The 121896-nt window shown below is 39.3% G+C and overlaps 3 protein-coding genes and 1 long non-coding RNA gene across 6 annotated transcripts; 2 read left to right on the plus strand and 2 right to left on the minus strand.

Annotated features, from left to right (window-relative positions):
- Positions 1 to 8310: 8310 nt before the first annotated feature.
- Positions 8311 to 78873, minus strand: HNF4A (hepatocyte nuclear factor 4 alpha). 3 transcript variants are annotated; one of them, XM_081946534.1, is made up of 10 exons: positions 78746 to 78873; positions 25585 to 25759; positions 24677 to 24771; positions 21643 to 21749; positions 20213 to 20368; positions 15939 to 16026; positions 13812 to 13967; positions 11313 to 11549; positions 9966 to 10091; positions 8311 to 8584 (listed from the first exon to the last, which is right to left on the minus strand). In XM_081946534.1, exons 1-10 carry the CDS (start codon positions 78795 to 78797, stop codon positions 8442 to 8444), a joined length of 1335 nt encoding a protein of 444 aa, XP_081802660.1. In that variant the 5' UTR covers positions 78798 to 78873; the 3' UTR covers positions 8311 to 8441. The 3 variants fall into 3 exon arrangements, with proteins under 3 accessions (XP_081802660.1, XP_081802661.1, XP_081802659.1); XM_081946535.1 differs by lacking the exon at positions 78746 to 78873 and adding an exon at positions 43995 to 44143; XM_081946533.1 differs by lacking the exon at positions 78746 to 78873 and adding an exon at positions 33585 to 33805.
- Positions 44318 to 75495, plus strand: LOC309388843. The gene is made up of 3 exons (XR_014174850.1): positions 44318 to 44516; positions 72398 to 72572; positions 73827 to 75495. It is a non-coding gene; the product is annotated as an uncharacterized lncRNA (long non-coding RNA).
- Positions 78874 to 81509: 2636 nt separating the features above from the next.
- R3HDML (R3H domain containing like) lies at positions 81510 to 94297 on the minus strand (the record flags this gene model as incomplete). The annotated part of the gene is made up of 5 exons (XM_081949474.1): positions 94173 to 94297; positions 91251 to 91369; positions 89851 to 89983; positions 86175 to 86290; positions 81510 to 81642 (listed from the first exon to the last, which is right to left on the minus strand). Exons 1-5 carry the CDS (start codon positions 94245 to 94247, stop codon positions 81510 to 81512), a joined length of 576 nt encoding a protein of 191 aa, XP_081805600.1. The 5' UTR covers positions 94248 to 94297.
- Positions 94298 to 114166: 19869 nt separating this feature from the next.
- On the plus strand, positions 114167 to 120417 carry FITM2 (fat storage inducing transmembrane protein 2). Its single transcript, XM_081947606.1, has 2 exons — positions 114167 to 114514; positions 116699 to 120417. The coding sequence occupies exons 1-2, from the start codon at positions 114342 to 114344 to the stop codon at positions 117309 to 117311; spliced, it is 786 nt and encodes a 261-aa protein (XP_081803732.1). The 5' UTR covers positions 114167 to 114341; the 3' UTR covers positions 117312 to 120417.
- Positions 120418 to 121896: the final 1479 nt, after the last annotated feature.

Genomic DNA, 121896 nt, shown 5'->3' on the forward strand with positions numbered 1-121896 from the left:
ATTTTTAAACCGCCCCCTCTCCCAAAAAGGGACTCGGGGCGGTGTACAGTCAGTGCATAAAATACAGACATAACAATAAAATACATTTAAAATACATTAGAGGGGGAGATAGACTGTACGAGAAATAAATACCTAAAAACATCCCAATTAAAACCCCAAACCCAATTAAAATAAATCCCCGGGAGGTAAAACTAAGAAAGTGCCAAGCCAGCTGATTGAAATAGGTGAGTCTTTAACTTTTGACGGAAGGAACGGAGGTCAGTGGTAGTTCGAATATCAGGGGGGAGGTCGTTCCAGAGGGTTGGGCCCATCACAGAGAAGGACCTACTCCTGGGTGTCGCCCGCTGGCATTGCCTAGCGGATGGCACCAGGAGGAGCCCCTCCCTGTGTGAGCGGATAGGTCGCAGGGACGAGTGTGGTAGGATGCGATCCTGCAGATAACTAGGTCCTGTGCCATGGAGCGCTTTAAAGATGGTGATCAATACCTTGAAACGCACCCGGAAGGCCACAGGTAGCCAGTGCAGCTCGCGCAGGAGAGGTGTTACGTGGGAGTAACGTGTACTCCCCATAATAGCCCGCGCGGCTGCGTTCTGAACTAGCTGCAGTCTCCGGATGCGTCCCAAGGGAAGCCCCATGTAGAGAGTTAAAGATTCTTTTTTGTGCTTTCATACTTTTGCTGCAAATTTTAGCATAGACCAGCTAGGTATCTAACTCTCTGCAGGAAAGATAAAGAGAGAAAGAAAAGTAGGCTTCCCTCTCTTTCATGTCTTACATCATAGCAGTCCTGCCATCTTTAAAAGAAACCTCTCTATTTTCCTCTCTTAGGACTCCCTCAGATTCTCCACAGCCCAGTTTTATAACCGGCCAAGCCCCATTTTATGGCAGCCCCTTCACCGGAATGCCAAGGTGCTCTCATTCTTATAGTATACGTTCCTGATTGGAAAAAGTCATGACAGCACTCCTTACCCCTCCCTCAACAGATTATGTATTACCACTTGCTATATCAGAAGGTCCCAGGTTGGGCTGGATGATACAGTTAGGCTCTATCCCTAAAGCCACACAGATTGTTTTCAAGTTGTGGCGATTGGGACTTAACTAAAAGAATCACAATCTGATTCTCCATCCTACTTCATGTTTGAAACCAAAGCTAACCATCCCCTTCCCTTTTTACTTCTCATCCCTCTTTCGTTGCTCATGTGTTGAATTGAACTTATTTCTACTATGGATGTGATTTTTTTTCTGACAAAGGCCAGGTTTTCTTGACGATAATTCAAATGGGCAGGCTAGTAATGGCTGGAGACAAACCAGCAAGGGGATTCTTTTTATTTGTTGCCAACCACTTGTATTCTCTCTTCCTCACATCTGCCTTTCTGCCCCTTACTTTTCCTACCCAATAGGCTACAGCCACAAATCAGCCTTGTTTGGTTAAATGGACAATTAATTTGCTCACATCTGTGGTACATTTTGTCCCCGTGCTGAAAACAAAGTAATTTGATCCTTTGATACCTCTTGATGTTGGGGGAAATTTTCACATCTAGAAATTTTTCTTTTTCCATTCCTTCCTATAAAACTACAATAACTTTACTGCTCAGTCTTTCAGGGCCCATTATTACTAGGCAACCAAATAATAGTAGAACCATGACTGAAAATTTGCCATAGTACATCCAGGCACCTTAGATTTTGTCTTCCAATGACCCACAGTTGTCCCTAGTGCTGTTCTTTGAAGCATTCATCGGAGCTCACCAACCAGTGGTGGGTTCCGGATCCTGTTGCAACCTGTACGGTTGCAACGGGGCCCGGCATCCACCACATGAACGTGCGCAGCGTGCACATGTGTCTTTACCTCTTGCGATGCCTCCGCAAGCCTCTGCATTGCTCCAGCTGCTTGGCGGAGCGTTGCACAGGTGCCATGCACTCCGTGTGCGTGCGCAGAAGCACCGAAGAACTCAAATACAGGTAAGGAGCTCAGGCGGGGCTCCGGGCAGGCACCGGTATGGCCGTACCGGGGCGTACTGCCTGCAACCCACCACTGTCACCAACGCTTCCTCCAGGCAGCCAATCAGGGAAAGCTGAAATTAGCTTCCTGCAAAGATTCTACTTCCGTTTTGGCATTGCAACACTGTTTTCACAGAGCAAATCAAAGCATAGAAGCATTGGCTGCCCACAATTCTGAGACTTCATGTGAGACAGCTACAATCTTAAGCCACTTAGCCAGAAGGGCATCAATTCAGCTGCTCAGCAAAGACAGTAGCATGAGAATCTACAGGTGCAGAATCACTGTAGTATTAATACCAAAGTATTATGTGGAAAGGCCCTTCATTCTCTTCCTTCCAGACCTGTATCCTCCTTTGTCCCTCTCCCCTGGCTGTGATAGATGCTGGTCAACACACAAAGGTCTCGTGACCAGAGGCAGTAATCGTGAGGTAGGAGGAGTTGTTTACAGTCTTTCCTAATCTTCAAGTTATTTCTTCACTTTTACAACCAGTAACAAATTAACTTTCACTTTATCTTTCTTTTGTGCTTTAGTGGCTCTGTCCTGCCTTTGGCGTCACTTATTTAACCTACAGAGAATTAGAGTGGCAGAAAACCTATTTAGTTTTGGTCAGCATTTTTGAAGGTTAGGTTGTGATCGATGCTACAGTACTTGAGGATGAATGCTTTTAAATATGAAAATTATTACATCCAATTTTTATTCCTGGGAATCCAAGGTGATCCACAGGAGATTTTTGGGTGAAATCAGTCAAATCCAAATCTATGGAGCCCTATCAATGAATATAAATCATTCCCTGAGGCAAGAAAATGATTTCCGGTATTTTCCAGCATCACTACTTTTAAGTAGAATGGAAATAGTTAGTAAAAATAATTCAAAATATGAAGTGCAATTGTCACTCAAGCAGTCGAGTGACTTAGCAATTGAATTCAAGAATCTATAATTCAGACTTTTACTTCAGACGGTAATCTTAGATAAAAGTATAACTACTCTCAGTCTTGTAATACAATATTGTTTTTAAAATTATGTTATTCTCAGGGACAGGGACATGAAGATCCCAATGGTTCCAGCTAGTATATCCAATGGCAAGGAACTGTGGGAGCTATACATCAAAACTTCTGGAGGCCTCTGTATTAGATGGCTATATGGATCCAGAGCAATTTGGGTTTTAGGACTAGGGTGAACCAGTGGTGTGATTCAATTAATTTATCAACCTGTTCACCCAGGGTCAGGTTGGCTGTTGGAGGCGTGGCCTACCCCTGTTCTCCAGCTCCACTGCACATGTGGGACGAACCTCCAGTGATGACCAACCTGACCCTGTGCGAACAGGTTGTTAAATTATCCCTCCGCCCTGTTATGAAAGTGGATCCTGGGTTTGCATGTATGTGGGGGTCATGCCCGCATTGCATTATGGATGCAATAAGCATGATTGTTTTCGGCACTTGATGCCGAAAAGGTTAGCCATCACTGTCTGAGAACTTGCCAGCTGAAATTCCTTTGCTGATGGGGTCTGCAGTAGCCCCTTCTGCCAGAACAAGTAAGACAGGCCACTCCAATTAGGGCAAGGCAGTTTCTTAGATATCCTGTACTCATCCCATAAAGGGCTTTAAAGGTGATAACCAACAGCTTGAATGAGTTTTGAAAGCAGATTCGCAACCAGTGCAGCTCATGTAACAGTGTGGTTACATGTGGTACCCTAGGTATTGTATGCAATGTGTTTTGAGCCAATTGTAGCTTCTGGATACTTTTCAAGGGTAGCCCCACGTAGCATGCATTGCAGTAATCCAGATCAGAGATTACTAGGGCATGAGTGACTGAGTGCACATTCCACTTGTAGGCTGTTAGAAATCTTAGAAGAGATCTCAGTTTCCACATACAACTTTTAATTGACTGAGACTATATAAATCTGCCCATAAGAAAACAGTTTGAAGGGTGATTGAAGAGGTAAATCTTTTTACATGAGACAGGTCTATGTTACAAAAAGCACTTCAATCTAGTTCTCCATTACAGCAAATAGGTGATGGGGAGAGGGGGCGGTCTAGAAATCAAATAAAATAAATAAAATAAATAAATAATCTTCAGCATTAGGTTTAAAAACATCTTCAAGAGTAGGCAAAAACCTGATTATTTTGGAGCATTGGTGACATTTTTCTTATAAACTAGAATTCTCCTCAAGACTTTTAACCTATAGCCTTTGAATATATAGATGACATATTTCAAATGTTACCACCTTGAATAACATGAATATGTTTACATGCAAATTACACAAATGCTCTTATTAAGTTTATGCTTCATTTTATACTAAGCTATATGTTTAGTATAGGCCAAGCCACCCACTTTGTTATCCCATAAAATGTTTTTGATTTGACCATGGATAACTCTAGCCAACTGTGGTTTGTTTGGAACACCATGGCTAAATTAAGTACTCCTGATATATGTGACTCCAGCCATTTCTGCATAATTCCATTATGCTACACTGTCCAATAGTAAAGAAATATAAAGAAGCTAAAATCCTTGTATTTGACATTAATTGATCACCTTAGAAATGGTTTTTGTGAATGGTTAGAAAAGATTTTTGTATTTATTTTTTTTAAAACACGAATAAAGAAATACAGCTGTTTCCATTGGAAGGCAGTAGTCAACAAAAATTAATATACTGTACTAGAAGATGGCATGTAGTAAATCTACATCAAAAATAACTTCCTCCAACCTTGATACATAAAACATTGCTGCAGTTGGAGAAGCAGTCTTATAATTTACATTGTTCATATAAAATGTTACGATTTCATGGAATCAATATTATTTACACAATAATTTAAAGAGAAATTATTCAGCCCATCATTATAATAAATTACATAGCACAACAGGTTCGTGTTTGGCAAACATTACAATACTTAGACAGTGACTAGGGGCTGGCAGGATGGTTTTTTTTTTTCATCTGTCATAAAAAGACTAGATCTTAAGCAGCAGCCTATAAATGATGGTAGATTAGCAGTAAATTGGCTTATTTCCAGTAAGAATCTGACTTGAGCCCTTTTTAGCAGGGATTACTTTGGCTGTCGTTTTCATGCTGACAAAGAGATGACTCTACAAAATGTATTTGTGTTCATCATAAATAAGTGTTTCTCCAAACGATCCTTCTCCTTTTTTTTTTAAAGCAAGAACTATAGTTACTACTACCGCATGCCCTCTACCAATGTCTTCCCAACAATTCTGAGGAGTTATATAATTCTTTTAAAAACATATTAGAATTGTAATCAAATTTCCATAATACAGTTGAGCTAAAAAAGGGGGTCTGCCCTTAGTTGACCTCAGCTGGTCTTGATCGATGTTTGAATGGAGCACATCTAGCAATATTGAGGCTGTAGGCCACATTGGGGGAGCAGCACAAAAATTACTGTAGATGAATATGTTCATGAAGTCACCAGTTCCAAGATGTTGTTTACCTTTGGCAACACCATAGACCTAGGCATGTAATGTACTTTACACACAGAAAGATCTGGGCCTAGATGATTTCAGGACAGCTGGGCTGGGAAATACTACTCAAACTCAAGGTAGCATGGAATGACTTTTCAACTCACATGGGATGACAGGACACCAATCTGCTTAATCTCAGCGTAGTGTTCAGAATAAGGGAATAGGCGGTATTTTGGAAATTCATACGTAGAACAATAATCATTTCCAAAGCCAGCTTAGTGTAGTGGTTAAGACATCAGGCTAGAAATCAGGATATCATATTTCGAGTCCCACCTTAGTGACCTTGGGCCAGCTACTCTCTCTCAGCCCTACAGAAGAGGCAATGGCAAACCACTTCCAAAAAATCTTGTCAAAAAAACTGCAGGAATTTGTCCAGGCAGTTGCCAGGAGTCAAAACTGTCTTGAAGGCACAAAACAAAACCTCCCAAGCAAGCCCCTCCTGTGACATTACTAAAATGATGAAGACTTTGGAGTGCCTTCCCCAACTTGGAGCCCTTCAGACATGTTGGATGGCAACTACCAGAAGACTGATTAGGAATTCTGGGAGTTGCAATTTCAATAAATTTGGGGGGAATCAAGTTAGTAAAATGGATTGGAGTAGTTTTGTATTAAAAAAAATACAGTTTGACACTGGTACTCAAAACAACTTGAGAGTTTAGGATTGTTTAATCTAAGTGTGTATGTTTTGGAATCAAGCTTCAATTGGCGGATCTCAGGGTAGCACAATAGTTAAACTATACAATGATATTCTGGAAGTGTGAATTCATCCCCAGTCCAGTTTTACCAGGTAAACATTGAGAAGGGTGGTGGAATTATCTTATGGCTTCTTTAGAATTGTCATGTGAATTAAACCTACAATTTTCCAAGAAACTGAAAGGGCTAAAGAATAATTTGATTACTGGTCTCCTAAGATAAATTGAAGCAAATCTTGGGGCTCTTAAGTTCTGAGTTGGCTTTAGTTCTTTTTCAGCTTCTTTATGTCATATCCTGGTTTGTTAAATGATGATAATTGAAGAAGGATTCATTCCAGGGTCTATTTCTCTCCCCCCCCCCCTGTGGAAGCTGTCAGCTGTAAGAAAACTTTGGGTGAATGTCATAACAATCCAAGTATGTCTTTAGGACTTGATACCGAACCATTTCTGTAAACTGCAAATTCTGGTGAAGAAGTACAGTTGGTCCACCTGGAGTCCAACTTGTTTGGCAGTGCTGGATTCATTATTGGCCCTTCATTGTCAATAGGAAGGAACAAAATGCCCTTTGCTCATTTGATAGGACATTCCCTGAAGCTTTCTGACCAATCCTTGCCAATTCCCTCTAGTGATTTCCATCATCACTAAATTCCATCTGGATCCATTTTTTTCTTGACTAGAACTGAATGGGATTCTCTCTGGGCAGAGAGAGGAGCCCCAGGTCCAACACAGCACTTTCACAGAGACATGACAGTGATGGGATTCAACTGTTTTTACTACCAGTTCTGTGAGCGTGGCTTGGTGGCGTTGCATGGCTTGGTGGGCATCTCCATTCCCTCCCCACTCAAGGAGAAGGTTACTGCAAAATCCCCATTCCCTCCCAATCAGCGGGGACTCTGGAGGCAGAGAATTGATGGGGGCAGGGCCAGCCAGAAGTGGTATTTACAAGTTCTACTAACTCAAAATTTCTGCTATCGGTTCTCCAGAACTGGTCAGAACCTGCTGAATAGCACCTCTGAGACATTCTCTCCCTCTTTTCCTTGCTAGCAAATGGCACAAACCTTGTGCTCTTAAAAAGCAGGTATCCCCAACCCCTGGGCTAAGGCTCTTTTGGAACCAGGATGCGCCAGTGGTGAGCTCCACTTACTCGCATCTCCATTTGCACAAGCAGCGGGCTCTGGGGTTCACAGGCCCATTTGCCTGAGCGGTGGGCTCTGGCACTTGCAGCCCCACTCACATGAGTGCACCCACCACTCACACAAATGAAGCTGTGTGCATGCACGTGCACACCTGCCCCACATGTAAAACCATCCCTTCTCTCCCCCACAACCTTCCATGCCAGGCCGTCAACTTGGAAAAGTTGGGGAACACTGCGTTAGGCAAAGGCATAAAGGAATGATCTGTCAATGTCTATTAGTCACAAAATCTTCATAAGTAGAGGCAGTGGTCTTGAGTGATAGACCCTGAAGACAACAAAGAAGCTAAGAGGTACAGTGCATTGTAAGATGAAAAGAATCTTAACTAGATGCAGCAAGGCCATACTTTGTTCAGCATGAGGGTGCTTCCCCATAGAAGCTATTCATTTACCAGATGGACAAAATATCAGTAGCATATGCAACAATGGTGCTTGAAGAGAGCAAATGTTCATCATTCAACATCATAGACTGCTAGAGCTAGTGGAAGCATATGAGCCTATGGTTTACTTGTAGTATTTCCCCAAGGCATTTGAGCAGGTAGTACAAATGGTAGTATGCCTCAGCTTCAACAAGCTCAGAGTCTCCGCATCTTTGTCTTCTTCCTGTAAGGATCAAGACCCTGGAAATGTGTAACCCATAATGTCACAGAAAGGACTGTTTGGAGATGCTCCAGTAATAGGGCTTGGTTTCTTTCTATCTTTCCGGTCAGCTGCCTTTAAAAAAAAAGAAAAAGGCAGATTTGTAAAGAAAGAGGGAGGCGGGGAAAATAGGCAGTGGCAAAACAGGCAAGTCAGTGCAATTTTTGGAACAGCCACCAACAGATCTAAAGTTTGACATCTGGTTGTCTTTGCAAAGGTGTCCATTGAGGCTAATCTGTAAGTTATGCAGCATTCAGTCACAGCTGCATGTGAATATCACTTCTTCTTTTTTCCACATGTAATTTCTGAATTTTTTTAAAAAAGCACATTTTTGCCCTGGGAGAAGCTCCATGAATTGTTCGACCACCAGAGGGATTGAGTTGAGAACGAGGGAGGTTTCGTTTCTCCACACGGCGGTCTAGGAGTCATCGATTCCTCACTCAGTTGGATGCTAGATGACCTCCTGCTTTGTGATGGTGGGCTGAGGGATCGAACTGGGCTGCTTGGCTACAGTTGCGATGGCCCCCGGAAGTAGTTTGTATTGTTCAGCTCCGGAGCCAGCTGGCGGGGAAGGTTGGGGAGTTTCCGGAGTGGCTGTGGGAAGAAAAGCTTTGTTACAACAAAGATGTGTGGTTAACTCAACAGATGCGATTAAGGCACAAGTATTTTTCATGTGCAGGTAGTCCTCGACTTACAATCAAAATTGAGCCTCAACATTCCTGTTGCTAATGAAGTTTGCCTCATTTTGCCACAGTTCTTGCCACAGCTGTTAAGTCAATCACAGCAGTTGTTAAGTCAAGTAACATGGTTGTTAAGTGAATTGGACTTCCACATTAATTTTGTTTGTAAGGTAAAGGGAGAGGTAGCATTGTTGAAATTTCTGAACACCTAATATTTTTGACAAAGGATATAAACCAGATCAAGTTTGGGTGTTTTAATTTTGCCCCTGGCGCGGGGGAATTACGCCAGCCTCTGATTTAGCTGAGGGCAGAATTAAAGTATCTTCAGGGTCTTTTGATTAGCAAAGTATTAAAGCAGGGGTGTCCAAACTTGGCAACTTTAAGACTTGTGGACTTCAATTCCCAGAATTCCCCAGCCAGCAGAGCTGGCTGGGGAATTCTGGGAGTTGAAGTCCACAAGTCTTAAAGTTGCCAAGTTTGGACACCCCTGCATTAAAGAATGCTTCAGTCCCTTTTAACAATTCTTGCATCTCCCTTTATCTCTGCAGAGGCATAAATAGGCTACAGAGAGCAAATTGGTCTAAGAATCAGTTTGATTTGGTGGTTAAGGCACCAGGCTAGAAACCAGGAGTCTGTGAGTTCTAGTCTTGCTTTAGGCATGAAGGCTGGCTTGATTTGGGGCCAGCCACTCTTTTCCAGCCCAACTACTTCCACCGGGTTCTTGTGGGAAAATTAGAACTGGTAGAGGTATGTTTGTCACCTTGAGTTATTTATAAAAAAAAAATAAAGGTGGGATTTAAAAAATCTGAAAAAAAGAGGGCGTGACTACCTCTACATCATAAAGAAATGGGAGAAGGTCTTTGGGTACTTTTCTTATGGAAACAGCAATAGCATACAGCCCTCAAATAGATAATAATGCAATACATCTGATGCTCTTTAGTATTTATGAGGAGCTGTTACTACTGTAGATAGTGTAGTTTTCTTCCAGATGATGTCTTTCAGAAATGTTCGACTTCATTTCTCACAATTAGTGTTAAGTAAGTAAGCTCCCCGTTATGGCTGCTTTAGGTAACAGCAACCAATCACATTTTACAGCAGTACTTAAAGAAACAGTACTACCATCCTGGTTTATATATTGCTAACCCAACTGTTAGTTTACATTCCTAACAATTATCATTCACATTGGTCTATAAAATTAAACGTGATTGGGAGATATCACCAAAAGCGGTTTTACTGTGGCTGAGAACAAATGTAGCATTCTCGGACAGATAGATCTTTTAAGTGTGAATACTTACACAACTGTCCATTATGGATCTGAGGAGGCATTGTGTTGGCCACAATGACATTTGTTCCCAAATTCTCCTGGATAAGGTGGGGATGCAGAGGATGATGGTGAGCATGAGGTGTGTCACTTGATGAACCTAAAATGATGAATAGGAATCTAAGTATTGGACAATATTCAGTGAAGAAAATTATATCCCATTCTAATCTTTGAAATGATCTTGGGGTCAATAACCATTTGGACAGGGAATAGATCAAGTTTTACCTCCTAACTTTCCAGTCTAGACTTAAATTAGTCTGTTGATTAATAGCAGAAGCACGAACAGGTGAAGCCCAAACCACAGAGATGCATTTTGGAAGAATCAAAATGAATTAATCCAAACTAATCAAATACTATTATTTCCCATTTTACTCAATTATATCTTTGTGGAAAAAAAATATTCAATGGTTTATGTTTACAGCATGTAATCTAACAATGTGTCCTGAGCAATTTAGAATTTGATGGAAAGCTGGGCTACAGATTTTGTGTATCTGGAAGGAATAAGAGATGTGCTTGTGACCCACACTTTTTCTACTTCAAGTCATATCCTTCCTTAGCTGTTCTTCAGTTGCTTTGTAGAGGCTGAAGACAGTCATTTTACCAAGTTCTTTTCTATAAAGAATCTGACACACTCACACAGTCTATGATACCAATATATCTTGAAAATGCTAGTTGAGCAAAGTTTGGTCTTGGCTCTACCATGTCCTTGGCTTAGCTACAGACACAGATTTCTTGTTATTAATGAAATTAAGCAAGCCAAAACGTTCATTGTCTGAGAAAAAATCTGAAGCCTGTTGAGTAAGTATTTCTCAATGTGTCATTTTTTCAAGTAGGCCACTGAAATTTTGGAAACATGAAAAAAGTATTCATAAAAAAACCCTTTACTGTAATTGAATTGCAAAATATGGGCACTACATTAAAAAAAAAAAGGATTAGCAGAAATCTGCTTCAGGAGGAAGATCAAACACTCAAACAAGATCCCAAAGATGCCTTTTTAAGAGACAACTGAATTTTTCTGGTTTTTCTTTGAAGATGTTTTGCTTCTCATCCAAGAAGCTTCTTCTTGGATGAGAAGTGAAATGTCTTCAATGGAAAACCAGAAAGTCCAGTTGCCTCTTGAAAAAGCACCTTTGGGGCAACCATGACCTGGATGACTGAGAATCTCCATAGACATCTCTCAAACAAGGTGTATCATTGATTTTATCTTTCTTTCTTCTCTTAACTGAAGTGAGGTTCATGGTACTGTACATTCTGCACTTGTCTTTCATTCTAGGGGCGAAAATCCTGAGGCCTAATTTCAGTTTTCTGCGACAACGTTCACCTCCAAGCAGCATCTCTTGCAACAGGTTGTCAATTTTGGCCATGCCAAACAGTTTCACAAATTGGATTTGCTCAATCATCTGCCACGTGATGCTTTGGAGGGTGGGCAGGAGAAGTAACAGCTCCCCAAAGCGTCCCCGTGAGTCATATTGCCGGTCATTGATGTAGTCCTCCAGGCTGACCTGGACTTGATATCGCATTCGTTTGATCTTGATAGGGTCACTTAGGCCTTTAGCATCTGGAATAAAAGGCGAGATGTCATATATTATGCCAATTCTCAAGGACAGAGATATTGAAAAGAATGAGGAGTCCTGTTTCAAATAATCTGGGGTAGTTTCTTGTGGAATGTTGTACTTTAAAAGGAAAGTTATTAGCTAGTAACTTACATGGTTTGGGTTACTCATCCATCTAGCTCAATATTGCTGACCCTGATTGGAAGCAGCAATCCAAAGTTTCTGGCAGGAATTTCCCTAGAACGTTTGAAGTTGAACGAATTTGGGTCTGGGACTTCTGTATGCATTCTGCCACTGAACTAGAGACTGAAAAGGCTAGAGGTGCATTATTCCCATATTCTGCCTTGCAAATGATTTGCATGAGCCCCAATTACATAGACAAATGCTGGGCAACTCTTGACCCTGTTACGGCCTTTGTCTCCAATGGCCATCAGCTCCAGTTGGGCATGGACAATTGTGAGGAGTGAGGGAGTTAGACCCCAAAATGTTTGACTTTGCAGGTACAGTATAAAGTCTGGTAGAATTTAATACAGGGGCACGATAGTTTATGAGACAACTTTCATAAACAACTCCAGCTTATGAAACAGCACCACCAAACACAACACTGAAGAAACCATTTGGGGCCCTTCTGTAACAACCTGGTCATATAACTGTGCTGGGGAAGGGATAAAACCTGCAGCAGCCATGAAACATTTTTCCTTTGCAAATGGACATTTCTATTTCATTTATTGGGGGCTGACAGAATAAAATCAATGCAACATAGACTAGAATTTGATTAAGATGTGAAACAGGATTACTGCCTCAGTGGATTTTGCTTTTTTAAAATTATGATCTTTTTCTCCTCACACACGAAGCATTCTGTCATGAAAGCGCTAATTCAGTGTTCTTAATATTCCCTCCCACATATTTCCAGACCTAATAGGTGGCAATTAAAATGAAACAGTATGCAAGTGTTTAGTGTGATTAATATAAAGTGTTGCTGAGGCTGATTATTTGATCATAAGGAGGGGAATCAGCAATGAAATGCTGATTCATTGTCCTTTCAGATAGTCTTCTTGATTGTCTCTGAGTTTCTATTTTGGTAGAAGTTGAGAAATTTTAATTCCATGTGGTCCTCTTTTACTGACCACTTGTTCAGTAACCATTCAAAACTAAGGTGATGCTTAAAAAGGAGACTCGTCACTAATCTTCAAAACTCTGGCCATCACAGCATCCACATCATTGCAATTTACGATGGTTACAACATCCTGTGGTCACATCTGCAACTTTCACAAATGGCTTCCGACGAGTAAAGCGGGGAAGCCGACTGGAAGTCACAGGTCATGGCCATGTGATATCATGGTTAATGACTTCCGATGGTTTGCTTAAGAACTGACGAACCGATATAAGTTGGACGCTGTCATATGACATTTCATTTACAACTGTGATGCTTAGTGACCAAGTTGCTGGTCCTAAATGCTGGTTCTAAGTGTGGTTGGTAAATGAGAACTATCTGTACTGTAATATTTGCTTTTCACTCTTACTATTACTGTTACTCACCATAGTGCAGCAGTGCTATGGCCCTATTGAAAGGGAATAACTTAAAGAAAAGCCATCTCCTGTGAAGGCAGGCGTGAAATCCACTTATTTTTGCTACCAGTTCTGAACCTTCTGCGCATGTGCAGAGCGTCCATGATGACGTTTGGGCGGGTGGGCGGAGTCTCCCGCCACCACCGCAACTACCGGTTCACCCAAATCAGGGCGAACCGGCAGAATACCACCTCTAGTGATAGGAACTCAAATTCAACAAGACTGGAGGGTATCAGGGCAGACTGATCTAGAACAGCAGTTCTCAAACATTTTGGTCACAGCACCCTTATATTCTTAAAAATGATTAAGGATCTCCTCGCCCCAGAGCTTTGGTTTAGGTGGGTTATTCTCACCAATATTTATTGCATTAAAGATTAAAACTGTGAATTTTTAAAATATGAGTTAAAACATTTATTCCATATGTTATTTAGAACATTTAACAACTTTGGGCAGCTCACCACAACAGTAAAGTCATTAACTTTTATTTGATTTTCTGGACCCTCTGAAAGGGTTTTGGGACTACACTTTGAGAACCCTTGGGAAGCTTTGACTGGAGAAGGGTATTGTTGAAATGAAATAGCACAACAGTATAAAGGACTTGGTCTGGAGCAATAAATTCCTCGGTAATGCTACGGGACTACAAGTTTAAAGGAAGCATCCTTATATTTCTCTTCTAATTGCTCCAAAACAGCATCTACCTGGATCAAAGAAGATAATGGCTTTCAGGCAAGCATATTCATTATCATCAATCTGCAGCTCTTGAAACGTTAACACCAGCTCATCTAGAATTCGCACAGCTACGCGGCTGATTTCCAGCAATTCTGGGCAGTTTCGGGGGATTATGTGGTCATTTCCTGCAGGAAAATGGGATTATTTAAATTCTCATTCAATCAAATTGCTTCATTCTTTGCATACAGAGCATTCTATAATTTGCTACCCATATAACAACAGTTGATCTTTTTTTTTCCTTTCCACCTAAAAATCAGTTTCAATTCAATATTTAAGCCAATGGAAATATTTTATTTTCCTTATCTAGCTATTTAAAATTAGAATTACCAATCACATGGGATTAGTTCCTCTCCACCAAAACCATAATAATTAATTAGTTGTAGAACATCACTTTTTTATATTACTAATAAGGTCCTTGAAGAAGTGTTCTGCTGACATGCAAGTATCATTGCAAACTACAGGTAGTCCTTGACTTACAACCATTCATTTAGTGGTCGTTCAAAGTTACAACAGCAATGAAAAAAAGCAACATGGATGTTTTTCACACTAACGACTGTCGCAGCATCTCCATAATCACATGATCAAAATTTGGGCACTTGGAAACTGGCATGTATTTATGACATTTGTCCTGGGGTCATGTGATCACCATTTGTAACCTTCCCAGCTGGTTTCCATCTAGCGAAGTTAATGGGGAAGCCAAATTTGCTTAATAACTGCATGATTCACTTAACAACTGTAGTGATTGTCTTAACAATGTGGCAAAAAAGATTGTAAAATGGAGCAAAACTCAACAACTGCCTTGCTGAGTAATGGAAATTTTGGGGTCAATTATGGTCATAGGTCGAGGACTACCTGTAGAGCTTAAGGATGCTTGTGTTATATTATTTGTTACACATCAACTTTTCTTGTCAATAAATGGCTTTCCCATGCAAAATTGTTTCTCAAGTTCGTAATTCTACCACAAAACAATTTTTAAATGTTGGGCCTCTGAGGTAAGACAGCCCCTAGTAGCACATTAGCAAGCTAAATAAATTGTTCAATCAATCTACCATATTTTTCGGACTCTAAGATGCACTGGTGTATAAGACGCACCAAGATTTCAAAAAGGTAAGTAAGAAAAAATAGTTTTTGTCCTCCCCGGCACCCAGGACCATTCTGCAGGCTTCAGCAGGGCTTGGGGAAGGCAAAAACTCCTCCATTTTGCAAAAAGCAGGTGGAAAACAGGCCATTTTTTGCAAAAAAGGGGGAATTTTTGCCTTTCCCCAGCCCTACTGAAGCCTGCAGAATGCTTCTGAAGGCTGGGGGAAGGCAAAAACGACTCTGTTTTTGCAAAAAAACAGCCTGTTTCCCACAAAAATAGGATGCGGGGGTGGGGCTTTGGTATGCCAAAAATAGTTCTATTCGGTGTATAAGACGCACCAACATTTCAATACTCTTTTAGGGGGGGAAAGGTGCGCCTTATACTCCAAAAAATACAGTACTTCTTCATTAGAAGAAATACCACGAAAACTCAAATGCATCAAAAGTTGAAGGCAACAACATCTGGATCTCCTCTTCCACTGAAGAGGAGACAACTAGATGTCAAGCTGGAAAGAGAGGCTAGGCATTTGTTTTTCAACAGCAGGAGAACAAAAATTAATGCCACACAGAGATAGCCTTCTATAAACAAGCTGATATCTTGCTTCAGAAACTGTAAAGTCAGGGATGACAGCAGGACAAAAGAACAGAAAGTAAAACCTCTCTCAATGTACATGTTACTCTCTTAAAATTATTGCCAGTCTCTAAACTCATTAAAACAGATAAGTGAAAACAAATAGATGATGAAAAGTCAGCAACGCCAAGTGATTGGACTTCAACTCCCAGCTGGTTGAGGAATTCTGGGAGTTGAAGTCCACAAATCTTGGAAATTGTTGAGGTTGGAAACAGTATTACACATGTTTACTAGATATAATTCCCCTTTAGCAAATGGGACATTGCTAAGTAAACATACAGGATTTCACTACAAGAAGGCCAACAAGTGCCAGAGCCTATGTTATTTTTTAAAAAACCTCCACATTGGAAAATCTACTGAAATTTTACGGGGAGAAGCTCTTTACCTAGGAGAAGGATGTCTTTGAACACCATCGAGCGTTTGGCTGCTCCCAGTAAGAGATGTTCCCCAGCGTGGGCCCGTAGCAAAGCCACCTGCAGGAACAAAGGAAGAAATATCTACTGTTACTGGCTAACGGAGAAAGACATACAGAGCATGGCACAAAGCTAAGGGGAGCCCACTAAGGAGGAGCACAGAAAAGCATCTTCCCATTGAGAACCATATTATTGGAGAGAACACAGTAGGAGCTGAGCCCTTGTAATCACATCCCCCAAAGCAGTTGTGTTTATTTCGGCTGGCACATTTTGGGGAAGAATAGGATTTTCTTTTTATTTACTCAGAGCATGTGTGCTTCCCAGATTTAGCTGGCTGGAGTGATTACACTTTAAACCAAATTAAAAAGATTTTCTTCAGCGGTAAACAATCAGTTAATAACACATTCTGAAAAACAAAACTGAAAAATATACGAGGCAGCAAAAAGTTCAAACTGATATGATAAAAATCAGGAACATAAACAACGATAAAATAGCCACAAAGCATTAATGTTCCAAAACTTCAAAATGGCCCTTTAAAGGTCTGGAGTCAAAGCCAACATCAAAGCACAATTGGGGGAGGATGGGTTTTCATAGCTGGGGCACCACAGTCAGAAAGGCCCTTTCCCTAATAGCTCCTGGATTTGCTTCATAGGATAGAAGTATCTGGTGGGAAATTAAGGTCCTGGCCAATGCATATGTGTAGATATGCTTCTTTCTAACCAATTTCGTTGTGTTTATTTTGTACAATGACAATAAAGAATATACTATTTTGAATACTATAGCCTTAAGGTGTTTAGAGCTTTATGGATGAATACCAGAACTCTGAGTAGAAGTAGACTGACAATCAGTGCAGATGGCAAAGTAACCATGCAGTATAGTCAGAGATTCTAAAATGTAGAATCTTGGAAATAATTTAAGTCAACTTCCAATCCATGGTAAGTATCTACTGCATCCCAGCCTTTGTTTAAACACCTCCAATGAAGAAGAGCCCACTAACTCTTGGTGCAGTTCAGTGGTGGGATTCAAACATTTTTACTACCAGTTCTGTGGGCCTGCCTTGGTGGGCGTGGCCTGGCTTGGTGGACATGGCTTGGTGGGCGTGGCAGGGGAAGGATACTGTAAAATTATGCATTCCCTCCCAATCAGCTGGGAGTCGGGAGGCAGAGAATAGATGGGGGTGGAGCCAGTCAGAGGTGGTATTTACCGGTTCTCCGAACTACTAAAAATTTCCACTACTGATTCTCCGGAACTGGTCAGAACCTGCTGAATACCACCTCTGGTGCAGTTTGTTCCACAGCTCTAACAGGAATGTATCCATGATATGTCAGGCAGCTCCAGTAAGATCTCTTACTGTCTTTTTGGGGACTACCTGAAGTTTCTTTATAGTTTTATAATATATTGCAGTAGACCACATTGGAAATTACCCAAAAAGTAAATTACCAAAGAGTACATTGCAAAGCTACCCTGTTGTAAGATGGGTGATCAATACATTTGGTAAGTAAGTAAGTAAGTAAGTAAGTAAGTAAGTAAGTAAGTAAGTAAGTAAAAACTATTTATTCATCTATGACCAGGGGTGGGATTCTACTGATTCGGATCGGTTTGGGTGAACCAGTAACTCTGACGATCTGCTGGGAGTGAACTAGTTCACCCCGATGATCAGATGGACCCACCCGCCAGCCCATGCTATTTTCCTACCTTTATCTTCTCAGCTGATTCGCGCGGCACAGCAGATTGCTGCACGAATCAGCTGTGTTACTCCTCCGAAAATACCCAGAAGTGAACATTTCTTCAAACTGCGCACACGTGCGCAGGGAATCGGGCAATCACCGAACCGGTTGTTAAACCGGGAGGATCCCACCACTGGCTATGACAGTCAGTTTGGTATAGTGATTAAGGCGTCACTCTAGAAACTCTGAGAGTTGGGTTCTAGTCCTGTCTCAAGCAAAAGCCAGTTGGATAACTTTGGATTAGTCAGTCTCTGTCAACCCTAGAAAGGAGACAGTGGTAATTGTCTTCTGAAAATCTTTTGCCCAGAAAACTACAGAAATTTGCCCAGGCAGTTGCCAGAAGTCGACATTGACTCCAAGGATTATCATCATCATCATCCATCTTGGATTATAGCTGGTATATAAGACTAAATGCTGTTCTGAATTACAGGAGTCACTTGGCCAGATCTAAGGCTGCTGAGTACAATATTTTCCAGAACAGTTAATTCCCCTATGACTATTGACCCGGATATTAGGTAGATGTACTGTTCCAAGTTAAGGATGCACTCTGCTTAGTTAATAAACAAATAAAAGCACACTGGTCCCCATAATAACTTTTGAAATTTTCCTTGAAAAGCTCCAGTGATGGGGCTCCATAATTTCAAGAGGCTGGTGGGTCAACTGCTTAGTAGATTTCACTGTCAGGAAATCCCTCTTTATTTAGATTTTTGGTCTCTTCGTAAAGCTTCCACCGGCTGGTTCTTGCCCTACCTTCAGGCACTATGAATAATAAATTCACAGCCTCTTCCTCCTGAAAACTCTTCAAGTTTTGGGTGATTGGTATCATGCTTAGCCTTGTTTAGGCTAAACTCAACTCTTTTAACCTTCCTAGGATTTAGCCTTCAAACTCCTCACCATCTTGATTGCTCTTTCAACTCTTTCTAGCTTTTCAGCATTCTTCCACTGTGGTGACCAAAACTGGAGTCGGAGCATTTCAGGTGCGGTCTGACTAATGCAATATTGAACACTTGCATTCTTGCCCTGATACAATTAATTTTTCTAATGTTTCTGAATTTTTTTCTACAGCAAGGGACAGGCAGGTTTTTCTTTTTAAAAAAATCCTGCTTGCTATGTTGTTAATGATTTCACGGTGTCACTTTATACCCTTCAATGATCTTCAAGAATGTTCTGAATCTCCTGTTTCACATCTTTTTTTTTTAAAGTCTTTAGAAACAAAGGTTAACACCAAGACGCTGTATGACATGGATGCTTTTTAATGTCCGACTGGGACTTCAGCTTTTCAGCAAACAGTCTCTAAACATTAACTGGAGGATTTGGGAAAGATTGTCTTGATGGGGATGGGCCAACATTAAGCGCTGAACAAACATGGAGAAATATCATGTAACGAAAGAGCTGGAGAGAGTGCTATTTTCCAGAAGCATTGGTTTTAGGTTTGAGGCAAAGTGGAATAGGGTGGATTTGTCTGATAATAATAAGGTAAAGGTTCCTGTCGCACATATATGCAAGTCGTTCCCGACTCTAGGGGGCGGTGCTCATCTCAGTTTCAAAGCCAAAGAGCCAGCACTGTCTGAAGATGTTCTCCGTGGTCATGTGGCCGGCATGACTAAACGCCAAAGACGCACAGAACACTGTTACCTTCTCACCAAAGGTGGCTCCTATTTTTCTACTCGCGTTTTTACATACTTTCGAACTGCTAGGTTGGCAGAAGCTGGGACAAGTAACAGGAATTCACTCTGTTAGAGATTAGGTATTAGGGATTCGAACCACTGAACTGTCGACCTTTTTGATCGACAAACTCAGCATCCTAGCCACTCAGCCACCGTGCCCCTATGTGTCCAATAATAGATGCATTCTAAAAGTCAATAAACTCCTAGCTTAATCTGATAGATCTCGGACTCTAAGGTATCACTAGAATCAAGGAAGCCTATACAATTAAGAATGCAGAGGATGATAGCCATAAGAATGTAACTGTTCGCTTAAATATCATTAAATCCAAAACTTTTACATGTTGGGGAGGAATATATTATGATAGGTCACACAATCAGCCAGATGTTTAGACTGAATTGGGCCTTTTTATCCACCTTTCAAGTCCTTCCCAAGGACTCCCTTTGGCAGATGTTATTTGATGGTATTAAAGATACCACTGCAGGATGTAAGTTATTCCTAGTAAAGTTTGCCTTTTTGCAATTGACTGATGAGGATTTTATCAACGCCAATGGTGTTCAAGTGGTGCTCCAGATGTTTTCAGATATTATTATTGTGGTTGCTTGCACAGTCAGACAGATGTTCAGCCAGGATTTGCCATTTTTATTCACCTATCGAGCTCTTCCTAAGGATTACTAGTGTTACTGTCAACCAATTCAGCATTACAGTACTGCATTTCAACAAACAACAGTGGGTAGAAACTGTAAAGCATGATCATTAGATGGGTATCTCAAAAGGATTAGAGTATAACAATTTTGAAAATGGAATATGGAAGCAAAGTTTAATTAGAATAAGAGTGCAAAAAAGGGGCTCACCTGATCATCCAGGGGCAGCTCACAGAAGGCTGGGATATATTTGGCCCATTCCACAAGTACTAACAATTGCTGTTTCATAGACTCACACACATCTGCAATATTTGCAATCTTTTTCCCTCTGATATCTCCGCTAATCCCTGACATTGGTGATGATATCTGCAAAACAAGGAGAGGAGTTCCATCTAATATTATTACTACAAAGATAAAAGGAAGCCATGCTTAATGCGAACCCTCAAAATCATTCTGAAGATGGTACAAATCTATTCCCTTCTAAACAATTAAAGAAACATAAATATCATTTACATGAGTAAATGATTTGGATTGGTGGGAATGCAGTTTTTAACAGCAGGCACTCTTATTACCAAGACCTCTTTTAACATTTAATGTACTAATTCATAGCTGTAGCTTTTTTGGGTTACATCTTCTTTTAAGGTTATAGTCCTAATGCATTATTTTCACTATGCAAATGAACAATATTTTGCACCCAGAGAATTACCGATAACATTTATCATTGTTACGGAAAATGTGCTTGCAATGGCGTTATGAGTTTATTAACAAAGGGCTAGGGTTTTGCTCATGGCGGCATTAACAAGCATTCCTCCAAAACTTGATCCTATGGCATAAACTACTCAGCCCTGGCTGCTGAGTTCTGAGTAATAAAGCCATTGAGAACAAGTTAAGGATAGCTATTATTGGAGGCTGACGGTTGAATTTGCTCTCCCACCCAACGTAATATGCTGGCAGGAAAGAAAACTGCCAATTGTTCTCCCTAATCAGATATTATGCAGTCAGCTAACTCCATATAACAAGGTTGTCTGTCCTGCAGTTTAAGACAAAATGGCCATACAGGGTAATATCCAGTTATGCAGTGACTGGAGAAAAGGAGACATACAGTATATAAAACAGCTAATAGGTGCTTGGCAGTTCCTTGCCCTGACCTTATCATCGCAGTATCGTCAATAAAGCATCATGGATTGTGCTTTTAATAAATTTGTGTGGGAGGAAAAGCATTACTTTAAACCTAGGACAGTTAAAGGAGTAATTAAGGTGCTTTTACAGTGGGCTGAGAATTTTAAAACCATACTGCCACCAACACTCGCAGGGAAAGCTACTGTATATAAACAAGGAGAAAATTCCACACTTGTTAGCATTGATGAGGTTACATAGTGGGGTAATGAAACGTCTGCAAGCAAATAACCAAGCTCAGAGAGCACCACTGACTGCATAGTTCAACTCTGAGCTGCATATATCCTCTTCTATTGAAACTTCTATATGTTTGTTCCAAAATAAATCCCTCTATTTATTGGAGAAGCATCTTTCAATATTTATAGACATGCTCTCCAGATTAAGATGTGCACTGAAACAACAGTGGGATATGGGAGCCTTCTAATCACATTGATACTAATTATTTCTAAAACAGAAACAAGTACCTGTTGTGAAAGGACTTCTGCTTGCAATAAAACATTAATGGAGGGTAAGCTACTGTCTTCATAGCTAGATCGCCGAGTACTGATTCGATCACGCTCATTTTGTACAGCTGAAATAAAAACTCCAACATTAAAGATATCTAAGCCATTTACATCATCAATAGGAACACGAGTGACATTTCAAGCTTGCTTTTTTTTATACTATATTCTACATTTGAAAGATAAAACTTTGAATCCAATCAGGTTCACTTCCATGGGAAAAAACAGAAAATGTATAAGAATGGGGAAGCTATTTTTTTTGTCCTTTGTGCCCCTCATATTTTGACTGGAAGGTTGGAAGTTCTATCAGAGTTGGCATAGGAAAATGAGGATGGAAGGCAAACAACAAGCTTAACGGAAGTTTTATTCATAATTGGATTTCAACCAGTGGTGGGATTCAAATTTTTTTACTACTGGTTCTGTGGGTGTAGCTTGGTAGGCGTGGCAGGGGAAGGGTACTGTAAAATCTCCATTTCCTCCTGATCAGCTGGGACTCCAGAGGCAGAGAATAGATGGGGGCAAAGCCAATCAGAGGTGGTATTTACCGGTTCTCTGAACTACTCAAAATTTCCGTTACTGTTACTGGTTCTCCAGAACTGGTCAGAACCTGCTGAATACTACCTCTGATTTCACCCAATAAAAAAGCAATGACTATATGTTGCTGCTGTTGCTGATGATAATGATGCTGATTGGAACTACCACAAAAGCTTCAGCTGGGCAATTAAATGAAACAAGGTAATATTTAATTAAGTATATGTATAGAATATTCTCTATGCTATTGTGCACTTTGAAGAAGGAAATTCAATTGTAATAAATGGATGGTTGTTTTTTTTTACATTTTAACCTCTTGACCTGTCACCCAAAGGAGAGAAAAATTCCCTCTCAACTTCATTAATATACCAATGTCATGACTTTGAGCATTAATCTTTTTGTTTGTTTTCAGTTTTGTTAACATTAACAGATATTTAAAGATGTTAGGCTTCAATTATAGTGGGGAAGTGTATCAGTGAAGACTCAATCATCCAGGACAAAGGTGTCTAAAGGTTGAATCATGGCAACTAGACCAAACTTTGTTAATTTGAGATGTTTTCTTTCTTATCCAAGCAATTTCATCAGACAGAGCAAAATTATAAATTAAATAGCAAAATTTGCAATGGGCATTTGAGGTGTTCCTTTTCATACTCAGGGAAAACGTGTTCTAATATTGCCTGATCAGACCTGTGATCAACTGTGATTACTTGGCTAAGGCCCAGGAAGAAATTACCCTTAACAAGTCCAAGAAGTACCTAAGTTATCAGCTCTAGTAATCAGATACTTTCACTCTCTCTCGGACTAATCACAAGAATATCTCTCTTAAGCGATATCTGATTGTTACTGTTACAAGCAGTGCCTCTCAGATTTATTTTCCAATCAGCTCAATAATAGAGTTATAATGAGGCTATACTGAAATGAAAACTCTGCAGTCAGCAGCTATTAATAGGAGGACTCAAGGTTATGCTGTGTGTTATCAGGAACTCAGGAGCTCAGTCACAGTATGATGTATCCTCAATGTTTACTCAGTATTTAGCTGGTCATGGACCCAATGTAACTTCTATTGAATATTAACAGGAAAATACAAGTTGAGCAGGCACTTGACAGTTATGAGGATTTCATTATCCAAGCAAAATGGAGATACATTTTTAGGAACACTTGTTTTTAGCTACTAATGTTAAGCATTGGCAGCATCTAGGCATTTGCTCTAGCGACAGGATGTACCAAAGCCAACCCAAAGTGTTATTGTCACTTAAAAGTGGAAAGTTTTATTGTAGCATAAGGTGGACAGCTCCCTCATTATGGCTGGGCTTCCACCAGCCCTAAAGAGCAGCGAGGCACATTTGAAAAAGCACAGCTGCCCACTAAACTCAATTCTCATGCCGGAAAACATGTATCATCATAATCTATTTTGTGACATCTTAAAAGATCACACATGCACTAGCATACAAGCTTTGTGGACGAGAATCCACTTCATCAGATGTGGTTGGGCACATCCATAGGTAGGAATATGAAGAACCAGTATCCTGTTTCACAGCATTTAACTAGAGGCCTAAGGGATGCAATAAGTCAGAAAATGGGAGCCCCACTTCCACCCTTTTTCCTCCTTATAATTCTCACTTCAGAGGGAGACTGTTTTTAATCTTGGAGGGAACACAAAGTGGGCATTCATCCTGAGTCTGCCTTTAAAGCAAACTAAAATGGCAGTCATAAATCCATAGTCTGGGAGCAAATTTCATGTTAACGATATATGCACTTTATAGATTTGTGATGCAATAATAATGATCCATTTCATTTTGGAAATCTGAATGATTTCTGTCCTATTCTTATTTTTCCCTGATAATAATTCAGATGGCAAACAACAGCTATTGTGTTCTGTCCAGGCAGTTCCTCCCAGTGTTATAATGGTCTCTGACAGCAAAACTGGAAAAAAAATCTCTCTTATCTGATCTATATCCTCAGTTAGAGAAAAGGGGAAATTTGAATTTCCAGATGAAATGCAGAACAACTGCTGTCATAATTGCTTTGATATCTTGGATTATATTTCTGCTAGCCATAGTTATAAATCCATCTACGTCAATTAAACAGATGTTCCTGTTTATGTTACCTGTGATACATCATTTAAGACTCACTAAGGTATTCCCCCATAGTGTCTAGTTTGCCTTTCCTTTTGACGACATGGCAGTATTTATAGGAGACTTTCCTCTTTTTACCTTCTCAACTATCTACTGGCTTGAGAAAGTTATCCAGTGAACCTATGATCAAATAGTGACTTAAGCTTAGATCTTCCCAATTCAAGTCCAAAATTTTAATTATTATTTCATCAAAATTCCTGTCAGATGTATATGGGGGAAAGGGCTGCCTTCTATAGAAACAGATAATCTGCACAGCAGTTTTCGAAACTGTTTATAGCATAGTTACACAATGAAAAAGCAAACTCAGTTGATGATTCCTGAAAGGATCTTACCTTCTTTCTTCATTCCTGCTCGAAAACATTTCTTTAGCCTACAATATCGACACTGGTTCCTTTTGTCCTTGTCTACAACACACTGTCTATTAAACCTGCAAAGAGAAGGAGAGATATATAATTTGAAAATAAATCAATCTACAATTTTAACACATAGTAAATTACATTTGCTGCAATAATATATTATGAAATGTGATGCAAATTGCAGCCTTTTGATATTGTACATTGTATACCAAATATCAGAAAAGATCTTTCTTTTTTTCTTACAACTCTTCTATATCTTGCCTTTTCCAGACAAATCTTGCTAAGTTAAAATATATATCTGAGATGCTCTTGTAGACCTTCTGGACTAAGTGAAAATGCAGAGCACAGATACACGAGTGCTAAAAAAGAGAATGAAACTCAGGAGTGTTGATTTCATTTCATCAAATTCAGAAGTTGGGGCCTTGTATTTCAAACTCAAGCTTGATGCAGGAAATCTATCCATGATTGGTGGATCTTTGTCCTTTTCTATAAAAAGTCTAGGAAGGGGCTTCTTACTTGCAAATTGGTTTTGTTCTCAAAACTGCTCTTTATGACATTTACAAAATGTCTCTTTATATCGAACCAATATCTACTCTCCTGAAGCCCAGTAGATCTACACTTATCCATCTAAAACAGCAGAAAACAATATTTTGATCTGCTTTTATAGGATCACACTTAATGCTCTCGAAGAATGACATCATGCTTTCAATTCCTTTTTCTTCTATTCTCAAGCTAAATGTATTTACTTCTTTCCCTTCTTTCCTTTTGATATAGTTCTTGATTCAACAAAAAGTACCTTATAAAACTGAGCCTTGTTACCCATTAAATGTTAACAATTGATCTGATCATTTTAGTAAAGTCTGCCTTCACTCTGCCTTCCTTACCTGCAAGAATACATATGGTTCTTTCTGACACTTCTTCTGAAGAACCCTTTGCAGCCATCACAACTGGATGCTCCGTAATGCTTCCCCGTAGCACGATCTCCACAAATGGCACATAACACACTGGCTCCAATGTTGTTAGAAGCATTGAGATTTGTAACTTCAGATGGGGAAGTGTCTGTTTAAGAAGATGTGCAAGAAACAATCATGAACAACACACACTAAATCAAGAAATCTCTAGAGCTATACAAATTCATAGAAAACCAGCAGTAGTAAAGCTTTAAGGAGCTCTATGGTCCATTCAATTTTTCAACATGTTATCCTAATACATATTAAACCAAACTGGCATTTCCCTCATTTTGTATTCACCATCTTCAAATCAAATATTGTAGTCATTCAAACCAGCATTGTCTATATGCTTGCAAACATGTGCTTTAGACTTAGGGCAACAATCCTCCTTCGGAATCATTCTAAAAATGCAAACCTTCACATCACTGGGTTGCCTTATTAGTCAATGTGGCCTAGGAACAGCATATGCTCTTGAATCCGCACACCTTGTAAGTCTATAGGACAAACAGCATCTTCAGCCATCATTGTTTAACCCCAGGTAGTCAACAGCTGAACACAGAAAACACAAACCAATCAGCTTTCACTTATTTCACTTCAAATGTAAGAATGACTCCAGTTTCTAGACTCTATAAAGTAATAGCCATTCCTTCTTTCTCAAGAAAGGATGAGGGGTAGGCATAAGGGGAAGAAAAGTCCCTAACAATTCTTCCCCCAAAATATGGTGTAATATGGAATTTGTCCACCTGTATTCATGTGCATTTGGTGGTTTGCAGAAACATTCTTCCCAACAAGCTATGAGATCATTTAATGTGATTACAAGGAGCCTTCCTTTCACCATGGCACCAGTCAGAAAGCCTGTGAAGTTTGTTAACTATTATCAAAATAAAGAAGCTTCAAAGCCCTTCCTTTCAACATGACATCAGATAAGCAAATCCTGTGCTATACAGCCAATCTTGAAAGTAATCAAAACTCCATTTTGGGGCTCTGCTATGTGCATGAAATTTAAGCTAGGAAACAGAGGCATGAGAGGCTCTTTCCAAAGAGCAGAAAAATGTGTCCCCAGTAAAACATACTGGAACAAAAGAGTGGCAAAGTTGGGATTCAAACTACATCGACAATTCAATCGTAAATAATGTTAATTAATCTCTTATATGTATGCATAATCCTTTTGCTCAATGCTCAGAAAGCAGTGCACAATTAAAATGAATGCCCAACAAGATAAAAATAAATATATCCATTAAAAACAGAAAAAGGAAAGAAAGCTTTAATACAATAATGTAGAGTGACATTAACCAATACAAATGCTATTTTCATTAAATGTTGGTGGAATTAACGTAACCTCTCTACAACGGTTACTGCTATGGGTGGTTATTCCTTGAGTATTCATCAAACTCATTTATATTTCAATACATAGCGAGTCCCAGATGTTTATGAGAGGAGATGTAGTCACTTTGTTCAGGGATTTTGATTTGATCCACAGGCATATTTATACTTTTATAGCGAATGCCACATTTAAGAATATTTATTTGTATTGTAAAATAGGTCAGAAAATTTTATTTGGTCTTCATGGTTAATTTATAATTCTGCTGTTCTAATAAAGATATTTGAGTTTGCATTTTTGCTCTTTAGTGCCTTGGCACTTTACCTTGTAAGGTAAAGGTAAAGATTCCCCTTGCACATATGTGATAGAGGTTCCTGACTCTAGGAGGCAGTGCTCTTCTCCGTTTCAAAGCCAAAAAGCCAGCACTGTCTGAAGACGTTCTCCGTGGTCTTGTGGCCGGCATGTCTAAACGCCAAAGGCGCACCTAACATTGTTGCCTTCCTACCAAAGGTGGTTCCTACTTTTTCTACTTGCATTCTTACAAGCTTTCGAACTGCTAGGTTGTCAGAAGCTGGGACAACTAACAGGAGCTCACTCTGTTACGTGGCAGCTGTAATTTTACCTTGTAGTTTTGTTCAGACTCACTCCTTTTTAACAATGGAGTAAGCAACTGAATTGTAAATTATGGGCAGTTTCATATGGAAGAAAGAGGTCACTCACTTGTGCTTTTCTCCCAAGACATTTGGGGCTTTTAGGAAATAATCAACACTTCTAAGCATTAGGTTTAGAAATAAACTGGAAGCCAATTCAATTATTTCAGTGTTAAACAGTATGTGAAATACATGACTAACAATACTACTGAACATTTTATGATAGCTGTAATTTTCAGACAGAAATGTAAACAAGTAATAAGGTCTGTATCACTGAAGTTAAATGCTGTTCTCTTTCTCCAAAAAGAGATGCAATTGCTTCAGCAAAGAAGTACTCTTGGTTGTTGCTACCACCACAGTATATTAGAAAAACAAGTTAGTGACAAGTTTTAAAACTTTTAGTCTGTTCGCACCAATGCTGTTACCCAGAAGAGGCATGGTCCCAAATCCTGGGATGCCAGTTGCGGTTTATCTAGTCTGGACTGAAACTCAGGTTGTTCACCCTCAAGCAGATCTTTATTGTGATAAGATAATGATTGGCATTTCCTAATCTCCTTGACATCATTTGAAAAAGAGAGACAGAATTGAATAATATCAACATAGAATCAACTCTGAAACTTCAAACCATCCACTCAGTAGTTTCAAAACTGATCAAAACTGAAAAGCACAAGACTGAGGAACAGCATACATCAAGGGCTTGAGCAATAGTCTTCTACCTTAACTTTATGAGTTAAACCATCAGAAATTCCCATTCCACGTTGACCAAGTAATGAGCATGGTCAACAGTGCTGAAAGCAGGTAGGTGGTTAGCAAAATTAAGAGACATTCACCTTCTGCCAAGTTTCCAGCATGAATCATCTAACAAGGTGACTGAGACCGTTATAGTTCCAGGACCCAACCTATGTTTAAAATAATGTAAGATACACACACACACACACACACACACACACACACAATTTTAAAGTTATTAAAGTTGACATTTAGACTTTACCATAATGTTTATAGTTATATTGGAAGCTTCCTCTTATTTTAGGCTTAAAGTCATATTGTGTATATAACACATTCATTCAATGTTCTTTGAGCATTGAAAACATTTCATTTACGTTGTTCCAACTGCCTTGCAAAGTGAGTCAGTATTTTATTTTGATAGTATGGGTGGAGGAGAGGGGGTGGGAGAGAAATTAGTAGCATAGATAAACAGGGACTTCCTCTTCCAGGGTTTAGCCTATTCCCATGAAAAGTAACAATAGAAACTAGGTTGATCCCTAAACCAGCAGGGCCAGGCTAAGTATATGGAGATACACCCAGCACTGTCTGGGCTACCACAATCATTATCAACAACACTCTTCCAAATGCTCTAAAACCAACCAACCATTCAGGAAGGAGAAGCAACGCTACAGAACATTGTCCTCAAGTCTTTCCAAGATGATCCTGAAAGACATTAAGGTCAATGATATTGAAAGCCTCCAAGAGATCAAGGAGAACCAGGAGGACTGCTCTCCTCCAATCCCAGTATCTCAAAAGATCATCCACAAGAGTGACTAATACAGTTTCTTTATGAATCCTATGCCCGATTGCCAGACATCCAAATACTCTCCTTCCTCATGTACGCTAACAATGTTATAAATAATCAGCGATATCAATCATAATAACTTATCCATGATTTTCTGAACTGTGTTTGGGTTTTTGCTGGCCAAGAATCCAGCTAACCGGAGACCTTCAGAAGTTGTTTCGAAAAATTTTAAAAAGCATTGACATTAGTGAATAAATATAATGCAGATTATCTTCTTAGTAACTTATCTGTATTTTATTTAAAATGCAAAAGGGAACTTGATTACTCTATACGTGTTGGGTTTGTAATACAGAACTTCCCTTTCCACTGCAAACATATTTTCTTCTTGCTGCCACATTGGATCCTATCAATTAAAGTTACCTTCTACTCTTCCGGAATAGCAAGCAAGGTAGGTTAATGGGTGATGCTGCTAGCAATGATGAGTGTGCACATTTGATTGCTGCATACTTTTTCACAATATTTCGCAATAAAAAAAATTAAAGAGTTAAGTAATTATTCCTTCTCTATACCCACCAATCCTAATTTTCCAGCAAACATCTCCAAGAGAAAAAGGAAAATGTGAAACTGCAAAATGAAGAAAGCAGTGAAAAAAAAAGAGATGATAAGGATCAGATAATAGTCAGCTTGGCATTTCTTTGGTCAGTTATATAACCAAGCAGCTATGCTGTACAACAAATTGCACCAAGTAATCAAATGATACTTGTAAAGGGAAAGAAAACAAGATAAAGAGTTCATTGTGTCATAAATCAAATAGATTGTTATTTTGCAGACTCTCCCTGGTGAGATCAGTGCTTTCTGATCAGTTCTTGTGAAAGTTGTTGTTGTATTTATGCATTTATCTGCATGCATTGGCCAACTGGCAAATTCTTACAGAGTGGCCTTGGTGATTGGTTACACAGTTGAACTCTTATGCTGTGATGTGAAGCTTCTCTTCGCATTCAACTGGGGTGTACCCAGGGGTGGGTTCCAGCAGGCACTATTGCCAGTTCGCTTGTGTACATGCCACATGCGTGCACTTGATGCGTGCTGCACACGCATGCGCAGTGCAATAAGAATTGTTCTGCGCATGTGCAGAAGCGAAAAACAAGATGGTGGTGCCTACAGCGCTGCTTGGAGAACTGGTAAGGGGACGTGGCATGTCAGTTCCAGTGACCCAGGTTACCAAACCACTACCAGTTTGGTTGAACTGGTCTGAACCGGTAGGAACCCACCACTGGGTGTACCTTTCTGTAATTTAAGATTGTTATTCTGTGTCTCAGACTCTTCAATGACAAAAGGCAGGAATATTGGTATGGTATTTCTTTTTCTTTTTTTAAAATATATTTTTATTATTTTTACATTTAAAACAATGCAATACCGCGGAGTCGGAGTGACCATACATTCACATTATATACAGCTAATTTCAACCATTAACAGTTAATCTACTTAATACATTGTCTATCCTTCTGTCCAATCACAATATATACATTGGTTCCAGTCTTGTCATCTTGTCTTATACCAATCATAAAATCTATTCCATACTTCAAAATATTCTGATTCCCCTTTATTTTTAAGTTCAAGAGTGAGCCTATCTGCTTCCGCACAGGCCAACACTTTTCTGATTATATCTAGCTCTGATGGTGTATTTTCTTTTTTCCAATACTGTGCATAGGTTATGCGCGCTGCGGTTAGTATATGTATAATTAAATAAAGTGTATCTTTCTTAAACCCCTCTGGTATTATGCCTAGGAAAAAAGTTTCTGGTTTAAACATAATTTGTTCTCCCACCATTTGTTCTAACCATGATTGAATCATTTTCCAATATTTTTTTGCCTCATTGCACGTCCACCACATATGATAGAAAGTGCCTGGTGTTTTTTTACACTTCCAACAATTTGGTATGGTATTTCTTCAAGAACTTGGAAAAGATTACAAGTAGTCCTTGACTTACAACAGTTTAGTGACTGTTTGAAGTTACAACATCACTGAAAAAAGTGACTTATGGCTGTTTTTCACACTTATGACTATTGCAGCATCCTCATTGTCACATGATCAAAATTCAGATGCTTGGCAATTGACTTATATTTATGAAGATTACAGTGTCCCCAGATCACGTGACCACCTTTTGCAACCTTCTGACGAGCGAAGTCAATGGGGAAGCCAGATTCACTCAACAGTAGCAGTGATTCACTTAACCACTGTGGCAAGAAAGGTCGTAAAATGAGGCAAAACTCGTTTAACAAATGTCCCGCTTAGCGTTAGAAATGTCGGGCTCAATTATGGTTGTATTGTAAGGTTTACTTGTATTATATCCCCCTGGTATTTTCAAGATTCAAGATACCCATTTTCCTAAGCCCATCCTGATAAGAATCTGCTTTATTTGATTATCTGCCTTTCACGTTGCCTGTTGCAGTTTCTATGAATCTTCCTTAGAACACAGTATGAATGAACAGAAGGGAGTCTGACCAATGTAGACCATAGAAGAATTATTGCTTCCTTTGACTTGAAAATTACATTTCAATGAATGGATGCATGTATACTTTATAACTGTATGCATCTATAATTATCTTTTTAGCAGCTATTCAGACTGTAATAGGATTGTGTAATTAATAGCCTTTAATAGTTTGGTAAAGTTTTACAAAATGAAGACCAGGGTGCATGTGCTTCCCAAGATATACCCAAGATATATTTATGTAGAGACAACTCTTTCTCACTTCAGTCAATTTCCAGCAGGTGTCAGCAACAGCCACACCCAAATGTCAATGCACACTTTGTGGTGACCCTAGATACTGTAATCAAGCTACTATACAAAAAGTTGTAAAAATCTGACCCTGGGTAAAGGGAGAAAAAAAATTGAACATGCTGAATACTCATTCATTACTAATTTTAGTAGTTTGGAGAGTTACGTTCTATGTACAAGCTTTCGGAAAAGTGGCTTTCATTTTAGTCTCCTCTCTTTATTATTAGCTTTTAAACATTAACTTATAATGTTAATACTTAGAGTTAGATACTTCAAAAATGTAAGAATGAAAAATTGGCAGTAATATTCCAAATAAAAGATTGAGACAATTATCACTAAACCTTCAATGGATATTCTCCAAAGAAGACTGGGAATTGTAGTTTACAGAGGGAGCTGGGAATGCCTTTGTGCTTCTCCATAGAACATCTTCCATAGTTCCATGTTTATGCACAGGCATACAACTGTATTTCCATTTAAGATGTCCTAAAACATTGTTGTGTGACAGTAAGGAAATCAGGTACGATTTCCAGAAAATGTAGAATACATTTCTCTAACAACAAGAACAAAAATTATCATAAATTAGCCCATTTTTTATTTCATAGCATGCTGTTTTCCAAATAGTAGAAAGTTCTGAATTTCAATGAATGCCACTGAAGTTATCAGGCTCATTGAGGCAATAAGGTACGTGGTGTTTTGCCAATTAAAATAAAGAGAAGGATCAAGGGAACAGCCACAGCTTTTAAGCAAAAAGTGCATAATATAAGAAAACAGATTGAGCTTATAATTAATCATAATAGGAGTAATGATCACTTCTTGCAAAATCCTACATGAAGTGTGAAAGTGTCTATACGAAGACAATAGCAAATATTTTCTAAATTATACAGCTACATTACTGTGTGAAATGATAGTAGTAATAAAAGCAATAATCCTAATCATATTTCACCACAATTTTAGTCCTAGGTGGGATTGTGCACACATTTAGAATTATATCAATTATAAGTCTAAACATAATTTAGAATCAATTACATTCATGCAGTCTCACTCTCAAATATGAATGTATAATATAAGGACATAGTGGCGGACCCCTGATTATGTTTCACTCTAACTGCAGATTATTATGACACAGACAGTATGAAGAGTTTTCATAGGTATAACTCTACCAAAAGAATAACTGCATTTCCTAATAGGCCCTTGAACTCCAACCTCTTTTTGAACAATAAAAAGTTAGGTGTTGCATTCCTCCTTTTAAAACCTGCTTCTACGGGAACAATCATCCCATCCCATTTATTTTCCTTCTATACTTCCCAACCATGCTTCTTTCCGGGGCAATTTTTTTCTCCACAGTCAAGATTTCTGTGTAGTACAAGAGAAAAAGATAATGGGGCTTTGATTCCTATACTGCAACCATCCTGTGAAATGTCAGCTGGTTAAAACCAAGCGGAGTCCCAAGCAAAATATTACAGGGGGGAAAATATTTGCACTCGGGGCACCAAAGCCTCCTCCATCGCGAGACTTTTACATAGGTGGAGGTTGGAACTAAGCATACTGTAATCATGTTTGCACCACACTATCTGGCTGCTGTCAAACAAACAAACAAAAAATGACTTCTGAATCTTTCCTCTCCCGACCCCAACTTCGATAGAGAAAAACAACATTCTGAAATGGACTTACCACTGCCCATTGCCAAGACTTGCATGTTCTCAAACTCCAGGGTCGTATATGCAGGATCTAAAGCTGCACTGTAATCTGCCATCTCCATGTCTATCAGGGCTTTGGAAAGGCGCATTATCATCTGCAAACATGAGCCAGATTGCAGTGATTCCACAGCCAGAGGTTATTGGCCCCCTCAACCTCTCCAACTGATTTTGCCGGCGTCCCCTATCTGTTGGCCTTTATTTCAGATATTTCTCTGAAAGAAGCTGCTGCACTTCAAGGCCTATACTACCCAAATGGGTGGAGGCAGGACGCAAGGGGGGTTAATCGTTAATCATCTCACCCACTAGTGAACACTGCTGTGCTCAGCCTCTTATTCCGTTCTGCTTTGCTTTTCTCCCTCTCTATCCCATGTTGACGATTGTTTATGACAGGCTTCGTCACCAGCTTGTTGCTGATTTCTGCTTCAGGACAGGTGAAAAAGCATAGCAAAGGGGCCTGCTATCTACGCTCCGCTTTCCCCAGCCCAGTGTGGTACCTAAGGTGTCATTATTAAGATTACTTTATTGGTAGCAGAAGCTGCAAGGATCACTTCTGAAAGGCAGAATACCATTTCCATCTTCCATTTGGAGCTGCCATCCTGTCCCTTCATCTACCCTTTCTCTTCCTCTCTTCTCTTCTCCCACGCCCTGCCATTTCTCTGTTGGATGAAGGTCATTGGAATGGTAATTTACACACGGTCATACACAGGAACAATGTGGGACTTTCATTTTACTTCCCTATAAAACCAAGTTTTACGGGCTCTGACTTCATTATCAACAATTCCCTCCACAGCATTTACCTACAATAGATCTTTCAGTGCCAGGCACGCAAATGCAAAATGCAACACTGACTGTGTCCATGGATGCCAAAACCCCACCTTCCTGGTGATCCTCTCAGTTCAAAAGGTACACAGGATTTGGGCCAGGTGACATCTAATGTTTAGGAGGTAAGAACAGCCGAAAGAGATCTGGACTAGCTTGGAGAGGTGGAATCCATTGTTTCTCCTTGATCATTTTCCTGAACAAGCTGACCAACTCCTCGGAATCTAGACAGTATAACACAGGAAACTGTATGGGCTTTCTCTGCCCCCCCTCCCGATTAGGACTTATACAAAGGTTGGCATCTTACAACTCCAAGTTTTCATGGAGACATTCTAATCATTTTGCAACATCATGCCAATCTTTTCACCATTTTCAGATGCCAAACATAAATTAGGTAGTGTGAATCCTAAAACAGACTTTCCACAGTTAAAAGACCCACATTTGTCAATAAAACGGTAAAAAAAAAAATCCATCTACCACTTGTGAAATGGATTGCCCCGCTTGAATTATTGATTTAGTCCCTGAACAAATTAAAGTCTACTGTTGAGAAAAAGCTTCATATCCCCTAAGCTGGTAGCAGCTTTTTCAGAAACAGTTTGAATCACTGGTATGGTGTGGGTGACAGAATAAAATGCCCCACTTCTAGCGCAACTTTCCTGAACCCACCACTATTTTTAAACTGTAAAAATGACAGCAAGAGATCCTATCACGAATTTTCTTAGTTCGACAAGCACAACATGACAATCTAGACTGATCAAAGTTGAATGATATTATCAGGAACCAGTGCTTTTTGAGGTTATAATCAATTCTTGCCACTTGCTTTTGTTGATTAAATCATCCACACCCAAGCCTACAAAAGAATATTATGTTAATACAATACAATAGCAGAGTTGGAAGGGACCTTGGAGGTCTTCTAGTCCAACCCCCTCCCTAGGCAGGAAACCCTATACCGTTTCAGACAAATGGCTATCCAACATCTTCTTAAAGACTTCCAGTGTTGGGGCATTCACAACTTCTGGAGGCAAGCTGTTCCACTGATTCATTGTTCTAACTGTCAGGAAATTTCTCCTCAGTTCTAAGTTGTTTCTCTCCTTGATTAGTTTCCACCCATTGCTTCTTGTTCTACCCTCAGGTGCCTTGGAAAATAGTTTGAATCCCTCTTCTTTGTGGCAACCCCTGAGATATTGGAACACTGCTATCATGTCTCCCCTAGTCCTTCTTTCTATTAAACTAGACATACCCAGTTCCTGCAACCGTTCTTCATATGTTTCTATGGCTCAATGCAGAGTATTTCCCTACTTTCATTTGATACAATAAGCCATTTTTTTTCAGCTATGCTCCTATAATACCACTTTCACTTTTATCTTTAAGTTGTTCGTTAGTTGTACTGCTGTTGAGTTGTGCTTTCCTGCTTAAGCCTACAGCAGCCATCAAAAACCACAGGGTATGTAAAATTTGCTAGAGTTCCCAACGTATTATATTGCAGATAAAACTAGATTACTAATAAATGCATGGGATCAAAATAGGACTTTCTATTATTTTCTCCCTAAGGAGTTGAACATAGTAATGACATGCTTATGCTCTATCAGTTCTACAGAATATTGCCAGATTCTCCAGCTGGCAGTATTGTAAATGTCATAACTCCATGTCCCTTAAATAATGGAATTACAGGGCCACAGTTCTAAATAAAAAACTGACAGCAGGTAATGGGAGAATAATATTCAATCACTCAAGTTAACCTTATTCATACACAGTATATCTGCATCCTTTTAGAACTGGCTTTGACTAGTGTATGGTCCAGGAAATTGATTGCCCAAGGAAATATATTTGCAGAATCCAGTTAAGCTTCTTCCAATTAATTTAACTGGACTTTCTGGATTTTAAAAGCTTTGTTTTCTTCTTAACAACCTATTTTTTCTTACACATGCTTGCCAATTTTCACCTATTGGCTACTGATTGCCTTTTTCTCTCTGCTGTGTAGTGTCCATTTTAGTTATGAAATCATACTTGATTTTTTTAATTCCAAGAATTCATCTGAATGACATAAACATCAAGAGCATACTTCTTCACGAAGTACTAACTATTGTAATTATTGTCAGCCTTTTAACACAATGCAGCTAATACAGTTAAATAAGGATCTATACTTGATTCATTTCTAAAACTGTAATTATTTGTTTGGCAAAGTACATTTTATTCACATACAACTTTCCTGGAACGTAGGAAATCTCCAATATTTTAGTGTCTGTATACTAAACATAATGGGTACTATATAGAGAGAGCTGCCGTCTTTCTATAAATCTTGGGGTGTGTGTGTGGAGTCCTGGCTTTGTTTCAATAAGTGGAATGATTGGTTATGTGGTTGTATCATGATTGGTCGATTGGTGCTGATTGGTGCTGGCTGTGTGTCCATTGTTGTTTCATGTTGTAATGGCCTGGGTAGTGGGTGGGGCTCATTTGTTGAGTAGGGTTGGTTTCCAGATGTTTGGTAGGCGGGAGGTATTGTCACGTTTATTCATGTTGTGGGGGTATTTCTCTATTTCGATAGCTTCCATAATTGTTCTCTTGTTTAAATGTTCTGTTTTGGAGATTAACCTGGTTCCTTCAAAATTAATTTCATGTCCTGTAGCTTTAAGGTGCTGGAAAAGGGAGGAAGTTTTTTCTTTTTTTCTTACTGCGTTCTTGTGTTCTGCGATGCGTGCATTTATTCTCCTGTTTGTTTGTCCTACGTATGTTGCAGGGCAGATTTTGTATGGTATTTCGTAGACTCCTTGGTTTTCTAGCTGGATTTTGTATTTGGGGTTTCTTAAGATGTTGGCTATTTTTTGGTCAGTGTTGAAGGCTGTCTTGATATTGTGTTTGTGGAGAATTTTGCTGATTTTATCTGTGGTGCCTTTGATGTAAGGGAGAAGGGCGATGCCATTGTCCTGTTCTGTATCTAGGTTCTTGGGGAGAGTCTTCCTTTGGATTAGGTTGGTAATTGTTTTTCTTTGGAATCCGTTGGAGATTAATATGTTTGTGAGAGTGTGTAATTCAGTTTTCAGTCTTTCTCAGTTAGGCATTTGGTTTTGGAGATGAGGGTCTTGGCTACAGAGTTGATCTGTGCAGGGTGGTGATGGGATTGTGCATTTAAGTAGCGGCTGGTGTGTGTTTTTTTCTGGTAGATGGTGTGTCCTAGGAAGCCATTGGTTTTTTGTAGATTAGGACGTCCAGGAAGGGAAGTTGGTTGTTTGCTTCTATTTCCATAGTGAATTGCATTTTGGGGTGTAGGCTATTGAGATGTGTGAGGAAGTTGTCCAGTTTTTCTTTCCCATGTGGCCAAATCACGAAAATGTCATCAACATATCTAAGCCAGAGTTTGGGTTTGTGTTCAGATTTATCTAAGGCGTTAGTTTCAAAATGTTCCATGTATAAGTTTGCGATGATGGGTGAGAGGGGTGATCCCATGGGTGCTCCTTCTATCTGTTTGTATCTTTGTCCATTATGGATGAAGTATGTGTTGGTTAGGCAGTGGTTGGTCAGGTCCAGGATGTGTTTAGGGGGGTTGTGTTTGTTCTGGATAGCTGTCAAGGCTTCCTTTCTAGGCACTTGGGTGAAGAGGGATATGACATCGAAGTTCACGAGTAGGTCGCTGGGTTGTAGGTTTTGTTTCTTTATGGTTTCTTTGAAGTGGTGTGAGTTTTGTATTTGTGAGGTGATGGATTCTGCCTAGGGTTGGAGTTGTTTGGGAGTTATTTGGCAAGATTCTGTAGAGGTAAGCCAATGGAGCTGACTATGGGTCTGAGTCATGTTCCTTCTTTGTGTATCTTGGGGAGGCCATAGAGTTTGGGGCATCTGGAAGATTTCTCTCTGGGGATGATTCTTTGCTGGATCTCTTCATTGATGGGAGAGGTTTTTATTTTGGATTTGGTGGTTTTTTCCAGGTAGGTGGTGGGGTCTGTGTTTAGAGGTTTGTAAGCAGGCTCTTGGAGTAGGTTGGATAGTTTGGCTTGGTAGTCAGATGTGTTCATCACCACTGTGGCGTTACCTTTGTCTGCTGGGAGAATGATTGTTGTCTTTCCTCAGGTTGGTGAGTGCTTTTTCTTCTTGTTGTTGTAAGTTGCTTAATGTTTACGTGACGATACCTCCCGCCTACCAGACATCTGGAAACCAGCCCTAGTCAACAAACAAGGCCCACTCACCACCCAGGCCGTTACAACACGAAACAACGGACACACAGCCAGCACCAATCAGCACCAATCTACCAATCATGATACAACCACATGACCAATCATTCCACTTACTGAAACAAAGCCAGCACTCCACCCCCACCCCCCAAGATTTATAGAAAGATGGCAGCTCAAACCACGCTTTAAGCCCAAAACCCAGCCTGAAGATGGAAAGTGAGACCTCGCCAAAACGTTGCCAAGACAATCTCAATCTTACACGGGAAAAGACCTGAATACAACAAGACCAGCATGTATGTACCAGCATGTATGTATATGTGTGTGTGTGTGTTATGTATGTGTGTGTGTATGTGTGTGTGTATATATACACACACACACACACACAACATATGTATATATATTTGTGTTACAACCCCTGGTATGCCCAAGTATGCCCAGGTTCAAATCCCAGTAGGGGTATGGCTAGCTGATGAGAGCTAAATAGCTTGAAATAGATCTATACTAGTCTCCCTTTATTTATTTATCAGCACAAATACAACACACACACTCACACACATATATATAATTAGATGTAAAGAAATGCATAGTTAATAATACTGAGGGACGGCATGGTAGAATGTTAAAAATGAACTTAAATGGCCATGTGTAGTGGTAATTAAAATGCCAACCAGAGAGAACTTAGTATACATTTCTGCTGAATGCCAACATTAGGCAAGTTTGTCTCTCATCTCTTATCTTATGTCTGCTGCAAAACAAAATACGATAAGCCCATGCATACAAGCTCCCTGAATGAGGAGTGGGATAAAAATATGATGAGTTCTCTGCTAATCAGTTTTTGTTGTTGTTGCATTTGAGTCAGTCTTGGCTCCTGGCAATTGCCTGGATGAGTCCCTGAAAGTTTTGGGTTTTTTTTTTTACAAACATTTTCAGTAGTTTGTCATTGCCTCTTTCCTAGGGTTGAGAGCAAGGGACTGGCCCAACGTTTCCCAGCTGACGTCATGCCTAAAGTGAGACTAGAACTCACAGTCACCTGTCTTCTAGTCCTGAAAAGAATTGTGTGGTTCTGTTGTATGAAGTCAAACCCTGCATTTGGTACAATTCTGAGTATTCCTACAGCTACAGATTTTAGAGCCTGTGGCTTACTGTGCCTGAGGAAGGGTTTTATGGTACTATAAATTCTATTAAGTATAACCAGATTAAGAGCAGTAAATCAATGTTATCATATTGAATATCAGCCGAATTGCACCAAAGCACCAATAATAATTAATGATTATGGCCTGTTCTTTTCGTAATGAAAACGCCTTATCTTTTGCAACCTTTACGATTGAAACTGCAGATAGTACATTAAAATTTCTGCAGGCAGTTTGAACTGTTTTTCATGATTTAATGTCTAATATAAATCTCAGTGGGTACTCTCTGACCATTCAGGTGCAAAAAATACTACATGACAGACAGAGGCAGCCTACTCTAGATAACATTATATAATATAATATATAATAAATATAATATAACAAAAGGAAGAAGAAATGTTGAAGGAAGAGACAGTGTACTACCAGAAGTGTGACAAGTGGCCAGGAAATCAAGAATCATCTGCTCTTGCAAATGCAGAAGAAAGCAAAGAAATACACACTCATCTTTCAAACTGGCATTGGAGACAGGAAGCATCTCACAATGCACTACTTAATTCACATCTGTGGTGCCAATGGTTTTCTAATGGAATTGTTGTGAGGAAAAATGGGAGAAGTGTGACACCTATATATGTCACTTTGAACTCCTGATCAACATCTGTGATATAATACTAAGTCTCAGTATTGTATAAGTACAATACTGAGAAAACCACCTCTACTTCTAACACCCAGCACTTACAGATGGGGCTGATTTTGGCCATCAAAATAGGTAGAAGATCCAGAGATGGTATTCAGCAGCTACTGGCCAATTCTAGAGAACCGATAGTGGAAATTTTGAGTAGTTTAAAGAACTGGTAAAAAACCCCTCTGACTGATCCCACCCCCATCTATTCTCTGCCTCCTGAGTTCCAGCTGATCGGGAAGAAATGGGGATTTTGCAGTAATCTTCCCCTGGAGTGGGAGGAAATGGAGATTTTATAGTACCCTACCCTTAGGGAATGGAGATTTTACAGTATCCTTCCTCTGCCATGCCCACCAAGCCACGCCCATAGAACCAGTAGTAAATTTTTTTGAATCCTACCACATCTATTTTGTACCACTCCTGCTCTGGAGCTGACTGTCTTCATATTAGCTTATATTAAGACCTGGTCAAATGTTGAAGCACCCACGAAATCCTATGGTTTCCCTGCTTCTATCAAAAGTAAGAAAACACTGTTGTGGCACCAACTCCACCTTTTTGAGCATGTCTGTGATATCACTTAGAAAAAGGTTGTGTTGTGGCACCACTTTCCTTAGACCAGCATTTCTCAATCTCAACAACTTTAAGACGTATGGACTGCACGGGGTTGAAATCCAGACATCTTAAAATTGCTAAGATTGAGAAACACTGCCTTGGACTCACCCATCGCCCCTCCACGGATGCTGCTGGGCCAGTATTTTTATGTTTCTCTATCTAATGTTCGACATAAAGCAAAGATGTGGCTTTTCATTTTCTTTGCAACACTGGGACATGCGGATGGTTTTCTCTTGGCTCAGCTCTTACTTCATAATGCTTCCCAGAATGCTTTGCAAGCATGCCCTGGTAAGAATCCTCTGTAGCAGACTTTCCAATGGAAAGAACATAAATAAACCGGATCTCAATACTTTTAGTCAGTGGTTAGTCTACTTCATAATCCCTGTATAACAATCCACCAGATAAGATTTCCTCTGTTTTTATAAGCAACATGCATCTATCTTCTGCATCCCAGTTTGTAGCCTAACGAACACTTTCCACACTCACAACATACAATCATAGAGATGTTATGGCACAGTAGATAAGATGTTAAATGACCACCCAAGGAAGCCAGGTTCAAGTCTATTCTCAGCCATGAAAACTCACTTGGTGACTTTGGATCAATTACACTCTTTTAATTTAAAGTTAATCAACTCTCCAGGACCATACACTATGAGGTTCAAGTCTACCTTAATCATGGCACTCACTATATAACTTTGGGCCAGTCATTCTCTCTTAGCCCAACTCTAATTCACGGGACTCTTCTTGTGGGAATAAAGTGCAGAGAGATCCCCATGGAAGCCACCTTGATCACCTGCTGGAGTAGCATGATAAAAATGTTAATAATAATAATAATAATAATAATAATAATAATAATAATAATAATAATAATAATGCATTGCACACTAAACAATTGCAAAAGGCAGCTTTACTAAGAACTGCTTACATCCTGCAACAATAACTGTGATACCATCAAACATCCATATCTACCTTTCCCAGGTCTTTGAAAAAGACTTGATAAGTAGACAAAATGCCAAATCCAATGTGAACATCTGGGTGAGTGTGCAACAAACCATGCATTGCACATTATAACCCAGATTAAATCTATGATGAAAAATCTCTAATTGCTGAATTTTAATTCTCATCAAGCCATAAAACCAGCAATGGTGAGATACTAGAAGTTACAATTCAGCAATAACTGGATAGACAAAAGTTCTCTATTCCTGCTATAGATCTTTTGCCTGAACTCATAAGATTGCCAATGAACAATATTCCTTTTTCTCCCAGGAGCTACATTACTCTCAAAACCCATAAACAAGATAGGTGCATGAAGTCAATAGCTTTTGCGTACTATTGCTTTTCAGATATGTCATATTAGGTGACATATTAATGACTGTCAATTTGGTTGTTCCAGATCAGGGGTGTCAAACCTGCGTCCCGTGGGCCAGATGCTGGGTGCTGGCCCCGCCCCCACCTGGTTTAGCAAAGGGGGGGATTCCCATGACATCACATGACATCACTGTGACGATACGAGCTTGACACCCATGTTCCAGATAGTCCACTGTTGAATTGAGAGGAAGACCACTAGCTTCCACATCTCAGACTTGCGCTTCTCTGAGGAAATGGAATAGGCTTCTGGAATGTGACCATTAAATATGTCATGGTTACTGCTTGACAGAACATATCTTAATCTTTCCTCTTTAACTAGAAATTACTGAGCCAATAATTCATACAAGAGGGTTAGAAAGGTAGAGAAAGAGCCTCAACAACAGCCCCACTGAGAAATCTTTCATGCCAAACCAAACTTGGATAGGATGATCCTTACGATTAGATAAATGTGTACAGACATCAAGTTAAACATGCACAGGATTTACTATAGTGTCTAGTATAATATCATAAACCCAGCTTGTTTTGCTCAGTTTAGCAAAACATGCCTTAAGTCAAACAAGCTCCTAACTAGGTAAGACCCCCCCCCCCAAGTTTCCTCTCTTACAAGGTCTGACAGGATTAAAGTTACTAGAAATAGCAATCAAAAGGTGTATGTACAAGGCTAGTAAGGTGGGGGAGTTTCTTAAGGGGAACCGAAGGATTAAATGCTTGGAAACAGACAATGAATCATAAAGCCTTTCACCTCTACTGAAGATGACTCAGATGTACTGCTGGTGGCTGAAATTAAAATCTTAAAGATTAGTTGTCTTCAGGTAATCTTTTGGCAAGAGCCAGTTCCCTTCTTCCGCATTATGGGAGAGAACATTGTTCAGTTATTGCAATGGATTATTCTGTTTTAAATGAGGGAAATATGTGCCTGAAAATTTGGAAAACTGCACAGTCTTCAAAGCACAATGTAAAAATATCTAAAAGACAAATGCTGACTCAATGGCAGAGTTGTTTCTAATAGGGAAGAGTATTAGCCTGCCATGATAGCCCCTACCCTTTGGAACATTTCCCACCAAGAAATAGGGCAGGCCTCACTCTCCTCGTCTTTTGGAAAGGTTTAAAAACATGTCTCTGCTCTCTTGCTTGGGTCTCACCGAAGAACACGCAGCCACCTCCTGGCCCTTCGGATTTTCCTACTTCCTATGCTAGCCCTGGCACCAAAGTGACCTGCCATGATCGCTCCAATTCCCCACAAACTCTCTGCTGGGGAGCCTCAAAGCAACATAGAGAGAAGCAGATGTAGAAGCAGCCTAGGACAGTAGATGGTCTTACAATCCCACCATGCTCTGAGGAACCTTTTGGGTATCAAATACAGGGCCGGGACAAGTAAAAGCCAGTCTTCAAAAGCTGCATGCTTAGGCGTAATAAAGTTGTAGCCATCCATGCAGGTTTGCTAACTGAAGCAGCTGCTTATCCTGTCTTAATTGTAAGGCATGTCCAGAGAATCCCCACCCCCTTGCATCTGAAGGTAACAAACTAATTTGGAGGTTCAGGTATTAACTCTTATCTTCCAACATCTCCCCTGCTGCTGGCAGCCACTTTCTATGCCTAATAGTATGGCTTACCGTGAGGCCTCCCTTGCTTTAAAATCATTTGGATTTCTTCTTTTCATAGAGATGAGTGCACGTCCTGTCGTCATTCTCAATAGACAGAACACCGTAGCAGCCTATTCCTGTTCCATTTCCCAGGCCACGCGATAGGTGAGCCCATTGGGTCACAGTCCTGTGTTACAAGACTGAGAGCTAAAGTCCCAGGGGAATCCACGCCAGCGCAATCATCTCTCAAACCATCCCTTCTGCTTTTTTCCCCCCCGTTGAAATTTCAAATTCCAGTTTGTGGACAAAGTCCTACCTATCTGAGAATATAGATCTCCGACCACTGACCAAACTCCATTCCAAGTGACAACTTAGTTATGCTTTTCCCCAGGCTCTGACATTCAGTGTTTGGAACTGCTGGGTAGATTGCAAATCAGCTTGTCTCGGCCTGAACTGCTGTGCACTTTGAAAGAATGGATTCTGGCTACTTATGTGACTTCAAAGTCAAGCGTTGGGGAAGAGGATTCCTTCTGATTGCCGGTAACAAAGCAGGTAGGAAGATCCCCGACGCCTGCTTTCCCAGCACTATTTCAAAGGAAAAAAGATGAAAACAACTATTGTGCTTGAAGTAGTCATTTTGGGCCATACTTTAAGATTAAAAAAGACAAGACAATGTGAAGGGGGCAGGCTACTGAAAGCCAAAGAGATAGGAAGAAGGAACTCTTCCAATCGGAGGCACTTGATGTAGTTAACAGATAACTTCAGTATAGCTTTCTCACTTTTCATCCCTTCCTATTCTCTTCAGATTAGGGCAAACTTACTTGTGTGCTAATCATTTCTTGGCCAGGTTATCTCAGATGAAAAAATTAACAGAAAATAGTTTACTGCATGACTTGCTCACCACAGCAAGAAATGACACCAAAAGCTGTCAAGCAAAATTTTCAACCAGCTTGCTCTTTTCAGATCTTAGGCAGAATCTAGCCATCTACGTTTAAACGGTCTGTATGTGTTTTAAAGGATGATTTTTTCCCTCCCCCTGCAAAGTCAATATTTTGTTCCTGCCCCTTTTCCATGACCTGAGGATATATTTGCTTTTTGGCTATTTCCAAAAGGAGATGATACCCCCCTCCCTCCCCAGCCTGTATTTTGTCAGACTTTAGTAAACAGGGATTGTCTTTCCACACCATCAAATCCCATTTGCCTTTTGCCTAAATTCATGTCTTAACAATTACAGAGCCCTTTCCCCCTTCCCCCCTGTGTTAATAAGCACCCCTGTGGAATTCTGCTGAATCAGAAGAGTCCAGGACATTTATGGGTTACTAGCCAACTTGATGGGGAGAGAGAAGCAGGGGCAAATCACACTGCCACTCATAAAGGGGTCAGGCATGCATGTATGAATCTAGAGCTCCAGACACACACAGCTTGCAAACAGCTATTTTCTGGCTCTTTGAATGACAACTAGGAGTTGCTGCGAGGCTAGCAAGGCTGTTTAATATTTGCCGTTGACTTCCAAGGGACAGTGTTGCTACACGAGAGCAATTGTGTGGAAATCCTGCAAAGGATCACTAGAACCACATTTCCACAGGAAGTTTCATGTACTTGGGATTAACTTTTTTTTAAAAAAAATACTAAATCTCAAAGCTAGGAATTTTTTACAAAGCAACATCTATGGTCAGTTTTTTTTTTTTAAACTTAGGTTGCCCTAGTAGGCCTCTCAAAAGATTCAAGGAAAATGACCTTTAGTGAAAAAGGGATCAGGAAAGACACCTAAAAGGGGGGGGGGGGAGCTCATGGGATTCCCACGGCTTTAATAAAACTGCAAAGTAAACAGGAATAAGAAAAACCTTTCCTTTCTCTTTAAATTACCAACAAATCAAAACTGCTTCACTCAGCTCCATAAATGCCATTTGTACTATGTAACTGTTTAAGACAAAGCTGCAAAGCTCCCAAGACTGCACATTCCTTTTTGATAATAATACAACTTGCCAACCTGCATCTCCCTATGGCAGCTTTTCCTAATCTGGTTGTCTTCTAACTGTCTGGATCATCTCTTATTATTGAGTACCAGGAGGAGTAAGATAATTCTGATCCCCCAAATGCATGCATCTGGAGAGTACCCAGATTGGAGGGAAATTAGGCTCCCTTAATCTAAACTACAACAGGATTTTTGTGCTAAAGGAACATTAAAAGGTGGCTAGAGCTTGTGAGACATTCTCAGTCAGCCAATACTTGACTTGCATATAAATGAGCAGAACATCAAAAGTTGTAATAATTCACACAGCCATTTGCAATGGATAAAAAGGTGCATGTAAAATAAAAGTGGTTAATTGATTTTTTTATCAACCATCCCCTCCCATTCCATGTTTGATCACCATATACTGTGAATTACTAATAGCACAATTGATGATTACTCTGGAGAATGATACCCATGTTCCATACAATGATGGCCTTTAATTCTATTATCCTCTTATTTTGGCTTTTTTATTATTCTTTTTATTTTATTATTGCATTATTGTCTTCTTTTGTTGTGTTTTGCATCTCATGCTTTTTTTTCTTTTTAATGCTTCCACTGAATTGTAAGCCACTTAGAATTGCTTTTGAGAGTTGGGTTAGTATAAAAATCAAATCAAAATCAATTTGAACCAAGGACTTCTTAATTCTTAAATCAGCCTCTTGGGATCTCTTCATTAGTCTCAGATGAAAAGTTGCTTATACTATCCAAAAGTGCTGTGCAATGATTTAGTCTTCCCCTTTGTAGTGAATTTTCCTTGGAAATGAAAGATGAAATGAAAGAAATGAAAGGGTGAACAATACCTGGATTGCTATAAATCACATCTGCACATTCTCTAAAAAATGTTTAAAAGAAATGTTTTTGATTTCACATTTACAGTACCTTCCTGGCACTAATTAAAGCATCCATGTCTTGCTTTTAGTTTCCACGCAATTATTAAAGCAGTAGCATCTTTTTGAAGTTTCACCTGGAAGCTGGAAAAAGAGATGTGGCTGCTGTAATGAAGAACAGGAAGACTGTGTACTTGGGTTAGGTCAGAAGATTTTCTTCCAAAATATTTTTGAGCTGCACAAAGTACTACTATAGAAGTCCTTGATTGAGGGAAGGGGGTTGCCAATCAAAGCATTGTCTTGAAACTTCTTTTAATCACCAAATTACAAAAACCAGATAATATATTGTCTAATAGAGAGCTTCCCAAAATGAGAAATATACTCAGAGAGAATCCGGGAGAGGAGTGAAGACATTTTTAGTTGTACATTCTTATAATGAATCCACTTTCCCAAAATTGCATTGAATTGTTTTCATTGCTTATTGTGTTCGTTTTAATATTTGGATTTTATTGCAAAAATGTTAGAATCGAACTAGGCACTTTTTGAAAATGCTTTGTAAGAAGTGCTTCCAACTTCAACATAAAGATAACATACTTTGCTATTAACTTTAATGAGTGGATTAATTAAAACTGAAACATTTTTTTTCAGGCTACATTAATGGGTAGTATGCAGGTGCTTTCCTTTCATTTCTGGGAAGTCCTATTTTTTTTTCAGTTTTAAAAATGATTTTTTTTAAAAAATTAAGGCCTGTACTTTAAAACCAAATGAGAAAAATTCTTCAGCCAAATTACTTTAAAAAAAATGTTTATTCTCTTTCAGGTGCAAACATAAAAGGCCCAGTAAAATAGCTTTTAGTGAAGACAGAAATTTAGAAAACAGAGCACAGATTTCATAGGTTTAACAAATTCTCTCCCCAGCCCCCTTTGTGTCATATGACTGGTCACTGGGGTTTCACCTAGTTGTTTGTTCCAGCACTGATTTCCTGAGTACTATCTAGTAATCTAGCCTTGGGTGTCTAGACCAGTTATTTCAAGAAGGTTCCTGTTTATTTCAAGATTTGTGATATTGGGAGAAAATGAAATGGACCCAGGACTCTTCTTTTTCCTTGCAGAAATTATAGTGACTAACTGCTCTGTAAGGAAGAACAAGAAAGCCATTAATGCTATGGATGGAACCAGGGATGGTATACACTTACCTTCCCTACCGGTTCGCAAATGTGAGTGCTAAATAGGATGCCAGAGCCACCCATGATTTCCGCTACCGGTTCGGGTGATCCGGACCAAACGGTAGATGGAACTCCTTTTTCTCACATGATTATACTGTGAATCATGTACCTGCTGCCAGAGGCTTCTTTCCTTTTGTGTTGTATCTTCTGCAATCTATCTCAGAAGGGGCGAAATGTTTGGTTTTCATTATTAATTAAGCTACTTGGGTAGCTTTTGTGGTGAAAGCACTAGTTATTGGTACATAAATACAAAAATTAAAAGCTAAATAGAAACCAATAATAATACCCACAAACATCTCAAGGGAATTGTTGGATCCCCCCCCCCCCCACTGGGAAATATAAAAAAGAATGAAAATACATCCCTGACACACTTTTGCAAATTCCACAGCCCAAATTAAAGTTTTCCTAAAAGACAGCATGGATTGGGTCAGGAATATTCAGAGATGGGGTGGAAAATGAATGCTGTTCCAAAGGATGAGATAGCAACAGAACAGACATGCTTCCAAAGTCCCACATGATGGCATTATTTTGTCATTGGGACTTATGGCTGGCCAACGCTGCCAAATATTCTAGGATAAAGAAAATCAGTTGGAGAAAGAGAATCCTGTAACTATCCAGGGTCTGAATATGAAGGGTTTTATAGATGGTAACCAACAATTTCTTGAATTGTTCCTGAAAATCAGTTCAGCTTCTGAGGTAGAGGTGTCACATGGGCAAACTGAGATGTGCTCATAACTACTTGTACCACTCAATTCTGGACCATCTGAACTTTCCAAGTGGTCTTCATGACCAACTCCATGTAGACTATGTTATAGTAATCCAAACAAAAGGTATCCAGGAAAGGACATAAATGGTTTATGAGTTGTATTTATGGGAAAACTTTCTTGGCTACAACTGTCAGTAAAATGTACAGCTCTAGGAGGGCCTTCACATTATGTAGAAGTTCCACTTTGGCAAGTACAACTACATGAAGAACTAAGGTCACAAAGGACCAAGAGAACCACTGATACTGCATTTTATGTTAGGACTTTTTCTTAAAGTAGCTACAAAAACATTTCAAACTGAACCCAATTTTGGGCCTCTTTAACTATCATGGCTTTCAACAGAGCTTGCAATTTTACAATTAAAAAACCTGTTCAGAAAGAAAATCTTTATTTTTTTAACTATTGATCTTTTAACAATAATTAATAATTAATTTAACAAATGTTAAATTTGTGAACAAATGTTCAAGCTTAAAACCCTCCAACCCTCCAACTCCACCCCCCCAGCCCAGAATTTTGAAACATATCACAGGCTGTTTGGTCAATAAGATTAGATAAGAAGGACGGAGTGCTTAAATTCAGATTTTACTTTTTATCCATGCCAGATCCCAAAACAAAATACTGGTAAATGAGTGAAAGAATGTGTGGGGTGGAGGAAAAAGGAATTTGGGGTTTTCTAAAATGAATAGATACGATTGGGTTATGCTAGAAAATTGAAAGGGCACTGAAAGAGTACCAAGGAGACTCCGGAGAAAAAATATTACACAGATAGTTCTGTAATATTCAATGTCAGATACAGAGAACCCCTTGATGTTTGTAACTGCAGTTTCCAAACTTCTAAACTGCTGAGCATAGTAGTTGGGACTATAGCAAGTTTATATCAACAGTTATTTAGAAGGCCACAAGATTGACTAATGTTGAAAAATAGCTTATTTCCCCATTCAAATCTGACAGGAATGAAGACGGACACATTACTTACTGCTATAGGAAAGTAAGTTTAGGATTTACTGAAATTGCTGTTCCTATTCCAAAGTAAGCTGGGGTTTGTGTACTTAAACTTTAATATAAATAGGTAAGAGATATAATGTATTTATATACTGTCCCTCTAATAAGGCAACCATATTTTATTACTTTTTTTAAGTATATAGTTTAGGGTTTAGAATCAACTGTTTAGATTAAGATCTTTCCACTTTCACTCAGATAAGGAACAGCTATCGAAACAACTTGCAATAAACCCAGGTCATTCAAAATAGCTAGGCCTAACTTTAATGAAACACCACCTAAACAAAATAATATTCCTGCTGTTTGATTTTCCTAGCAAGCTAATACCCTGTTCTGCCATAAAATAATTAAATTATGCTATAGCCATAAAATGCACCATTTAAGTTAACTGAGTATTTCAACAAACTGTACCATGGGTGGCGGCATGTTGAAGCCACGAACCTTTATAAATCAATCATCAACTGATAAACAATACAATGATTAACTTTCAGAACTGGTGTCCCCAAAGCTGGTTTCATGGAAATATGCTGAGGGTGGATAATATTGGGTAATTTAATTAAGGTGGAGAAATAGCTGGTAAGGCATGAACCTGTCTTTAAAGAGAAGTACAGTATTAGTGAAGACAAGACGTATTTTGGAAGAAAGGGAAGTGGAAAAAAGATCCAAAAATTCATTTAAATCTTCCCTGATAATTCTTTTTTCTGTCTCTATTTTGGTGAACCTGCTAAGAGAAAGCTATGGAAAACAATACAATGGTACCTTGGGTACTCAATTAGAATAGAATAGAATAGAATAGAATAGAATAACAGAGTTGGAAGGGACCTTGGAGGTCTTGTAGTCTAACCCCCTGCTTAGACAGGAAACCCTATACCATTTCAGACAAATGGTTATCCAACATCTTCTTAAAAACTTCCAGTGTTGGAGCATTCACAACTTCTGGAAGCAAGTTGTTCCATTGATTAATTGTTCTAACTTTCAGGGAATTTCTCCTTAATTCTAGGTTGCTTCTCTCCTTGATTAGTTTCATCTCATTGCTTCTTGTCCTAGGCTCAGGTGCTTTGAAATCTCCACAAAACGAAGTGACTACAGATACTACACATTTTCATATGTGAAAATTTCAGTAAACTGCATTTGCTAAAGTAAAATAATGCCTTTGGTATCTCCAGTAAGGGAACTTTATGTTAGGGTCAGCAAATATTAGATCAGAGCAAAGGCTTCTTCACATAATGATTGAAATTGTAATAATTGTGTAAATCACATCTGAAAGTGTTTCATGTACTAACTATGATATTGTGCCACACAGGATTTTGGTTTTGCCAGGTTCATAGATTATAAAAAAACAATGTTTTTCGTGGACTGCTCTCAATTGTTCATTGTACATGGACTGTACATGAGGGTGGAGGCATACAGAAGATGTCTTTTTCAAGCAAATACAGTCCTCAACTTACAACCATTTATTTAGCAATCATTCGAAGTTACAACAACACTGAAAAAAGTGACTTACAATCGGTCTTCACACTTTTTACCATTGCAGGAACCCCACAGTCACATGATCAAAATTTGAGTGCTTGGCAACCATTGTGCATATACAATGTTGTGGCATCCCACAAGTCATATGGTCTCCATTTGTGATCTTCTCACCTGGCTTCCAACAAGCAAGGTTATTGGGGAAAGCTGGATTCACCTAACAAACATGTAATTCATTTGTATGACAAAAATGTCACAAAATCAGACGTGAGTTACTTAACTAACCCTTTGCTTAGCGATGGAAATTCTGGTTCCAATTGTGGTCATAACTTAAGCACTTACCTGTATTTGTGCAAACATTATATGCACTAAATGGAATTTGTGTATAATTGATCAGATGGGGGATACCATATATGGTCCTTCATGCCCACCTTTCCCTGCCATCTTGTTCATTTTTTGTTTTACATTAAGCAGTCACAAGGATGAGGACTAAACTACAATGAATGAACTACTGAATGAAAGTAACTCCAAAGGAGAACAAAACGCTTGGATGGGATTGTGACCTGAAATCCTAAAATGTTATGAGAAAATGAAAAATATCGGGCTATAGTTTCCATAATCCCTCATTACCAGAGGTGGGCTGTTGCCGGTTTGGACTGATTCTGGTGAACCGGTAGTTCCAACCAGCAGTTTGGCCCCTCCCCCCTCCCCCCAATATCCTGGTGCTATCCCGTCCTATATATTTGTGGTTTTGATGCTGCACGCATGCATGGAAGGCACACATTCACATTTTCGGTTCTGGGCAAGCCGGTTGTTACATTATGTGATGTCCACCTCTGCTCATAACCCACCAGATGTGAGCAATGGAAGCTCTAATCCAGTCGCCAGATACTCCCACGTAACACCTCTCCTGCGCGGGCTACACTGACTACCTGTAGCTTTTCAGGTGCGTTTCAAGGTGCTGATTATCATCTTCAAAGCGCTCCATGGCACAGGACTGAGTAACTTGCGGGATCGTATCCTGCCCCATACATCCCTTCAGACAATCCGCTCACACAGAGAGGGACTCCTCCGGGTGCCATCCACTAGGCTGTGCCAGCGGGCGACGCCCAGGGGAAGGGCCTTCTCTGTGATGGGCCCGACCCTCTGGAATGACCTTCCCCCTGATATTAGAACAACCACCGACCTCCGCTCCTTCCGCAAGAAGCTCAAAACCCACCTGTTTAATCTAGCCGGCTTGGCCTAACTCCAGCTCTCCCACCTCAGTCTTTATTTTTTAAATTTTATGGGTTGTTCTTAAAGCTAAGTTTTTTAATTTTTATAAATTTGTACAGGGGTTTAAAGTTTAATCCGGTTTTAATTATATTTATTGTTATCTGTATGGTTTTTAATTTGGTACCTGTACACCGCCCCAAGTCCCTTCGGGGAGAGGGGGTGGTCTAGAAATCAAATAAATAAATAAATAAATAAATAAAATCCAACACATTAGAAGGACATTAATCAGGGGAGTGTTGAAACAGGGATTTTCAGCCTCAAAAATATTTTTTATATATAATAATGATGCAGTATAGCTAATGTGGGTTTGTAATCACTTGAACTAGCAGATAGAGTTTTATATCTTTTCCACTCCCGGGTGGGAAATAAGTCATTGTCTACATCAGATATTAACATAGAGCACCAGGTAGAAGTTTCTTCTTTAATGTTTTCCTCGGATGTATTTAGATACCCTTTTGTATGACAATTCATTAAAATAAGGTTCCTCCACATATTTTAACACCCCAGGGAAACACATCCCAGAATTAGGCAGTCTCTCATATGTTATTTGAAATTGCATAGTCCAAATGGGACTATATTCTATGGAGTCCTTGGTGCTCTTTGAGCTTAGTTGTTTTCCTACAGATGTTTCATTAACCAAACTAAGTAACGTCATCAGCACTGATAATGTTACATAGTTGGGATAATGAAATATGATATTGGCACCAAGGACCCTTCATTTCAACCTTGAGTTACAAATATTCTCCTTTATTGGTACTGTATCCTGTTATTATTCAGAATGTCCAAATGGACTTATTTGGTGCAATGGTTAAGGTGGTAGCCTAGAAACCAGAGGACTGTGAGTGCTAGTTCTGCCTTAAACATGAAAGCCAATGGGGTCAGTCCCTCTTTCTCAGTCCAATCCACCTCACGGGGCTATTGTGGAGAAAATGGAAGAAAAGGAAGGAGTTTATTATGCACGTTTGCTGTCTTGATTTACTTACAGAGTAATAAAGGGGGGATTTTAAAAAAATCAAATAATTTTTTTAAAATAAAAATATCTAACAATAAATCCAGTCTTAAGACTTTCTTATCAACGGAAATTGATTCCTGGATGTATTATTGTGCGGTATCATTTTCTTCATAAAGAGTCTCAGAACAGAGCTTTATCCTATTGATTATGGTGCATTTTCTTCCATTGGAAATTGTGCAATATAGCAAAACATCTCAATAGCAAGTTTCACTAAGTGATTTGGATTTGGATATCAGTGGGGGAGGGGAAAGAGTAATAAGCTTTAATATCACACTCCAAAATTATAGAAATCTATTGTATAATGACATGTGCAAGTAGTACTTGACTTATGACCACAACTGAACCCAACATTTATGTTGTTAAGTGAGAATTTGTTAAGTGAGCTTTGCCACATTTTACGACATTTCTTGCCACAGTTGCTAAGTGAATCACTGCAGTTGATAAATTAGTAATCCAGTTGTTAATTGAATCTGGCTTCCCCATTGAGTTTGCTTGTCAGAAGGTTGCAAAAAGTGATCAAATGACCCTGGGATGCGGCAATGGTTGTAAGTATGATTTAGTTGCTAAGCATCGAAATTGAGATCATGTGATCATGGGGATGCTGCAAAAGTCAGAACTGTGAAAAACGGCCATAAGTCACTTTTTTCAGTGTCTTTGTAACTTTAAACAGTCTCTAAATGAACTGTTGTAAGTTGAGGACTACCTGTATTTGCCCTACAATGCTAATAGACAGTCCAAAACAGCTGCCATATAAATGCACTCTTGAGAGAACATATATAATTGTAATCACATAAGAGTTTGGTACTTGTCAACCACTTTTTTTAAATTAAAAAAAAGCCTTGTTGAATGTTCCCTTTTGAGCATTTGGACTTTTTATTAAAATTATATCTTAGATCAGTGTTTCTCAAATTTGCATTAGAGGTGGGTTGCTGCTGGTTTGGCCCATGCACACATGCGCAGAAGCCAATGGTGGGTTGCACGCGGTACGCCCCGGTACGGGCATACCGGTGCCTGCCCGGAGCACTGGGTACCATTCTGGTAGGGTGCTCCGGAGGGCCCACCTGCCCGCCCGAGCTCATTACCTGTATTTGAGCTCTTCGGCACGCGGTGCCTGTGTGACGTTCCACCGAGCAGCTGGAGCGCCGTGGAGGCTCGCAGAGGCTCGTGGAGGCATTGCAAAAGGCAATAATCCATGTGCGCACTGCATGCATGTGCACACGTACTGCACGTGTTTATGAGGTGGATGCCGGGCCCAATTGCACCGTACGGTTGTACCGGGATCCGGAACCTGCCATTGGCAGAAGCATTGCACGTGCAGAGTGCGCCCGAACCAGTAGTAAAAAAAATTAGCAACCCACCTCTGCCTTGCACATTTTAAGATGGGTGGATGTCAATTCCCAGAATTCCTGAAAATGGCTGACTGGGGAGAAATACCGCCTTAGCTTATTACCTTTAAGACTCTGAACTATTTTGGGAATGAATGGGGTAGAGAGATTCTGCAGGATAGAGTTAAAAATGAAGAGTTGCTTCTCCACATTTCCAGGAACCTCCAATGTTTGGAAGAATCTGAAGGTCAAGCAAGAGATTATTTGTTATATATTGGCTTCTCAGAGAATGTTTGCTCAGAAATTAGTAGACAATAAACTAGCACTGCAAAACTTCCTGCTAATCAAGTTGAAAAAACCCATAATGCTTATCCTCCCAAAAATTGTGCTATGCTTTTACTCCTCTTCAAAGAAATTAAAGCAATGAATGTATTTCAAATCAACTGCCCCTTCTTTAGAGTAGGAGAATTTGGGGACAACCCTCAATCCTTTGGATGAAATTGTCCACACATCCCCTCTTAGAAAGCGCTTCTTGCTTTTCTCTCAAACACCCAGGTGCATTTTCGAAACTATGTGTAAGTGTTGCTTTAATAGTAAAATGTAGATGTTAACAAATAAAGGATTTTATTTTCACAGTTCAGAGCTAGGAAGATTTTATTAGTACCTCACTCAACTTCAGTGAAGTCACATTTCCTTGATTTATTTGGAAACTTCAAGAAAGTTTGAAAACAGCATTTTCCTTCCCAAAACAAACTAAACCAATAAAATTAATCCTATTGCCCAGTACCTGGTGTTTCCTGAAGCAAATCATAGCCATTCATGTTCCAGATGGACCTGCAGATTCCCCAGAAGAAGAAAAGAGAACTAGAGGGACATCATGGACAGAAAGAGGCTTCGGCACAGCCAGCACCTCAAGGAGTCTGAGCAAGGCACCATATTTGGTCTGACTAAAGCAACACAAAGTCAGCTGAAGTGTGGCTGGAGGGGGGGGGGGTTGATGGAGGGATAAACTAATCCCTTAATGCCAGTCACAATGCGATTTGATTGGAAGTAGGAGTTCATTAAGTAAAGTTGCAGGCTGTGTAAGGAGCTAGATTTCACCAAAACCTGATCGGGTTTCATAAGACAGGACTCAGGCAGCATTTGAAAGCCCAGATTGTATGACCCGTCCGATCCTTGCCCAAACCAATTATTCTTTGCCTATCCATTTTTTTTTTTTGCAGATGCTTCAAATATGGGAGTGAATTGGAGGAGAGGCAAAGCTAATGGTAGCATCAACCAAAATAGACTCTTTTGTATTTTATTTCCCTCTACCTGCTTTTTCCCCGATAGCTCTGCAAGATGGAGGCAAGGGCATTAAGACAGGAAGAAGAGAATTATGGATTTTGTAAGATCAAAAGCAAACTACTAGATGGCTGCTACATGCACTCTGAGCACTTAATTGATGAGATGCTGTTTTGACCTTAGCTTGTGAGTTAACTTTTGAGTTCCACTTGGGAGGAAGCAAGTAAAAATTAGCTTTGCCACTAGGTGGCTATCCAGGATAGTGAATAACAAAGCACAACCAGAAACTCCAGAGGACATTATAAATCCTGTCTTCGGCAATTGGAGATCCATGTCACTTCTGCTCTTTCTGTTCATTTCTGGAGCTAAAATATCTTTGAGTTCCAATTTGGAGCTAAAACATCTTTGAGTTCCAATTTGGAGCTTTTTGCTAGCCAGAATATACGACTTTGTGCTAGCAGAAAATACGACCAGCAACAGAGTGGTCAACACCTGGAATGTTCTGACTCTGTTGTTACATCCTCAAACCTCCACAGCTTCTGTCTACTGTGGATCTACCCCATTCCTAAGAGGTTCATAAAGGGGACGTGCATAAGCACGCCAGCATGCCTACTGTACTGTCCCTGTTCTACTGTCCCCATTTATTTGTACTCCTTTCCTTTATCATGTCCATATTTATATTTATACCTGCTATTTTGTTCATGTTTGACAAACTAATAAATACAAAATACAATACACTTTTTCAAGCTAACTCAAAAAGGGGAACAAAATAGCCAGTCTCATTTTTACACCTCTTTGCTTGTGTAGGTGAAGAAGGTAACTTGTCACTTCCATTTTATCCAAAGCGACAAGCTAGAATGGGCAAGAAATGTTGGAATTTAACTCCCTGTGCACTTGGCTTCTGTATCTGTAAAAGTATTGATCGGGAGGCAAAAAAATGTACAGTTACAGTGGCTAGCAGAAAAAGTGCAGTTTTATCTCTTTTCTTTGCTTAAAGCAGTAAATTTCAACTTCAGTCACTTTCAGACATTGGAACCTCCAATCCCAGAATTCTCAAGGATTGTCCTTTGCACGTTTCTATGTAATAAGTCTCTGGTTACATAAGCAGGCTTCCCCAGGACTTTTGTCACTTACAGGTAATCTTCAATTTACAATTGGGAACAGAATTTCCATTGCGAAGAAAAGTGTTTATTAAGTGAGTTGGGGCTCATTTTATGACCATTTTGCCATGTTTGTTAAGTGAACCCCTTCAGTTCAGAGGTGGGATTCACTTACCTCCCCTACCAGTTTGCAAATGTGAGCGCGTTACGTCGGGGTGGGTGGGTGGGTGGGTGGAGCCTCCCGCAGCTGCCGCTACCGGTTCGCCAGAACCGGAGAGAACTGGCTGAATACCACCTCTGCGTCAGTTGATAAATAAATGGCACAAACATTAAGTGAATCCAGCTTCCCACATTGACTTTGTTTGTTGGAAGTCGACTGGGAAGGTTGCAAAGGGTGATTGTGTGACTCCGAGATATTGCAAGCATCATAAATACATCCTGGTCGTCCAGTATCCAAATTTTGGTGACATGGTTGTGAGGATGCTGTGACAGTTGTAAGTGCAAGAACTGGTCATAGGTCACTTTTTCAGTGCTGTTGTAACTTTGAACAGTCACTAAATAAAAAGTTTTAGGTCTAGAATAGGGGCGTCAAACTTGCGGCATCATGGCGGCGTCACATAACGTATCGTGACTTCTTTCCTGTTTGCTAAACCGGACGTGGGCGTGGCCAGCACGTGGACGCATCTGGCCTGCGGGCAGTGAGTTTGACACCCCTGATCTAGAACTACCTGTATTGCCTCTCTCAGTTCAGTTTCCTTTTCTTTTCTGATTCCAGCTTCTACCATTCACTTCTCTGATTTTTCTCCATAATGAAGAGGGACATCACAGCCTCTTTGTTATATAACATTTCCCCCTTGAGGCCTCCTTTCTATCTACAAAGATGTCTGCTAGCCAACAGAAAACAGATAGGCAGCCTAGAATAAGTATTTTTTTCCCACCAAAGGTTCAGTGCAATGAAGATTATATCGGCTTGTAATGCAATAATTTGTGATAAAGTTAATCCCGATCTTCTTAAATTCAGAGAACGTTTATCTGCAGAGTCATTGTGTGATTGCTAGCATCTGAAAAACACAAAAGCTATAGGCATGTTGTGATGTTTCTAATCTAGTGTTAGCTGATCTAGACATGAAATGAATTCTGATGGTCAGTAGCATTAAAATCGAGTTTTCTTGACGAAGAATTTTTAGGTTTTAAACATAACAGATCTCTTTCTAAAAACATACAAGATAAAGTTTTTTCTGAAGTCTCTATTTGACTCAATGACAATTTCCTGATCCAGAAAGTTCCATGCAAGAAAGAGCATTTTTAAATCAGGGAACAAATATTAAAACACATTTTCCTATAAGCAGAAGCAACTCAATATTTCTTTCAATTTAAAAAGAGGGCCGGTCAATATAGAAGGACATTTCATATAAAAAGAAACTCCCTTTTATTGCTGGGATCGATGGAGAAGGTAGTTCTCACAAAATTTTAAGGATATCACTGACTTCAAACTGGGTTGAAATACTCTGGCAAAACCGCATATATTAAAATATGCATTCCCATTACAAATGCTTCTTTTTACTCTCTGTGAATATGTTTTGATGTTAAAAGAGAAATGCGTTAGAGGGCTTAAAGACTTCAGAAATATGCTAGAGTAATACAATTTCTATCCCTTTCCTACTTAAGTGGAAGAAGAATGAATATTTTAAACTATTTTATATTTGAAAGTAAGCATATTTGAAAGTAAGCATATTTAAGCTTTTTAAGAAAAGAAAAAATATTGAAAAAATGCAAAAAGAGTCAAAAAAGAGAAGATAAAGCACAAGGTTTATAAACAGAATTTACAAGCATCATATATTTAGGTTAAAAATTCCAATTAAAATTTCCAATGCATCAATGTTTATTTTAAATGATATGGTATATGTAAATATGTAAATCATTTAACTACTAATTATTCTTAAAATCTTAGTAAAATATGAATATTAATGGCAAATAAGAAATCTTACAAGGTACAATAAATCTATATATGAATTTGTGCCAGTTTTAAAATGTTAATTGTATTATTGTATCAATAAAATCTTTGATTGTATTATTTATTATTTCTATCAATAAAAATAGTTTTTAAGGTGCCATAAGACATGGTTTTATGCAAGAATCCTCTCCTAATAGGCCCACCTCATATAAAAATGGGCACTTAAAATTAAATATACACGCAGCATCAATTCAATGTGATTTAAGAAAAGATAATATCATACCATATGTTATTACAATAGAACTAATTCTATTGTCAATGTGTCAGCATTCCAATAATGCACCCATTGAAAGCAGAACTCCAAGGCAGGTAGATTCCTCTAAGAACATGTTTATTGAATACATCATATTGGCACAGCCGGTGAAAACCAACTCCGAAAATTCTCACTGTTTTCAGCTAATTACAAGAATTAAACTCTCCCCCTCACCAGTATCACCAGTCACATAGTCCTTGAGGCAACACAAGATGGTTTCAGCCAGGTTTGCTTCAAGGTTTACACAATGGTTCTGTAATTAATCCCCTATGACCTCTAAAAGAGCCACAGGTTGGCCATTTTTCCAGAAGACCCTAAGAATGGTGACTCTCATGGAATGGGACAGAATGGAATAGAGAATAGAATAGAATAGAATAGAATAGAATAGAATAGAATAGAAGAGAAGAGAAGAGAAGAGAATAATAGAGTTGGAAGGGACCTTGGTGGTCTTCTAGTTCAACCCCATGCTCAAGATCCTATACCATTTCATTTCTTTGCCTTGAGGGTGTGACAGAGACTGTCTTCCATCTAGCCCTCTCCCTTACACCATCTGATAGGTGGTATTCTTTACAGGAGATCTCTGTCCAGCCACATAATAGACAAAATAGAAGCATCTTGTACCTTGAGAGCAACTATGTCAATATATTGTATGTAGTGTTTGAATGTAACCTTACATAAAATCACTTTTTAAAAAGTTCATCCCCAGGATGAGTTATCTGTCAGTTGCATATCCTGGTTTTGTTTTCCCTTCATATTTTCAGAGTTTCCCTCGACTCATTGCAATCACATTGTATGTTGCATTGTTGTTCTGTTTCAGAACAACTGAAATATGGTTTGGCAAAAGGAAGTTTAACACAGTAAATGTACTTCCTTTTTTTGGATGATATATTGTAATGTTGACAGGAGATAAGACAGTTCCTTCACTGGTAGAAATACTTTATTGAGTTATCTGAAGGAGTGTCACCTAAAATTAAACACTTCGCTGCAGATATTTTATGTACAGTATATAATAGAAGCACTGCTGCACATATCCATAGTTTTTTGTAGTTGTGAAATCTTGTTGTATTCGGGTCTTTTCCCGTGTAAGATTGACATTGTCTTGGCAACGTTTCAGCGAGGTCTCACTCGCCATCTTTAGGCTGAGTTTTGGGCTTAAAGTGTGATCAGAGCTGCCGTCTTTCTATAAATCTTGGTGGGGGTGTGTGGAGTGCCGACTTTGTTTCAGTAAGTGGAATGATAGGTTGTGTGGTTGTATCATGATTGGTAGATTGGTGCTGGCTGTGTGTCTATTGTTGTTTCGTGTTGTAACGGCCTGGGGGGGAGGGGCTTGTTTGTTGACTAGGGCTGGTTTCCAGATGTCTGGTAGGCAGGAAGTATTGTCACGTTCATTCATGTTGTGGGGGTGTTTCTCTATTTCGATAGCTTCCATAATTATTCATATGTGTTCTGTTTTGGAGATTAACCTGGTTCCTTCAAAATTAATTTCATGTCCTGTAGCTTTAAGGTGCTGGAAAAGGAAGGAAGGAAGTTTTTTCTTTTTTTCTTACTGTGTTTTTTTCTCTCTTACTGTGTTCATTTTCATATATATATATATATATATATATATATATATATATATATATATATATATATATATATATATATATATATATATATATATATATATATATATATATACACACACACACACACATACATACATACATACATATATATATATATATATATATATATATTTGTTTGTTTTCGTAGATTTTCATGGGTGTAGGTATGCTGGTTTTGTTGTATTCGGGTCTTTTCCCATGTAAGGTTGAGATTGTCTTTGCAACGTTTCGGCAGGATCTCACCTGCCATCTTCAAGCTGTGGGCTTAAAATGCCCACAGCTTGAAGATGACATTTTAAGCCCACAGCTTGAAGATGGCAGGTGAGATCCTGCCGAAACGTTGCAAAGACAATCTCAACCTTACATGGGAAAAGACCCGAATACAACAAAACCAGCATATATATATACATACACACACACATATACATATACATATACATACACACACACACACACACACACACAGAGGTACTTGATTAGTTACTCTCTGGAAACAAATACTGGGGGGGGGGGGAAGGCACTCCTAACACTTCTCGGTGTGTGTTCATGTGTGTGTGTCCCAGAATAACTCCAGAATGCTTGGGCTGTTGAAATGAAAAGGACTGAATTATATCTATAGTGTCAAGTTACAGTACTTTTGACAGTAGTAGTGTGTATTTTGGATTCAAGTTCTGTTAAGATACAGCCTGTTGTGCCTTAAAATGGCTCCTACCATGGTAACGGCTTTGCAGTACTCCATAAGAGGGCTCCCTCTAATATAGGATTGGGATAAATACATACCTGCGCTATGCTAGTAAATAAATAAAAAGCAAGCTGCCCTGTGGAATTATTCTTTTCAAGAAGGTCTCCTGGCTTTAGTTAGGCTCCACTGATGCTGGATTTATAAATATATTCAAAACCTCTGGAAAAAGCTGGATACTAATAAGTGAATATCAATATCCTGAGGGACTAGAGAGGGAGCAGGAAGCATCTCACCACTTTACCTTCTAGTAAAAACAGAACATAGAACAAAAGAGTGACTTCATATTAGTGATTTGATAACTGAGGAAACTTAAAAAGAACTTTAAAACATCAAAGTGTGGGCTGGTCTAATGTCCTCTTCTCAAAGTTCCCAAATATACCATGGAAAAGTTTTCAACAAATGCTTTTGAAATAGCATTGTTCTTGTTCATGTACCCAAACAATAGGTGCCAAGAGCTATTCGGGCATGAATTTGAAACTAGAATACATAGATTCTTCATCATAAAGCTGCTTATTTTCCATCAATTTCACTAAAACAAGCTGACTTGAAGACCTCTATAGTAACTTGTGGAAGAGAATCTCATACATGCACTATGTACAATACAGGTACTCCGCAACATACGACCACAATTGACCCCAAAATTTATGTTGCTAAGTGAGACATTTGTTAAGTGAGGCTTGCCCCATTTTATAACCTTCCTTGCCACAGTTGTTAAGTGAATCATTACAGTTGTTAATTTAGTAGCAATAGCAATAGTACTTATGTACCACTTCACAGTGCTTTATAGCCCTCTCTAAGTGGTTTTCAGAGTAAGCATCTTGCCCCCAACAATCTGGGTCCTCATTTTATCTGACTTCAGAAGGATGGAAGGCTGAGTCAACCTTGAGCTGAGGAAAATCGGACTGCTAGCAGCTGGCAATCAGCAGAGGTAGCCTGCAGTACTGCATTCTTGTCACTGCGCCACCACAGCTCATAGTAATGAGCCGTGGTGCCAAGCATCTGAATTTTGATCATGTGGTTATGGGGATATACCAACTGTTGTAAGTGTGAAAATTTGTCATGTCACTTTTTTTCAGTGCCATTGTAACTTTGAATCACTAAATGACCAGTTGTAAGTCACGGACTACCTATGGTTGCTCTCAAGGAACACAAAATTCTGTTTCTTGAACTCCCCGCCCCCCATTATGTTTCATGGGATAATTTAGTTAGAATGCTATTAAAAAGAGGAAAAATGCCAGGGAACAGTTTGTCAGCAACCAGCAGTTCAAATCATAGGTGTACAGCTATTCCTCCCCTTACAACCGTTCATTTAGTGGACTGTTCCAAGTTACAACAGCACTGAAAAAAGTGACTTGAACCTTCCTCGCACTTACAACTGTCACCGCATCTCCATGGACACATGTTCAAAATTTGGGTGCTTTGCAACCATCGCAAAAATGGAAAGATATACTAATTACCACAATTGGAAAAATGGTTAGAGAAACTGGTGTTACTGTTTTGATCAAAGAGAAGAATGCATCTAACCTCATTTCTATTTGGAAATCACTTCTGGATTTTGTGCTTGAGATGCAAAAATATATATATAAAACTTTGACTTTGGGATAACTCAGAGGTGGGGTTTCTACCGGTTCGAATTGGTTCTGCCGAGTATTTCTTTTACTTTTGGTTTTTTTTTTTTACTATTTACCATTTTTTAAAAACTTCTGTGCATGCGCGCAGAGCACACATGAAGCATGCGCGCACAGCACAGCCCTGAGCAAACCAGGAGTAAAAGAAGCCAGAACCCACCTCTGGATATACCTATTAGGCTTTTTTGGGGTTGTAGAACTGGGTAGGATATACTGAGTATGCAAAGTAAAAAGTTGAGATTGTAACGTTATTATGTTCATTCTACTGTGCTTAAAAGAGTCAGAAGTTAATACTTTTTTTTAATTTTTTGCCCTTTATAAGACCCTTCTCTCTTTCCCCTTTTCCAACTATTCTTGATTTCATTGGTGTTTTACACTGTAATGAGTTTAATAAAATTATATTATAAAAAAGAACTTTTGAAGTGGATGGGACCAACTTTCATACGTTGAACACATTACCTATCAGGATAGAAAAGGTGACTAGATCCAGCTGCTGCTGCTGTTGAAATGCATAGAAGAAAAAGAAAGCCTTATTTTAGCAAATTTTCCCGATTCTTTTCCAACTGTCAGAACTCATTTCATGTATCATTTATTCATCGTGCCTTCCAAAAGCATACGTGATCAGCCATGCCATTGGGAAAAGCTCAGGTTTGATTTGAACTGATTCTGGTAAAACATTTCCATTTCAAGTTCTACCATGATGCGTGTTTAAAAGGCAAGAGGGAATGAAGGAAACCACACCAATGTCAACAGAGAGTTTTCCCAAATGAGGCCAAGTATAATAATAGAACTGTAGAGCTCTAACTTCCCTAAATGTTGACACTGTCATTGTCAATAGCAAGAAATACTGGTGCTTACAGAGGTTAGCGTTAAAATCACAGCACAAACCCTACTTTCTATTCACACAATCAAAATTTAAATGCGCTCATTGTTATTAAACTGGTATTTAAAACAGTTTTATTTTGGTGTTTTTATTACAAACGCCAACTGTATTTGTGATTTGTTTTTTTAATTCTTCTTCTAAATTAGTAAAAGCTACAGAAAATCTTAAAGGTAAGGTTCCCCTTGCACATATGTGCTAGTTGTTCCCAATTCTAGAGGGCGGTGCTCATCTCCATTTCAAAACCAAAGAGCCAGCGCTGTCCGAAGACATCTCCGTCGTCATGTGGCCGGCATGACTAAACATTGAAGGCACACGGAACGCTGTCATCTTCCCACCAAAGGTAGTTCCTATTTTTCTACTTGCATTTTTACATGCTTTCAAACTGCTAAGTTGGCAGAACCTGGGACAAGTAATGGGAGCTTACTAGGGATTCAAGCCACCGAACTGCCGATCTTTCTGATTGGCAAGCTCTGCATCTTAGCTACTGAGCTGCCTTATGTCCTCATAATTAGAGGTAATTCACTTTATTCACTTAAACTAGATGAAGATCAGCTTATGAGCTGAAAACAATTTGGGGTTAAAAAAAAGACTCCATTTAATGTTTCTACTTTGAATGTTCTGATTTTTTGCCCTCAAATTTTATATTTCTTTAATCATCAGGTAAGTAAATAAATCGTGGCATGTATTTACTTAAAGGGAATTACACAATTCCTTTCTCTCTGGTAATCAAGCTCTTTTACCCAGACTGACAGCCTAGGACAGAAATATGGTATTTACAATGGGTAGAAATTAAAGGTACATCCAGTTTATATGAAAGTGGCTCATGCATTGCACATCTTTACAAATCTCTAGTCAAGCAGATCTGGCTTCAATTGGTGAGCTCATATTGAGCATAACTTGGGAAGAAGGAAGCCAAGCCTACTACTGTCTAGTAGTCTCCATTAGAAACTCAGTCTACAATAGGAACCACTTACATGTGAGCAAACACTTTTACGAAGACCTGATTATTGATTTGAACAAGGAAATAGGGTGTCACACCACTTATTCTGGTTTGCGTAGCTTTATCAGCCTTGCTCTGAGAAGCATCAAAGTGTTTGGTTTTGCCTATATCCTCAGATCGTTGTTGACATTGGCTAAATGAAGAGGTATGGAGGTATGGAGCAACACTACTTCAGGAAACAGAATGGCTGCTAGCCTTACATCTTGTATGAGCTGGCCCATTCTTGTAATAGTATGGAAGTGATCTACCCATTCTTAGATTTTCCCCATGGGAAAAAGTTATCCTTTTCTTCCAATGATAACATAATTGTTCATTTTTTCATATCTATTTTGCAATGAAAGCTAATTAAGATCAGGGCTTCCCATACAAGGTTCTTGAAAGAGAATTGAAATGAAAATAGAAAAATATGTTCAGAAAATCTGTAAATAACGTCTCCAGGAGGGGAGACTTTTTTTCCAATGAAATATCTCTGTCAAAAAAGTCCATGCAACATAGAGAAAGGGCATGCACTTCTGCCCTTACTCTAAATGTGATTTACGGTGATTGTTTTGATTGGCATATGAAACTCATGTATGATTAAACCATGTATTAATCGGGAAGAAGACTGCATTGTTTGATAAACAAAAAGATTAAACAATGACAACAGTTATAATCACTGACAAAAATTATATTACCTTGGGAAGCAATTTTTGCATATAAACGTTCAGCAACAATCCAAATAGAAATGCCACATGAATTATAGGAATATCCACAGTAACTTCCTCTTTCCCATGATGTAAATTTCTGATAGGTATATCCAGATGACAAACAGAGGCAGAAAAATCCAAGTGACCAAGAAGATGGTCTGAACAGCCTTGATGTTTTGCTTCCATCTGTTGTTATCCAGTTTTTGGCATTCCAGATATGATCATCCTATTTAGGTCATAACATATGTTGCAATATACTTGTTAAAACTATGTACTTCAAAATGATTCAGAAATAGGGATTTCAACCTTGCATGACCTCCAGCATCTTTTTGCTTTTTATTAAACAGTTTATTTATTATCCTGCTCAATCCTGAACAAAATAAGCCTGCTTTGAGAAGGTTATGTATCATCAAGATGTGTCTGCAAATCAACATCACCTCTTGGTAACCACTTAGATAAATGTTCTCTGTGATGATCTGGTCTTTTAGGTTTTCCAAAGATGCACTCATTGCCACTGTCACTGAGTCCATCCACCATGCTGCTGGTCAACCTCTTGTCTTTTCCTTCTACCTTTCTCACTCCAAAGTAGAATAATTTAAGACTGATTTTTTGTGCCTTGGGTGAGAACTCTGGTTGCTTTGTTTAATGATCCAACTTTTGCTTCCTTGGCTATCCACATTGTTCTCAGGAGTCTTCTCCAATCCAAAGTTCAAAGACATCAACATTCTTTCAATCCTGCTTTTTCAAAACCTAACTTTTATTTCCACAGTGTCAGAAGGGATAATACTGCTTGCACAATTCTGAACTTCGTAGGTATAGACATAACATGGGATCTGAATATCTTTTCTAAGTGTTTGTGGAGATTCTCAATCATCTAGGTCATGGTTGTCCCAAAGGTGCTTATTCCAAAAGACAACTGGAATTTCTTGGTGCCTTTTGGAAAAAATACCTATGGGGCATCTTTTCTAAGGATTTCATGGGTGCTTTACCAAGTGCTAGTCTGCAGTGAATTGCTTGATTGCATCTATAGTTCATGGCTGATCCTAAAAGGAAGAAGTCATTTACTGTTTATCACTTTGATATCTTCACTGTGAATTCTAAGGCTGATTGTTATACCTGCTCTCATTAGTTTGGTCGTCTTTATATTTGATTTTTCACTATGCTTGACTTTCATTACTAGACCTTGATATCCTTTTTTGGCTTTGGGGGTAATATAATCAGCATAGCATAGGTCAGGGGTGTCCAAACTTGGGAACTTTAAGACTTGTGGACTTCAACTCCCAGAATTCCCCAGCCAGCTATGCTGGCTGGGGAATTCTGGGAGTTGAAGTCCACAAGTCTTAAAGTTCCCAAGTTTGGACACCCCTGGCATAGGTTATTGATGTTTCTTCCTCCAGTTTTAAAACCATGCTCATCTTCTTCCAGTTCAGCTTTCTTTAATAAATATAGGTTGAATAAATAAGGGGACATTATAGTCTGTTTCACATAATGTGGCTTTCGGGACTCTATGTATTTCTCATGAGGACAATGAGATGTTCTGAGATTCCTATTTATCTGAGCACATTACACAGTTTGTCATGATTGATATAATTTGAGGCCTTTCTAAGATTTGAAATACCACTTTAATTCAACTCTTAAAGCAGCTACAGCTTTTTTCCATGCACATGGAAGATTTAAAAAAAACAGGTTGCAATAATAAATAAAAGAGAATTGCTGAACTGATCTGAAGCATTTTTCCTAATTATTTTTGAAATGTGCATATACTGGCATTCATATTGGGTACAGAAACCACACTTCTTATTCTCAACCAGTATAAGCAAAGATCATATTCAGGGATAAATAATCTGGTATTCTCCAGTTTGAGAATTACAATTCTAATTAATCCAGCTATTATGTCAAACCATAAGAATCTGTGGTAGTTGCATTTCAAAAAATGTGGAAGACATTATCTCTGGTCATACTGGTTGGGGATTATGGTAGTTATAGTTTAACAGCACTAGATTAAGGAAAACTCAAACACAGTGTGGGAATGGGAGTACATAGTGTGGATGCAATCATCCAGCTTCCTTCAGCTTCCAGATAAAGATCTAGTAAATTTCCATAACCATTTTGTGAATGGATAATAGTTCTAATTGCATGTATTTTGTGTCCGTGCTTACAAACTCTCCCAAATTGCAGATGTATCCATTGGGCCAAAGTATTAGTTCTAGATTAAATGTATTCTCATCCTGCACATATATTAATGATAGTCAGTTAGATCCAGATTTAATGCCAAGAAGAGGTGGTTAGTGCAATCCTATACCACTTCCTGAAAACATGCTCTGAAAGTCTGGAGATATTCCACAAGATCAAAGAAAATATTTCCAATGCTGTGTAAATGGAGAGGCAAGGAATAATCTAATAGGATAGGATAGGATAGGATAGGATAGGATAGGATAGGATAGGATAGGATAGGATAGGATAGGATAGGATAGGATAGGACAGGACAGGACAGGACAGGATAGGATAACAGAGTTGGAAGGAACCTTGGAAGTCTTCTAGTCCAACCCCCTGCTTAGGCCACCTCAGACAAATGGTTATCCAATCTCTTCTCAAAAACCTCCAGTATTGGAGCATTTACAACTTCTGGAGGCAAGTTGTTCCACTGATTAATTGTTCCAACTATCAGGAAATTTCTCCTCAGTTCTAAGTTGCTTCTCTCCTTGATTAGTTTCTACCCATAGCTTCTTCTCCTACCCTCAGGTACTTTGGAGAATAGCTTGACTCCCTCTTCTTTGTGTCAGCCCCTGAGATATTAAATAGTCCCTTCTGCTGGAGAACTTTCATTTGCCTGATTCTTTCCAATGTTTCTTTGTACTACTGTATTCAAGAAGATGAGTAAGTTAAGAAATAATGGAGTTGTATTATCAGTTTCCAGAGCACCTGACTCTATGGGGTCATCATTTGTTTTGAAGTTCTCTAAATGACTGAGTGCTATAAATCACTATCCTTCCTGTGCCATTTGTATATGTATTTGTGGATTACCTAGGAACAGATACTCTTTAAATACCTTATTGACAATGGCTGAAGGATTAGTAACATTTACCCAGTGCTCAGTATGGGCAAATGAGAAGGACATGTCTAATCCCCATATTTTTGTGTTGTTGGGAGAAGGACCTTTTTTTATTGAATTTGATTTTCTAAAGTAGGCAGACTTAGGCCAAAAGACTAATTTGGGCTGGAAACACTGGGGACAGCTTGTCCTCATTCCCCTCAAAGCTCCCAATCATTAAAACACTGGAAATAACTTTCAAACCCAATGACAATCCTGAGAATCCACAAAGAAAGAACAATGCTTCAAAATGATTAAACTGAGCTTATTTCAGAATCTATCCAGCAAAATATAGAAAGAAAAATCACTAGCAAATCAAGAATTCAATTCCACTGGAGTTAGGGTTTTTTGGAAGGGTCCCAGTGGAAAATTTACAACTTGTTAGAGAAAACTCGCCAGTTTTATTTTCTTTATTTCTTAGATGGCTCTAGAGCCATAAGTACATGGCAAGTTACGGCCACTGAAAAAGAGAGGAGGTGCAAAAATATCAACTGTCTTCATGCAACTTCTTTCACTGGAATTCAATTATACATTTTTTTCTATTACACTCTAAAAAAGACTATCTTCCTATTATGGTCTTTCCGTTCATAGTCAATTCCTTGTGGTAGGAAAAAAAGCAGAACTTAAATACTAGTGAAATACACGTATGGATGAGCAGATAGATAACATCATGTGGAATCTTTGTAAAACTTCATGAATGACGTGTGAAGTTTCCATGTTTAAAAAGTGTACGTTCTGGAATTATATTTATATTCAAATATCAGAATACTGTCTTCACTTAGTGGACGTGAGACTAGGTGGCACTGCAAGCCAGTGGTGGGTTTCAAAAATTTTTAGAACCTCTTCTGTAGGTGTGGCCTGCTTTGTGGGAGTGGCTTACCGGCCATGTAACCAGGTGGGAGTGGCTTGCCAGCCATGCGACTGGGTGGGAGTGGCTTGCCAGCCATGTGACTAGGTGGGCGTGGCCAACTTGTAAAATGTGGTAAAACTCACTTAACAACGCTCTTGCTAGCAACCAAAATGTTGGCTCAGAAACTCTGGCATTTGAAGCAGGCACGTCTTAAAGCTGTCAAGTTACAAGACCCTTGCACCCCTAACCTTTTAGAAAAAACCCCCAGGGGTATCAAACTTGACAGCTTTAAGACTTGTGGACTTCAACTCCCAGTCGGAATTCCTCCTCCAGTCATGTTGGCTCAGGAACTCTGGCATTGAAGTGTGCAAGTCTTAAAGCTGTCAAGTTACAAGACCCTTTCACTCCTAACCCTTTAGGAAAAAAAACCCCAGGGGTGTCAAACTTGACAGCTTTAAGACTTTAAGGTTTAGATAGGAATCTTAGAGGCGGGCGGGGCGATTGGTGAGCCAGCCAATCAGTGAGTAGCAGGCGGGGCAAGTGTGGTGCGGATGGGCGGGGAGAGGGAGCTGGAACCGGTTCTAAACGGCATGGTAGATTTGTGGAACCTCTTCTATAGAAGAGGTTAGAACTGGCAGGAACCCACCCCTGCTGCAAGCTATCATTTATTTAGAAATGATGAGAATTGAAGTTGGGATTCATGCTTTGCCAATGAAAGATTAACCCATTTCTTTTGGGACTGGCTTTTTAATATAATGGGTGATGCTGCACTTTCATGTGTTTGTTTATATTCTATACATACTCTGAAACTTTTCAAATATACTTAGCCCTAAATATATCAGCTTTTTAAAGTTCCCTTCTTCACTTCTTGCTGCCTCCTTTATCAGTTTCTTTCTCTCCTCTAACTTTCTCCAATTAAGTCAATGATTCCATAATCCAATGGAATTTTGTTTGGAAATTTGAAATAACTTTTCATTATATTTTAACTTACTAGTTTTGCAAAAAATGTACATGTGATCATTTAAAATACTAGTTTATACTTCAGATGAACCTTCCTCCATGTCTGGAGCCAGGGCAAGGTTGCCCTTTAAAAATAACTTATTAAATAGTCTACTGAAGATTATTTGCTCATGTTGAACAGAATAATTCCTTCGTCTTTCCCCAGATATATTTTAGTAAACACAAATGTGCAAACGAGCAGGACAAATGATACACCCCATTGAAAAACCAACTTCTCGTCATCCAAATTATATCCAACCATGATTTAAAATCTCTTCTTAACTTGAAGCATTGGCTGATGAGGTTTCTCTTTTTTTCTTTTTCCTGTGTCATGCCTTTTAAATTGCTGGTGGTATGCCTGCCCCCACTGATTTATATGTAAGCCATTTTGGCTGAAGAATGAAAAAAAATGCTAGAAACAAATGCAGAAATGATCTGATAGGACAATGGGAGGGGATAAGTTAATCCTCCACTTCTCTGTGCTATCTTGGAAAAACCCTTTTCTTTTCTTTTTCTTTTTTTCTTGCTTTTGTGTTGTTCTTAAGGAAAGAAATAAATGAACTGCTTTGCCTAAGTCTCTTGCTTTTATTGTTGTCTCTTCATACAACATACTTAACTTGATTTTCTGGGTTGATAAAATCCTTCAAATAATCTAAACAGGCTGGATTCTGACAACATGCTAAAACAAAGAGCAAGATTAATATTAATGAAGCTTGGCATTTTATGTAAGCACATCTGCTTGGTTATGAATGTATTACGCACACAGTGTTGAGATACCAAATATTTCAGCTCGCAAGTCTATCTGATTCTGAGTTCTACATTGAGCCTTCTGTATTATATACAAATACATGCAAACAATATATGTGTCATTAGAGTAATAGTAATGAGGGAAAAATCCCCCCCCCATTTTTCTAAAGAAGTCGCTGAAAAGTTTGTTTCTACAGCAGCTGTAACTGTATATCCTTTGAAGGCACCAACTTAAACACACTGATGTAAGAAGCAATTACTCAAAGGAAAATAATAAAACACAAGACACATCACTGCATTTTCAAAAGTTGTGTATATTACATCTATTGCACATTCTGCGTGCTTGACAGAAAGTTGGAGAATGTTGTTTGCTATGGAATTGCACTAGAATTTTAATTTCCTTTCAGCTTATAAAATTTAGTCAAACGCATTGAGTTCTGCATTAAACAAAGCTGACCCTTTGACTTACAAGAGAAGTGTTTTTTTCATCAGCATACAAACTGCCATCTAATTATATCCCAGAATTAATGTCTTGTAGGTATGATGGATGCTATCCATTTAATGCAGGCTAAATTTGGAAACTGAGTTGAAACTATTCACTGGGGCTATAGTCTGATGCTGTCAAAATTATTCTTTCAGCACAGGTCAGCAGGTTGCCCACAGTGGGAATCAAAAAGTTTAAAATGGTGACTATGATCACACAATTGAAGCCCAGTGTTTGGGAGAACCCGTAGCTAACATCATGGCTGATTCGGAGAACCTCCAAATTTCAGGCTGGTCCCTCCCAGGAGTCTCAATTCAGCCTATTTTGGATGTGAGGTAAGTGCAGGGCCCACGACATGGAGGTTCGGGGAGGAGTTCCCATAAGTTTCATTTCCAGCCTCCGGAGGGCTGGAGCCTGGGGGAGGCAGTTTTCACTCAGAGGCTTGAGGAAAACCTACGGAGCCTGGGGAAGGCGAAAAGAACTCCCCCCCCCCGCCCGCCGTGCTGCAGGAGGCCGACTAGGCCATGCCCACCCAGCAACAGGGCAGAGAACCCGTTGCTGAAATTTTTGAAGCCCACTCCTGGTTCTAAAGCTTTTAGAGCAGATACACTCAGGCATTTAAAAAGCTGGCTACGAGGTGGGAGACCCAGATTAAAATACCCATTTAGTCATAACACTCACAGGGGTTTCATATCACAGGATAAATGTGAGAAAAGAGTACACAGAAAAATTAAACCTGGGCAAAATGATAACATAAATTTGCGAATTGCTCATTAATTAGGTGTAACTTCAAAAAATATTTTCCCCATTTCCCTCTCCCACAAATTTCCCTTTAGAGTTATGCTTTTTAAACTCCTAGGTTGGAACTTTTTTTTTTTAATTGAAGCCAGACAAAATATTTTACTAATTATCTAAAAGTATGTTTCATCTTGTAAAGGGAGAAAAGGATTCTAGAAGTTGCCCTTTTCTAGTTATTTTGGATGTGTCCAGTTTGCCTGCCCCAATCGCCTAAAATTGTAATTCCTCCAGGCAGAAGACAAAGAGACTTCCAAAGTTTTAGAAACCAAACAAAATCACCCTTTTGCACTATATTGGCTTCACAACAGCATCACATTTCAAACCTGACAGAAACAGAAGGTGAATCCTGCTTGATAGCATAGCTCTTATGTGTATCCCAAAACCGTTTGTTGCAATTTGCCACAGAAACCTAATAGTGGTGTACAGAATATCATGTTAAAGACTATAGTAGAAGAAAATTATTCAACAGGTGACTTGAGAGAAACCATATTGAACATATATTTAATTTCAACTACATTTAAGTCAATGTTCATGTTTATCTTGGCTTTACCCACCAGTTTTATAGTAGATTTTCAGGCATGTTGTTCCAGGCACAAAATAATTCATTCACAATCAGAAAGTAAAATTAAAGGAAAACACACTACAGTCAATGATATGAGACAACCACAGGAAATGAACACAAGGGTGTCCCTCATCTTTGTGCAGAAAGGCAACATTATAGTTGGACAGGTTCCAGATTTTCTCTTAACAAGAACAGTACAAAGGTGTTTTGTTTTCTTTACAACTTCCAGGGAAGCAGAAGAAAACTGAAGATGGCTCCACTAAACACAGAGAAAATGAACACCGCGGAATGAAGAGCCAGCAAATATACTGACTTGAAACTATCCACCAGTGCCCTGTTCGGTTCTATCTTGCGAGGAGACTGCAACACAATGGTCTCTAGCAGGTTTAGAACTCTGGAACATGAAGGAATACACATCATTTTGCTCCCGTTGTGGTTGTCACTTTCAAAGAGGCCACTGGGTCCATGTACATTCTTTTCTAATCACGTTTGGAAATTGTTTGTTTTAGCTATTAGGAACAACAATATTTTTAGTACTGGATGAGTATCTTTCAATCCTTAATAAAAGAGGTTTTAAGTACAAATGTAAGAATTTAAAACAAATATAAATATATTTGAAATAAACAATCAAAGGAGGATTAGAACTTTGATTTTGGAAAGTTACAAATAGACAAAGGGTCCAGATGGATTTGAAATAAAAATTTGGAATTATGAGAATCTTTCCCTTGAGAAAAGGCTTTTGTTTTGTAGAAAGTTAGCACCCACCCGTCTCCTAGAAGACTGAAATATTATAGGAAATATTAAAAATTCAGAATATTATATTTCCCTAAAGGAGAAACATGCTCTTGGAAAGCAGCCCCCCACCTTCCTTAATAGCCCCAGCAAGACTGGCCCAGCCTATCTACAAGACAATTAGACATTTAGCTCCAGGGTGATGGGATTAAGACATGACCCTCCAGGACATAATAGGATTATCTATCAGCAGAGCTCACCACATGGCACAACCAAGCCCTTTCATTGCATCACTCAGCAAGGTTCATCTAATTGTATCTCAGACAACCTCAGCTGTAGCCCTCTGGGAGTCTGACAACCAATAGAATACATTTCTTGCACAGGAATAGGAAGCTGAAGGTCAATAACCAAGAGTGGGTATAAATACCTCTTTCTCTCTCTCCTCCATGTGTTCAGCTGCCCAGTACCTAAAACCCATGTGGTCCTGTCCATCAATAAACCATCTTTCCAAACAGCCTCTATGTCTCCAGTGTCTTTCTCCCCATTTGGAACTGAACCAGATGGATATTTCTTCCAACAGTTTTAAATTCTCTCTTTTTTAAAAAAAGATGGCTTAGGCTTTGAAGGTTGGACACCAGAGGCAACCAGAAGAAACGAATGATTTCAGTTAAAGGAGAAGAACACTTAAATTTGACTTACCAATACAGAATATTAAATTGAAGGATTTTTATGAACAATGGGTGTGGAAATTAAATTTAAAAGTGACTGTTACTAAATGGTGTTAAAAAGGTATTATGGGAGAGGAACACGTTTTACCACACCAGACCGAGTCTGATCAAAAAGTGGATTTTAAATTGACAGTCTAAAAGAAAGATATGGAAAACATGCTATCCTTGATATACAAATGAAATTGGCTAATATCTCAATAATTAAAAGAGACATTACAAATAACAAACCAAAGTGTGACCTGGATAACTTTCCTATATTAAATTTACAAAAGAGACTTGTTCAAACTTTGAAGAAATTTGTCAAAGAGATAAATGAAAAGAAATACAGTTCTAGGACATTATTTGAAGGGATTAAAGTTCAAGGTTATTAAAAGTAGGAATATTAAGTTGGTTTATTTGATCAGAGTTAAAACAAAATATGTTATTTAATCTCTAGTAATCCTTAATGGACTTTTGTTGATCAGGACTAAATAATAATACTTTGTTTATAGATAAGAGATGGAATACAAGAAGAAAAGATCAGTTATTGTATTTTAAGAGAAAGTGATAAGTTACAAAATTGTTTATATTTGCCATGATAAAAGGAGAAGTCATTTCTTTATATTTTTGTCTGCTATGTTCTTATTTTTTCTTTGCTATTTTTCTATTTTTTCTTTCTTTTCTCCGTTTTTTATTTTTATTATTTTTGTTTATATAAGTTTTTATCTTTTTAGTTGAAATTTTAAATGATTATATTTAAATAATATTAAAAAAGAACAATCCAAAGGAATAATATATCAGTTGATGATCTGATTTTTAGACAAAAAATTATAACACCTTTCTACAGCAGGGCAACTCTTCCTTTGGCCATGGAATTATGAAGTTCTCTTTCACCATCAGATCCAGCTTCATCCCACCTTTATATTATATTGTGTATGTATGTATGTATGTATGTATGTATGTATGTATGTATGTATGTATATTTGTGTTGTATTTGAAAATATGGGTTTCTGCCTGGATGAAGGACAGAAAGAGGGAGGAGTGAGCTCCCTCCCATACTTGGGCATACCAGGGGTTGTAACACAAATACATACATACATACATACATACATACATACATACGTACGTATGTACGTACATACGTACATACGTATATACGTATATACGTATATATGTATGTATTTGTGTTACAACCCCTGGTATGACTATATGTATATATGTATATATAGTTGTATTTGTGCCACAGGCTCTCCTCCTTTATCAGCTAAGCCAGGGAAATAGGTATGTATTTGTGTTATAAATTTATTTATCAGCACAAATACAACACAAATATAAAAAGGCAACATTAAAAATAAAAATATGGGTTTCTGTCTGGATGGTTTTCTGTGATGAGCCGAATGACAGAAAGAGGGAGTAGTGAGCTCCATCCCATATTTGGGCATACCAGGGGTTGTAACACAAATGCATACCTATTTCCTACCTATACATACCTGTGGCTTAGTGGCAATTACATTGGCCTAATATGCAATACAGCCCTGGTTCGAATCCCAGTAAGGGTATGGCTAGCTGATGAGAGCTAAATAGCTTGAAATGGATCCATACTAGTCTCCCTTTATTTTTTTATCAGCACAAATACAACACAAATAGTGAGCTCCCTCCCATATTTAGGCATACAAGGGGTTGTAACACACACACACACACACACACACACACACATACATACACACACACATACACATACCACATACACACACACACACAATATATATATATATATATATATATATATATATATATATATATATATATATATATATATATATATACATATATATATACACACACACACACACACACACACATATACATATACATATACATATACATATACATATACATATACATATATATATATACACACATACACATCATAGAATGTACAAGCTTTTGGCCTGCCTGAGCTTCATTGAGTGAAGAGGAATTGTCTTAGGTCGCATATAAAATATATAATATAATTAATGCAAATAAATATATGAAAAACCAAATAAGAATGTTAAAGGTTTACAATCTTGTGGGGCCACATTACTAGCTGTCTAGAATCACAGGTAGCCCATGGGACACAGGTTGGACATGCTTGCTCTTATAAAATGAAATTACAAGTGAGGTAGAGCCCTCCTATCTGAACTATATTGCTCTGAAGAAGGATGTCAGATGACTTGATGCTCACACCAATCTAAGGTTGCAGCCCTTGAAGCTTTGAGATCAATCTGCCAGGGTTATGGTTAGGTGGGATTAACATATTGTGTTAAATCATTGCTTAATTATGATTTGAACTAATTAGAGTCGAAAGAACAGACAAGGTATAAATTATGGCGGGTTTCTTACAGCATGCTAAATCAAAACCAAACCTACCATCTTAAGGGGTGTGCTTGGGAATGACTAGAATACAATGCTTTACATAAATAGAAATTGGTATGTACTATGTAGGACTACAAAAATCCTGATGACCACTATCTGTAGTGAAGTGTTAAGTGAACCAGATCAAGGATAGAGTCCTAGTGGCCAGCAGAAATCTCACTAGCTTCTGAGATTCACTTCTAAACATTTCTTTTCTTGACCAACATAATATAGGTTCATACAACAAGCAAAGCATAATATTATTTGTTTAATTCAGGTTTAGCACATTGCGATTCGTAGTGATTGGTTGCCTATATCCAGCTGCTAATATAATTTATTAATATAAAATATGCAATATGCAAGTATTATGAATAACATAACAAAACTCCTTATTCCAGTAGGTTATAACTTGGGTTTTTTTAAAGTTTTGTTGATTAAGGAGGTGGTCTTAAGTTGCCACTGTTGTCAACAAAGGACAATGGGCAACACAACATGTATTGGGAGAATCTTTTCTGCACATGTTTAATTCACAAGAAATCTATGAGCAAAACAGGACTGGAAAGGGCTCTATTAGTGTATGGGTACATAGCTCAGACAGAAAAGTCATTATCTTTACCGACAACAAATGCATTATACGTATAAATATGGGGTTAAGCATTCAGTCCACCTCAGAACTCACAACTGGAAATATAAGCATGACTTTATGCCACTTTATGCAATTTGAACAGCACAATAGTCCTTCCATATATATCTATTCAGAAATCAGTCTCATTGAGAAAACTCTGCCTTCCTTTGTTACATCTCTTTGCAAAGTTTTGTGCAAAGGTTGGCATGGTCTCTCTTTCTGTCTTTCTCTTTCTCTGACACACAGACACACACACAACAGCAAGGTACAAATTTCAATACTGCATTTGAAAAGTCTGCTTTTGTCCCCGTCTCAGATCTAAGGTTAGCTGAGCTTAGTTCCTAACCTCCTTTCCTGCTGGTTTTACATTAAACTTTTTTTTTTAAAATTTGGCAAATTCATTCTCACTTCAAAATCAAAATAAACCCAGTTCAAGGAATGCTTGTTCGTTTTTTCATGTCAAGGGCAGCAGTGCTGCTTCTCCAACAGACTAAGAGAAAGCCAACTGCAGGGAATCTGAGACCACGGATAGCAGGAAATGCTTGTTGGCCTAGCGCATAAGGTCTCCATAGGTCAACAACAAACAGCAGGATTTGTCGGCCCTGAGTATACACAGCTTTGCTCAACCTTTGAGCGTCTCTCCTCAAAAACAAGAAAAAATAGGCAGACAGGAGCCTGTGTACTCACCATACGGAGGGGCCTCCATCTTAGCACTTAGCTGTGTGCTTACATTGACCATTTCTCATCAGTATAATTCTGAAGAAAATGGGAAAGTGTAAAATAACAAGAAAAGAAGCTGGGCGAGGGAGGGAGGGAGGAAGGGTGAGGAAACCTGCCTCGCCTGTTATCTTATTGATTCGCTTAATCAGGCCTAATGTGGGTGGAGATGTTAAATAGTAACCAAGCTAGTATGGAAACCAACTTGCAAGGTGCCGTCTGCCACGGTAGCTATAGTGACTGCTCCCAAGCTTGAAACTCAAACATGACTTTATAGCACACTTTTGGGATTTCCACTGACACCTGGTTTCAGGCCCGAGGTGATTCCCTACGAGGAAAAATTGCTGTCCTCTGGATTCTCCCTGACAAAGAGGCACAGACAAGCAGTCCAGAAGAGAGAAGCAGAGGGAACTCCCACGAGGAGGTGTGAATTAGGTCACTTTTACAGCTGCTGAGACATGGGACATTTTATTGCCCTCCCCAAACAAACACCAAGAACAATGGCTTTGTGTGGAGACAAATGCAGATAGATCCCCATGCTGTCGCTGGGGATAAGCAGCCCACTTCTGTGGCCAGACCTGCATTTGTTTACAGTAAAGAACAGACAGTGGCGAACGAATTTGTGCCAGGCTCTGTGTAGTGTGTAAATAAATCAGGGCGTGTATGTGTGTCTGATTGTGCTTACGCATGATGGAGGCTACCTTTGTATTAATTGCTCTGGGCCATTTTCAGTGAGTTTTTCTAAAATGTATGTGTGGCATTTCAACCATGCTGCCAGTGTGGTTTCATACCACAGGCAGTGCATATATGACCAACATAACCAATTTAAATTTCAAATGCTGAAAAAAAGAAAAAAAAACAATCACATAAAACTCTGAAATTAATTTTAACGGTCAAAGCAGCTGCAAGTAGAATTGCTCTGCCTATATTCGCTTTGATCTTAGCAGGGATGTTGGGATCTTTTATTTTTTTTATGGGATAGTGGAACTTCTGCTGAATGTATGTATACAGGTAGTCCTTGACTTACAACCACAATTGAGCCCAAAATTTATGTTGCTAAGCAAAACTGTTGTTAACTGCCTAAATACAGGACTTTATTTTTTTCACCACTGAACAGCATCTTGTTAGATAGACCCAATGTTCCAACTGTCAAGATCCTTCTGAATTTTGAATCTATCTTCCAAAATGTTAGAAATTCACCCTAGTTTTGTGTCATCTGCAAATTTGATGTTTTTCTTCTCTCTCCTCATCTAGATCATTTATGAAGAAGTTGAAGAGCACTGGTCCTAAGGCAAAACCACAGCATGCTTCCCTCCATGTAGATATAGTTCCGTTGAGACTACACACTGAGTGCGGTTGGTCAGCGAACTGTGAATCCATCTAGTAGTGATACTCTCTATCCCACATTGCCCACCCCTGGTCATTCTGTTTCTCTGTTTAGATAAGGAAGTATCTTTGAAATTATAACTTATTGGTGCACAAGTTGTCTAGTGCTTAATCAAATAGGAAAAAATAAATGTTATATGAATGAGACAAACACATGGTGAATGCACTGTTTTAATGTAACCCATTAAACAACTCACCCAAAAGATTAATGATTTTACTGAGAACAATGTTCTTTATATATGTCCAGCATATATATATAAAATAATCAGGATGATGTTCTTATTTCATCTAGGAGACACATTTTGGCAAAACATTTGCTATGTGCAAATCAAAAGTGGACATTTGTCTTCAGATCCAAGTGAAACATTATTGCAAGAGAATGAAATGGCAATTGAAATACATTTTCTTTTTAAAAATTAAAAAAATCAAATTACTCTTAAAATATTAGAGTAATTGTGAGTAACGGAGGAACAAAAATAATTAGCGTGTTCAATTGTTATTAAAAGAAGAAGAAGAAGAGTCTTATCATGACTATGATAAGAATGAACATTAATCAAATACTATAACTTGATTCCATGATTCAGACAAAAGCAAAAATACCTTGATGGGGAAGAAATAGTACATGATTAATTTTAAAATATTCAAACCTTGCGTCAATATTACATTTACTGGCTAAAATGTGGTGTTATTTATTGTTACCTTTATATCGTACCTTTCCTCTGGGAGCTCAAAGTGATAAAGGAGAGTTCCACTCATTTTAATATAAAAGGCATATCCCTGTAAAAAAGGTTACAATGCAAAATAATGTGTTCCGTGGTTGAGTGTTATCTCCTCAGTCCAACAGCATATGTACTACACTGGTCTCAGTTGTAAATCAGAAATTCTTTTCCTGTTGATTCTTTAAATGCCTCCAGGGAATGCCTAGAGATACACTTACTTGTTAATTTAAATGCTACTTGATGCCTGTCAAATTGGCTTCCCTCTGTAATTTACAATGGCATAATCCTACAACAAATAAAGAAATCAGGTTAAGAATGTAGAATAAAACAAATCTAAGAATTTATTCCCTACTTAAAATTATGAGAAATGCTGGCTCCTGAGCATGTGTATGGATGTCAAAATATATTTGGAGCTGTATTATGGTATGGAAGATTGGAGAAGGGGGGATGGCTAGAGAAAGAAATGTAGAATTTATAAGAAGGAAGGTGCATTTATAAGTAAAGAATTTTTACATTAAAATTAGACATCTGTTTTACATTTGGTCCAATCTTCTATCATCTCCTTCAGTGAGTATTCCTCCCAGAATTTCAACATAGTGAAATATGTTGTCAAAGTACTCATGCTATGTTCAGAACCAACCAATTCTGTTGGATTTGAATCCCAAATAACACATGTTGTTGCTGCAGGTGCCTCCATAACTAGGTGGGCAGGCTGAACAAGGTTTCCCCACTTTGTAAGGTGCTTCTCCTATCCAATTGCCCCTGCAAACAAAGAAAAGCAAAGCGCATGAGCAATATTCTCATCCTGGATACTACCCTGGTGCAGTGACGTGCAGTCAGGTGAGGCAAGTGAGGCACAGCCTCACCACTCTCATCATGAAAAAAAAAGTAAAAGGAAAAAGCTGAGCTAGTTGCTGCCTCACTGTGGATGACTCTGCTTAACCTCACTGGTGCTCTCCCTCCCCAAGTGTAGTGACTTCCTCCCCAGGCCCCCATTCATTTCTCTCTCTCACACACACAGCTGGATAAAACTATATAAAAATCTAGCCCAGCTTCACTGATTACAAGTTTGAAAAGGCAACGTGGCTCCACCTGCAATCAAACTACACTTGGGGAGGGAGAGCACAAGCGAGCACTGAGGAGACCACAGGAGGAGGCAGGAAGCCAGGCAAAGACTCTTCAAGCCACTGGAAAAGATATCCAATCCAACTTTTGTGTGTGTGTGTGGGGGGGGGGGGTTGTTTGAGAGTGAGTGAGAGAGGGAAGGGGTAGGAGAGATAGTCCAATCCAACTTGTGTGTGTGTGTGTGTTTGAGAGAGGGGGAGGAAGGGAGAGAGGGAGGAAGGAGGGGAAGGAGAAGAAAAAGAAAAAGAAAGAAGGAGCAAAGGAGAAAAACAAATGCTGTCGCTTTAAATCGGAACTGAGCATGCCTGGCTGTGGAATTCTGGGAGTTGAAGTCCACAAGTCTAAAAATATTTGAAACTCAGCACTGTGTCAGTGCCTCACCAGTCATAAACCTCACCGCACGTCACTGCCCTGGTGCATATTATTATCTTCTCTCTCTCTCTCTCTCTCTCTCTCTCTCTCTCTCTCTCTCTCTCTCTCTCTCTCTCTCTCCTCCCTCCCTCCCTCCCTCCCTCCCTCCCTCCCTCCCTCCCTTCAAGTTAACTCAAGTTTTTTATTGGTGTATGCTTTCAGGCAGTGTTGTATCTGTTGGGCAGTGTTGAGCAGGTTTTAGTGATCAGACAACAAATTTTCTGACATTTCATTGGAAACCATGGCTGGCATTTTGACAGCAAATAGATCGCATTGCCTCTGAAGATACAAGATACAGTTGCTGGCAAAATGTCAGGAAATCTGTTGTCTAGACTATAGTCGCTAAACGCTGACGCTCAACACTGTCCTACACTTTTCTTGGCAAGAAGACAGCAGTTTGTCATTGCCTTCTTCACAGGGCTAAGATAGCATAACTGGCTCAAGATCACCTAGTTGGCTTTATGCCTAAAGTAAGACTAGAACTCAGTCTCTTGTTTTCTACTCTGGTGTCTTAACCACAACACCAAACTGACTCATATGAGACTCTTACAAACTAGTACACTATTCAGAATGATCTAGGTAAGATGGGAGGTATAGATAGCAATAGCAATGGAAATGGAAATGGAAGGAAGCAAGTTTTATTTCACCCCCTGCCAGTGGTGTATTAACCATTAAGCAGACTACGCACATGCTTAGGGCACCAGGCCCAAAGGAGGCACCACAAAGTTGAGAAAGAAGAAAAAATTTCAACAAATTTCATTTGTACAGTATGTACAAAGGAGGACGGCACCACGATTTGTCAGTGCATAGGGCACCAGTGAGCCTTAGTCCGCCACTGCCCCCTGCCACGTGTATGGGAATTATTGATGATCGAGAAACTCTTCTCCATAATACCTGCATCTCACTGTTCAACAGGATCAATTGTTGATCATGTTTACTATTGATACAGATTGGCAGGATAGCAACCCAAGTGAAAAGCAAACCAGAAAGATTAGGGAATAATTAAAGAACCTTTCCGCACTCTTATAGAAGGGATATTTTAACTTCCCCTTCACTGCAGCATATGCTATATTCTGCCATGCCTTCATACTGCCTTGTCTCATCACGTAGTTTAGGCAGTTTAAGTCATCCGGAAGTGTTCCAGTTTTAAGTGTTTTCTTTTTCTCTCAACACCATTTCTGCCATGGATGCAATCTGGCATGCCTCACCAATGATGCAATTGCCAATATGGTCGGTGGTTGGGATATGCCCAGCTCTGATGGGTCACTTTATCTTGCAATGACTACTCTTCTTCCCTTCCAGTCATTAATCCTGGAACCCTCCTGGGACTTTCATGGCCATTTTGGCTTGTGCTGCAAGAGAGACTGGACATAACTGGGAACAGGGCCTGAATAACCTTACTCAGGGCCAACCTGGCAAACTTCACTGACATTCAGGCAAGATTAACAGAGGCAGTTCCAGAATAGTACATCAATCAGAGGTGCAATGAGCCAGAAACAATAGGCAAATTATGGGCTACTTTGAGTATTATTTGTTGAGTTTATTTTCTGTAGTACAGTAATGTGCAGAGTTTTTAAAGCAGCACTAGGAGGCCGTACTCTAATAAAGAAAGAAATTACATTACATGAATTGCTTCTTAAATTATAAGAATTCCCATACACTGTATCTTTAAATATGAAGGATATTTGAAAGTATATGATATTACAAGGAGGGACAAGAGCTTAACCCTTTTCCCTCTGGCCATTTTCAATCCTAAATAATTCATTGCAAATTGGTTTCTTTCCTCATACACTCACATTTTACATGCAAATCCAGATCCAGAGAAGTCTGCATACATATTTTAGCCTTTCTGTTTAGGCCTCTTCCCTTACCATTCCCCCACCCCTCAAGAATATCTATCAGTTGTCAGAAGGCACTATGGCAGTGATGGCGAACCTTTTTGTAAAGGCATGCCAAAATTGTGCACGCCTGCACGATAGCATGTGTACCCACACCCACAATTCAATGCGCCTCGGCCACCTGCGCATGTGCATACAACCCTCACCCTGTGCCCTGGGGAGGGCGAAAAACGGGCCCAACGGGTCAACCAGAAGTTCGGGAACAAACTTCCAGTTGGCCCACTGGGCCTGTTTTTCTCCCTCCCCAGGTTCCGGAGGCTTTCCTGAAGCCTGAGGAGGGTGAAAACAGCCATCCCCAGCCCTCTGGAAGGCAGAAAATCATGTGTGCACCAGAGCTGATGGCTCACGTGCCGGCAAATAAGGCTATGCGTGCCACCTGTGACACACGTGTCATAAGTTTGCCATCACGGCACTATGGAATTCGTCAAGAACAGTTCCTTGATACTCTGTGTTCCACATTTTCTCTCCCCTATTTCCTTATATTAACCTATCCTAATCCTAATCTTGCTCTCTATCTATGATGAGTCCTTTTTAAAGTCAGCTTTTCTCAACTTAAAACTGAATTGTTGAACAACAATACCTGTAATTCCCCATAATTATGGAAGGTTGCCATCTAATGTATTTGTATGACACTCAAATTGGTTACTTACTTTTTAAAAATTGTTTTACATTTTTTTTATTCTCTTATATAGCATTTTAAGTATACATTCAAGTAGTTGTTATTCTTCTATAAATTTATCATTCTTATACATTTATTATTTCATTTAATGGGTTATAATATACAATTTGGGTTGCTTTATTTACCATCCCTTCTTCCTGTTGTAACACCACCTCATTTTCCCTTTCTTTTCTCCCTCCCTCCTCTACTTTCTTCCTTCTTCCTCTCCTTCCCCTTCCTTCTTCCCTTGCCTTTCTTCCGCTCCTCCTCCTCTTCCTACCCTCTCTCCTTCTCTTCTTCTCCCTTCCATCCTCCTCTTCTTGCCTCTTTCTTCTTTCCCCCATCTTCCTTTCATGTTCTCCTCCTTTCTCTCTTTCTTTTCTATTATTGTAGGTGTCCCTTTCCGAATTCAGTTTATATTTCCTTGGGATGGTATTTCCGCAGACCCAAATATAATTTGATATCATTTCTTATTCCCTTGCCTTTACTAATCTGTCCTAGCTATATTTTCCTCCCCTTTATATCTCGCTTTTGGCTGTATACCAATGTCAGGCGTTGCATGTACGTGCTGACCAGCTGAATTCAGTTTTTTTTAAAGCCATTTTTTGCCCTCCCCAGCCTCTAGAGGCTTTATAAAAGCCTGGGGAGGGCAAAAAGAGCTTCCCCCCCCCACCGAGGCCCTCCGGAGGCTTCAGGAGCTTCCCTGAAGCCTCCGGCGCGCAAAAACTCCGGTTTGCTCGTAGGGTCATTTTTAGCCATCCAGAGGGCTTAAATCGACCCTACGAGCAAACTGGAAGTGACTTCCGGTTTGCTCATAGAGTCATTTTTTGCCCTCCGGAGGTTTCAGGGAAGCCTCCTGAAAGTCCCTGAGGCCTCCGGAGGGCTTCCGGGGGGGCAGGGAAGGCTGTTTTTGCCCTCCCCGGGCTCCTATAAAGCCTCTGGAGCCTGGGGAGGGTGAAAAAATCATGCAAAAAATGGGGGAAGCGCCTCTCATGCGTGCATGCATACTGGGGGGGTTTCATGTGCTGCATTATGGGTGCAGCACACCCACGCACGACCCCCCTGCGCTCCCCCTATGGCACACGAGCCAAAAAAGGTTCGCCATCGCTGCTCTAGCCAATCATAGAATCTTCCCCATGTCTTGAAGTACTCCGATTCCTCTTTATCCTTTATTTTCATTGTCAACCAAATAGGTTACTTACTTGATGGCATAATTGCACACTAAGTAGACCGCTTGCCGCCATGTGCTTCCCCACACATTTATGTTGGTACAAGTATGGATAGCACAGCCAATTCTGTTGCTGGAAGCCCACACCATCTGTTAGGAAGACATTAGCACATTTTTGTAAGAGAGTGGAAGATCTAAAAACAGAATAATTTACCAAAAACAATGGGATGCTTGTCTTTTACATAATGTGAAAGGCTTATTCAACAATGGTTATTAGCCATAAATGGAATGTTTACATACTCTGGATACCCCTCAGTTACTTTGGGATGTGGAAGCAGTAAGGAAATTGCTATTTAGTGATAATTGATATATAGTATTTCCTATATATCCATTCCCTATATATAGTGCATTTCAAGAAGCATTTGGCTGCCTGCTCAGGGTGTAGAAGACAGGACTATACAGATTCTACATTACAGAACTTTGATCTGTCTCAGCTGGACTTTTCCTATGTCCTTTTTATGGTATCCACTAAAGGTTATAGTCTAGGTTAGCCTTCCCTTAGTGGATGTTCTCCAGATGTGTTGCACCGCAACTTCCAAAATTCACAGTCAACGGCCATGCTGACTGTGCATAATGGGTGTAAGAAAAGACTGACAAAGACTGATCTCTTTAAACAAACTTTGATGGACCTAATAATTCAAAGTTTCTGTAAAGAAAGCACTAATAATGGGGACGAGGGGAGGAAATATTCTTGCTTTCCCATGTTTAAAATTATGGAAAGGTGAGATTACCATCTGGTGGATATTTAGTAGCATTTCAACACACCATTCTATTCTTGGAGAAGCAGGAATAGGAAGAAAGGCACTGTTCAAAACATATATGAGTCAAGTGTTGCTGGTACCTTATTTTATCTGTTTGTTTGCTTTTTGTAAAATCTATTGGCTGCCCATCTTACATCAGAGTAACTCTGGGCAGCCTACAAACAATCATAAAAAATAAAGTATACAGAGCTAAAAGACATAAATAAAATACTACAAAAAGCCTATACTGTAGCCCAATTAAAAGAGGGGGGGAGCAAGAGCAGGGGTGTAAATAGTAACAGATAGGTCCCTGTCCCCAGATAGAATTTTATCTCCATAGGACTTTAGCATCAGGATATAGTGGAGAATGATAACCACACACACACACACACACACACACACACACACACACACACACACCAAACATTGGAGGCAAACATTGCAAGACAGTTGACAAATCTTTCATTTAAATTTGTATGAACTCTTAATTCCCCAGGCTGGAAGCACTACTTCAACAATTTTAATTGCCGCAGTTCCTGCATCATTCACAACATGATCCTCACATGTTGGTGAATAATGTCGGTGAGTGTCTTGAAGAACTTTAACTCTGCACTTTACCGTAAGGGAATAGACATAATGGACTACCAATCTTATCCACATCCCTTTTTAAACAATTCCATCCATGGGGGAAAAAAGGTAAAAATTGATCTATGGAGGGCAACCCTAGCCATTAGGAACAAATGATTACTGGGGAGCGGGAGGAAATTTTATGAATATTTCCAGGGAAAGGTCCCATGTGCCATAAAGCAAGTGGTATTTGGCACCTACCATATTTCTTTTATTTACTTATTATTTGTAAGAAAATCTGAAAGCAATGGATGAATTATTATTCCATTACTATTGTTTACCAAAGAAAAGTGGAAAATCATGGTAGTGTTGGAAGAAATGTCCAAGTGGGGAAAAAGACACTGGATTCATGGAAGATGCTTGGAAAGAAAGTTTAATGGTGGAAAGCAGGACCACATGGTTTGAGGTCCCTGGCAAAAAAAAGGGGATCACATGCCTGGAAGATTTTGAAGAAAAAAAGGGGAGAGATGCTGAGAGAACCTGAGTTTTATACCCTCACTTGGGCCCCACCTTGTAGCTTCCTGTTCCTTTCTAAGAAATGTATTCTGATTGGTGGTCAGACTCCCAGGGGGCAGTGGTCTTAGCTAACTTTGTAGGCTGTTCCAGGCTTGGTTGAGCCTTGCTGACTGATGTAATTTTCCCAGGTGCCGTGTAGTGAGATGGGTAGAGGGCTTTGAGCAATTCCTACTATAGCTCTGCCTGAAGGAGGTAGATCTTTATTATGTAGAATAGACTGGCTCAGGCCTTAATATCCCATTGACAAAGGTGGGGGGTGCTGAGTTTCAGCCTCCCTTTTAGGGGAAATATTCTGCCCTTTTTAATATTTCCTAAAATATTTCATTTTCCTAGGAGAGGGATGGGTGCTAACTTCCTACAGTAGAAAACTACAAATGGAAGATGAAATGTCTATTGCATAAAATTCCACAAACAACATAGGGAGATTACACAATAAAATATTTTCCTGCATGGACCCTGCAGGAATCATGAAAAAGGAGGTCTAATACATTAACTAATGTTGGAGTATTTTACTTCTGCTTTAAGATGGGAAATATTTGCTGATCCACTTTGGAAAACAAAGTAGCTCAAGTCTGAGGACATTTAATATTATCAAAGAATCATAGATATTCCTAGGTGGAAGCTTGTATGTGTTATTTCAGGCCATTCTGTGGGTTTTAGACAATTTGCTTTCCTTGGGTTTAAATAGAGACAGTTTCAAGTGTTCACAGAGAAAGAAAAATCATGTCTAGAAATGAGAAAAGTAAAAACAGGATTGCCAGATGATTGACTGAATAATCTGTGCTACTAGATATAAGAATAAATGAATTGTCAGTGGAATAAGTTCATCAAATTGGCCATGTTCTTGAACAGGAGCATAAAATGAATAGTGTTAATGCCCTAAATCAATTTTGGTTATGGATAGACCGATACACAGCTCACCAAGAGTCCTGGATCAGCATCCATCCAAAAAGGCATCCATTTTTTTCTTAAGGATGTCTAAATGACCATTTCAGTATGGATGTAAACAGAAATACCTGAAGTTATGTTTATAAACATCTGGATGATTCTTTCTGGCTGGACTGTGATAATTATTCATCCCCTTTAATGTCAACCTGTTCAAACTTTTTTTTCCTCACAGTTGAAGGTGTATAATGATATAATTGATGTATGATCCTATGTTCCAAATTTTTGTGATCTCTTTAATGGATAAAGGAAACCCTTTGAGATTGAATCATTTCAACAGGAAATGATACCTTTCAAAAACAAAATAGCTGGAAAAGTATTGCATTGATGGAACTGCTTTATTTATTTAAAAAAGAGAGCAACTTGTGAATCAATGAAAGGAGGAATTACACCTTTTGGAAATTAAATCTGTGTGAGAACAGTTTATTGAGATTTACAAACTATGTTTCTGTAATGTGGAATACACAAAAGTATTTGGCCAATCTTAAACCAAATGGATTTTTCTTAATATTAAAAAAAATCATCCATCCGTTCAACTTTGCTTGCATGGTTACAAGCATTAATATATGCACACACACATAAGGTGAATGAAAGGATCTGTATAAACTAATCTAAATATCTTTTTTTTTTACTTCTTAGGCACAATATTGTTCTGTAATGTCTAGTTAATGATCTGTTGTGTTTTCAAGCTGATGTCAATATGTTAAAGCTGCTCTTGGAAAACCTGGTTTTGAAAAATAACATAGCCAATTTAAACATAAGTAAAAGATAAATAAATATTTACCTAGCTATAATGGCTGTAGACATAAAATAAATATTTACCTGAGTATAATGGCTGCAAACAGAACCATTACATTTGGAAGGACATCTAGGCTTGCATTCATGGGGATAAGGAAATGTGTAGTGTTGCTTCTCATAATACCAAGATTTTACTAGGTCCATCACTGAATAGTACCTACAGAGGACCATAGACAGTGTATGAATTATTCATTTCTTTTCATAAGAGAAGCAAAGGAATCCAATATCCAAATCATTTGACAGGGGGAAATGGCATACGGTGTCACATCTATATCTTTTCTCTCCAAGAGATCAAATATGGATATCTCTAGAATTCAATACTAATATCTGCAATTCCAACACAACTAGACAAACTGGAAAGAATCAGATAGATGGAAGGATTAAAAACCTCTGGATACCTTCCTCTGCCTCTCTTCTTGGCCCACCCAATTGTCAGGACAACTCAGCTGCCAATCAAGTAGCAGCATTGGACAAGAGTTGTAATTCTGTGGGGGAGAGGAGGCAAGATGGCTCCTGGGCAGCTGTGCAGCCAGAAGCCTTGTAAAGAAAAGGCTGAATAATAGAGTTAAAGCCCAGGAGTGAAAGTACAGAAGCAAATGAAAGGATAGATGAAAAGAGGCAATAGGAAAAGAGACTGCAGCTAAGAAAAATGAGAAGAGAGAGGAGTTTATTTCTTTCCCTCAGAATGACATGAGGCAAAAGTTCTTCAAAAGATTTCCCTCAATTGGAACAAAGTTTTGGAAGAAGACAAGAAGAGTCCAGATGTTCAGCCAGGAACAGACAAGGAGAAATGATGAAGAAAAAGCAAAGAAATTGACAGAAGTACAAAGCAGACATTAAATAATTTATAGGAAGCTTAAAACAAAAAAAAAGTTTCATTATTAAGATTCACTTCTACAATGTTGTAGGCATTTATAATTCACAATTTCTTGTTTTATTTGTAAGTTTTCCTTTTTAAAAAATAAATCTATCTCCCCCTCCCATCTCTGCCCTTCCAAAATCTAGGAAAGGCAATATGCCACATCTACTATCTTATGACAAAGAAGAAGAAAAACTAGTGGGGAAAATTAAAAAAGTCCTTTGCTTAACATAAACACTGAAGAATTCACAAACTGCTTTTTATAAGGCCATGGAAAGGAAAAGGAACAGCTGAAAGTGTGCACAGGAGTGTGAATACTATAGCCATGCTTCCCATGTAGGTTATGTGCAGCCATGGCACCTATATGTATATTGAGATCATAAAGAAATGCATAGTCAGAAGACCATAGTTGATTTATTTGCTAAGGTTATATAGGACTGAATAGAGGTGAACTATCTTGTTAATATGATTTTTTAAAATGAAGCAACTTCTCTGGAATTCTGCAAGAAGGTGGCTCCATTTGACATCACAAAACACCCAAGCATTGCTGAAATACACTCCTTACCTGCCAGAGTGTATGGCAAGGTTTTGCCCAATCAGTGTCATCAGTTGTGGAGGTCCATGTTCCCATAGGCACCGTTTTGCCCATGCTTCTGCAGATCTGGCTAGCCTCTCATCCCATATCTTTCATGAGAAGCGAGAAAAACAAGAATAATATAAAAAGCAACATATAACAGGCAGTTGCCTACCATATAGATGATTCATCACTCTGTCTTAGACTTGATGCATGCCACAGGACAAAGAAAAATAGGACAATGCTAACATTGTCTTCCATGGCCTGGAAGACAATATTAGTATGAGTAAGATTTTTTTCTTTTCTTTTGCAATTTATACTTCTTTGGGTATAATTTGGCAAGGACAACTATTTGTAGTTGGCTGATCTAGAACTTCCTTCCTTCCTTCCTTCCTTCCTTCCTTCCTTCCTTCCTTCCTTCCTTCCTTCTTTCCTTCCTTCCTTCCAATATTGATATATACAAACAATGAAGATTTATTTCTGAAGAACCTTGATAAATTAGTGAATCAGGAAAGTCCTTGGACTTGCAACTGCCAAAATTTCTACACCTTTCCACTACCCTTTTACTTGTAAATTTTAAAAAAACCAATAAAACTTTGTTTAATAAAAAAAAGGAAAGTTCCTTGGACTTCATTAAGGCATTTGACAACATAGACCACGGCTCTCTTTTTGATAAGTTAGAACAATGTGGGATAGAGGGGACCACTACTAGAAGGATTCATAGAATCCTGGCTGCCTGCTTACCTGCCTACCTACCTACAAGCTACCTACCTACCTGGATGACAGGAGATTTGGATGTTGATTGCTTGCTTACAGAGACATTTTGAATACTAAGCTGAGAATTGCTGGTAGTAAGTTGCCTATCTGTGGCTACAGAAGCATCAGCATACTATAGTAAGTAATATAAATGAATTTCAATTGCTTCATTTCAGATTGAGAGCAGAAAATTAAAGGTAATTTTAATGGATTTTAAATCATCTAGCTAAAATTGAGTATGCCTGGACATCTATTTAACACACATTCTTAATACAAGCAGATTTTATGTTTGAGAGAAAATAACCTTTCCTTTTCCCCCTCTCTAGCACAAAGCTATCCTACCATATTAAGAGATCACCAAAATATGCAATTATTGTCCCCAATATTACCCGAGCATGATTTTAAATTAATATGGACCTTTTGTAAGAACATCAGTTATTCTACCTCGAGCTCATTTCACAACTATTCCCCATCACTGCTTCCAAACTCATAAATATGTAATCTATGAATCTAGTCCCAGATATTAAAGCATATTAAAACAAAAAGTAGGACATATACTTTCAGGTTTGATTTTAAAACATAAAACCGAGTAATCAATGCTTTACCATATTACTTAAAAGTTTCATAAGTACTTATAAGGTTTCTCTAAAATCCTGAAGCCACCTCCCCCCCCCCAATATAATTCTTACTTTACTCAAAAAGTGTATTCTACTCATGTGGAGGAAGCCTAAAAGGCCATTAACTTGCTTTAAACAAGGTTCAAATTGCCCCCCATTGAAAATCAAATTGCCCCCCTGTGGGGCGTGGCTCCCATGTTGGGAACTACTGCTCTAAGGTAAAACTTTTTCAAAAATATAACTCCCAAATGATTACTGAAAAAGATGATATATAGCTCATGTATCTTCAGAAATTTCCCTTGCTACTTAACTAGAAAAATGCAAGTATCTAACAACTTTTGTACACAAACACAACTTTAAAAAAACACCTTAAGTACATTGATGTCGTGTTCACATTTAGAATAGAATGGAATGGAATCAAATGAGTTGAAAGGGTCCTTGGAGGTCTTCTAGTCCACTATCCCCCCTGTTCAGGCAAGAAACCCTATACCATTTCAGAGAAATGGTTGTCCAAACTCTTCTTAAAGACTTCCAGCATTGGAGTATTCACAACTTCTGGAGGTAAGTTGTTCCACTGATTAATTGTTCTAATTGTCAGGAAATGTCTAAGTTGCTTCTCTCCTTGATTAATTTCTATCCGTTGCTTCTTGTCCTGACTTTACTAAAATAGGTTGTCAAACTTTAAAAATAAAGCTTTGGGGCAGAGATAATAATAATAATAATAATAATAATAATAATAATAATAATAATAATAATAATAATAATAATAATAATAATAATAATAATAATAATAATAATAAATTTTATTTGATTAGCCGCAACCCTCTCCCGAAGGACTCGGGGCGGCGTACAATCAAAAGGATAAAATACACATAGGACACACATACATACGAAAAAACAAGGACAATTACATTTGTGCATGAAGGAGGGTAGACTTGTAAGTGAAGGACAATAAACACAGCTAAAAACACAATTAAAACACAGTTTAAAATCCCCTTAAATAAAATTGCTAAATTAAAAACCCCTCAGGAGCGTAACGAAGTTATGGTTGAGCCAGGCCAGATATTTGAAAAAGGTGGGTCTTGAGTTTAACACGGATTGCAAATGTGAGTGCACACGCTCTCTCCGCGCATGCACAGAGCGTCAAAAATGGGATGTGATGACTTCTGGGTGGGCGGGCGGAGCCTGCTACCGAGCGCGCCTGCAAAGGTAAGTAGAACAGTGAGAGGGGGAAATCCACTATGCCACGCGATTTAGATTAGCTAGAAAGCAGAAAAATTAACCATTCTAGCTAATATAAATTGCACATCACAGTTGATTGTCGGAAATATCAGTTCGTCTGAACTGGTAGCATTTTTACTACCAGTTTGGTCAAACCAGTCTGAACCGGGAGCATTTAACCCCTGCTTTGGAGAATTGGCAGAACTTTTCCAGCACACCTCAAAGGAGCTGTCCACCAAACTATCAATTTACAGTGTATGTTGTCTCAGTGTCAATGTGATGTTTCCAACCCCAAGTAGCAAGTAAAAAAGAAACTTACCATATACTCCATGTTGGCAGCTGGAGGAGAAACTTGTGCCCGCACTTGATTATGATAGCCCAAAAGGGCACTCATTTCCCTGGAAAAAATATAACGCTTCCTGCGAATCTTTGATACTCCATGGATATAAATGTTTCTGGTGTCAGGGCTGCTGGAGGGATAAAGAAGGTCAGTAGTATTGGGCAGCATGAAGCAGCTTGATTTCTGTATCATCCAGAAGATTAAGCCACTAAAATAGAACTGCACGCACAAAGGAGTCATTTTAGGATTTGCACACTTTTTCTCTTGAATCAATGTTTGATTTGATTAATGCAATCAGTTTGGAGATACCTTCTTGCTTCCTCTGCTTTACGAACCTAAAATAATCACAGACAATGTTTAATTTTTTATTTTACTGAAAACAAGACAAAATAATGAAATCTGAATTTTACTACACTAAAGACACTTAGAATAAAGTATAATGTTTGGCTAATTTGAATTAATCAAATGCTTGAAATTAGCTATGAAATGTCTAGAGGTGTTTTGTCAGTGCTGCTTTTGAAGAACTATTCCCCCCTCTTTGTCTACCCAAGAATGATCTGAAATGCTCACATGTGCCTGCTTAAAGTGATACTAATTAATGCAATACTTCCAAATCAGTTTACCCCTTGATTTCACAGGTAACAAATTCACTAAGCAAACCTGCTACATAAATTGAAATCACAATAGGCAAAAATATAAAACAAGAAAAACAGTGAGTTAAGAAAATGCAGAGGCTGTTTCTTATACATAGGGGAATAAAATCAGCTTCTCATTCTTTTTTAACCCTAGGAAAAAAACTTATATTTTCTGATATTCCCCAAAGAAGCTAGTAAGAGGACATTCCTCAGAATACATACCTTAAAAGCTGTGCCAAGAACAGCTGAGAAATGTTAGTTGCTTCAGCAGCAGTTAACTCAAAAAGTGACCCTTAGAGAGAACCTACACACAGACACATGTGGCAGACAGATTTAAGACAGCCAATTCCAAGAAGTCTTTAATGGCAATCTGACGCAAAATCTGCATCTGAACTCTTGCCTTGGGGAAAGTTTTAAAGACTGAAAAGTGCTCAACTGGGCAATTTATGACTCTTTCCCTGTGTACACATGGCTTTGTTTCTACCACGTATCACTGCTTCTTAAGAATTATGAGGTTGGAAAAGCTGCAAAGGCTATCCAATTAATACATTAACAGTGCAATCCTATACTTGCCTACTTGGAAGAAAACCCTAACTCTCCTGAAGGTAGAAATTGGTCAGGAAAACAAGGACAAAACCCATTTTCATCTAGATTTAGAAAGGTAAAATAGAGATACTCAGTTAACTCATTTAAAATTGAGGTATCTGTGTTCCAAACTCTTAGTTCATGGCATCGCTACTATTTGCCCAAAACATTTATCTGTGTCTTAGTATACTCTGTGAATCAAGCCAATATATTTTTTTTTTATTACAAAGTTTTATTGGTTTTTTTAGTATTTTGCAAAGGAAAAAGGTAGGGGAAAGGTTACAAATTTTGGCAACTGCAGTGTGCTGTAGGTGCGCCCCCCCCCATACTCATAGTATACATTTGCACATAATTCATTATTAAGTAGTAACATAATAACATATAGTCGGCATATAAATTCAGTTAGTGATTTTGATCAGTTTATGTCAGGTGGATTTTCTTACTCATTTTTGTGATCTGAGCTTTCTCAATGTTGCCCCATCTCCCCTCGCCGACAGGGCTCCGGCCCCTCCCGTGTCCTGTGTATCTGGTAGAAGATCATCAGGTTTTACTAGGAATAGTTTGTTTTTTTCCATAAAGGCCTGTGCCTCTATGGGTGTATTAATTCAAACTCTTGTCTCCTCCCAGAATATGAGCATACCTTCAGGCATCAACCATCTAAACCACACCCCCTTCTGGTATAATTTATTCGCTAATTGCGAATAACTTTTTCTTTTTTCTCTTACTTTCTTGGGGATCTGTTTCAGAATGGTTATCTCCTTATCTTTGTATGTCAGGGCTTGCCCCCTTTGTGCGCTCAGAATTTCATCTCTTGTGCTTTTTCTGAGGAATTTAATGTGTACTTCCCTGGGAACATTGTGTGTTCTAGCATAAGCTCAGTTCACTCTATAAGCCAGGTCTATTTCCCACCCCATCTGTTGCTTCTCTTTCTGGATGTAGTCAGCCAAAATGTTTGTCATGATGTCCCTTATATTTTCATCATCTGTCTCTATCACATTTTGAAATCTAAGATAAAAAGACATTCTCTCAAACTCTATTTTCATCTGCTGGGTGTCAAGTTCTTTGTTTCCCTTCTGCATTCCTTCCATCCCTTCCCTCATCTCAGCCGCCCCACCCTCCAAAAGGTCCAATCTCTGTGAGTTCTTATTAATTTTGGCCTGGTTCTCTTTAATTTCTTCTTTCATCTCCTGCAGTTGTTTCTTTATTTCCTCTTGTCCCTGTAAAATTTGCTGAAACATTTGTTGAAACTCCATCTCCGTAGATTTAGGTTGCATCAAAGCTGTTATTGTTGATTGTGTACTAGGACTGGAGGTTGCAGATGTCGGGGCAGAGGCAGCAAAGCCAGGCTTTCCAGGAGGTGGTTTTTTAGGTGGCATTCTTTGTGCAATAAAAAGTTCAGTCAGTATAGAGAATGGTCAGTCAGAAAGGCAAGGCAGCCAGGAGAGTCCAGGAGACAGAAGGTCCAGACAGAAGAGAGTTTTTGTTTCCACTGGCCCTGGCAATAGAGCAAAATTTCCACTCCAGGGAGTTCAAAGGACAGCAATCCACAAGAGATTTATCTGAGTAGCACGGAGACAAAGACCGGAAGCCTGAAGTTTTAAAGGTGGAGTCAGATTTCACATTTCATAAAGACAACGGAAGTGTGCCATCTTGCCCTGCCAGCTTCGGGTTTAGAGGCAAAAATAAAGTTTTCAAAGTTCAATGTTCCCAAAGTTTCCAGATCATCATTGTTTTAAGGTTTAAATCTGAAAATTCACTTAGTAAGGGCGTGACATCATTGGTTGGCCCTCCCCCTCCTCCTCCTTCCCCTGGGGCTAAGAGCTAAAATGTTTCCAGCCGCCTGTCCAAGGGAGAGGGGGAAATCCCCCTCCCTCCAGCCGCGCCTCTCCAGTTCAAGCCGAAATTTAAGTTTAAACAGCTGACTTTCTTATTAAGATTGTTAAAGTTGTTAAAGGGAATGGAGGAAGATTCACACCTCACCGCACAGCAGCTGCATCCTTCTATTCTCTTTTTCTCCGATCAGCCTCATAGCGAAGATGCCGGAGCGTCTCCCCTTCGTGCTCCCCGGTGCCTGGAGCGAGGCGGGGGGCCCCCCGTCAGCCGCCGCCGATCCAGGGATCCCCCGCGGTGCCGCCCCTTCGGCAGGACACCTCTACAGGGCGTCCTGTGCCCCCCAAGGAGTGGGAAGCCCACCGGGGATGCGCGGGGCAGGCAACGCTTGCCCATTGCCGTCAGCCGCCGGAACCGGAAGTCCAAGCCAATATAATTTATAAATAATGTTTAAACATCTTTTGGAACTATACCAATAATTTTGAAGAAGATGGATACTATAGTTTCAGTCTATGATCATTAAAGCTGATTAATACTTTGCATATTATCTGAAATGAACTGACTCTGGTTTAATCAACAAACCACGGTTAACTATTAACCTTCTCTAAGGCTGGAGTCCAACTTCGAGTGAATCTTAGGATTTTTTTCATCCATCAGATGCTCTTCAAATTCCTTAAATGATCTTGTAGGTAAACCTCAGAGCCTCTTGAAGGATGTAGTAAGAATCTTTGGCTGGCTTTGTTGCCATAAGGTAAGCCCAGTGGTGGGATTCAAATAAGTTAACAACTGGTTCTCCGCCCTATGATTTCTTCCAACAGCCAGTTCACCAAACTGCTCAGAAAGTTAACAACCGGTTCTCCCAAAGTGTTGCGAACTGGCTGAATCCCACCACTGGGTAAACTCTAATAACAGTTCCAATCCATGTTTGGAAAATTCACCAATTGTCTTCTTCCACCATCTCCCAGTATCTCTTTATCTACTTCATCTCCCTCAACTCCTTTGTAAACCAAGGGAAGTTTGAGGAGCCCTGCAAGAGGAGATGCCATTTGGATGCAACTTGATCCAGAACCACAGCTTTCCTCTCATTGCAACTGGATTCATCAGCTGCCTAGTGTGGACTGATCTAATACATCCAACCTCCCTGTAGTGGAAGGCAGCACCAGAGACCTGCAGACCACCAGAAAGTGATCTGACAACGACAGGGGAGAGAAACAGAAATATCCCCCAGTATCAGATTATATTTGCTCTGAGAATAAAACCAGGTCAGGAATATAATCTCTATTTTGTGTATTTCCATGGGTTACCTGGGACAGGCACATAGCTGTCATGGTGGCCATGAGCTACTACAGACCCAGAAAAAGCAGGTTTCCCATAGGTTTGGGAAGGAACTTGGCAATAGAATCAAGGAACTTGGGCAGAGAGGATGCTACAGAGCAGAAGGCTGGTACAGTAACAAAAATCCAAACTGAATCCTAGAGCCCAAATTAACAAACAGGGTCACACACCCATTTATCTCAAATGATGAATGTCACACCTCCACCCTTTCCCTGATGTAATACATGAAACCAGTCAGGCAAATGAAAGGGGAGCCCATCCTCTTCAGCCAAAACAGGTTTCAATAAGGTATGCCAGTTCAGCAATCTCACCTGTGATCAGACCTGGTGGCCTTACTACAAACTGACCTGATGCTGATCATCTCTACAAGATTTTATCTTTGTCAAAATATTGAAAAAGTTTCTTGCAGTACCAGTGTTGGTATACCCATGGATAAAGCTTATTTTTCTGTAGAATTATATATTTATTAATATATAATTTTACATTCTACATTCTACTCCTCTCATCAGTAAGGTGACTTTTAAATTACAGTTTTAAATAATCCTTTTTATGTTCCTTTGGGCCCAATTAAATTTATTAATACAGGTAGCCCTTGACTTACAACCCAACTTTCTGTTCTGTTCAATGAGAACATTTGTTAAGTGAGTTTTACCCCATTTTACAACCTTTCTTGCCACAGTTGTTAAGTGAATCACTGCGGTTACTAAGTTAGTAGTTAAGTGAATCTGGCTCCCCCATTGACTTTGCTTGTTAGAAGGTCGCAAAAGGTGATCACAAGACTTTGGGACACAGCAACGGTCATAAGTATGAACCAGTTGCCAATCATCTGAATTTTAATCACAAGATCATGGGATGTTCTAAAGGTCGTAACTCTGAAAAACAGTAATAAAGTCACTTTTTTTCAGTGCCATTGTAACTTTGAAGAGTCATTAAATGAATTGATGTAAGTGGAGGACTACTTGCATGTTTCTTGGGAACTCATTTTTATCATTTTTTTCTGCCTTCAGCAATTTACTGTTCTTACTGTAGTCCTGGCATTCTGGTTTGCCTGAATACATGCCCTCACTCTTTCTGTTTTAAAACCAAGACATTTACTCTACGTGACTCTTTAAAAAAAAATCAGAATCTTTTGAACTCTGAACTGTAACTTGATTCTACCTATATCATTTTGTATTTTATACCTTTTGTAGAAATTTTAGATCAGGGGTGTCCAAACTTGGGAACTTTAAGACTTGTGGACTTCAACTCCCAGAATTCCCCAGCCAGCCATGCTGGCTGGGGAATTCTGGGAGTTGAAGTCCACAAGTCTTAAAGTTCCCAAGTTTGGACACCCCTGTTTTAGATGTTTAAAACCAGGGGAGTCAAACTCGCGCTGTCACGTGATCTATTGTGATTTCCCCCCCCCCTTTGATAAACTGAGTGTGGGTGTGGCCAATGTGTGATGCATCTGGAGCGCGGACCTCAAGTTTGAGACCCCTGTTTTAAATAATTCACAAGCATCCAGAAAGATCAGTATTTATCCTATTTCTCGAAGTATAAGATATACCTTTTTCCCTCAAAAAAAGAGGCTCAAAATCTGGGTGCGTCTTATACATTGAATACAGCATTTTTTGCCTCCCAAAACCCCGCCCACTTCACCAAAATGTTCATGCAGAGCCTTTAGGAGACTTATAGAGTGCTCCTGGAGGCTCGGGAGGGCAGAAATGAACAAAAAATGGGACATTTGTTGCTCAATTTTGCTCCCACCCCACCCCAGGAGCACTCGACAAGCCTCCTAAAGGCTATTCATGCCTTTTTTTAAAAAAAATGGACCCATTTTCACAAAAAATGGGGCTTTTGGGGGAGGTCTGCAAAGTGCAAAAACTTTTTTTTAAAAAATTGCCTCTTCAAAATCTTGGTATGTCTTATACTCTGAAAAATACGGTATATTATGGTTTAGGTTTAGGTTTATTTGGATTTATATGCCGTCCTTCTCCAAAGGACTCAGGGCGGCGTACAACATTAAAAACACACATCACAAAAGTTAAAAAAAAGATTAAACCCAATTCCAAAAAGACCAAACCGATTTTTTTTTTAAAAAAGAAACAGTACATTTAAAATAAATTAACATTAACATTAACATTAACAGGCCAGGCCGGCTTGCTGGAAAAGCCAACTTTTTAGGGCGCGTTGGAAGGACCGGAGGTCAGGGATTATGCGGAGCTCCGGGGGCAGCTCATTCCAGAGGGAAGGCGCTCCCACAGAGAAGGCTCTCCCCCTGGGGGTCTCCAGCCGACACTGCTTGGCCGACGGCACCCTGAGGAGGCCAACTCTGTGGGATCGTACTGGACGGTGGGAGGCTACTGGTGGCAGTAGGTGGTCTCGCAGGTACCCTGGGCCTAAGCCATGGAGCGCTTTAAAGGTCATAATTAATACCTTGAATCGCACCCGGAAAACAATCGGCAACCAGTGCAGGCCGCCTAAAAGGGGTGTGACATGGGAGCACCTAGGTACCCCCATGACAACCCGCGGGGCCGGATTCTGGACCAGCTGAAGCCTCCGGGTGCTCTTCAAGGGCAGCCCCATGTAGAGAGCATTGCAGTAGTCCAGGCCAGAAAGGACGAGGGCATGAGTGACTGTGCACAGAGCATCCCGATCCAGGAAGGGGCGCAACTGGCGTACCAGGCGAACCTGGTAAAAGCCCCCCCTGGTCACGGCCGTCAGGTGTTCTTCTAAACTAAGCCGCATATCCAGGAGGACTCCCAGATTGCGAGCCTTCTCTGAGGGGGCTAAAATTTCTCCCCCTATCATCAAAGATGGAACAAGATGTACAAATCAGGATGCTGGGAACCACAGCCACTCAGTATTGGAGGGATTGAGCTTGAGTCTGTTCCTCCCCATCCAGATCCGCACAGCCTCCAGGCATCGGGATGGGGGGAGGTATAAATTATGATTTATCTCCTCTATTAGGAGAAAACCAATAGAAGTTTAGGCAGTGGGATGCAAGCCACCAGGCTTCTAATCCTATCATGCAACATCCACTTCAATTTCTAAGCATACTTTAGTTTTCATTTGATTGAAATGGGCTGGTCTTTAAGGGGCCCAGCTTTGGCTGTCACTGCTGTTAAAAGCAGGCTGACTTGAAAAGCATCCTATAATGAAGCTGTGTCTCAGGCACAGTTTGAAAGAGCTCTAATGAGCAACACCCACCCTCCCCACCCCAGATATGTATTCCAGGAATTGGTAGGTTTTGCATCCCTGATAGATGCTTTATCCTGCAGTCCAGACTGCCCATTTTGCCAAAGCACACGGTATCTGCAGAGCGGACCTTCCAGCGTGCCAAAAAATACACACAATTAAACTGCTGTCAGCAAAGGAGAAATCCCAACAATTGTCTCTAATGACTAGATAGACAGAGAAAGAGAAAGGGGAGATAAATGTTTGAGTTAACCAAGACCTTTCATACAAATATTAATCCTTCCAATAGGACTTGAAAGGAAAAGCAATTTGGCTTCTAATGTATAAGAGCTGGCAAGATCAGAAAACCATTCCTGCTGAATCGAAGCAAAAAAAAAAAAAATCTAGTCCAACAATCTGCTTTTAGACAGCCTGACGGCTGCTTCCACAAAGCCTATATCACCAGGGCATGAAAGCAAATTTCTCTTTTCATATTCCTGTAGGGAAAAATGTAACTTCTAGAATAAATAAATTTCTTTTGCAAAGCATGAGAACAGTATCAGATTAAACTTCAGCATTCAAATATGTAACCAGGATAATGTGTGTATTCTTTCATGCCTGCAGCCTTTAATTTCTCTGCATTTCTTTGATTTCTGTGGCTATTCTGGTACAGTCAGAAACTTGCAGGATAAATAAGATAAATTTTACACCGCCCCGAGTCCCTTTGGGGAGAGGGGGCGGTATAAAAATCGAAATAAAGGTAAGGTAAGGTAAGATGAAGTTTCCTGAAATTATATGCAGGAACTTGCAGGGCAGGATCAGAGGTGGCATTCAGCTGGTTCACACCAGTTCACCTGAACCGTAGCGGAAATTTTGCCCAATTTGGTGAACCGGTAGTGATGGCCAGCTGGCTACGCCTTGTTACCAGTTGTTTTGCATACCGGCTGTCAAAGAGGAGGTGGCTGGCCGCAGGCCGCTGAAAAGTCCTCCGGTCAGCAAAAAAGCGGCTGCCGTGGCCACCATGTTCTTCTTGCATGTGAATCCCATTGCCTTGGAAGTCCGCTTGGAGTTCAGATGATACAATGAAATACGAAACCTAATTTAAAGCCATGTGCAAAGGAAGAGTAAAATGATAGTGCATGTTTATTAATCAAGCTTTGCCTGGGTATAGCCCAAGGAAGGTGAATTTAGCATCAAAACTTGTATTTATGGTTACATATTTAAATACTGAAGTTTAATCCGATGCTGTTCTCATGCTTTGCAAAAGAAATGTATTTATTCTAGAAATATCTATGAATGTCAGATGCTGGTAAAAATAATGTTTTTATTGCACTCACATTCTACTTGTCAATTTCACAAAGCCATCTGGTTGGCTATTGTCACAGATGACTAGATATACCTTTCATCAGATCTGAGTTGTTGTTTAGCCACATACAACTGAAAGCTGTCCATCCAGACGTTTACTCATCAATACAATCCTAATTCTATTGCCCAAGTAAATACTTGGAAAGCAGGTATTTTCATATTTTGAAATTTTAAAAAACCAATTGTATATAGGGAATTGGGCATACTTTAAATCCCGTTCAGACCTTTTTAGAACAAGAAATTATATTTATAACATAGAACAGCGATGGCGAACCTTTTTTGGCTCGCGTGCCATAAGTGGGGGGAGCGCAGGGGGGTCATGTCCGGGCGTGCCGCACCCATGATGCAATGCGCGACCCCCCCCCAGTGCACATGCACACATTGTAGGCACGACCCCCCATTTTTTGCATGTTTTTTTCACCCTCCCCAGGCTCCAGAGGCTTTATAGGAGCCTGGGGTTGGCAAAAACTGCCTCCCCCGCCTCCCCGGAAGCCCTACGGAGGCTTCAGGGACCTTCAGGAGGCTTCCCTGAAGCCTCAGGAGCGGTCAAAACGAACCTCCGAGCACACCGGAAGTCACTTCTGGTTTGCTCGGAGGGTCGTTTTGAGCGCTCCAAAGGCTTCAGGGACCTTCAGGATGCTTCCCTGAAGCCTCCGAAGCAGTCAAAACGAACTCCCCGAACTTCTGGTTTGCCCGTAGGGCCAGTTTTTTGCGCTCCGGAGGCTTCAGGGAAGCTCATGAAGCCTCTGGAGGGCCTCCAGGGGAGGTTGTTTTCGCCTTCCCCAGGCTCCTATAAAGCCTCTGGAGCCTGGGGAGGGCGAAAAATGGCTTTTAAAAAGGGTGAATTCAGCTGGCCAGCGCACGATGCGCACTCGCCAGCTAGCAGGACAGCGCCTCGCGTGCCCTGACAAATGGCTCCGCATGCCACCTGTGGCACGCGTGCCATAGGTTCGCCATCACTGACATAGAAGGACATTAATTGCTACATGCTGTATATAAATGCTGCCATTTATTTTCTAGGTCTTTTCAGGTTAGATTGATGATAGTCATGGTGCATTTGTCAATAAGAGAAGAACTTACTGAGTGGAATGATTAAGCCAAAGTCATTCTGGAAGATAGAATGACAAGCCATTTCTATATTGCTGCCAAGAAACCTACATGAAACCTCCATGAAATTCCCAGCAGTTGATCTTGTTTTTATCAACCTTAAATATTTTTTTATTATCCACAACTGGCCAGTTTGAGAGGCTTATTTGCAAAGATTTGATGTTTTGCATTATCACATTTTTTAGATCTAATGAGACCATTATTTTAACTGTGTTTCATGTATGTAAAAGAAGAGCGTATAGAGAAATGTTTTGTGTTCTTCCCAAAAGCCCTACATAGGCAGTATGCACCTTTTTTAAATAGGAACTCTCGCAACTCAATAAAGCTGTTATTATGTCATGCCCTCACATTGAAGATTTCATGACACCACCACTCCAGGATTCTGTCTTTGTGAGGGGGATTAAACTAATTTTGAGTAAACAAAACTTGTCAATGCCAACCTGCAGAATGACTGTTCTTACCTAGTATTGACAGTTGGTGGCAGATATGTAGAGGAATAAAGACTTTAAGCAGAATTGTGACTTGAAGGAAAATACTCATCCTTCTTTTTGTAGAAAAAAAACTACAGGCAAACCGGCATCAAGGTGATAAGAGAGGTGTTCCTATCTGATGTGCCATAATGTTATTTTGTAGAAATAGGCTATATAACATTTTCCCTTGCCATGTTTCTTTTTTATTCTTCATTTGGCCTCTCTTGTAGGCCAATTTGGTCTCTCCACTAAGCCTTCATGATGTAATAAGTATAATCTTTATTGTCATTGTACTTCAATACAACGAAATTGGTTTTAACCTCACTGGTGCAAAATTATCATTCAAATCGTATTAATCATTTTAAAAACTGATACTGCAAAGCAAAGTATCATCTTTAAGCATTATATTCCTTTTTTAAAAAATATAAGTAAATAATGAGACATTCTTAGAATATAAAAATGGTGAGTACCTAAAATCTAATATTTTTAGAAGGCGTCCATATCTTGAAAAAAGAATAACTGAGTGCAGAAAGTACATAATATTGGCTACAGAGACTAATGAGGAACTCCTTCCCCAGATTGTCTTTCTGGTATTTTATGATTGGCAATACCCAAAATAGCACCCATTTTGTGACAATGCCCATGACATACCATTAAAGTTCTGTATGCTACACCAGGCCTACCGTGTGAGGGAGTATTTTGTTTCTATGACTTAGATTTGCTCTGTAGCCCTTGCTATCTTTTACAGCTTGATTTTATGCCTATTTGGACCAAATAATCCCAACTTTATTTAGTGGGACTTACTTCTAACAAAGCTTATTTCCAAGAACTTTGACCTGGCTTCCTTTGCTGGCAAATTCCATCATGCTTCTGCTGTCTGTGGATTGCAGACATGTCATCATCATCATTCTGTGCCAACCATTGAAGTTGGATTGTTGTCTCTCTTCCTTTTGACATTTGTACTTATCTAGAAAAAAATGTTTTCACATATATGGTTTTGGCTAGTGTTGTTTAAGCTTTCAGGGGATTCTTCTTAGCCTCTTCTCACTGTCACCTGAAACCCATCGGCAATGTAGACAATAGCAATTGCGTTTGTAGGACAGTTGTATTGGTAAGGCCCCTTGAGTATTTGATAATGCCTAACTATTAAGGAAAAGGTATGTTAATTTTATTACTAGACATATTAAATGCAATTTGCAAGGTGTCCTCCAATATCTAGTGTTATTTCTAAGGAGAACCAAATGTTTCCTTTAAAATATTTAATTTCAATGATTGCTTGAAAATATTTAAAATACAGTTTCAAAAAAAGGAAATGTAGTTCTCAACAAAGAACTATCGTGTCAAAATCAAAAGAATTAATTGGTTTGGTCCTTTGTGATGGTCAGGCCCAGTGGTGGGTTCCTGCCGGATCGCACCGGATCGCGCGCGCTCCCGTTCGGCAAGGAACCCGGAAGTAAGTTCCTGCCCCGCCCCTGGTGACGGGACGGCGCTTGCCTGCGCTCCACCAGCTCGGCTGGGACCGGAGACGTCTCAGGCCCCACCTGATATATCAATGTTAGGTACCTCATTTTAGGAAGGTGATTGGCAAATTGGAATATATGCACAGGAGAACAATCAAAATTATATCTTGCTTGAAAGAAAAGCGTGTGAAGAAAATTTGGAGGTTTAATCTGGAGAAGACTCCAGAGAGATATAAGCTCTCTTTGAAGATCTGTCAAATAGAAAAAGGGGCTTAATTATTCAGGGTAGCTTTAGAAGAACAAGGAAATCAATTTTTGACCTGGACATTAATATTTTTAAAAAATAGCATGCATCCTTAAGATTGATGTTTTGTTTATGTCTCATATATCATGCCACATCTTAGCAAGGCAGTACAGCAGTCAGTGATTGGTTTCAATTTTTTTTAGAACCTCTTCTGTAGGTGTGGCCTGCTTTGTGGGAGTGGCTTGCCGGCCATGTGATTGGGTGGGAGTGGCTTGCCAGCCATGTGACTGGGTGGGAGTGGCTTGCCAGCCATGTGACTGGGTGGGCGTGGCCAACTTATAAAATGTGGTGAAACTCACTTAACAACGCTCTTGCTTAGCAACCAAAATGTTGGCTCAGAAACTGGCATTTGAAACACGCATGTCTTAAAGCTGTCAAGTTACAAGACCCTTGCACCCCTAACCCTTTAGAAAAAAAAACCCCAGGGGTGTTCAAACTTGACAGCTTTAAGACTTGTGGACTTCAACTCCCAGAATTCCTCCTCTCGCTCTTCATCTTGATGATGTGCGGATGGGCGGAGGGAGGGAGCTGGAACCGGTTCTAAACGGCACTGTAGATTTGTGGAACCTCTTCTATAGAAGAGGTTAGAACTGGCAGGAACCCACCCCTGACAACAGTCAAGATGAGAAGAAAATCCTGATTGCTTTGCTTTACCTGCAAAGGTCATACATGCGAGAACTGTAAATAATAAAGTTACCTTTTTATTGTTGCTGTGACTGGGAACTATCTCTAAACAAAAAAGTCATTAAGCAAGAACTACCTATATCTCAAAGGATTTTTTAAAAAAGAAAGCCACGAGCTGTTACACGTATGCAGATCTGTTCTGAAAGGACTCTCATAAGAAAAAGCTTCAATAGAACAGTACTATAAATGATAAACATTATTTCCTAGTAAAACACCATTCCCACTGGAGGAGATTTTGAAAATTAATAAAAATCTTGTGGAAATTTATAGGCCTCAATGATGTAAAATTTTGTGTCTATGCATACTGTGAGATTTGTTCAATCTGTTTAAATCCAGAGGAAATCATGCTGGAAATTTTTCATAGGTTGCAACTCGACAGTTTTGAAGTGAAATATCTTTTGAAGTATTAGGCTACGGGTGTCAAACTCACTGTGTCACGTTGCCGTCATGTGACATTTCATGATGTTTTTCTTTATTTGCAGAGCTGGGGTGGGCGTGGCCTGCATGTGACGCATCCACCAGTTTGACACCCCTGTCAAGACACACTGTTGCTGCTCTCCCTCAAAGCACTTAGATGTTATTCTCCCTTTCTCCTTTTACTGAACACGAATCTTCATGACATTCAATGTTTGAGAACCACTGATCTCAAATAGAATTTTGGTTTTGAATCCACATACCACCTCTAGAATAGGCAGGTTGGTTTACTTTGGGCCATTATAGCATCTCATTATGTCTTCTGAACACTGACCTTTATAATTTACTACCCTTTTTGCCTGAAAATAAGCCCTCCCTGAAAATATTGCAACACAGCAGCAGCCATGAGGTGACCACGCTCACCGTTTCCTCAAAAATAATAAGACCTCTCTGAAAATAAGGCCAAGTGCTTATTTTGGGGGGGTCAAAAGAAAATAAGACCCTGTCTTATTTTCAAGGAAACATGGTACTGCTGTCAGGGACAGTGCAAAAGGGCATAATTTAAAATCATAAGATAGAGTAAGGGATGCTATTGCTATGAGGTTAAATTCAGCAGAAATGCTAAATTTGGCCCAAGTCCTATTGCACATAGCACATACTGCAGTTCTAACCAGAGTTTTAAACTTCTAAAAGGAAATAAATAAAAACCATTTTACTCCTAGAATAGAGTTGTATATTTAAAACTAAAAAACAGAACAACCTACATAAACATCACTATGAGGCTAAAAAGAATAATTGTGGCTCTTGATTTATTCTTTATCTTAAGTCATTGAATATTTATTAGAATATGTCTGGCTATAGTAGCTAGATAATATATTAGAGTTGTGTCATTATTATTATTTAGATACCAGCTGTGCCATAAGGGCCATTGGCTTGAAGTTTATAGGGAAGAATTTTTGCATTTCTATTGCAGCATGATGCCATCTAAAATATATTTATACATGCTTTTTATGCAAATGAATTCAGCTTCGTCATCCGGGAGCGCCGACAACATTTCTGCCTCCGCAATATGCAGTCGCGAGGAGCGTACCAAGTCCAGCAGAGGCAGGAAGGTTCTCGTCGTTCCCCAGACGCTTTTGAGGACTGCGGAGCGTGAGCTGGCTGAGCATGCTCAGGAAGGCGGGGAATGGGATCACGTGTGCTGGAGGCTGAGGCAGCCTCAGCCTCCAGCACACGTGGTCCCATTCCCCGCCTTCCTGATGACGTCACCAGCCTCACCAGCCTTAAACCTCACCGCACGTCACTGATTCTGCCCTGTGCTGGCTACATATTTCACAGTTCCTACTTGATAGGTCATTGAAAATACATATCAGTAAATCAATTTATGAAAGTAAGAAAGATTCCTTGCAAAGTTCTTTGGACTTTCTTTCATGACTAAGTTTATTACTTTCCACACTGCAAAAGCATTAAGACTTTGAACTCTAAACAGTAACTAGACATCTACTAAAAATACAGTACTTTTTCTGCAGCAATAAGGGCAACCTAAGATTGTAACTTCTTAACTTGGTACCTTCTGCCTGCATTTAACATATGTAAGTTGCATTTTATATTTCAATCATACTACTTTTACATCTCACTTTTTCCTTTCTTAAACTTAGAAAAATAATACAAAAATGAAGATTTTTACACTTCTCATGCAGCAAGTTAAATACATACTTTACTTGCTCACTTCTATTCCTCCCTAAATGGAGGAATACTATATATATCAGTGATGGATGGCAAACCTTTTTGGCATCGAGTGCCGAAACCAGAATGTGTGTATGTGTGTGTGCCGAAGCACCGGAAAACCAAAGACCAGCTGGCCAGTGCACATGTGTATGCTGGAAACCAGAAGAGCAGTTGGTGATGGCGCACGTGCCTACAGAGAGGGCTCTGGGTGCTACCTCTGGCACGCATGCCATAGGTTCACCATCATGGCTATACAGTGTATGTTTCATTTAACAAGGTTCTGTCTCAATCCCTGAAGGCTGTGGGATCAGGATGGGGTACAACAGCTTCAGCTCAACTCAAGCAGCTCTTGACATTTTGGACCTTCTGGTCCAAAATCTTTCATCTCTGGTTCTGGCTGGGACGATACTCCCCCAGACAAAACTGAATGCACAATTTTGGAGTTGCCCTGGACTTGCGGAGTCTGTTCAAGGAGCAAAATGGTCATCATGGCTTGGAGCATCATTGTGCAATTTTGGGCTGCATGTCAGGTGCACCCGTTCATGGCTTGGAGTCTCTGCTTGCAGTCATTCTTGCCTTTGTAACCTCTGGCTGGATTTAGCCGTTGCTGAATAGGCTGGGTTATTGCAATCTACTCTACATGGGGATACCCTTAAAGAGTATTAGAAGCTTCAACTGGTGCAGAGTGCATTTGCACAGGCAGTTAACAGTGTCATTCACTTGGGGCATGTGACATTACTGTTTCCCAATATTGCTTCCAGTGTCGTTCTGGATACAATGCAAGGTCCTGGTTATCCCCTTTAAAGCCCTTCATGGTTGGAGCTAGGTTCTCCCTCTCTAATCATCAGGACTCTTTCTCTCTAATCATCTCTCCTTACCCAATCTGGGTGGATGGGCATGGTCCAGGTACCATTGGCTAAAGAGTCCTGGCTGATGGGATCCAGAAAGAGCCTTTTTAGCCGTGGTGACCAATCTTTGGAACATCATCCCTCTAAGATTATATTGAACCTGTCCCTGCTCGACTTCTATTTGGGACTTGAAAACTTTATTTTGTGCCTGAGCCTGGGGATCTGGCCATGTGATAAGAGCTCATCTCAACATCCACTCAGCCAACACAACAACACAGCTCCCTAGGCAACACATAGGTATTTACAGGATAGTACTCCCTGTTCATCATTACTCTAATCTTTCCCTTTATCTACTATTGCTCCTCCAACTGCAACTGCTTGTGAGTCCTACTACTAGAGAAAAATATCTCTTTCTAACTACTTTATTTACACACACACACACAAATTCAAACCTCCATCCTTTTCTTCCACGCATCAGTACTATCATACCCAGGTCTCTTGCAGCACATTTTAGTATTTATAGCCAACCTGGCTGTGCTGGCTGAGGAGAGGGCTTAAAAAGGCAGGACAACAGCAGCACAGGTGCTGTCCATTTTCTAGGCATCTTGCCTTCTCATACCACATCACTGAATCGAGTATTGGAATTTGTTACTTTTTATGAGACACCTATTTCAGGATTCACATAACAGTTCTTATGTATTTCCCATCTCAAAATGATAGGAAACTACTATCAATTTTCACCCCTTATGCTTAACAAGGAGTTTTAAGGACTGCAGATTAATAGCCCATCAGGATTTGTTATGTGATGAGTTGGTCCTTCACAGTCTTTCTTATGTTTTACCATACCTGGCAAAAGGTAAAATGCCTAAAGAAAAACTAATAAGATACAATAAAAGCATTATGCTGCTTAATTTTTGAGTGGAGATGGTGATTTTTGTCTGTGAATGATTTACAGCAGTAGATATGGTCACGTGTATTTTCCTCTGAATAAGATCTTCCAAATATGGCTTGAATCAGTCATTGTAGAGAAAAGTAAAAAAAAGTAGTTGTAAAATAGCACCACCTGCTGGTTTCTAATTGATATTAACATAATTGTGAACCTAACTAGTTCATCCATTGTTTCCCAATCCAATTGCATAACTACAGCTCTTATTTGACGTGCTCCTTTAAAACCTTCACCAGTATTTACTGGGGAGCCAGTAACTTCAAAAGCTTTAATCTTAAGTCTCCAAAGATATATAGAAAGCCCCAGGTTTGGGAAAATTTTCTAGAACGGGACCAAGTTGTTTGACTGACTGCACTTAAAATAATGTGCAGAAATGTAGTTCACAACTTTTAATCACAATTGAGCTGAAAATGTATGTTGCTAAGTGAGAAATTTGTTAAGTGAGTTTTGCCATATTTTATAACTTTTCTTGCCATATTTGTTATATGAGTCACTGCAGTTGTTAAATTAGTAACCTGGTTGTTAAGCGAATCTGGCTTAACTGCTTGTCCTTGCTTGATAGAATGTGGCAAAAGATCATCACATGACCCCAGGATACTGCAACCATCATAAGTGTGAGTCAGTTGTCAAGCATCTGAATGTAAATCACATGACCATGGAGATGTTGCAATGGTCATAATTCTGAAAAATGGCCAGAAGTCACTTTATTCAGTGTTTTGTAACTTTGGTCACTAAGTAAGGACTACCTGTATTGACATCAGCTTCGAAGTTCCTGGTTTCTGGCTTATTAGAAAAAGAAGCTGACAGGACAGAGCATTTTTATCACTTGCCCTACTTAAGAGATTTGCTTGCCTTAGGAATAACAGAGTTGGAAGGGACCTTGGAGGTCTTCTAGTTCAACACACTGGTCAAAAGCAGAAGACCCTATACCCAGGATGGTGAACCTATGGCACGCAGAGCCATTTGTCAGGGCATGTGAGGCGTTGCCCTGTCAGCTGCCCAGCAAGCATGCGCGAGCTGGCCAGCTGATTTCGGCCTTCTTTTGAGGCTATTTTTCAACCTCCCCAGCCTCCAGAAGCTTTATAGGAGCCTGGGGAGGGCAAAAACAGCCCCCTGCCCTCCCCCGGAGGCCCTCCAGAGGCTTCAGGAGCTTCCCTGAAGCCTCCAGAGCGCAAAAAACCAGCCCTATGGGCAAACAGAAAGTTCAGGAACGTACTTCCGGTTTGCTCGTAGGGCCGGTTTTAGCCCTCCCTGAAGGCTCTGGAGGGCAAAAAACGACTTCCAGTTTGTCCGTAGGGCCATTTTTCATCCTCCGGAGCCTTCAGGGAAGCCTCCAGAAGGCCCCTGAAGGCTCCGGAGGGCTAAAACCAGCCCTACGAGCAAACCAGAAGTCATTTCCCGAACTTCCGGTTTGCCTGTAGGGCTGGTTTTTTGCACTCTGGAGGCTTCAGGGAAGCTCCTGAAGCCTCACTAGGGCATCCGGGGGCGGGGGGGTGGCTGTTTCTGCCTCTGGAGGCTGGGGAGGGCGAAAAAAGCATGCCAAAAAATGGGGGGGGGTTTCATACGTGCATGCACGCTGGGGTTGTGCACATTGCATTATGGGTGTCGCCATACACACCCTGCGCTCCCCCTGCTTTTGGCACACGAGCCAAAAAAGGTTCGCCATCACTGCCCTATACTATTTCAGACAAGTGGCTGCCCAATCTCTTCTTAAAACCCCCAGTGATAGATCACCCACAATTTTTGATGGCAAGCCATTCCATTGATTCATTCATTCATATGTGAATGCCAGTATTTCAAAATTTATATGTGTCAAACCTATAAAACATTATGTAACAAATCATACATTAGTATGTAGGTAAGTATCAAGGTAATACTGTAAGCAAACTCCATGAAGCTTTTACAATACAAGGTTTGTAGCCAATAATGTCATGTCTTCTAACACTATAGTGATTTAATCATTTCAGCATCTGTTTACTTCTCAATAAATCATATTGTTTTGGAAACATCTCAAATAACTGCATAATTGCTTTTCTATCAAAGATACTCATTTACCTGTAATATAATTTACCAATCTTCTGAGACAATGAGTCTGAAAGGCAGTTTATAAATTTTTTAAAAATTATCACAACGTGCAATACAACTGATATGTAATATTTATTTTACTTTGGCTTATTGGCCACTCCAATTGTGAAAGTAATGTAGTCCTCATGTTAGAAATGTTAGGTTAGAAAGCAACAATACTATAAAAAGAAAACATGAATACTCCAAGTATTTCCCCCATCTCACCCTTAATTTTCTCTGGAAAAACACCTCAATCAATCATCCAAACCTCACAAGTGAGAGTAGTAAATTCCACGATTTAATAGCACTAGGAAAGAGATTAAAGATAAAAATGCCAACACAGTAATAACTACAACAGAAGAGAATATATGCAGTTCATGGTTGTAACTGATTGTAACATAAAACTGTGGTGTCTAATTTTAATCAAGCACTGATGTTGGATATTGACATCTGTAAACTCAGAGAACATCAAGGACTCCACTATTATATAAACTTTATATAAATCTGTGGCACATAATTCTGGAAACATACTTGAAAAGGAATATGAGAGCTTAAAAATAAAAACTGAGAGCAATGTCTATGAAGATTCTCTATCATCCAGGTCATAATTGCCTCAAAGTTGCTTTTGGACTGGACGTAAATCCTTCTATTCTGCACCAGTCAGAATTGAGGAAGCTTCTTAAATGAGAAGCAAAATTTCCGAAGGGGAGGGGGGAGCCAAGAAAGTCCAGTTGCCTTTTTGGGGTTAAGAGAGCAGAGGGTTTAAACAACTCTGTGAGAAAAGATTAGAATTCTTTAATTTTGGAAAAAGATCTTCGTGTAGCACAAATAATACGTGTTGGGGGAGATGGGAATTACGATTAACCGCATCGAAAAAACCACGGGATTACAAATGCCAATCTGGCCCAAAGCAAAGGGAACGTGCACGTGACTTCTATCACGCAGCCGCAGTCGGAAGATGACAAACTTAAACCTCAACCGCCGGGGGCAAATTGAACAAGCCTCGCGAAGCCTGCGCAGACACGCATGCGCATTCTATGCAACTTGTCTCGCCTCCTTCCAGACAGTTGTAGCAGCTTTGGCGAAGGAGGGGCAGCGGAGTGGAATGGAGGCGGAGCTAGTTTGACGTGAGCATCGACGCAATACGGCAGTTGGAGGTTCCGTGCCGGGTGGGTCACCGCTTTCTCCTTCGCTGCGGTCTTGCCGGCTCCTCCGTCATGGAGTCTGTGGACCGAGCCACGCGCGTCTTGATGCCGTACTTGACCCACTGCTCGGTGCGGCGGATGATGCCCTGGGCACTGATGAGCTTCATGGTGATCGGATCCCTTGTTAAAGAACTAATGCCGCCGGCTGCTACTTACCTGAGTAACAAGCGCAACGTGCTCAATGTGTAAGGGGCTTTCTCTGACCCTTGCGAGTCCTGGGCGTTGATGGAGGAAGATCAAGGGCCTCGCTATACAGGGGACACTGGTTGGCAGAGGGGCAAAGAGTAGAGGGCTTGCTGAAGGGCGTTGACGAAATACAGTATGAATGGGGGAGGGGAGGGTTATGAGCCAGAAGAGGCTTGGCTCTTTTATATTGGGGTGAAGGGCGCTTCCCCCCCCCCCGGAGGATTCATCATATCTTTATGCCGAGATACATCACTAAGTATAATCTTTATTGTCATTGTACTTAAATACAACGAAATTGGTTACTAACCTGCTTCCCAAGTTGTATAGTTTGAGAAAAAGCCAAGGAGCCTATGTTGTCTATTTTAATTAATGCATTATCTAAGTCTTGCTGAGTAAAGGAATCCAAATTAAGTGACATATAATTCTTCAGGGTCTGCCTGACACATCCCAACCTCATGGTCCTCAAGGCAATTCATGGTCCCTATTCGGCAATTTATTCCAGTGGCTAATTGATCTTCACTTTTTCTAAACTTTGGGAAGAATAAGTTGTAATAAGTGTATTAATCAATATAGTAAGGTTAATTACTAGCCAGAGATTAGTATGAATTGAATTGAAATCCGATAAACACGTAAGTTGTTTCTTCAATTTAAGCAGGGTAAGAGCTGATTAGTACTTAGAAGAGAGATCGCCAGAAAAATCCTATGATCTAGATACAATTAGGAAGTTAAAAACATTTTAGAAATAGCAAATGACTGCAATGTTATTAAGAAAAGTACAGGTGTGTGGTTACAAAATCACCAAGACCTAAGTTCAACTCAAAGGAGATTTTACTTTTGCTAAATACTAATCTGTTTAACTCAACAGAAAGTAAACCGCATAACTTTGTTACATTTGTAACTTCAAAGTAGTTAAAGTTACCTTTAAAAGTATAGAATAATGTCAAATTAATAAAATAATGTTTTCCACTGGTCACATACATCAATTAAGAAATACAACCCTATGTAAGCATATGGTTTGCAAATGATAATTCTAATTCAATCCCTCCTCCTTGTGTATGTCTCGGTATATGTCTCTGTTATATGTTTGTTTTGTCCATATTTATTTCATATGTTTCATTGTACGCCGCCCCGAGTCCTTCGGGAGAGGGTGCGGCTAAGAAATAAATATTTATTATTATTATTATTATTAGGTAGAAATGGGAAAACTCTGGGATAAACAGGACTGAAATATACTTGCTATTTGCAGCCCATATGCTTGCATAGAGCTGCAGCTGGATTTAATAGTGAAGCTTTCCAATTTATTCACAAAAAGCAGTAAAAGCTATGTTGCCTAGGGTTGAGGGGGATAGATCAGAAATCCACAGATAACCACTTTCTTGAGCCATGTGTAGTTTTATTCTAGCCTGTCCGTTGGATGTTTATAACTGTCTTGTCTATTTTTTTTCTTATTCCTTTTGAGGAATATTTTCATTTGAAATTTGACTAGATTGTATTTTGGGGAAAGATTTTAATTCCTCTCTAGTAATTACTTAAAACATTAAATAATTGCTATCATTTTTTTATTACAACCATAGTTTACCTCAGCCAATATATTACTATAGTTGAGAGTAATAGGAACTGTACGAGTAGCTGTTGTCTAACAACCATTTGCTAAATGACTTGGCAATTATAGTGTGTCTGGAACAGGTGCTTTATGGACATACATCCCCTGTCACAGTCATGTGACTGGATTTTAGGTGCTTTGCAACTGGCTTGCTGAAAACCAGTTGCAACATCCTATGATTATGTGACCATGATATGCAATGTTCGAAAGAATGGGTTTACACTTATGACTATGGCAGCCACAGTAAAAAATAGTCCTAAAATCAGGTCCAGTCACATGGGTGCCTTGACTTGTTACCACCATAAATCCCATCCCATTGTAGTTAGAAGTCAAGGACTACCTGTAATTGGATCTCATTAAAAACTGCTACATTAGACCTTTACATTTTACATTTTTTTCACAAATTTTGTACTTCTGTTATTCTGTAATTCTGTTATTTTAGATGAAATCATATGTTGACTCTCCTATTACAGGGTTTATAAGTATGAATGCAACATTTCCCCTAATAGTTACAGAAATTAATCAGGAAGGATGTTGCCTGGTGCTCACTATAAATTTTTCTTCATTTTATCTCTGGCAGCTATTTTGTGAAATTTGCTTGGGCCTGGACATTCTGCCTGCTGTTTCCGTTCATCTCTCTCACCAACTACAATGTCCTCCAGAATGTTTTGCCTGTACTTGTTCGCCTTTCTTCACTGCTGGTTGGCACTATCATTTGGTATACATGCACAAGTACATTTTTGCTCATTCAGGACTTCACGGGCAGTTGTTACAAATCATCAACTCTTGCTGTAGTGACTCAAGAACATTCCAACCAACTACAGTGCCTACAAGCTGGTGGGATATGGGAAAATTTTGATATCTCAGGACATTCCTTTCTCCTTTCATATTGCGTTCTAATGATTCTAGAAGAAATGGCTGTGATGCCCAGTGTGAAAACTTTCCGTGGTTCTAGACTGCACAATGTGGTGAACAGTTTGTTCTTAGCACTGGCTTGTTTGACTTTTATCTGGCTTTTCATGCTTCTTACTACTGCTGTATATTTCCATGATTTTTGGGACAAGATTTTTGGCACTTTGGTGGGCCTCTCTGCTTGGTATGGAACATATAGGTTTTGGTACAAGTCACCCTTATCCCCCAGATTTCCTCCCCAAAGAACCCTTTATTTCCCAAAACCTAATCGTAGGCTATAAAATCAGTTTGTTGACCAGATTCTGTTTTAAGGAATATTCATTTTTAATTATCTAAATTTATTTCCCAAAGTCTAATTGTAGGCTATAAAATCAGTTTGTGGATCAGAACCTGTTTTAACAAATATTCATTTTAATTACTTAAATGTTAAGACAACTATTAATATGAATATTTAAAGTGAATGGCAAAAGACCAAATACTGTTTGTATTATGAGTTTGTGATATAATTCTGGAAAGTGGTTGCTATATTACTGTAATAATATCAGGACTTGTTAATCTAGTCTAACTAAATGGAAACTGTTGATCAGATTGGTATTAGAATAACCTGAGAGAAAAATACTCCTTTTAAAAACCATACTTTTGATGCTGAAGAAGCAAATTTAATAGACAAAAAATGCACTTACATACAAAGCTCATATGCAAGGACTCGATAAATGGACATATTTTTGGTTAGATAGATTAGATGAGACAAATTGGCCAAGATCATGCCTTATTTGAGCATTTGATAATTAACCAAATTTTGTCTCAAATTACCTTGAAGATATAAAACAAAGTTTTCTTTGAGTTTGATTTAAATCCATATATTAAAACAAAAATGGATAGCCAGATTAGTTTATGGTACTTATTGCCATAGGAAGATTTTGGATTTAAAACAACTGCCATCCTGCTTGTGTCAACACTCAACTTTGTACAGCTGAAATAGCTTGCATCATGCACCATTTCTTCTAGAATTTATCTGGCTTAGAGTCTTTAGAATGTCTTATGTCATGTTTTTGGCAACATGGTACTCCTGAATGTCACAAAATGCTTTATATCTGCAATCAAAGCTATCCTGTTAGAGCAGGCTGCTGCTTGCAAGATTGCAGCTTTCACATTCTCTGCTCTTCCAGTTCTTAATTAAAGATGACAGTTAGGAAATCTATAGCAATGTTCTAATTTATTGTACATGGGAGTTAAATAGAAAAAGTACATTGGTTTTTACAGCCATCTGTCACAACAGGAAAAACAATCTTATTTAAAAACTCTTGTTTAGGTTCTTTGGATAGTTCGACTTTTCTTGCATGGTACAACCTTGCAATGTTAATATATTTATATTAATTGTGTTTTCTACAGTTTGCACTTTGACTAAAGGCATTACACTACAAGTGCAATTATTTTTAATATAATTGGAAAATAATCCAGTTGTAATGAACAATGCTGCTTTATATATTATATTCAGCTTACTATATTTTATGTGCTCCTACTATACATTTAATAGCTGCATAGTTTGCAGGTACTAAGCTAAAGTGAGGATCTTTTTTGACTCAGACAACAACACTTCAAAAAAAAATTGATCTCCAAGGCCATGATAGACAAGTACTGATACCACTGGAGGCATTGATTCTGAAAAATTGTTGCTGCCTTTGTGTCTCTTATGTTTTGTTCTTTGTTTTGTTGGGGGGATTTTTAGATGGGAAGTAGATGTGTCTTTTGGAGGCCTAGCACACTTATCCTATGTTTATGACCGTCCGTCCATCCCCCCCAAAATAAATGTTAGATAAATAAATATTACACATAAATATCTTGAAGAGTTTCTGGAGCTGTAAAATGTGATTGCATGTTGTCTATGATTTGCTCATGTTTGTGCTAACTTTTCAGTTTTCTAATTGTCTTGATAAAGAGCTGCTAACTCAGCTCCAGAGCTTTCAGGTTTGGATGTGATCGAAACACTAAATGGTTTGAAGTCTTCATGTTAATTATATTACTCGCAAATTGCCTGAGTTTAGGAGTTTGTATTAACAGGCATGCAATTTCAAGTTCCTTTGAATTGTATGGTGCCTCTCTATATACTATAGATACTTGGAAAGTCATCCGGTCAAATGTGTGTGTGCTAGCTACTTAAAGATGAAATTCTTTTGCCATTTCCCAGGATTTAAATAATGCCTTAGTGAATCATAGCTTCATATTTAGGCTTGTTACTTGTCCCCCATAGAGTTACAACAGCTTATACATATGCCACATTTAAACTTCTATATTGTGCATGACAATTGGTTTATATAACATTATTTCCAACATAGGAGAAAGCGTTTTATCTCAATCTCAGCTTTATGCCTACTCATAAATAAAAAACGAGCAGTTAAGCCACAGTTTATATACGCATGGTGTGTGTGGGTGACTAATGAGTTGAAAAGGTATAAGAATAGTCACATTGGCAATGAAACTTGGAGTATTATGGAGGTGGAAACTTGAGCTCAGTGGTATATATCAGTGGAATTAGAAGCAGACTTAGTTTATATTACCATTCTTGGTCTTATTGTAAGTTCTTTTGGGAATCTTCTGTGAAAAGAAATACACATTTATCTACGTAGGTTAGTTTATCAGACCTTCATGAACTGAGCTACATAGGTATTTGAGGAGCAGCCTTTATGGCTGGCAACCCATCTTCCAGTCAGGTTACATTCATGGCTCCTGTAATTCTTTCAGAGAATCCCAGTATACGAATTGGTTCCATGCCATTGTAACGTACTGTACTGAAGAATTAGTGAATTCTCAAGCAATTCCTAAGTATTATAGGTTTCCGTTCACTGAGATTTTTCTCAGCATTGCTATACACAGACTTACAGAAAGTATAATTGCTGTAATAGTTTTCATATTTCTTAAGCCCTGGTTTTGTATTGTTTAAAGAAGCGTTGAGAGAAGTGAAGTGAAAACGCATATATTTTACAGATATGTACATTTTGTTAGCTGAGTATGACTTATCAACATTGTTATTGTATAGGTAAGCATTCTATAAAAAATTCTTCTGACTCTGTAATACAGATTTGTGTGTGTGTGTAATAATCACTTGATGATAGTTTTGTTGCCCATGAATGAACAAATCAAATTCATCTTCAATCAGTGCAATAACAGGTGGTGTCTCCAGTGGTTTTGGCTTTTTTTTTTAGCTAAACTACTTATATTGCCAGTTGTGTTACAGTAATGCCCTAAACTGAAACATGTTTTACTACATAGTATTAGGTAAAAAGCACTGCTTTTGCCAAATAATCATTTTTCTCCCCTACCTCTAATGTAATTTGTGCCATGATGGTGTAGCAATTGGTGTACTAATAAAAGAAAAAAATTGATGTATTTTGCTAACTGTAATGGACAACAGATTAATCTGTGCTTCCTAAAGTGGGCAAACCAAGTAAAGCTCGTAAGTATCTCATGACTACAGTGTCAAACTTCATTTTAAGCTATCTTTAATGTGCCGTAAATGGTTATTTTGACTTTCAAAGTGTAAGTAAGATTTTCTGTTGTGCAGAAAACCTTGGTTTCAGGTTTTCCATTGATATTTCATGGATGTTAGGTCTATCCTGGTTTCTGTTTTGGGTTGTATTTTAGCAGGAGGGGTTCTAGAAATGTTCAAAAAATTAATATCAGAACAAATACTTTTACATTAACAAAAATGATACCTTGGACATGTATTGAGTTGATTTCCAATACAAACCCTGGAAAGAATGTTGTAAACTTCATCTGTCACACTTGAGCAAGATCCTAATTATAGCACGTTGGAAATACTTCTGTTTGACATTCTTCTAGAAGTGCAGGGAAATCTGGTAGTTAACACTTGATGAAAAGATTGTAGGAAATCCAAAGTAGGAAAGTATTATAGTTAGCCCTTGAGATATGATCATAATGCAGTTTGCACATGTCCTGAGAACTGTCAAGTGAAGCATCTCACTTACGATCCCCCCATCCCTGCTCTTCCCAATGAATCATTAAATGAACATGCAAGTCGTTAAGTGAATCATGGGATGCCTTCAGGGAGGGGTGGCTCTTGGAGGCCTAGCACAGGCCTGTGCCCATCTGCTCCAGTCCTCCCAAGTTTTTGCCCCTTACCAAAATACCTGCTCTACTTCTTGCCCTTGCGTCTCCACAGGCTTTTTCCCTATTAAAAAAAAATTCCAGGAACATTTTACTTATTTAATTAATTTATATAGCCGCCTTCTTGCTCATAACAATTTTGAATAAAGCATGCATACTACCGGACTGTATCTTTTGTTCTTAAATATTTAGTGGGAACTCTTAGTTAAAAGTTCTTTTGGTATTAGAACAGGCAGCATTGGATACTTGGAATATACTTTGCATCTTTGTTTTAAAATGGAATAAAAATACAGTCCGTGTCAAGTTGGTGAGTCACCTGGCAAGCGGGTCCCCATATAAATGCAATTAATTGTGCCTTCAATTGTCCTGTTCTAATGCCCGTCTGAGGCAAAATACTTCTTGAGATGCAGCAGAAATTTTCACAACTGGATTTTAACTCCCAAGGAGGCCTGATTCAAAAGCATGGCAGTCTGGAGTGAAAGATATTTAGTATATCAAAGGTTAAAAGCAAAGTCTGTCAGACATTAGTGAGTCATTAGGTAACTAAGTCCAAAACTAGCATTTTTAAAATTAAGCACACTTTGGGGAAGCTTAAGAACTATTTCATAGTGATTATCTAGCATCTGTTTACATTTTTACCTAACTAGAACTTCAGTGGGTCAAACAAGCATATCTAGTGAGGAATACTGAAGGTTCATTCATATTTGAGCTACCCCAACTTCATCCCTGCCAAGGCAACAG

Source organism: Natrix helvetica, assembly GCF_964273705.1.
Source record: "Natrix helvetica genome assembly, chromosome: 3".
NCBI lineage: Eukaryota > Metazoa > Chordata > Lepidosauria > Squamata > Natricidae > Natrix > Natrix helvetica.

Excerpts from the sequence above, each read along its gene's own strand:
- HNF4A (XM_081946533.1), bottom strand. The coding sequence starts at position 33,705 with ATGATAATGCGCCTTTCCAAAGCCCTGATAGACATGGAGATGGCAGAT. Across the intron at positions 13,968-15,938 it reads CAAAGACATCCTTCTCCTAG|GAAATGACCACATAATCCCC; the intron begins GTAAAGAGCTTC and ends ATTTTCCTGCAG. Across the intron at positions 11,550-13,811 it reads CATTATCTTCTTTGATCCAG|ATGCTAAAGGCCTAAGTGAC; the intron begins GTAGATGCTGTT and ends CTTTTATTCCAG.
- FITM2 (XM_081947606.1), top strand. The coding sequence starts at position 114,342 with ATGGAGTCTGTGGACCGAGCCACGCGCGTCTTGATGCCGTACTTGACC. Across the intron at positions 114,515-116,698 it reads AAGCGCAACGTGCTCAATGT|CTATTTTGTGAAATTTGCTT; the intron begins GTAAGGGGCTTT and ends TATCTCTGGCAG.